A 144,179-nucleotide genomic window follows, 5' to 3' on the forward strand; every position below is an offset into this window, starting at 1 on the left:
TTATGTTTTCTAACAGGTTGCAGCTTGGGAGCAGGCTGTATTTTGACATCTTTAGTTCAGACTACCCATAAATATGGAAGACTAAAAAGCAGAACAGGTATGATGAGGAGTAGTGAAAATCTTAAGGGCAAGGCATGATTTTGTCCTGAGTTTCTTTTACTCTGTTGATTCTCTGAAAAAAGTGCAGGGTGCTGCAGTGTGATTCTGCTGTGAACTCATAGCTCGATGCATGTAACACAAACCTGGACAAGTAACTCAGTGCACAGTAGACTGGGTTCTCCCACCTTGCTGACATTTTGCAGTTGGCATCTTGGAAAGTTCAGTTTTGACAATAAGCACTTGTCTTGAACAAGACAAGCAGGATGTAATGCAAAGAAAATAGTTTCTTACCTTCTCACTCAGTTTCTGAGTGTGTTTTCTGCCTAAAAGTAGACCAGGTTTTGCCACCTCGTCTCTCAGTGAGCCACCACTGCAAGGAGTTAGGTGAGCTCTTCTTGAACTGAACTTAATCTCAGCAAAATAAACAGAGTTTACACTGCCCCTCTGAGAGCTGCAAAGTTTGGTACACTCCTGAAAGGTATGAAAAATACAAAACCAGTCAAATTTTGTTATGAATAGAATGATCAATTTAACAGACTATGGTTGAAAACTTTCCAGACTAATGTATTATCTCCTCCTTGCCAAATTCATAAATGTCTAAGAGCGGTGATTTAGAAATAAATTAGCCTATTCAGCAGGAGTGCAATCTACTGTGCTTCCAATAAGTAAAGGTAGGGAAAACAAAGAAATCTTATGAGAAAGCATTGCCTAACACAACCATGACCAGAAAAATGCTCGTGTAAATATGAAACAAAGCCAAGAGCCTAGAGTCAGAAACTGGAGGCCAAATACAAGGCACCAACTGCCCACCTGCATCTTCACTCCACTTCTTAAATGACAGCAGCTCCCTTTGGCATTAAATCAACAAATATGGCTAAATGCTTGTGAGCTCAGCTGGCATTTCAGAGTACCTCTGCAAGCCTGCTCTCAACCAGACCTCATAGATATTGGATGCTAAAGCCTGTCACATTAAATTTGTCTCTCAGTGTTCTGTCCACAACATGACCCAAAGCATTTTCTTTGAAGAGGCTGATACATTCCCACCAGGCGCTGGGCACTAAGTGCCATGTTTGATTGAACAACTTGTCTCCACCATTAAAATGCAGAAAGAACTTAGACAAGCATTTAGAAGCTTTGTCATTAAATAGTTTCCTTGTCAATTGATCTATCTTGTAGGGGGGGAAGACAACTGCTAGATCTATCAATTGCCAGGGAAAAACTAGGAACAAGACTTAATCAGTTAAGTGAGCAAGTATTGCTTGACAGCTCCCTTCGGAGGCAGCTCATTCGAGGCCTGACTGTTCTGCAGGATTGGCAACTTCAAGCACTGGAAAGTTGACCTTAAGCAAAGGTGAGCCCATGTTTGCAACGTGTCAGTGAAGCAGCAGCGTGAGAAGGGCCAGCACAAACCTCTTTCTTCTCCTCTGCTGAGGACTGTAAGAAATCGGTTTTCTTAATTTCTGCCATCCCCAAAGAGTCTCACACAGCTTTTTACAGGCTTAATTGTCTCCAAACTCTCAGCTTCTGTTCCTTCAGTTGATGTTTTCTTGTTACACTTCCATGGCTTGTGCTGCTCAGCTGAAGCCCTGGTAGCCCTTGCTGCTCCCCAGGGACCTTGCCTTGGACCAGCAGCACCACGTGTTGCTGGGGGGATGCATGGAGAAGAGGTTGGGCACTGGCAGCTCTCACTCACAAGGAATTCTTCCTAGGGATGAAAAACCAATAATGCACATGCACACAGTGCAAGGAGAACTGATTACCTACAGCTGCGTTACACGGGGGCATCTCAACCAGTCAATATCTCTGCTGTTCCCACTCCTGATAAGCGTTCACTGTATATAATTTTTTTCCAGATCCCAAGGTATTAGAGATGCCCCAGCACACCTCTGTGTATGTGTCACAGACATGTCCCTGTTACTGAAGCACCCTGCTCTCTGGGAAGCTGTTTCCATCTCCTTCTGCTTTAAAAATGGTTCCTCCTAACCATTACCCATTTCCATCTCCTTCAGCTTTAGAAATGCTCCTCCTAACCTTTCCTAATGGTTGCTGCAGTGCAGCTCACAACCCCTCCTTGGCAAACCTCATGTTCTGAGAAAGAGGCACCTCATTTTACATATAAAACTCCCTAAAAGTTTCTCAGAGTCTTCACTACTACATACAAAAACAACTTGGCTTCTCGGTGGGATGAACCTGTGCAGGTGTGTTCAAAATATACTAGAAAAAGGCAAGTGCTGAGCAGGACTTTCATGCTCAAATTACTTGTGGTGATATTGTCAGCTTTGCAGAGTTTGCCAAATCTATTTTGCTTCTTCTACATGAAAGTTGAGTAACTCTCTCCTTCTCCCTAAGCTATGCCCCAAATGGTCTCAATACACCACGAGACTAATTATCACACTTAAAAGTAAGGTGGCAGACAGTCAAATACTCTACTTTAGGTAGAATCTCTCCTGAGATTCGGCCATTACATGGGACCATAGTGAAAATTAAAATGTTCCCACTTTTTCAAAGCTACAAATTAATGTGAAAACTTAGATGAAGATCATGCCTGTTTGGAGATTCTAAATATTGATAAATTGTATTTGTCAAACTCTCGATCGGTTTGAGTTTCAGTTAAGTAGAACTGAATCACCCAAGTATTCATTTCAATAACAGATGGGTGGATTCAGGCCATAAGATTTACATGCCCAATTTTATTTTTATCACATTCTGCATTGATTCATTCTCTGAAACAATAAGTTGCAGAAAATAGTATTCATCAGCAGGTGTGCTCCAGTAAATTTGAAAATCTGGTGACCATAAATATAAAGCTAATAGATTGGAAATCAAATTTTCTATATCCTAAATTAAAACTGGATTGGTAATGAAAGTTTAGTTGTCTCTCACTTAATGATGTTGTCAATGGCACCAAGGGATGTGCTTGGCCACTGATTACATTGAGCTTGCAAGGAGCCTGCCTGGAGCTGAGCAATACAATGGCCACTCAGTGGAGAAAATCACTGTTGGTTGCTCCATTCCATTTATACAAAACCACGTCAATAAACTAAGCAGAAATTCACAACACACTCTTGCAGTCATCTCTTTAATTTATTGTAACAACTGCAACAAGCCACCTTTCAGCCAGGATGGTGTCTTTTGACATGTTTCCTTCTCTTGCTCAGCACGGTGTGGCTGTGCTTCCAGCTGCCAGGATATCTCAGCAGTACCTGGAAGGCAGCAGTGGCTGCCAGGTGGCTGCATCGTAAGGGATAGCCTGAGCCTGGCTCCCCACCACAGCCCCTGCCTGGGGAGATGCTGAGGGGCTTCTTCCCAAACCCCAGGGCCACCCAGCCTCTGCCCAGAATAGAAAGTTTTGCTGTGCCTCTATTTTTGATAAAACTTTTGTTTATAGCCTTCTCATCTTTCCTGAGAATAGGATCTATACATATCCATATATATATATATATATATATATATATAACTTTCTAAAGATATTTTTGTAAATAGAGAAGGAATTGCACAGTAATTCATGTGCAGGAGCTATGCAGGATACATCTCTTGTCCAGGCTTTGGATATGGCTGGCCCAGAAGCCCGGCCACTGGACCCAGTGGCTGGGAGGAGGTGGTGAGGCTGGGCTTGGGGTCCAAAATACAGCTGGTGGTGCCCCAGTTTGTGCCACCTTGGGGATGGGATGTGGATGAAGGCTGGCTTGCTGTCTTTCCACCCATTGGGAGGGAGGTGTCCCCAGAGTGAACCTGGGGGAGGCAGCACCCCGGCCAGGCACCAACAGCCCTTGAACCCATCTCCCAGGAGCTGCAGATCCTGGCTGTGGGCAGCAAAGGACCCCCAGGAAAGCTCAATTGCAGAAGCAGGAACATTTCTGCTCCTCATTCAATGTGAAATAATTGCCTGAATCCACGTGAGGAAATCCTTTCCCTGGAGCATCTTTGGGGATATGACAGAAGGCCTGCTCCACTTCTGCCAAAGATAAAGCAATTTATCCTGCTTTTTGCTATTTCTTGCAGTAGAAAGCCCTGAATTTCTTCCAAGACATGACAGTGGTGTATATTAGGACATAATGAGGAAAGAAATTGGCTGAGATGGTTCAGGGTTGTTTTGGTTGTTTGTTTTGGGGTTTTTTTGGGGGGGTGGGAAACTGGGAGACTTCTTGTAGCTGTGGAATTGTGTCAGCAATTTCAGTGACTTTATCCCCTCTCTGTGGTTGTTGATTCTGTTGGTGCTGTAAAGCTGCCCATAAGGTGATGCTTGTAGAAGCAGCACATAAAGCAGAAAATTGGCCTTTGTATTTTGACTGAGCTTGAGATAGAAATTACATAAACTGTCTCCCCAGCTCTTGTCAGACAGTCAGGAATCTGCTTTGCTGGTCTCCTTGCCTTGCTAAAGTTTTGGGGCTGGGTGGTATTTCTGTACCACATATATGTATACACAGATATATGTGTATAGATACAAGTACATACGAAAATACAGCATGTGTGTGTGTGTGTGTGTGTGTGTGTGTATGAGAAAGGGGGTTCAGATGTAGGACAGGGTACCTATAATTATCATAGACTACTTTAGTAAAAATGATTTTACACATTATAATCATTATTTACTGAGACAGACTGAAACTACATTTTACTTCTTTTTGTTCCTCTCTTAAGTTTCTCTGGGTTTGTATTTGTGTTTTGCTGCTTCTTTTCATCCCTATTGTCTCCCCTTCCTGTTTAAATGTTTTGGATAATAAATAGAGACTAAAAATGCTTCTGTGGCAATGGTTCTGTGAGATACACCTATGGAGGACAAAGATTTTTGAATATTTACATATAATTGAGCTGCATCTGAACAGGTACTATGTGTCTCTCACCAGCAATGTTCATCCCATGTCTCTGCAGCTTAACCTATGGATACCACCATGCCTACATGACCTGTTACAGTGGCATGAGATGTATGTGCATATAGAAACATGCAGTTGAAAAAAATGCTGAAAAAATTATAAAATTCTATTCATATATTTAAAATCAATGCATACACCTCAACACAAGCATGTTTTCACATGGGTACCTGTGTTTTCTTTCTGTACGTATCAGCGCGTGTGTGTGGGAGGAGAGGATGTGATTATGGATTTGCATAACATCCTGCATGAATGTAGACTGAAACTGAAAACATGGAGGGAATTATACAAGCTATTTTTAAAGTCTGCATCACTGCAAAATGTTGCTTCATCAAGCTCTTATCATAGCTGATTAATTATGTAGAATGAATGATGATGAGCTCTCTCCATTCGGAAAGATGTGTTTAGGCAGACAGTGGAGTGAATACCACAGCCTTATTTTTTAATCCTCTGTACAATTTATGGACACCAGTACCTCATGCATCAGATTATTGATCTCCATGGCAGTTATGTAAGATGAAAAGGTCAATTATTAAATGTTAATAGTGGGGACTACTTGCTACAACAATGGCTAATGTAGGAACTGTGTGCACTTGCCTTTTGTGCAGATTTTAGTTACATTAACAATATTGATCTACTGTGCAAAGATCTTGTTTTCACATCTTCTTGTCTTCATACTACTTCTGTCTACCTCTTCTAGAACAAACCCCATACTACTTTTGACAGCTCCCCACCTCCTAATTTTTTTTTCCTTTATATCATGTGAAACACTTCTGTCAGGCTGACTGGGGCACAATCCATGGCTGTGCTGGAGGAGCCTGCTTTCTAGCAGGGCTCCTGGAGGTGGGCACTCCCCACTGCAGTGCCCCAACCTCTCCTTGCATCCCCCAGAAGATGTCCTGAAAAAGCTGTCAGCCCACAGCTTGGACAGGGGCACTCTACTGGGTTAGGAACTGGCTGGAGGGCCGGGCCCAGAGAGTGGTGCTGAACGGGGCTGCATCCAGTTGGCAGCCGGTCACCAGTGGTGTCCCCCAGGGATCAGTGTTGGGCCCAGTTCTGTTCAATATCTTCATTGATGATCTAGATGAGGGGATTGAGTCCATCATCAGCAAATTTGCAGATGACATTAAGCTGGGGGGAAGTGTTATCAGCTGGAAGGCAGGAGGGCTCTGCAGAGAGACCTGGACAGACTGGAGAGTTGGGCTGATTCCAATGGGATGAGGTTTAACACGGCCAAGTGCTGGGTCCTGCACTTTGGCCACAACAACCCCATGGGGAGCTCCAGGCTGGGCACAGAGCGGCTGAAAGCAGCCAGGCAGAAAGGGACCTGGGAGTCTGGATTGACAGGAGGCTGAACATGAGCCAGAAGTGTGCCCAGGTGGCCAAGAAGGCCAATGGCATCCTGGCCTGTATCCGGAACAGCGTGGCCAGCAGGTCCAAGGAAGGGATTCTGCCCCTGTACTCAGCGCTGGTGAGGCCACACCTTGAGTCCTGTGTCCAGTTCTGGGCCCCTCAGTTTAGGAAGGAGATTGAGGTCCTGGAGCAGGTCCAAAGGAGGGCAGCCAGGCTGGTGAAGGGACTCGAGCACAGACCCTATGAGGAGAGGCTGAGGGAGCTGGGGCTGTTCAGCCTGGAGAAGAGGAGGCTCAGGGGAGACCTCATCACTCTCTACAACTTCCTGAAAGGAGGGGGCAGCCAGGGGGGGGGTTGGTCTCTTTTGCCAGACAACTTTCAACATGACAAGAGGGCATGGTCTTAAGTTGTGCCAGGGGAGGTTTAGGTTAGATATTAGAAAGAATTTCTTTACGGAGAGGGTGATCAGGCATTGGAATGGGCTGCCCAGGGAAGTAGTGGATTCTCCATCCCTGGAGATATTTAAAAAGAGACTGGATGTGGCACTCAGTGCCATGGTCTAGCAACCGCAACGGTGGTTCAAGAGTTGGACTTGATGATCTCTGAGGTCCCTTCCAACCCAGCCAATTCTATGATTTTATGATTCTATGTCAGAGGGTGCCAGCATAGGAGAGAACCCCCAGGGCTGGCATTGTTGGTGTGTGGGGTGGCTGCCAGCTGTGTGGGTCCAAGCTCGGCTGCAGGAGGTGGAGGTAGGGCTGATGTAGTTGGGTGCAGTCAGATGAAGAAAGGGGGCAGCAGGGTATGGGGAGTCAGATTGGTTTTATTAGGGAAAATGAAAAGAGAGCTTGGCATAGAGGGAATCCAAGCAATCCCAGGACTGACAGCCCCACAGCTTGGGAATACAGGGTCCAGAGGCCACCTCACCCTGATATTGTTAGTGTGACAATTGTAACTGCTGCACATTTCAAGGCACTTCTAAGTTACAGACACAGCTGCATCATGATTCAGATAACAGAGTGCCTCAGTGTTGCCAACCATTTTAACTTTCATGGGAACTTCTTAAGATTTGTGTTAAAACCTCCCTTTTGAAGCTATCCTGCCAGACAAAAAATTCAAAGACATTATTTTATACATATACATGTATATATATACTTCACAAGTATTCCTTCCTTCCTTCCTTCCTTCCTTCCTTCCTTCCTTCCTTCCTTCCTTCCTTCCTTCCTTCCTTCCTTCCTTCCTTCCTTCCTTCCTTCCTTCCTTCCTTCCTTCCTTCCTTCCTTCCTTCCTTCCTTCCTTCCTTCCTTCCTCCCTTCCTTCCTTCCTTCCTTCCTTCCTTCCTTCCTTCCTTCCTTCCTTCCTTCCTTCCTTCCTTCCTTCCTTCCTTCCTTCCTTCCTTCTTTCTTTCTTTCTTTCTTCTCTTCCCCTTTTTTTTCTCACTCTCTCCCCTGTCCTTCCTTTTCTTTCTCTCTCTGATGAAAAGAGTAAAAGATTCTGAAAGAACTGAAACATAAACAAAACTTCCATATTTTCTTGATTTCCTATGTTACTTTTTTTTTTTTTAAAAAAAACCAACAGTATCATACATATTACACATTGGTATAGGGGAAGGTTAATCTGCATTTCCTGATTTTTTGGGTTTAGTGCAGCTGGAATTCCATCAAGGAAGATGTTAGCCTGGAGTTATTTCTATTTGGCAGGGGAGAAATCAAGCACATGAGAGTAGGAAAGTTTGGTGCTGGTACTCAAAATGATCCAAGTTCAAGCAACCAAACCCCAAAAAGGCTTTGTTCAGGAGACTGTCACTGACAGCCAGAAGTTTTGGATTAAATGTTTAGTAAAGAAGGTAAGAGGTGTGGAAGAAAATTTGGAAAGTGTTAAGAAAACCAGTCCCTATGATCCAATGACAAATGCCAACAAACCAACAGGAATTTCTAAGAAAGCTGGAGAGCTCTAAAAGAAATCACGGCTGCAGCACATCAGCCTACAGCCTCCCTTCCCCTTAAAAAAAAGAAAAATTAAAAAATTGAAATAGAGGAAGAAGCAGGTAGTGTGCCTTTAGAAAGCCTGCCTGTCAGCCTCTGCTCAAGTCCCTGTGAAAAGATAAAATCAGCAAGAAAACAGAACAGAGTGAAGGGTAGCCAAGGAGGCATCAGATAAAAGGAGTACTGTGCTAAAGAGGAACAGGACCCCCTTTTAAAGAGGGAAGTGCAATGCACTGTTATGAAATGGGAATAATGTAAAATTATTTTCAAACTTTAAGAGAAAGAAAAATTAAGACAGAGTGCTGGCAATTCAGCAGTATCGACAGCACTTTAGCTGTCGATAAAAAAATCGTGTGAGAAAGTATTTGTTAAATTAATTGTCCTTACTAAATTAATCAATGATATCGAAAGGATTTTTACTGAATTACGTATTATTTCTTTTGTCTTGGAGAAACAGGAAGATATGTTAAGATGGGGGAAAGAATGCAAGGGAAGACTCAGCTTGCTGACTGAAGACAACCATAAACAGGGAGGCATCTCCACATGACAGACGAACCAAAATTGGTGGCAATTTAGGGCTTCACTCAGCTGCTCCCACATAGGCCTGGCCTGATGGCTCCAGGGGATGGCAGGCACGCAGTGGAGACTGACAGATATATCACAAGAACTACAGGAAACCCACGTCCCTGTGGAGAACAGGGCTTGAGGCCAGGCAGGACAGGACAGGCCTTGGGCATCTCAAAATGCATCAGACAACTGTGGTTAACCAGACAAATCAGGAGCTGGGAGCAGGAGGCAGTTCCAAATTAAGGCTCCAAATGTCCATCTTCACACATAATCTACATGTTAGAGCTTCTACTATATTCACCCAGTGAAGAAATAGTTCAGTATAGTTACTGGCATCTAAACATCATACTTAAAGATCATATCAGCTAATTGAAGGTAGGGGCATCTACAGCACTTAGAGTAAAAAGCTCAGCAGACAACTTTGGCCCCACAGCTGTGCTGTGTGAGACACAGGGAGCCCTCCTCCCAGTTATCTTAATTATCCTGGGCTAACTTCAGATGTCTCCTTCAGAGAGGCTTATGCTAGAGCAAGTTACCCTCTCCACAGCTGATGAAGAGAGACAGACAGAGATCCAATCCCTCTTGCACCAAGTCAGATCTCTAAAACAGGAGGGATTCCCCTTCTCAGATGCTTGTTGCTCCTGAAGAGAGTGGTTTTTCTCAGCATTTGGAGTGATGATGACAGCTTTCTGCTGATGCATGCAAAAGAAAAGCAGATTTTTTTATTTCTATTTTTTTTTGTCCAGCGTTTGAAAGTGATTTTTCCTGAAGAAATGATAGGCAGGGAAAATTTTACATGGCAAAATGAAAGAAGAGCTGTAATGTGCTCCACTTTTGTCCCCAGGGTGAGCAGAGGTCTCATCTCTTCTCCCTGCAGAGTGATGTCTCCCGCATGCTTGCTCCAGGCCCGTCTTGCTCTCAGACTCGAGGTCCCATGGGGAGAGGCACTCGTGTCCCACAGGGTGCAGCATAGATCCCCAGCACAGATGTGACAGGAAATGTTACCCTGAGTCAAAGAGACAGAGACCTGGCTCCAGAAATGAGTCCACCACTTGCCTTCATCCTCTGTGACCTCCACTGGGCTTGTTGGATGGAGGCTTTATTAAAAAAAACCAAACAATTCCATCACTTAAGACCATTGTGCAGCAGCCCTGTCCTGTGGCTTCTTCCATTTGCTGTCTTCTTGGGGTGAAAAAAATCCTGGCTCCATCTGGGTGAGGGTTGTGGGAAATGTGCCCACACCAACACAGTCATATTGGGCTGGTGAGCTGGGAAAACACGGGGTGATTTTTCAGAGGGGGAGTGGAGAATATTCCCCACTGACAGTTCTGTGTCCTGATGAAATACACGATCTCACCTCTACCACTCCCACCACTGAGGAGGGCAAACAAAATGCCAAGGAGAGGGAGGGGATCCCTCCAAGAGATATAACCAGTGCAACTGGAAGAGATTAGATTTGCAGAGATTAAGGTGAACATTAGAGCAGAAATTCCATACGAATGACGTCTGTGAAATTACAGAAAGGAATTTGAAAAACTGTGCTTCTTAAGCACTGGGAAACAACAGTGCATTGTAAGGCACAGGATCTCTCATAGGTAATTGCTGTATTACAGCGATGTAGTGTTCACGCTGTAGTTTAACATGAGTCACAGCACTGACTGATGCTCAAATACCATATGATTTTATATAGGCTATATATATACCTTGTTTATGACATTATCTTCATCTGTCCCCATAATGCAAGTTTAAAATTTCTTTGAGCTAGTCCCTAGGAGTTATCTGCCACACCTGGTAAAAACCTTATGAAGTTTACCATAATCAGTGCTCAAGGAATGTGCTAATTAATTTTTCTTCTGCATTAGCAAGTAAATAAAATTCAGGAGTACCTTTTTTAAATTAAGCACAACTTTATTTTCAAGTGTTTCTGAAATACAAAGAACTACTTGTAAATGCAACTTGGGAATTCCAGTAGTTATCTGATGAGCGACAGAGACTAGGGTTAAGAATGTGACCATCCACTATCAATAGTTCCCACTTACAGCTTCAGTACATGTATTTATAGAACAACTTATTTTAGGCTTAATGCATTTAGTTGTGGGGTAACAGGAATTTTTTCTTCCTAGGCCCACTTTCCTTTTAAAAAAGCATCATGGACTGCTGTCCACTTGGAGTCTGACAGGAGACAGTATTTAACATTTATCATGTTTATAGCTAAAAGTGAAGAACTCCTGAGTTTGGTATCTATAGATCTAAGTATTTGCATGTTCATTTGCTAGCTGAACATTCAATCACAGAAGCTGCACAAGAAAATTAGGCACACAAACTACACAAACCTAGTTTAAAAAATTGGGCCATGTGTGGGTGTGTGCATCTAAATATTTTACAAGCTGAACAATCACCCCGGAGAATTTTAGGTTAGAGATAGATAAATTATATGTCCATCTGAATTTTCATGTAAGCAAGGATTCAGAGATGAATATTCATAAAATCTTGCAAACACAGTGAGGTCTGCAGGCATCCTGCGTGTCCTTCCTCTGTCCTCTGTCTTTCAGAGCTCCATTCTGTGAGACAAAAACAGCAATAAGGCTACTACTAGGATCTGAGTTACCTAAAAATATGTCTAAAAATTCTAATAATTTCTACTATTTTCCATTGCTGCAGTACAGCAAATGTTAACCATAATAAAAGCACTTGACAAGCTAAACCTCTGGAGTGGCAGGCCCAGAGGGACAGTGAGCCCTTTTGCAGTGAGCCATGATGGGAAAGTTTTACCACCAGGCTCAGGAACTTCAGGGGTTTTTCCTGTCCACCAGCAGCATCAGGTCAGAGAAGCCCACGGGTCTCTGCATGATGCCCAGGGTGCAGGGATGTCAGGCTCTCTGTGCAGGGGCAGTTTAGAGCCTTGACTCTTCATCTCAAACCAAAAACTCATCAGACACCTGGGAGCTGGCAGCAACACCTCCTCCATGCAGCTGCCCATATCCCAGCCCAGTATATCCCATATACAGCTTCACTCTGTACCTACTTGATGTCTTTACCTCCTCCTTGTTGAGGGCACAGCTCCAGCAAGAGAGATGATGAACCAAACCCCTTTGCCTCCTGAAGCCATCCTGCTGAAACTCTTTTTTTTTTTTTTTTTTTTGGTGAATCTGGGACACTTTTGTGGGTTTGTTTGTTGTTGGGTTTTTTTTTAATGTTTGATGCTGTAATTACAGAAACTGAACTACAGGCCCGTGAAGTGGAATGTCAAGGACAAGCCTGCGGCTAAGCAACAAGCAAAATTTGTGGATTTGGGAACAAGCACTGGCTTACACTGAAAGGCATCATTTGTTTTCCAGCTGCAGACAGGTAGCTTAGTCTCAGTGTTCAAATGCTCTCAGGATTTCCCAGGTGACTGATGTTACCTCCTGGCATTAAAGGCTTCCCTGCTGTACCCAGGCCTACTATGAGTTTTGTATCCCATACCCACTTAAGATAATTATTGCTCCCATTGAAACACTCCCTTCTAATTAATGGGAGGGTTGATGATCTCATGTGTTTATCTCTCAGCAGTTTTGTTGCTTTTTAATAACTAGAGGCCCAGAATTATGCAAACCCACTGCATCAGACAACAGTGGTAGGGAGGTCTGGGGTGTGGGGAAGGCCACTGGGGTTTGGGGAAAGCCCCACTGCTCAGGGCATGTTCTTCCACGTGGTGGATGGTGGATGGTGTCAGCTAAGAACTGCTTTGGGAGGTCAAGCAAGTCTCTTCAAAGGACAGGCATTGAAAGAGGAAAAAGCAATCCAACAACAATAAAGTAGCAGCCTTTTACACAATGCACCTATGAGTGAGTAGTCCTCATTCCTAAGATGCTGGCAGATTACCACAGCAATTCTTTCCTGCAGCTGGCTTGCTTTGTCAAAAATTATGATTTTCTCTTCTTTGCTTCAATGGAGATCTTTTTCTTTTGTTTACTGACTTGAAGAAGCATCCCAAAAATATCCCTCTATTTTGGTTTCTGCTCATTTTATCAGAATGAGGATGCAAGGAGAGGGGGAGGAGGAAAAGGTAAGGCAAACATCTCCCCATGTACATTTCTTTCACTGCCTGAAATGGTACATATCAAGCCCAGAAATAGAGAAGACAGGGCTGAGTCTGAACTATTGGCCTTACAGCTCTTCCAGCAGCACTGCCAGCATTACATTTCTCCGTTTAAAAAGAATCCAAAGCAGCAGTTCTGGGAAAACCTACAGGAAAAGCCAAGGAAGACCTCGCCACGTTGCCTGTCCTAAGTGGTCCCAATGGGCACCCCCATGCCTGTGCCTCTCCTCCACCTCTCCCTGCCCTGCTGGATCCAGAGGGTCAGCATCTGTGGGGCTGAGGGGAAGTGTGGGATGGTTACTGTGGAAGAGGGTCAGCCTGTTTTGGTGCGTGGGAGGAATGTGGACAGTCCAGAGAAGATCCCTTCACATACAGATTTCAGAAAAGTTTGTTTTCTTCATCAGTAAACAAACGATGAGTCATTGGCTGTCACATGGGAGCAAATGAGATTACCAAGAATGTATAAGTAAATAAATTAGTTCCCTCTAGTCATGGTAACAACTCAGTGTTTCCACCCAAATGTTTTCTTTCAGTTCATCTTCCTTCCTTTATTTTTGTAACATCGTTGCTCTTGTACTTTAGGGAAACAAAAATCTAATAGGGTTGACTTGGAAATACAGTTTTCAAAATGCAGTTCTTGTGTCAGAGGCATTGGAAGACACATTCTATATGTTTTGACATTTTTGTCCAAGGATGCAGCTATGGGGGAAGGAATGAAGCTGTAACCTCCTCTGTCCTGATATGGCATTTGTCAGAGAAAGGAGCTTTTACCACATTTTTACATTTTTTAACACATTTACCACATTTTTACCAGTCTCTTGCTCAGCCTTCTGCCTCAAGTGCGGGTTTATTATGCTTTATCTGTTTTACAGATGTCATCCATAAGAGGAGCTTTGAAGGCTGGACAACCTCTGTCCCCAAGCACTGATGACAGAATACTGTGCTCCAAAGAACTATCTGTCTCCAGGGATATCTCTATATAAACAGGCCTCTGCTCCAATCCTTTCAATTACATTTGCATCTTACAGCAGCCAATGCAAAACAATTTGTCAGATCCTGCACAGATGGAAGTCTTTCAGGAGAGCTGTATTTCTCCCCTTGCTACCAGTTCAGTTCTTTCACAGGCCGTGCTTTGCAAATACACAGTAAATAGTCTAAAATTTCTATAAGGTGTTTTAAAATTGTAGATAGATAGATAGATATGTAGATAGAACCTCAGTCCATGCCAAAAGAGTGTTCTTCAAATTTGGGCAAGTTGAAAACTGCTGGAATCACATCTTGAGAAATCACAAATTTCTCTTAATACAGTCCTCAACTATAGGCTGTCACAAGTGGACGCTGTTTTCACTGACATGGGAAAAAGACTTCAGAGACTATGCCAGAGAATTGAATTGTTTAAATATTACCCTTATTCATAAATTTCCCCAAAGCTATTTTCCCATTGGTTTTGTCCTTTATTATGTGAGATAGAAAGAATTTCAGCAGACAGCACAAGCACCTTGCCTGGTACTCTTCAATGTTTTCAACAAAGGAAATTACTTTTTAAAAAATATTATTTTTTAAAAAGCATTTTTCCCCTCACTACAACTTTTTTATATTTAGTGATGCTGTTGCATATACCTTGCTCTAATAATAAAATTCAATTCTGATATTCCAAGCTGTGAAAGTGGTGGTATTTTCTTGGTCAGGAGGACTACAGAAGTATACACACAGCCAGCATCAACATTATGAATTTCTTCATACTGTAAATGAACCAGTTTGATTTGGTTCAAATTTTCACATCATTGGACCAAAACTGCCCTTCGACCTTTTAGTCTGCTGTATTTCCTTATCTTCAATGACACCATTTTATTAAGAATATTGTTTTTAGTCACCCAGCAGAGATGATGTGTGCAGGGAAGTGAGGGAGAAAAGCAGCATCAAAGAGGCTTTAGCCCCTCTATGCAACATCAGCTGCTGCAGAGCTTACAGGTGGGCCCTGGAGCTTCCTCTTTCCTGCCACTTAGACAAGGACTCTTCTTGTTCCCAGTCTTGCAAAGTTTTTTAGGCTGCAATAAACTGATAAATTGTAAACTGCCCTATCAAATTCTCAAGGCTCTCCAAACTTGGGGATGTTGCTAGTAAAGATTTAAATAGGGACTTATTCATGCAGGTCACTTAAAAGGCTGTGGGATTTGTTCCTGTATGGCAGAGAACTTTTATATTATCAGTGGTAGAAGTAATCATAAGGTGAGGGCTGTGATTTAGTTTATGGTGGTCTTAATTTCCAATGGAAGGTTTTCTTTTTAAAAATAAAAGTGAAGGGATAGTAAACTTCTGTTAAAGGTAATTAAGTCTAGGATTGCAGGACTGAAAGACACTCTGAAGAGTTAAAAAAAAACGACCTGTATGGGTGGTGGATTTTATCCTCTTTCTTCTTAGCAGGTCAACTTAAAGGTGTCTTCTTTAAATTAAAAAATCTTGATGAAAAAATTTAAATGCTAAAAAACCATATTTACTTCCTGTTATTGATGATGACAAGGACATTTCAACATGAAATTTCAATGAGAGCAGGTCAGGCAGAGCAACATGTGGGTGAAAGCACTTCCCCTACACAATATATAGTAAGCAGACTGTATGTAAACAAGTACTGATTCATAGTCTTATCTCAAAGGAAAGGAGCAAGCGTGGTTCTGAATTCTCCATCATCAGTTTTGAGTGAAGAACTGATTCTCCGATGCTAGACTGAATAAATCACAGCTTGTACTCTCCTATTTGTTTTTTTGCTTCTACTTAGATGGGATTTTTCTTCCAAGGACAGGAAGTGGTTCTTTATGAGAGAAAAAATAAATTCATTCCTTTCAAGGCAATCCATCTGATTTGAGCTGATCATTTAACAGAGAGAAGAGTAAGATTAAAAACAAACTCTACAAAAAACAGCTGTGGTAGAGCAAGAAGGTAAGATTTCACCCACCCACATCTGTCAAGAGCTGATGCTATTAGTCCCTATGCTGCTGTATAGGATATACATAGTGTTAGTGGTTAAAGGATGTTGTATTTTGATAATTTAGATTATAAGTGAGAAATTGAGGGCTGTATTTGCTCTTTTAAAAAATAATTTTGAGATGTCAAAAGTATCTGAAGCAAAATAATTTTAATTCTTATTTTATGAATGTAACAATATTTATCTTCCTGTTGAGACCGTGGGAGGGACCAGTGAAATCAGCAGCTTTGTGTTGAATTTCATCTCTGATAATGAACTGTTTTTTGATCAAAGGCAAATCTCCTAACTGCTGCATGCCGTAAGTTCTTTGTCCTAAATGTAGCTGTATATAAAGTATATCTTCCTCTTGGGATACTCCAGCAATGAATAGAACTGTATATATTGAAAGTACCACATAGTGCAACTGTAGCTGGTACTTAGGTTGATATTATACAGCCTAAGTGTCTGAAACACTTTTCTCATTACCTCATTATTTTCTTTTCTGCTTATATGTGAACAGTGAAGGCAGAACCAATGAAGCAGGAACAATGAAAGAGGCAGAGGTGTTCATGGTCAATCCACCAAAAAGACCAAAGATCTTTTTCTTTACGTATTTACATATATTTAAAATAATTTTCAGACAGAACTTGGGGGGGCGGGGAGGGTAGGGTGGGGGGGTGGAAGAGAAGGGGTAGAGAAGTATTGTTTTTTGGTGTTTGGTTTCTTTGTGGTTTTTTATAAGACTCTGGTATTTGCAACTATTAGGAAAGGTTTGTGGTTGCCAATTGTTGTCTACATTGAGAAGGTATATAAGATATAAACAAACCAGCTATTTTCTGAGACTCTTGGAAGTCACAATAGAGGCAAAGGGTAGCATCAGTCTCACTCTGGAAATGTAAAAACTTGTGTGCCTAGAGTATTTATTTAGGTAAGGAAAGTTTACGCAGCATATGAAAGAATTACTTTGTGGGGAAATTCAATTTCTGTGGTTATTTTCTCTCATTTCCTCAGTTCCCTTGTCTTCCCCACATGCTTTTTTCTTCAGGAGCCCAGAGTGAGCAGGGAAAAATGTATTGAATTCAATGACTGGCTTGGGAAAGTCTTTCCCAAAGGACTGTTTGTCCATTACCACCGTCTGTCTGCTGCTTTTATTTTATTTTGTTTTACTGGCTGTAAGGACTTGAGTACTTACATTTACTCTCTTTCTCAAAATATTGTGGTTTGGCTGAGTGGTTTAGACTAAACTGAAGAGCTATACTGATACTGGAGAGGAAAGTTTATTTTGGTCTTTTTACCTGCAAGTTTTCAAGCTCCATCTTCAGCTCTGTGAGATGAGCAACGCTGGGGTGGGAGGATGCACAGGTCCCTGGGTGCACACACTCACACTCACACTCACACTCACACACACACACATGAGTGGGAAATTTGGAGCTGGGAGCAGGGGCAGAACCCCCTTCAGAGAGGGCTCAGTGCACTGGGGAGAAGCAGATCTCACGGGGACTGCAGTTTAGCTGTAGGCAAGGCAGGGTTGACCGCACTGTGATTTTGCATTAATTGTGCTGTGCAGACTGAGCCAAAGGACAGACTGGTGGCAAGGTCAGCCTGGGATGTCCTTGCAGTCACCCTCTCCTCACCCATGGTGCAGAGGAACTATGCAAGCCCCTCACCACCCCTTCAGCTCAGCTGGGGTGCATCACTGTTCCCTGCGGACCTCCAAGCTGCTTTAGCCATGATCCCTGGCTGTGCTGCTATCCTGTGGAAAGGAGGAGTCAACTGTGTGTCAGCAGCACCCAGCCACTTCAATAAAATGTTTTTTTTCAGAGGGATAGTCAAGACACCTGAGCCCTTGCAGATTCCACCTCAAGGATGTGCACCCCAGCATCCCATCTCCTGCATCTCTGGTCCCAAGACTCCACCTCACCCATGGAGGGCTGGGAGGGGACCAGGCTTGATGCCCAAAGAAACCTGTTTGCAGTCCGGCTGCAACAAGTCCAGCAGCCTTCTGATTGCTCGTCTTCTGGGAGAGACTACACTTAAGAGCCTTGTAAAGCAGCCCTGAGCTCTCTCTGGTCACGTGTGGAGAGGATTTGGATTACAGCTCTCCAGCTGCACGGGCAGCACAAGTGTCCTGGTATTGTGAAAATGCTGGGGATTTTTGTTTATTTATCTACATTTTCCCTCCAAAAGGATTTTCGGATGAGAAGACAGTTGTTTAGACATTAATTCATGCTGCATTAGTAATTGTATTATTATTGCTCGTGTGCTGCTATGGATATAGATTATATTTTCCAGGAAATCATGAAGGCAAGACTATTGCTTTGAGTGGGGTTGTAATTTAAATTATCCTGACAACCTGACCCATGTTTGCATCCTCACTTCTATAGTGCTGCAGTGGTACAGCACCAGTCTAGTCCAGATGATTTCTGACCAGTGCCTACACTTTCAAAATGAACACATTTATTCTGATGGATAGGTTTAACATTTTAGACCTACTTCCTAAACCTGAAGCAAAATTTTTCCCTGTATGAATAAGAGATGCAGGCTCCCAGTATATATGTTAAACATAGAGATGTCTTCTCTCTTTACCTGCCCAAGCAGTGTGAGATGTACTTGTAGTTCATGGTTCTGTTTTATAAAAGGTGTATTTCATTTTCACAGGCTTAACAAAGAATATATCAGTACTCATATATGATTAGTCATTTACATTCTAAATGGCATCACTGCATCTGTTGTAATAGGAGGCAAAAATACCTAAAAACATGGCCAAGTAAATTGCTTCTATTATACATACTATTTCTTTTAAGTCTGTCCTAGTGCTGATATCCCCCTCGAATACTTTCTTTTATTGGTCATACCGATTATGCTGTTCATTTAGCTAGAAGTAAATGAATGGAAATGTTGTAAAAAATCCTTTCTTAGGCCAAAGCATTTGGATTGTAACACATCCACTTCCTTGAAAAATGAATGCTGGGAAGAGCACATAGAACCATCAAACATATAAACTTAGGAAGGAGTAGTTCAGCTGGGGAGCTGAAGGCCAGGGTGATGCTCCTGCATCCTGGCATTGCCTGTGCTGACAGTGGCCTCAGGGCAGGATGAGAAGAGGATTCTGCTGTGTGGGGCCAGGGGCATTACTGGGAGTGAAGGGAGCCAGACGGAGGGAGTAGGGTTACTGCATGCTGCTAGAATTAGGGTCATCCACGTTCCACTGATTTATTTGTGGGAGACGAGTTAGTGGAATTTATTTACTAATACCACAACCAGCCTCCCTCTTCCCCAGACGCAATCTTCCAATAATTTCCCAATATAGACTCTACCTCTCTCTGCAGCTGCTTGTTATTTGCTATTTTTAATGACAAAATGCTATTGCCTAAGGCTAACGCTCAGAGACTTCTGTTTCTTAATAAAATCCACTTCCACCTAAAGTTCATAAAGGATTTGTTCCTTATATGTAAAAAGCTGTAAGATAAGCCAATTGTACGAGATTTGATCTTGTCTACATACAACTATTTGTTTAATCTGAAGAAATTAGACAGCTGCTCAAACATTAAACCAAATGTTCAAGAAAATTAGGAAGAATTGGATGGCTTGATTCTCCAGTGACTTGTAAATCATGAAGGTACAGCTTCCTTCTTAGTAGCTATGGAATAGTTTGCAGGAAGAGCTTTTAGGTGGCTAAGGATGGCTCACTGTGCAGTTGTTCAGCAGGGACAATGTTGGGGCAGTGGCTCTCTGTGACATCACTTTGGCTTCCTGAATGTATGACTGCAAATTAATGAGCTGCTTAGGGCTTGACCCAATGAAAGGTTGAAGTGACTAACAAAAGGCTTATGTATAATTAAGGTGCCTGCACTCAACATTGCAAATCCATACCTTCCTGTTCAACCTCACAACCCTCTAAACACCTCCAGCTCTGTGCCTGCACATGCCTGGGACCATCCCTGGTGCTCTTGTTTTGTCTGGGCTTGATCACAACCCAAAAATACACAGCTCATTTGCTTTGAGGCCCTGCCACAGTGAGCTTCCTTAGAACAGGCACACAACTGGAGGATGGGCCACAAGAGCTATGCAGCAGCTTTGACTGTGAGCTCCCTTCACCTCTGCTGTTGAAAACAAGGCAAGATTTATGGAGCAAGAGGAAGGGTGTGTAGTCTCACCGCCTATTGTACCAGGTGCTCACGTGGAAAGGAAGAAGTGACTTCAAATGTACACAAAACCAAAGACTGGACTCTTTTCAGACTCCCTTCATCCTCACCAGAGGAGCATGAGTGAGATCTGTAAGAGATCCTTGTGCCCCATGGCTCCTGGTGCCAGGCTGCAGGAGGACCCTGCAGAAGGTGGTGGCTGAGAGTGCTGTTTTTCTGACTATTTTGCCCCAAAGGTTTGATTTCACACGTCCTGGCGAGTGAGATAACCACTTAGTGACCCCAAATTTGGAAGTCTCAGACATCTCTCGTGCCCTTGACACCGCATGGTCCCACTCTGTGTCTGATGGTGACACTGGCACTCACCTCTTGGCTTTTGAACCACCTCAATTCAACAGCCCAGAAGAAAACAAATCAAACAACAGCAAAGCTAACATAGCTTTATGCCACACTAGAGGGTTGAAGGGGAGAGTCCAGTCAGAACCAGTGTATATTGGTGTATATTGGACACAGGATTGGAAGAGGAGGAGAGAGACACACACCCTCTCCCCTTCCTCCTCAGGTGAGTCACCTCCTTTTGGTGACTACACCCACAAGCTCAGTGTGGGGTCTCCAGAAAGCACCATGCCCAGCTCTGAGCTTGAGTCCTGCTTGAGCATAAGTAACACCTCTGCTGTTAAAAAGATTAGTGAAGATCTGAGGAATCAGGAAGATGTGTAGAAATTCCTTAGAAACAATTTAACCAGTATGAACACAGACGGCAGCCCAAATAGTCACAACTCAGCCTAAACAGTGGCTGCTGGGGATATGTTCATACTAGATATGTGCTCTCCTTGCTTTGAATAAACGTTTTCTCCCAGAGCATAAACATTTATGATTCAATCAAGGAATTAGCCTTAGGGAAACCACAAGTGTCTAGAGCATTATTTACTTTATTTCAGATAATCAATTGTTGTCGGTCTGCAAATAATTAATCTGAATTAAAAGAGGACTCGGGCAGGGCAGGTCAAACATACACTCACTTTTGCGCTGCTGCAGGAAAAGAACTGAGACAAAAAGTATAGCTCTGAATGGGACAGTTTGCTTCCTTCCTGGTGTTAGCTCAGCAGATGTATGGAGGCAGCAGAGATCAAGCAGATTTACAGCTTACCAAGACCTTTCTACCCATCCTGCCCCTCAGAAGGCAAGGAACTGCCAGATGAGGGAATATAAGCAGATCATGATTTGACCCAGAGATACAAAAAAAGAGTAAAGCATTCATTATTGATAGGTAGACTCCCCAGACTGCTTTATTCTGTCTGCAGAGAATGTTATCTGTAAGTCCATGACATCTGCATGCCTGCAAGTCTGTTTTTCCAATATTTAACCAGTAATGATAAAAGACATGCAGGAAGCACCTAGGAAATTATAACCAAAAAGTCATGTGGTTTTGCCATAGGTCTAAATCTTAAATTACAGCAAAAAAAGACATACAGGCCCATTTGAGTTAGAAATTATTTTCTATATGTATTTCAATAGTAAAGAGAAAGAAAAACAGAGATAAATGAAAAAAAGATAATGAAAAAGATAGGAAAAGAAATAGGGAGAGAGAAAAAGAGAAAGAGAGAAAAAGAGAAAGAGAGAAAAAGAGAAAGAGAAAGTGAAAAGGGAAGGGGAAGAGAAAGGGGAAGGGAAAGAGAAAGGAAAAGGGAAAGGGAAAAGGAAAAGGAAAAGGAAAAGGAAAAGGAAAAGGAAAGGAAAAGGAAAAGGAAAAGGAAAAGGAAAAGGAAAAGGAAAAGGAAAAGGGAAGGAAAGGGAAAGGGAAAGGGAAAGGGAAAGGGAAAGGGAAAGGGAAAGGGAAAGGGAAAGGGAAAGGGAAAGGGAAAGGGAAAGGGAAAGGGAAAGGGAAAGGGAAAGGGAAAGGGAAAGGGAAAGGGAAAGGGAAGGGAAAGAGAAAGGGAAAGGGAAAGAGAAAGAGAAAGGGAAAGAGAAAGGGAAAGGGAAAGAGAAAGGAAAGGGAAAGGGGAAGGGGAAAGGAAAAGTGAAAGGGAAAGAGGGAAAAAAGAAAGGGAAAAAAGAAAGAGAAAGGGAAAAATAGGTCTTTTCCAAGTTAATTCTTCAGTCATTTTCCCCTCTTTTTGGGCTGGCACTCCATGACAGCATTTCTATTATGTATTCTCTCTGGTGTATTGCTATCAAAGCACATAGAATTTTTCCATTGAGTGGAAAACTGGCAAGGTTCTCTTGTTTACAACTGCAAAGGTAACAACTCTGATAAACTAATGGACATTATTACACCACTTTTAGCCAAACTGTGCGAAAAGTAACTTTCTGTTCTGATAGCCTGGCTGGTGCACCTGACTGGTCAAAAGTAACACTGATGTTGTTTGTTAGCAGTATTCCCACTCAGAGAGGGCTGCACTCACTTTGTGAGTTCTTGGCTTCAGCAAATCATAAAATACAAGGGTTGTCCCCACAAGGATTTTCACTGTAATCAAAGCTCTCTGAGATTGACTTCATTTCTGTCCCACAGTCTAGGTGCAGTAAGTGAAGCTCTGGGCTGGAAGAGCACTGGGTAGCTGTACCCATTTAAGCAGATTCCCTCTGCAGTCTTTTTGTGTTTCACCAAGTGCTATGGCTTCTCACTAACTGCCCTTGAATGACCAAGGCAGGTCTATGACTAAAAATATAAATGGCAAGATGCTGCTCTGCTGTATCTGGAGCCACTGTAGTGAGTAACTTGTGATCTCAAACAAGTATTTTAATTTTCCTAGAGAAAGATGAGAGTAGATGATCTAAGTAAAGATGTGATTTGGGCAGTTTGGTCTGTAAGCAAAATTAAGTACAGACCATAGTGGATGATTCAAGGTGAAACTGCAAGTGCAGATGAAATCAGCAAGAGTCATGAGCTCTTACTCAGACAATTTCAAAGTTATAGACAGCAAAGCACAAGACTGTGTCAGGCACCCTTTAGGGGAGTACACCATTAAAACACACTTTATTGTGATGTGATATGCTGCACCAGGCAAAGAACAATGTGGGGAGAGCAGCACAAAACCTAGTTGCCAATGTCTTTAGACCCATGTCTAATATAACATCTTAACCTAAAAGCATAATTAATTACCTCTACCTTGGATACTTCCCAGGAATTCCCCTCCTGGGGGTATTTCAGTGGAGAGGGCCCAGTGAGTAGAAGGTTTAAGGCAGGAATGGGAAGAATACAACCACTCCCCAGTATAATTTTCCCCACCTGCCCTCCCTTGGTGCAGAACTTTTCTCCTGCCCCAAAGCTTTCAGAAGCGCTCCAAGGCCAGAAGCTGGCAAGGGGAGGTGACCCAGCTACAGCTGTGCTGGCAAAGGCTTTAAGGGGCAATGAACCTTGAGCCTTGACCCTCTGCAGGGTTCCCTGTGGTCTGCTGGGAAAATCATATAATAGATGAACCTGTTTTGTAGGGTACAGACAGAGGAAATGGCCTTTTAATCTCAGAAAGAACCATCAGGACCTACTTGTACCAACACAAAGTAAAATGAGCTGCAATTAAGGTTTCTTACACAATTTGCCCTGTCAGCTAGGGACCTCAACAACCAAGTGTGAAATCCCAGGGGAGCTGCAGGATATTGCAGTGGTAAGCTCTGCAGAAAACCCTCCAAGGGGACAAGGAGGAAAACACCATGTCAAAACTTGTAAGAAATAATCTCACTTCATACACATTAAAACATAATTGTCTAGGTAACTTAAAACCTGGAATAGAACCGGTTATTATTATTATTACTAAAGTCAAATAACTCGTTGCATGGGACCTCTGCATTCTCTGTACAGCAGCTGAACAGCATGTGGCTGCCTGCTCCCTGTGCCCCTGCCTGGTGGCAGAGTGTGCCTTCATGGGTACAGTGGGCAAGCTCCACTCAGGAGAGGTTTGGTATTGAAAGAGCTGCAGTATTTTAAATTGGGAATTTGGGGAATTATCCAGACCCTTGGTCCGGAATAGCCTATTTCTTTCCTAGAGTAGAAATCCCTCCTACTTTTGGAGGATAGCAACATTTCAGGTATCTCCCCAGACATCATATGACCATGTACATCCACAGACTCTAGATAAATGTGCCCTGACTTCCAGCAGTATGGCTAAGGTATTTGGCTAATGAGTGTCAAAATTGTAAAGACAACAGACCTACCCAAAATCTGTTGAAGGAAAAACAGCACACAATACATTTCAGCTGAGTGCCATCTTCTTTCAGGTAAATCAGAATTTTCTTTGCTGCTACAAGTCATAACACTAAAATACATCACCTCTATAGGATGCTCTCCATGCTTTACATCTACAAATTAGCCCTACATCATCCCAGTGAACTATTACTATAATCTTATAAAAGACAGGAATGTTAAACTGCCAAAGCTTTACTGACTAAATCTACAGCAATATAGCACTTGGGTGACAGTGACAGATAGAAAACAAAGCTGAGAACACCGACTTCTGAATTATTTCTCTTGTCTCTAGACAATACCTGTGTGTACTAAGAATCAGCTAAAAGAATGGTAGTGAAGCAGATCTGAGGTTAGATACGCTCAGCCATTTGCTATTGCGAAACTAAAAAAACCCCACCCAAACCCAAGAAACCCATAACTGTATTTTGCAATCCAATTATTTTCTTCCTGCTCTTTTTTTGTAACTGTTTTTTCCCCCTTAAAATAATTAATTGTACAGAACATTATTTCTGTTTAAAATACAATCAATATTTAAAGTAAATTTTACTGTCTCTTGATTGCAATTAATAACTCATATTTATAATCTTGTACAGTTAAAATTTTATCCACCTTTGATTTAACAGTTCAATATTTTCAGATTGTTTTCTGTAATGTTTATATTTGGTTGGTGATTTTTATATTGCTGCCTTGTATTCTGGTTTTGTATAATCATTCAGCAATTTCAATTATAATTGATGGAGTCGCAGGGCAATATCTCTTTCAATCATTTTAGTTCTTTACACTATTTTTCTTGCAGTTAATCCTAACTTTAATTAGTTAGAGCAGCAATTGATTGTACTGATGTACTATTCAATTAATTCCACGGAGGTTACTGAGGTTATTTGCTGACTGACAGAAAAATACCAGAGTACACCATATTTTACAATAATTACATAACAGTTCTACCAAGACTTGTGGTTCATAATTTTTTATATCCAAATGCTGATTTTGAAGGCACACCTATTTACATAGTTCTTTAAAAACATATTTTTCATTATTAAGCAAGGATTATTTCACTTGTTAGGTGTAGAGAACATAAGCTCCGTATCATTAAGAAGGCATTTTAAAAAACAACCATACACAGTATTTTGAAGTTAAATTTTTCATCAGAAGCAGGTGGAGCTTTGGTATGTCCATTGGGTTTTATCCTTTGTTATTGCAGATCACGTAGATGCAGTGAAAATCATCTACTGATCACTCTACTGTTATGGTGGGGTTTGTCCTCTAATTTCAGATTGAAACATAAAAACCAGAACACAATTTCATATTTTCCCAACCTGCCAGAGCAGACTTGGCTGTGATCTATGTGTGGATTGTGGATGATGTTTTATCTGTGTAGATAGTACATCTGTGTAGACTGTAGACTAAAGCCATGCATCACTGATTGGTTACAGTCTGTAGTACCTATACAAATAGGAAATGTTGCATGAAGGTAAAATTCATGCCAGAATATAATAGCTGAAAACTACTTACAGTATCTGACCTAATTCAGAATTGCCAACCTCAAGCACTCAAAAATTCAATCAGGCCACTGATCATGAAACTAATGTAAAATCTTGATTTAAAAGCACATTGATTTTTGTTTTATCTACAGGTTTCTAAGTTCATGGGGATCATGCTTCCAGACTTTCCCTGGCAGTAATGAAGGATGAAAACATTGTTTGAAGGTTGAGCTTCTCACATAATCTTATTCTTCCTGGAATAAGTTCTCTGAGATATCAAATATTTTGTATAACAAGGGCAATACTGTAATAATTGTCAGCCCAGTTTTCAAAGGCAGGGCCTATGATTAGACATCAGTTCTTATAAAAGAAATGGGAAGGCTAATAAGAAGCATTTGTTTCCTTCTCTGCAGTCAACTACAGTATTGCCAGCTTCTAATATTCTGACGCCAGCCAGAGCTCTTAAGGGTGAAGTCACCTCTTGTGTATAAAGTTGGTAATTAAGGCTGTAGACAAGTAGTAGAGCTGAGTAGAAACTTACACCCAAGTCAGCATCATGTTACAGGATTGTTCTGTTGCTCTCATTCACAACCTGCAGATGCAACCTGCAGATTTCCAACCTCTTGGCCGAAATCAGTGCCACCTCCCCCCGGCTTCAGTCACCCATGGTCTTGGGTTGACAGGATCCACCAGTGTAACTATGGATATGAGGCAAGTCCCTTTACCCACCTTCCCAGGCCATGGCTGTAATACCAGGTTGGGATGGGCCAGCAAAAACGTCCTGCTCATGCACACAGACGCTGCAAAGGTTGCAACTGGTGGGGCTGCAAGGAAGCTGCCTTGGAGTTTTACCAGGGCAAGGGTCCACCAGGTTGTGCCTTCTCCCATCAGTATGGATAAACAACTACATCCACTTGAAAAATGCTCCTTCCAAGCAATGAACGCACTGGTCCTTGGGCTTGTGCAATCTGTAAATTAGTTCTGGATCTCCAAGCAAAAGGTAACCTCCTGTTTGTCTTCTTTTGCCTCTCCCTGCATGCTTATTTTCCCCATGAGAGGGGAGTATCAGCTTTCAGTCCTGAGCAAAGTCCAGCGTGGGCAATTACATTTTACTTGCATAACCTGCTTTGGCAGAGGGACACTATATCCTGCCCTGTTCTCCTGCATGTCCCTGCCACGTGCCAGGGGGTTATGCTCCTTCCTCCAAACAGATTCACATCGTGGCTGGAAGATGCAATGCCTTGGCCTCTGCAATGTGCAGAACAGCTAGCTCTGGTCAGAACTTGGTTATTTACATGCAAAATGGAGGTTATGCTGCAGAGTCACCCCATTTGGCAGTAATATTTTGCATTTCAGAACCATATGAAAAAACTAGTTTTAACCTTTGAAAAGAGTTCAAAAGATGTCTCTCAGCACACTTTCACTTTTACATAAACAGGAGAATCAAGGGCCCTGACATTTCCAAAGCCCAAAACACCGGTTTGTTTTCCTTACATAAATACTTTGAATCTTAGCAACTGTCTACAAAAGATAACGACAGAATTTGTCATAATAAAATGTGATCTGCTGATAGATTTAGCTTGTGGTTTTACAGCACCTTTGGGTAGGTTTGGTCCACTGAAGAGCAGAATTTGGATGTATTTTGAGCTCTGAGGACACATTCTTCCACCTCAACATTTTTTGTAAATGTCATTGAAGATGCAACAGCCATGCAGCAAGTGAGAAAAGCAGCTGCTTTACCATCAGGCTGAATTAGAATCATTGTGCAAATATACTTAAGTGACTCAGCAGTAACTAATTGAGTATTTGGGATGTATTCTCCCCTGGTACCAGTCATGTAATTCCCCTTCATCTACATGGGAATGGAGCATATGCTCTAAGCAGAAACTAGATGATCTGTAATGATGCAAACCCTTTAAGAAGACTTTTTTTTTTTTTTTTTTTTTTGATAGATAAAAGGCACTGACACTGCTTTCAACATTTTACAATTAACCAAATTGTACACTGGAAAGTTTTCTGAGAGGTGTTATTAAATTTAACTTTTTTTTTCAGGTTAGAGAGAATTAAAAACCACATTGTGTTTTTCAGAGTACCCAGTGTTTCTTTACCTCTCCACTGGTAAGTGACACAGCATTACAGCATTACAACCTCATGTGCATAAATGGGAGTTTATTACAATACCCATGCCTTTAAAAAGGCATTTTTGAAAAGCAGGAGCAGTGATTTTTAAAACAGATTAATTTAGATATGATTACATTTTCTCTTCAATGAACGAACACAGTGACCAAATACCTTTGCTGTGCATCTCTTAAGTGGACAACAGTTTTACAAATTTTCAAACAACTTTCCAGCCTGTCCTGTCTCCCAGTGGCCTACAGGAGCATTATGTTAGCTCATACTCTAGACAAAGCTGGGATCCATGGCAGGGATTATGGCCACAAGGAAGCCACAGCTCTGCTGCATTGAGTGGTAAAGCACAAGCAGCATCATAAAGGGGACAGAAAATGAGAAAATGAGTAGTTATAAAAGAAGGAAGGTGAACAGAAATAAAGAAATACAAGTCAAAAGACACAATGGGATTTTTTTAGCCTCTTGTGCAAGATAGGAATGTCAAGATGAATAGTCTGTCATTATGCAAGTGCAAAATAAGTCCATCACACAACCTCTGGGTTCATTGTCTGCATATAATCCCGTTCGAAGCAGTAGTATGAGGCAGGCTGTTTCTTTACCGAAGATGAAGAGACACAATTTTTTTTTCTTTTATTTTTACTATACAGTTACAGCCTTAGGCTGGAAGAAATATTCATGCTCTTGTCTCCTGTGTATGTATTTTCTAAGGACTGCACCACTCTTATGCATATGCAAAAGTGGATGCTTTGCATATTTACTTTCTTTATACAAAATATCATGCCCGCCACATCATGTACTGCTTTCACTTCTGTGCAGATTCCGCCAAATTTATCATCATCTCATATTTAGCATGTAATTCTCACTCAAAACACAAGAAGCCAACACTTCTTAATAAGTTATTCCAGAGGTAACAGCTAATTATGACATTTCAGAAAGCATACATTAATATTTCAGTAGGCTTGATGTTTTGAAATAGTACTTAGGGCAACATCTTGGTCTTTTTTTTGCTGGCGAAACATCAGGATTGGTTCAGCAGAGAGGCAGCTAAAACACCCTTCAACATACCCTTGCAAACCCTTTCTATGGCTTCCATTCATCATAAGCCACAATTTGGGGAAAAAGAAAAACCAACCTGAGCTAATGGGTTATTTCTTGATGTAATTAAATATATTTAACAACAGTATGCTTCAGTCCTTAAATTAGTCTTTTGCCTGAAGACAATGTATTCATCCAAATCCCTCCTTAAAATATTCTTCTTCCATAAATCCTATTAGTGTTAATCTGCTAAGGCTAGGTGTGCTTTATTATTTCTTTCAGATGCTTGGAAAGAGTTGATACCTACTGCTCATTCTGTTTCTCATGGTGCCGAATACTTTTAGAGGTCTAACATAGCCTGGAAACCATGCATGGTGGTGTCACCTTCCCCTGGACATCCTCAGCTCAACAGTGCTGTAAGGAAAAACAACAAGGTGGAAGGTTTCTACAGCATGGCATTAGCAAGGGTGTGGTGAGAAGGGACACAACTGAGGCTGGAACCTAACTGTCTATTATAAATGCAAAAGAGATGAGGGATAATTCACCTCTCCATTATCACTCCCATGGTGCATTTTGTTCCAGGAACAAGATACTTCTATCTGAATGTCCTTGGACGACCGATCCCATTTAAATTCAGCCTAAGCCTCTGCAGGCTGGAGGGAGGCCTGACTGCTCAGTGAGAGGCAGAGCCAGCAGGGACCCCAAATATTTTCCAGCTCTGAAAAAGCATGGTCAGATTATTATTTCAAAAGGAAGATTAACACCTCTCTGAATTGAAGTCAAATGTGTGCATGGAAAGCCTTGAAAGGAAAGGAGCTTTCTGTTCCTCCCTGAGGTGCATGCAAAGCTTTTCTTGGAAGAAAGAGGAGGCCACGTTTTCCTTTTGGGTTTATCTCATAGGCGTGTGAAAGGCACTTGGGGCTTCCAAAACCATCAATTAAATGCTGTGAGAATTAGTAAAAGTTAACAAGGGGAAGCGGGAGCTGTTTGAGGATTTCTTAAGTAGGAGCACAGAAAGTTCTCCATGCATTAACTTTTTAAGAGGTCTACTTAAAGCGTTGAAAATCTTTAGACAAAGTTCTTCCCCAGTAGTTGTAACTTGGTGGGAGAAAAGAAGGCAGAGGGGCTGCTGACTTTATTTCACATTTGGAACAAAAGGTGGTGTTGCACAGCCTTGCCTCCCTAACCAGGAAACCTGTCCTGAGGAGAGACTGACCCGGCACAGGTAACCCCCCAGCCTCCCCACCTCAGAAGGTGCCACGTTGGGAAGGCTCCGTGGTTTATCAGTGTTCCAAAGGAGCTTCCACTCGCAGCACTGCTTTTCATTTTGAACTCTCCGCGCTCCTCCGAGAGGGATGATCTCTCCGTTTCCTCACAGCCCGGGGACACGCACACACCCCCAGGAAAGTCACCGGGGGCAGCGGGCCAGTGACTGCTCGACCTTAGTGGCCAGGCCACCGGGTTGGCCCTTCCCTACGACAGACCCCGGGCTCCCCGGGGGCTTCTGCCCGCCCTCTTCAACCACTCGTGGGGAAGGAGCGGAGGGGCTCAGGGGGCTGCCGGTTCCAGCTACGCACACGGGGACGGAGCTCGGTTTTGGAAGAGAACGGCGGCTTGGGGACCGTACCCGGTGGTCGGTCCGTCCGTCCGTCCGTCGCCCGTACCCGCCGCCCTCTCCCAACAGTAAAACAACACCTGGGCAGGTACATACCGAGTCTCGGTAATAACCATTACCGCCCGACCCGGTTAACGCGCCGAGGATGAAACTCCTCCCCGGGGCGGAAGGGGAGCGTGGAGGCGGCTCAGGGCCGGGGCCGGGCAGATCCCGGCCGGGCCACCGCTCCAGGAGCCGGGGCCACGGCCGCCCCGCGCGCCTCCGCATGACGTCACAGCGGGCGGCCAATGGGCGGCGGAGGCGCCCTGATGCCATGGCTGGAAGTTCCCCGGCGGCCGTGCCCTGACCCCGGCCCGTAGCACCGGCGGGGCGAACCCCCGCTCCCCGCCCCAGTCCCCGAAGCACGCGTCTCCCTCCCCGCCCCCCCAATGCCTTCCCCATTTCTGTTTCTTTACGCGCTCGCTACGACTTTCCCTGGGCTCTTCTGCTCCCAGCGGAGGAGCTTCACCGGGAGTCCCGGGGCTTGAGGGGAACCGGAGGAGGGGAGGGGGGGTGTGTGGTGGTGAGGTGGGAAATCAGGGCGCTTTACGCTCGGCACAGCCCGTCCCGCCCACCCACCCGCCGGTCCCGGCCCGCAGCCCCAGCGGCGCAGAGGGGAAGGAACCGCCCGGCCCGGCCTTCCTGCTCTGGGGCGGGGGCAGCGGCGGCCCTGCCGGCGGGCGAGGGGGACTCCGGGGAGCTCCTCCCGCGCGATCCCGGCAGCGGCAGCGGCAGGAAGGGCAGGGCGGGGGCGGGGGCTGTGCCTTGTGCCGGGAGGGGAGGGAAGAGGGGGGGCGGGCGGTTGGCGGGGGAGGGGCTGCCGCCGCTGCCGCCGGGCGCAGCAGGCTGAGGGGAGGCAGGGAACGGAGCTGCCGCCGCCGAGGGCCGGGGCCTTGGACGCGTCCGGCGCGGAGCGGAGGAGGAGGAGGAAGGGGAAAGGGAAGGGGGGGAGTCAGCCGCCCCCTCTCGGAGGACACGGCCCGCATCCGCCCGGCGAAGGGCAGAGGGAAGCGGAGGGGGGAGCGAGCGGGCGCCGCCGCCGAGGAGACAAAGAAGCGGAGCCCGCCTGGGCTGGGAGCCTCACTGCCACCGCCCGACCCGCTCCCCGCCGGCAGGCCGGCTGGAGGTAAGCGCGACTGCGGACGGGACGGGGATGGGGCCGGGGCCCGCCGTAAACTTGTGGCGGCTGCGGGGGGCGGGGGGGGAAGGAGGGGGAGAGAGGGATAGAGGAGGAGGAGGAGGGCAGGCGGGAGCGGGGGGAAGGGCGGGTGTCACCTGGGCGGGGGAGGCCCCGTCGTCACCTCGGGGGGGACGGTACCTGCTGGGGGCGGCCCGAGGGGGTGGAGGGTGGGGGAGTTATTTGTCTGCCACGTCCAGCTGCCGTGGGGGAGGCGGGGGGGGGGTCGTGGTCGGCTCCTCCTCATCCTCCCGAGTGAGTGTGTGTATGTGACAGCCGCTGCTTTGTGCCACTCGCCGACCTGCCGGGGGGCACGGGCGGGCCGGGGCACCCATTCCCCTGCCCAAAACACACAGACACCTTCTCCCCCCACCCCTCAACCCTGTGGGGGGCTCTGAGCCCGGCCCGGAGGGCGAATGGAGGCGGTGTATCCAGCGGGGGCAGCCTGGGGGCGGTGAGGGGGAGAGGGGTGGGCGGGCAGAACCTCCCGGCCCAAGCGCGCCGCAGCCGGAAAGTTTCCCAGGCGGGAGCGGCGGGCTGCAGCCGGGGGCACGGCATCCGCCTCCCCACCCCCCCTTCCATCCTCCTTGGCTCTTTGCTTCTTTGCTTTACATTCCTGGCTTTCGGCTCGATGAGAGCTGAAGCCACGGGGGTTTCTTGGGAAGCGCGGGGCACGATGCCCCCGGTCGGCGCCAGTGTAGGTAAAGGACGTAAAGCTAAAAATATTAATTAAAAAAGATAAAATTACACCTCGTGCACAGACTGCTCAGTGAAGCGCATCCCTGGGTGTTTTGGGAGGAAAATTACTTCAGTTAGTAAGTCTTTTCATCCCGTTTTTAATTAAAAAAGGTGCCCACGCTTGCAGATACCCCTTGCTGGCAGGCTGGGCACCGTGGTCCGCTTCAGATAAAGTTGTCAGATCGGGATTCTGGTTCGTAATTCAGGTCTGACCTGCGACTGCCTAATCTTGAGTGCCGCTCCACTCCGGTTCCTACCTTAACATCTCCCACGGCTGGTTTCCTCACAGTGCATGTGGCTCTCTGCATGTCTCCGGGTTACACCGTGAATTACTTGACGCGTTTAACTCAGAACTGCCTTGTTCTTTTGTTACTTTAAAACTTGAATGCTGGCTGAACCCTCGGCAGGATTTTAAAATGTTCTCTAGCCGAACCGCGCGTCTTCTTCCCCTTGCTGTGAAGCAACATTTGTTCCTGAGGAGGATTTGTCTCTGAGGAGGATACTGCTCCTGTTGTAACGACTCAGCGTAGGAGAATTAGACTTCCCTTTGATGAAACATGGTAGTGGCCTTTGTGAAAACAAATTTTCATGGCCTAACCATGCGTGGTTTGTATCATCAGGGAGTTTGAGCTGGTAACTTAATATGGAGGAATTTGAAAGGGCTCACTGGGTAGGACGCCTAAGAAGAATTTCTGTTTGAAAGTACTTGTTTTGCCCCTGCTTTTTAGGAATACTGAAGCAGTCAGCACCATTGTAGATCATATTAATGGCATTGTGTTTTCATTTTTAGGGTTATAATGCTGATTTCACAAGTCTGAAATAGAAATCTTCTGTCTGACTGAAGTCAGTTTAAGCAGTTAAGTAGATAGCTTTGTCTTCATAACTGACTTGCTCCATCAGACTTTGGCAGATGTCACCTTTGGGAACAGTAAATAAATGTAGAAGTAGAAGGCAAGTGTACCACGAAGATCAAGATTGTAACTAGCAAATATTTTTATATAGGCAATGTTACAGATACAGACTCATGATGTTAGCTCTCATTGCTGTTGTTCTGTCATTGCAACGTTAGCTCTTGTATTGGCCTTTTATTTATACCAGATGGCATTTCAGATTGTTGTCATGGTATAATGATACCCAAATTATATATTTTTTGCTACATTTCTCCAAATCCAACAGCAGAGTTAGTCCTTGATTGTCTGGATGATCCTTTTTATTACACCCTTGCTACAGATTATCTGATAAATTGAAAACTTCAGTTTTTGGCTTGTTAACACAGTGGAAAGGGAACTTAATCCACTTCTTCTCTTCAGTAGTTTCCTGGCCAGCTGTGTGGGAGTGTAAGGAAAGGTATTTACTCTCTTATGTGTTGCCTTGCCTCCACTATCAGCTGAAGAAGAGGAACAAGGTCAGTGGTGTCTCCTTCTTTTCCAGCCTTTGTTTTTTGTACCTTGTGTTGCTGTTGGTACGTTACTCCTTTGCGGTGCTCCTGCCTTTCCTCAGTAAAAACTATTAACAGTAGCAAGTCAAAAAGTGATGTCCAGATAGCTTTGTTTGCTGGTAGTCTGCTTGAGCAGCAGCAAAACCTACCCAGATTACCTGATTTTTTATGTTCCTTGAGCATAAAAGCTGCTTTTGGACTCATGGAGACAGGTGCGGTATCAATTTACTTGCTGCAGGTTTAAAATCGAAACCAAGGCATCCTTGAAGCCTGAGCATAAGTTTTAGGAAATATTTCCTGTTTGCATCGAGGGACCACTGACTTCTAAGCTGTGGGTATTTCCCTCCTGCTCTGTGTTTTGAGGAAGGGGGTTGCTGGTGGAGTTTTAATCGGGATGTTTGAAGGAGTTTTCACATAGCTGAAAACCGTGAAACTATATGGTGCCGTGTTTTGGTTAGTTTGGTTAGTCAGACCCAGAGTAAGGTGCTGGATGCCCTGCTTCTCTGAAGTAGGTCATCTGGTGTGCTGAGAGTTGAGGCACTTTGCAGGAAAGCTTCTTTCTACTTCTGGTGAAATAATAAACTTAAGGGCAATATGCTTTATCCTTTTATTTACTAGGTATACAGAAATGTTGTAGAACAGTAGTTTCCTCAGGGTGAAAGTCAAGTATCCTTATTAGTTCCTGGAGTGGAAGACCTTCAGAGAGCATTGGGATGGTATTTGTAATGTGGGAAATAGCATTGTTTCTTTCTCCTAATGCACAGAAGTGAGGCCTGCACTATTCATTTAACCCACGAACCATTGCCCAGTCTTCTGAAGAAGATAGTACAGAAAATCCTGGTGACTTTCATCTTTGGAAAAATCACTTTTCTGCTTGTTTTACTCTGCAAATTTATGAATGTCAGGCCAGGAATACTAAGCTGATTTCTGTTTCGGGTACTTCCATTTAAATTTTTCTTGAAGATTCAATTAGGCTTATTAGTTTCCTCATAATAATATTGTCGTCCTGCCCAATTAAGCTGTTGTTCTGTTTACTGCTGGGTAAAGTAATTCTTCAATTGTTGCTTCTTTTTTCTTGGAGTAATCTTTTTTCCCCCGTCATAAGGATACTTAATTGTTTGATAAGTGCTAATGAAATGAGTAAATTTGAATTGCACTGAAATATGAAATACATATTTTTGTATTGCGTTAAGTATATGTGACACAACAAATTGATTTGTTTCTCACCATTAATGAAGTGAGTTCATTTTTTAAACTCAGCATAAATAACTGTGTGCAGTGAGGTAGCCTGGCAGTGTATGTTTGTAAGCTTTAATAGAGTACTGTAAATTCTAAGAATTCAGGTGCAGAGGAATAAATCTTGATTAGAGAATCGCAACCCGTTACATTTTACATTATGCGGGTATATACAATAACCTGATGCCAGTGAAGTTTTAGAAATACTTGGACTGAGAAAAATATCTGTTACAGTGGAAGCTCTGGTGTGGAGGTATAGGCAGTATTTGTTCAAAGCTATATAAACTAACTTTGTGCCTTAGAGGCTTTTTCCCTCCATTGATTTGTTGTGCTGGTTTTGGTTCCAATCTCATTATCAACTATTAATATGGTGACGTGTAACATACTGATTATTCAGTGAAGCAGACAGTGGGGTGGAATGCTGGTACTCTTGGTAGATACCCGAACTCAGAAATTTTGCTTCTCTCACAGTCGTGATAGAATGCAGATACAAAATAAAATGTAGTGCAGGTGTGGTTTTAATCTGTGCTGAAGAAACTTGATCTGGTTTTCCTGCATTCATCTAAGTTACTGTCTGCAGAGTACACACAACTGTGCAAAACAGGTGCAAAACCAAGTAGTGACATATATCACTATGTATATGATATATAGCTGAAACTATAGCTATAGTTTCAGACAGACTATAGCTGAAACTTTTTATTTGACTTAACTGGTATATTTGGGATGTTTACAAAATCAGGTAGTAACCTTCTCAGACAACCTGTTTTGTTCTTTTTTCCCCTTATTTCTTTTAAAATCAAATCAAATATAACCTTTGTTTCCCAGGGATTTTTTTAATTAAAAGAAAGAAAGTATAGCTAGATGGTAACTCATTGTCATTGTTTTTCAGTGGATTGTGCTCTTTTTATATGTAGGGTGCTTTTTTCCTCTGTTGCTTCAAGCAGGGGTTAGATGCATGGTCCTTGGAAGCAGTGTGGATGGTGCTTGCTGTGCCAGGGCTGGACTGCTTAGTCAAAATGGATTGATAATTTAAAAATAAATGAGCAGGCCATCAGATTATTACTTCTTAGGTAAAAAGGCAGATTTTAGCTTTCTGAGCCATTTAAAATTTGTGAGTTCTAGAAATGATCAGAGAAAGTATTTGGAGTGGAGGGGGCTTTCTAAGGAGAAGTGACAGGGGTGTGGATGCGGATAACAAAGTTTAATGAGAGGCTGTGGATGCTTTTCCTGACGCAGATGAACTGGGTCACATCCTCTTAGAATGTGAGAAGCTGCTTTTAGCTGAGTGTTGTCTCTCGGCCTTTCCCTACAGGTTTCACTGGATCAGCTCCATGCAAATACTGAGGAGCTGTCAGACCCTGTAGGAGAATGGGAGGAGGGTTATGAAAAGCAGGTGTGTTCTGCTGGTGCTGGGGTGGGATTCTGGCTTCTGAGAGCAGTGCAGCATTTAAAAAAAAAGTTTTTGTTTAAATGATAGTAAGCTGTTTAAAAAAAACAGTCTGTTTCTCCTTGATTTAACTATATTGTCCTTATTTATATTAGTTTAAAAAAGTTATTAAACACTGTTTTAGAACTTTTTTCTTCAAGATTAGAATAGATCCTTGCAGGGTGGGAAGGCTTAGAAAGTAATAGTGGTGTTCATTAAATCAAACATGTTGGTGTTTTCTATCTCATCCTTCCTGTCAAATTTAATTTGGCCGAAATAATCCTTTCTGTATAGCAATTATGTTTTCACAGTAAAATAAAGAAGTTCATGAATAGTCCCTTCACAAGTTTAGGAGAGAAGAGTAACTAAATCATGCTACAACTTACTCTGAATATGGAAAGTTAAATTGTTGTATTACTCTGAATTTCTGTAGGGCATTCTGGACTCATAAAATGTTTCAAGGAACAGCATTAAATTAAGCCTTCTGTTAGCAAATCCTGGCACTGATACCAGAGGAGAGGAGTTCCAAGCATTGATTGGACTGACCTCTGTGTTTTACTGCAAGAGGAACATCCTCAGCATAGTATGGCTGCAAGGTTTTTCCTTCCTGTTCTTACAGCAGCAGTGTATTCATCACACTTGTTTTCTCCCACATCCATTGTGTATTGGATTTGGCTCTCTCCCAGTGCCATTCTGGGCCACTGGTGTTCCAAGGGAGTTGGCTTTTTAGTTTATATCATAATAATGAGGAGAGGCTGAGGGAGTTGGGGTGGTTTGTCGTGGAGAAGAGGAGGCTCTGGGGAGATCTTAAAGCAGCCTTCTAGTACCTGAAGGGCCTACAGGAAAGCTGGGAAGGGACTTTTTATAAGGGTGTGTAGTGATAGGACAGGGTGTAATGGCCTTAAACTGGAAGAGGGTAGATTTAGGTTAGACATCAGGAAGAAATTCTGTAGTGTGAGGGTGGTGAGACATTGGCACAGGTTGTCCAGGATGTTTTGGCTGCTCCCTTCCTGGAAGTGTTCAAGGTCAGGTTGGATGGGGCTGTGAGCAACCTGGGCTAGTGGGAGGTGTCCCTGCCCATGGCAGGGAAGTTGGAAGTAGATGATCCCTTCCAACCCAAACCATTCTATGATACAGTTCTATGATGCTGACAGGGAAAGGATTTTTCAGCCTTTTAATGCGGAAGGAGAGATGTGTGGCTGTATGATGTGTTCTTGGGCTGAATTTTGATAGCTGTCATGAAAGCAAATCACACGTTCATTTTCCAGTATGGATTGTGTCCCTCCAGACACACACAGAGTGTTATCAAATTTGACACATCGTGAATGATGACATGTCAAGGATTCTGGATTCCACCACAGGAGGCTTGGGCTGCTGCAAGTACACACTGCCACCTGGCTTAGCAAAACTCACTGTAGGCTTTTTTTAGATTTTGAGTTCAGGTGGAAAAAATAAGTGCCCTTTGTTTGTTTTGTTAGTTTTGTTTTGAATAGGTTTAGTGTTTGTTGAAAAATTAATTGGTAATTTTAGGTTGAAAGTTAGTTTGCTAGATTAGCAGAAGAAAAAAAGGTAGTTGGACTTCCAGTCACTTCAAAGATATGTATGTTTCAGATGCTTTCAGTGTATTTAGTAAGAACTTTTAAAAAAAAACAAAGAGAAGGACAAAAGTTGAATATTTTTGGGGGATGAAAGTGAGCTCCTGATTGATTGATTGATTTTTTTCATTTTGGATTACTATCAACCAGTGATGGTACAAACTCTTGGTGTTAGTTCTGCTGTGGAGGGCAGGGACAGGAGCTGACACCTGCACAGATGGGCTGCAAACAAGGGCAGTGGCACAGATTATTTGTTTGGCTTATTTTTAGCCTTGGCTGTTGGTTATTTGTAAACTTGCAGTTTCAGTAGGACAGCTGGTTTTGGTTTAACCAGACTGCAGAAGTTTTGTAAACTGGGATAAAAAACCCCTGCAAATACCAATTTTTCTGTGTTTAGTATGGGAATGTTGTGTTGGGTTACAGTCCTTCAGTATTTAGCACTCTGCAAACTCAGATGATCTGCATAAAGCAGTTTTACATGAGTGGTGTTGTATTTATTTAGAATTGTGAATTATTTTTGTTTGCAGTACTCTGGCTTTACCTCTAACTCAAGCGAGTTAAAATTGGTATCATTTAGATGCTGGAAAAAGGTGTCATGTTTGTATCCTGTCCCTCCTACCACAACTCCCTGATATCTTGTGGATGTAGTAACTTCAAAAATGTAAGTTAAGACATAGCTTTTTGCCCAACAAGCACTGAAATCTTTTAAAAGTCCCTGTTATTTTTTCAGCTTTGTGGTTTTAATTAAGACTGGTTTTGTTCCAGTTGTAAAAGAAATTGGTTTTGACATATCTTGCCTAAATATATTTTCCTTTAATCATTGCATGTTGAATACAAAAAATATCAGAATGGCATTTTTATGTACAAAGACATACTTTGACAGCAAAAAAGAGTGCAAGTCATTTAGAGTGTAAACATATTGAGGTTCACCTTTTCTTCTTCCTGAAAAAAAATTTAAAGGAAAACCTGTGATCAATCTCCTTTTACATTTTCAGGTCTGTAGGCAGTCTTTCTGCTAGTGCTGCAGAGGTAATATGGAAATAATTATTTAGTGGACTGTTCATAAATTCACACTGTTTTGAATTCCATTTAATTCAAATAGAGAAGAAATTAATGCTAATATCCCAAATAATTAATGCTATAATAAAAGATCTGCCTTCCACTTGACACTGAATGACTTATGTTCCATCACATCAGAAGACTTTAATAATTTTGAGCATTCCATATTAGAATTCTAGTTCATGAATATTACAAATTTAATCAGATATCTCAGTAAGGACTGTGTGGATTGCATTGGGTTTTAACACAAGCTTTATTATTACCCATGTTTAGCACAAGTATCAAAATAGGACACATCATTTATTAAGAGCTCTGAGGCTCTTAAGAGATGCATGGGGAATCATAATGAACTGAAATGTTGTAGACCCTCTAAGACAGAAAACTATTATTAGTCTCTGTAAGGTTGTTATTGCTACAATGTGTGTCTGTGCCCTTAGCTCTGTCTTGTAATACTGATGGTTGTATTCCTTTAGGAACTTTCCTGGTTTTGCTGACAGGAGATCCTCAGTGTTTATTTGGTTCAGATATTCCTTTCTCCTCTCTGAAATGTCAGGAAGATTCAACATCTTGGTTTTGCCAAAATGCTTGTTGTTTGTTTTATATCCCAACTCTTCCTGCTGTGGCGCTCTCAAATTGCAAGCGTGTGCTTAGTACCTGCAGTGGTCCCATTGGAATGAGTGTCTCTTATTTACAAAGCATAAAGCTGGGCTGCAAGCTCATCTTTTCCAAGGCAAGAGCCATAATTACATTGCAGATCAACTCTTTTAGTAACACATTCTTTCACTTGTCACAACATGTATGTTAAATTATGTGTTGAACTTTTGCCTGCAGTGTGTATGTTGTGTGCTATTATAAGGTCAGTGGGACTGCGAGTAGATTAATGAATGATGGATAATACTGAGATGTTTAAGAACAGGAGTGGATCAGGGAGTGCTTGACATAATGCCTTGCTTAAGTTGCTGGAAAAAGGAAGTTAGATTGTCATGGGGAGAACAAGGAACGATTTAGTTTGGTGTTTAATTTTAAAATATGCAAACCTAGAACTTAAAAGAGAGAATCAGTCTTCATGAAAGCAGAAAAAAAAAGGAAGAATTAAAATGGGATGCAAAAAAAGCCCTTAGATGCATTGAGGTTTATAGTGTCTGCTTGGAAGGAATTGAGGTTTGAAGTATCTTAGTGCAGATCATTGGAATAAATGTTTCTTAAAATTCTTTCCCCCTGTGTTTTAACTATGATGCATTGTTTAATGGTGCAGCTCGACGTAGTTTCAGTGTTCTATGATAAAAGTCTTTTCAGATTGTCTTTGTGATTATCTGCTCTGTTCTTTGATTTTGTTTTTTCTTCTTTCTGGATGGATAATTTTAGCAGTTAAGTAGTTGGTCATTTGGATTCCTTTGAGATAATATGAGTGGGATATTTGTGGTTAAAAGAAGATACTGTTCATAACTGAATTAATGAACTTTACTCTTATGCAGAAATGGCATACATACCATTCCTAAATGTACATTGCATTAGAAGCAGCTTGGTATGCAGTAGGTAATACTGTGCTTGCTAAGCAGATAGTAAAATTTTAAATGTTTCATTCTTCAAAGATGGCAATCCTGAGGCTGATGTCAGCACATTATGAATACAGGTGAGTCAAGGTGGAGTTACACTAGAGAGAAGATAATTTTTCTGATGGTTGAGGTAGAGCACCTGTTGCTGTGTCATAAATAATTTCATTTACAAGAAATCCTAGGAGGAGTATATATGTATCTAAACCTTGGATCACCAAGATAATAATTAACTAACTTGTGATCATAAATCCTTTTTCTTGTTCATTGTGTAGATAACACTGCTTGGCATTGCTAATTTTGGGCTGTATTTTGCAGTTCAGAAGTAGTTTTTCAGTACATGACCTGAATGTCAAAGAAGCTGCTAAAGATGAGGAGTGAGGTGTGTGTCCCCTCCCATTGCTTTGAAGCCACCTTAGGGAAGAGCTGGTAAAACATGCAGGGAAGAGCTTGAAAACTTCAAGCAGCTCAAAACCCAGGAAAATAAAATGCAGTGTCTAACAGCTTCAGTCGTCTCCACAGGTCACCTTTCAGCCCAGCCAGGTTGGGGCAGAAGCATTCAGGTGTTGCCTTTCAAGCCCCAACCCTTGGGCCCTGCCATCCTGCCTGCTGGTGACCTGGGGTGTCCACAGAAGTTTAGCATACTGACCTGGGGTCACAGCTGAGATCTGTGACCTCCTTCTGCCTGCCAGCAGTCCTCAGCTCTTGCCTCTTGTCCCTGGTTTCCAGGGACTGGCTTTTTGAACATAAGGGCTCCTCCCAGCTTGCATGATGCCATGCCTGGTGTTAAACAGATGGATTTTCCATGAGTTGGTTCAATTGCTCACAGTGATTCTAAAATGGTGGTGTCTACTAAGGATAAGAAAAGCCCAACTAACCCACCCCCCCCAAAAAACCCCAACAACAGTCAAAAAACAAAGCCTCAGAAGTTTCAACCTGTAAGTTTCTAAACCTCTAATATCAATATAATTCATAGTTTCAGTGGTTGTGCTGATGCACCTTTAGATTTTCTTAAGGAAATGCCAATTTATTTTATAGCAGTTGTAAATATTTGATCTTCATCCTAGAAAATCTTGAATTTAATTGGTGAATGCCTTAATTCTTGTGTTATCTAAACAGACCATTATCACCTTCTGTCCTCCTTTTCCCTTTTGCAGTGTTTTATACATAGAGTTGGGAATTGACTTAGTTGTGAGTGGGTAGGTTTTTGGGTTGCCTGTAATTCATTCATGTGGCAGAAATATTTCAACAATTAAAAAAATAATTAGGTAAAACTAAAAGAAAAACCTGGTATCCTCTCTGGCATGATTACCCTAATTCAGGAATAAAGTGAGCTAGATTTGACCGAAACATTGCAGTTAAAACCACTGTTCAAAAATAAAGGTGTCTGAAAGGACAGATTATTAATTTTTTAACCCTCACATACAGCATTTCTATCTAGTTGTTTTAAACCCTCTTCCATGACTATGTTCAGACACTGCATTGCTGTATTGGGATGTGCTCCCATGTGTTTCAGTCAATAAATGTCTTCCACTAACTAAAAAAAAAGCATTTTCACTGAAAAAAGTTGGAGTGTTTTATGTTGTTTTTGTATGGTTTTCAGCGCAGTTGTCTTAAAATATTGTAAGTTTACAGAAGACTGGAATGAATGCTGGGTGTGTAGTAACCCTGTGGAGAAGTCTGCATGTTCCTGCAGCTGCTGTGAGAGCGATCATCATGCCTTGTCTTAAGTCATGCAGCCCTCTGCTCTAATCCTTCTTCCATAGCATCCGAGTCCATCTTCTCCCTACCATCTCCCTTCCTCTCCCTTTGCAGTACCAGGGGGGCAGTGGTCATTGCCTTAGATAATGCACATCTTTCTGATTAAATTTTTCCAAGTGATTTAGAGGCTGTCAGGTATCTGAATGGCATCCAGCTGCTGTGTTACACAGCCCCTTGCATACAGGTCTGCTGTTTAAAAAAGTTAATGTGGATGCTATTACTCATTTATTCATGCCTAAAGAGTCTTTCCATTAAACTAACAGCCTTGAATAGGATTTGGATGAAGATATTTTTGTTCTTGTTTGTTGGCTTACTATTTCTAAGCATATAGTTGCACACCAGCCACAGAAATTATGTGGCCTGCCTGCTTTATTTGCTCATGTTGGGAGTAAATACGTGGTGCCTTACAGGTTATTCTGTTGAATATCATGTTTTTATTTCCTGCCTACAGATGTGTATGCCTGCAAAGTGATATTTGGAGGTGATTTGTTAACTCTGAACTGAGTTTATGAACATCACTGTGGTCCAGATTGGACCAAATGTGGCTTTAGACGAAAATGAGTTGTATAAAATTAAGACTGTACTTTATTTCTCTGTGCAGTATCCTTCTTTCTATTTCTCTGCTCTTTATTATGGGAGAGGGAGAGCTGCCATAGTGAGAAGTGTTTGCTGAGGTCCAGTGTTATATCTCAGTGTACCAGAGAGCTGTGGGAACAGCAGAAGCAATCTTCCTTAGATTTTTCTGGTTTTTGCTAGCTGGATATTTTCTTTTAGTTCTATTTCTCCAGAGTGTTGCTGTTTTGAAAAATCCCTGTTCTTTGGTACTGAAATGTAGGCTGGGGCTTTCAGCTTGTGGATGTGCTGTAATGCACTTTGTGACAGCCCCTGATTCTGAGGCTTTTATATGCTACACCAATCTGAATCTCTTACATTTCTAAGGTTAGGTACAGGAAAGTGAGTTGGAAATAGGAATCCTGAGTTTAAGGAGAGTTAGAGAAGGAATGCATGATTCACAACTAGTAATGTAGAATGTGCATGTAGCTTTTTAAAAGAAGAAAGTTTCATTTGGGGATGCTTCTGAGTTATTTTTTAAAGTTGATTCTTTGAGCCTAGAAGCTTTTGCTGCAAAGTGGACATAATGCAGGTTGCTGAGTCATTGAACCTTGTAAGCAACAATTTATATATCTTCAGCTTCATACCAAAAAGCAATAGAAAAGTGATTTTTACATAAAATCACTAGGTGAATAAACTTGTTCATGAAGAAAGAGCTTTAATTTTTCTCTGGTATGTCTAATTTTTTATCATTATGCACGGACTTATAGAATGTGCTCAGCTGAGATTGATCACTGGTGTGTGAAATGACCAAATTATAACAATGAGGAGTTTTCTGAGGTGGGTAATATATTTTCATATGTAGCTTCCAGCAATGTGTTTAATACAATGAAGGCCACGTTTTCAGTGCTTCTGGTATTGAAATGTAGTTCTCTGATCGTTTTTCTGCTGAACTTCAATTTAGAGCTTCATCTGGAAAACATCCAAGGGAAAAAGCATCAAAGCAAAATAATACGAATTGTCTCGGAATGCAGGAAGATCTTTAAGTAGAAAATTAATATATTCAGGAAGACCTTGAAAAAGTGCATAGAAATCCTTACAGGCTACATCTGTAAGTAAGCAAGGAAGATAGCTTTACTGGCATGTACCTTGAAGTTGTAATAGTTTGCTAACCTTGGGTTGAAAAAGTAAACTTTTACATTTTTACTCAATATAGGTTCATGTCCCATATCAAATCTTTTGGCTTTTCTTCAGCTAAGGGATTGTTAAAATTTTAATGACAGATCACTAAGGAATATATTACTACCTGAAGAGCTCTGGTTTGGTCCTCTGCTCTGGTTGAGAGCCACAGGTTAACTCACCCAAATATTTAATCAACTGAATTATGGTACTCAAGCCACTTATGAATAGGTTTGGGAGTTTGGGACTTGGGCAAGAAAAGCACACGTGAAGAAAGAAAGCTGTGATTAAAGGATGTATCTGTGCAGTTGAGAATCAGTTCTGTCTCTTTACCACTTAAGTTATGACAATGTGACTGTTGCTATTTTAGATACTTACATCTGTCTAGAATTGCTTGTTGACAGTGTAGTAGTAGCTGTGGGAGGATGGTAGAGTGTGTGCAACTTCAGTAGCTGACAACTTTTCTGTTTTCTAGACCTATAATTAACAATATGGCAAAAGTTGAATTTCAAACTGGCTTTATTGTAATAATCAAAGAAGAAATTTTTTCTGTATTATCCAGGAACACCTCCACATATCATACTGAAGTCATTCTGATGTTTAGGCTTTCTACATGGCATTGTCCTTTCCTTGCAGTAGGCCTGGACCTGTCAAACGTGGACTTGGATTCTTGAATTGTTCTGGCATCAGCAGCAGAATGTTTCCATGACACCTGAAAAAGTTTTGTAAAGTGCAAGATTTCTAGGATTTTTGGTTTACTGCCTTGCAATGTGTATTGTAATGTTCAGGAAGTTTAGCATACTTTTGTCTGCTGGGCTCAGTAAAATTTTCCTGTAGCACCTGAAAGCAGCTTTTCAATCCCACCCACAAGCTCAGTATACCTAAAAAGCCCAGTTAGTGTCTAGAGGGGAAACACCACTCGTCAACCTAGCAGACATAAGGATTTTCTTCGCATCTTCTATTACATAGGACTCATCTACTTGGTTTAATTTCTACCTTGTCTTTCCAGCTCAGCCCACACATTTTTCTTCCTTTTCTAGGAATAGCTTCCCTAGATGACAACACCAGTGACTGGCAGTGACTGCTTGTTATGCCTAGGGAGAAAACCCTGGCTTTCTCAAAGCCCACTGCCTCTAGCAGCAAGGAGCAGATGCACTGTCATCACTAGGAGATGTGAATGGCAGATATGTGGTGTCTCTGGATGGCTGAAGCACTCATCAGCTGGAGCAGCAGAATGGATCCTGCTCTTGGATGAATATGGTGGATTAGTGTGGTGGAACAGTGTCTGTGCTGTGTTAAGTATCTTGGTTGTTGCTGCCAGAAATTGTTTTAGGTGCTTGCAAGTACTCCCAGTTAGGGTGGAAATGCTTTTGTTTTTCTTCTTGATACGTAGAAACCTTGCAGGAGGTCTGGTTTAGGCTTTGATTACAGAATCACCTGCACTTTCTTTCATTCTTTCTGGTCACCTCCCTGTTCTGGATAAATTGTATGCATATGCTGTCTCCAAAACAAATTTTGCTATGGCATATGCACAGGGAGAGTTCTTCAAAGAGTCTAGGCTCTACCTTTCTGGATTTTACTTGATTTCTGTGTGTGTTTCAAAACAAAGTACCACCCCCAAACCAGTTTGTTTCAACAGTTATTCTTATAAATTTCCATGCTTGGGGGTAAGCAATTTCTTCTAAGGCAATTTGGTTTCAGTAGGCAACCTGAGAAGAAAGGAAAGGAAGGTAAAACTAAGTGTGCCAGCAGAAAGTTGAATGATTCTCTGTATCTAGAAAATAGCCATGATCTGTGATTCAAGCCTTGAAAGGAAAAAACAGGAAAGTTGTTCCTGTCATGGAGTGTCATTTGCTGCTTTTCTTTCTTAGAAAAAGGATCATTTCACCATAAATTGCAAACAGGGGAAAGAAGATGTTCTTGGAAAGTAGAAATTGTAGTAGAAGGATGAATTGGTTGCTTTCTGTCTTCAACACAGGACTTGATCATTTTGGCAAAGGTGTTTAGCTCAACTCTGCTAATTATTTATTTATTTTAAAAATCGCACTCTAATTTACCGAGTGTGGAGACTCTTGGTTATTTCAGCCAGTGGGAGAGTCTTACTTTTTTTTCAGATTTAGAAAAGAAGTATATGTTTGCCAATTGTTCTCTTGTTTGTTGAATGTTACTTCATAATGTGCACCATTAAACTTTGTACACAGGAATGAGAAGAAGTAATTATTTCTTCTTCACTTGGCTTACACTGAAATAGCCATAAACCTCCTGATCTTCCCCACTACTTTGCAGTTTGTAAATCATTTACTTTGTGCTCCAAGTGCAATGTGTGTGTATGATTTTAGTATTGATGTTGATGTATTATTTCTACTTCAGTCTCACTTAAAGCAAGTGTAAATAATGTTACAGAGTTGCAAAACATTGGGGAAATGAGCCTTCACAAGCTAAGGCATGGGTTTTATTTTCTGGGGCAAACGAAGAGGTTCTTTGAAGCCTGATCAAAGCCTAGGCTCTACAGTTGCCCGTAGTGTAAATTTGGTGGTGTTCGAGCAGAATCTATTGCCCTCAGGAGTTTTTTGTTTGTTTTTTGGAGGGGGGCTTTATATCTCTGGAACCCATATTCAACATATTTCTGGAAATGACAAATGCACTGCCATATGGCACACCAGATTTCAAAACACTCTGAGGTGCATGTGTGAATTTTAGAGTGCCTGGAATAAAAGAATGAATGAAAACCACATTCTCAATTTTATCTATTGCTGAGCTCTGTAAGCAGAGGAAGGGGGGAGGCTTTGAAGTGAATTATGCTGGAGGGATTGCATGCTTATTTCTGAGCTGCTGTCCTGATGCAGCTAGGTGTAGACGTAATTTATGTTTCAAAATCTGCACTAATTTCATCAGGACTGTCCTTTTACAATCCACAGTGTTTATTCTGGGAGATGCTGTGAAATACTGTGACTCCTTGCTACTGGCAACTGTTACCGTTTCTAATCCTTAATTTTCGACTTTTTTTGTGTCTAAACCTCTCTTTCAGGTTTTAATGCCTGAACTTAATTCTAACGTATCGTTGATCTGATATTTTTATATATATTGTGTCTCCTTAAAAGGCTCTGTATTGATTGTACTTCATGAGGATATTTCTTAAGCTTTTATTGGTTCCTAAAAGCTGAGGAAGCATTGCTGGAGATATTTGTACCAGGGTTATTTTTAATCCTGGAGACTCTATGAACATAAACTTTTTAAATGTGGAAAAGATGTTTGGGGAATTTGTGTCAGGTTTTGGTTAGAAAAAACATCTTCTTGCAGAGAGCAAACTAATAAGGTAGCTCCTTATTAAGATCAGTTGTGTTTATATAAGCTTACACAAATCATGTCAATTTTCCTCATAATCAAAGACCATAAATTTTGAAATTTTCCTTCTATATAAAGAGGAGGTAAAATAAATTTCCTTGTGACATACATAATTTGAATGATTAATATTTTGCCACAGTAGTTGCTTAGCTGGTAGATTTTGTTAAAATTAATTCTGTCTTCCTGTAGCAATAAGAAAGAGTTCACGAGGGAAATCATGTTACCCTACTAAATCTTTCCCCAAATTTTTCTTTAAAGAAGTATTTTACCTTCATACAGGAATTGTTTGTAACCACTTCCAAGCCACGCAGTTCTCAGATTTGTATGAAACTCCAAAGCTTTTGATAAGGTGGTGAGTTTCCTCTACATTAGATCATCTCCATGGCTCAGTTCAACGTGCCAGTTAATTGCTGTTTCTGACCTCGAATGAAAGCGTATGTTGTGGGCTCCAGTTGCAATAAAAATGTGATGGCGAAGGGATTCAGCAGTTCAACATGTGTTTATAATTACCAACAGTTCTGATGTTCTTAGTCACACAGCCTTCTGGTGGAAAAATGTTTTCCTCCCTCCTGGAAAATACCGATCCATGAAGCCTATGTTAATTAATAAATCAGCTTGACGAGGATGGGGATTCTCATGAGAGGCAAGGGGCAGGAAGCGACGGTTCTTGTCGGCGATGGGTAGGAAGGCTGGGAGCTGCTCCTGGGGTCTTGGTGTGCATGTTCCTGTTCTGGGCCATTGAGAAGCTCTCCCACGTTAGAAGTCAGAGTCACAAGCATGGATGTACACAGGGTAGGGGATTTGTGATGCTGAGAGCATGTTCTTTGGGGAGGGCAGTGGGTAACTGAAAATTCAGGGAGAGTTTTTGAGGGGAAAACTGTATTCTTCTCTTCTCCTCTCTGAACGGGCTATCTTCTCCATTTTGTGAAATACATATTCAGCTTATGAGAAGGATTTTTATTTTTTTTTTTTTAAGAATTTAAGCAAGTTTCTTAAATGTACAGAATCTCAGCTTTACCTGTTTTACACACAAAACAATTTTAATCTTCATGTTTAAAGAGGAGTATTAGTACACTGAGCGTTTGTTAGGCCTCTTCATAGCTTCATTTGGAAACTCTTCTCCAACTTTTTCTTGAAATTCTGTATGAACTCACATTTTTAAGGAAACCTTGAAAGATCACAAACGGAAGATATAGGCAGACATTTGAATAATAGCTATATGCTGAACCTTTTCAACCTATGTCTGTGATTCAGATAAGAATTAGCAGCAAAAATGTGTGTAGTTCTTCCCTTTCTGAAACACTGGCTCAAATTCATTGGTATTTTATTTTATCTTTCAGGATTGGAGTTTAAGCTGTCAAATGCAGAACCATTACTAAAACCTGAGATCTTTTGGTGTAATACTCAGTGTTGATTGTGTGCGTTTCCTTTATTGATTATAAATTTCCTCAACTTTATTATTTCTGAAATTTGAGTGTATCAGAAATTATGTCTTTTGCCAGCCAACCCTTGTTTTCTCTCAGACTGTTCTGAATACTTAAAAAAATGGGTTATGGATTGTTTTTCATCAGCTTAATAAAGAAAGCAGAACTCTGCATAACTATTCTGTATGTGTATTTGGGTTTTTTTCTTCCCTGTTTGTGTGGGGAACTGCTGATTGCATAAAGTCTTGAATCTTTTTCAGTGTTGTTCCTCTGGCTGCTCATGTCCTGTTGCTTCCTCTGCTTTTGCACTGCTTGACCTTCTCATGTGGGTTATCACACCAGCCTTCCACTCTGTATTGTGCACAGATCTTTACTACCCACTTACTAAAAGACTTCATCTGCCATCCAAGCTCTTGTTTTGAAGACACCAGTGAGGAGCAATTTGGCAGATCTCTCTGTAATAAAATTAAGATGTGATTGCATGCTGATCCAAGCTTTAATCTGGGTATTGCAGGTAATGGCAGTAATGAAGATGTGATAGCATGGTCTAGCAACCAGGGTATTATCTCTGGTAGATTTGTATTTTCATTTACATGTTGGTACTGTTTGTAGAAGCTCTGTAGACCTGAAGCAGAGCTCATGGTGTCCTCAGGCCATAGATTTACAAATACTTTTAGTTATGCAAGTTTTCTTTCAAACCATAGATGTGTGGGGTTTTGTTTTGGGCTGGGTTTTCCTAGTGAAGAATTATTTCGTAACATTTGGTGGTAATTAGCCTGAGTCAGTCCTTCGAGCTGTGGGGGAAACCCTGCCCTGCTGAGAATTGCAGAAGTCCTGTGGTTGATTTTTAAGGACCTCACAATCTCATTCCATTTCTGAGTAAAGCTGTTGTATAGGTACAGAAGATGCCTTCAGAGCTTGCAGATGTGTATGTATTTGTCTGATGGCTCATCTTTTTGATTTGACATCATAAATTTGACTGAAAAACACGTGCCAAGAACCTTTTAAATAAGTTGGTGTTTGTGGCAGCTTACTTCTGCTTGCCAGTGTAACTTCTTTCCGTGCAGGTCTGGGCAGCCCTCCTGCCTGAGCCCTAGGGAGAGCATTGATAGGAAAAAGAAGTATTTTGCCTGTGGGTATGTTGAAAGGATGGGAGAAGAAACAATACCGCCCTTCTCTGAGGTGATCTTTCCTTCAAGAATCTGGAACTTTATTCAAATAGAAGGCGTTGTAACTCTGTGACAGCTCTGCGTTTGGTTTTGTGACCCATTGCGCAATTTGAAGCTCCCGTAAGTTGGACTTGGCAGAAAAGTGTCATGGGTTAGGCCCAAATGGTACCAACCAGGCCTCTGCTTGCTCAACCCCACCCCCACTGTGGGACAGAGGAGAAAACCCACCTGAAGGTTTGTTAATTGGAAGAAGAATGTAGGGAGGTTTTCATTCCCCAGTACAGGAACAGGCAAAAACCATACAGCTTAATATTAGGAAGAAACCCCCCTAATTGGATCTACAAGGAGAAAAAGAAAATATGGCCAGATCACAATACTCCCCCCCCTTCCTTCTCTCTGGTCCCGGGTTCCTTCACTGCCGCCTCCCCCTCAGGGCTCAGGGAGGGGCAGGAGGGGTTTAGGGTCAGTTCCCCACACGGTGTTTCTGCCGCTCCTTCCTCCTCAGGGGGAGGACTCCTCACATTCTTCCCCTGCTCCAACGCAGGGTCCCTCTCCCGGCAGAGAGTCCTTCAGGAACCCCTCCGACATGAGTCCCTCCCACAGGTGCAGTCCCTCAGGCACAGACTGCTCCCGCCTGGGCTGCACACAGAGTCACGGCTGATGCAGGAGCAGTCACCTCCTCTGACACCTCCTGCACCACTGCAGATCCACGTCTGACCCTCTCTGCAATCCTGCACAGGCTGCTGCTTCACATCTGCCCACCTGTGACACTTCAGGGGCTACAAATCCATTTACCCCACTGTGGTCCCTCAGGGACTGCTCCACCGCACTCCTCCATGGGCTGCAGAGGCATAGCCGCCATCTCACTACGGGCTGTGGGGAAATTTCTGCTTGGGCACCTTTCCCCCTCCTTCCTCACTGACCTTGGTGTCTTTAGTCTGGCATTGCTCTTTCTTACTTCCTCTGCTCTGCAAGTCCTTTTTGCTATTTTTTGCAGTTTCGTTGCCCTTTTTCTTGAATATGTTACAGAGAGGCATCCAGCTTCCCATATCTGCTCAGCCTTGGGCAGAGGTGGGGCAGGGATAGGAACTGGGGGAGCTTCCAGCAGCTTCTCACACAGGAGCCACCTTTGTGGCCCCCTCCGTGCCTCCAAAACACCACTGCACAAACCCAAGATAAGGAGTCATGTTTCTGTAGTGAAGCAGCCAGCTTTTTTAGGTGGCAAAGCTAAAACTGGTTTCAGAAACCAAAGCACATAGCATTTAGCTTTACAATTTATAAACATAGCACTGTCTTCTTCCAAACTTCATTGCTGATCAGTAGTAGGCATAGAAACCCTTGAGAGGGAATTTTCGTAGGTATGCACTCTGTAGGGTTGCTTTTTTTCCTGTCCTGTTTCCTTTACAGCTTACTAAGTGAGACAGTAATCATGTCTATAATAAAAGAGTTGCTTTGTTTCATGTATGTTTTGAAATGCTGAGTACTGTTTGACCAACCTTCCTTGAGACGATTAATATGTGTTTTTCAGTAGGAAGGTCAAGGTCATTTTAGTCAAACAAATAAGTTTGCACGTGTGAACTTACCACAAGTTAGTAAAATGTAAAGTGAGAATAATTTTTTTAATAAATAATGGTGTACCACTTAAGGGGAATAATGCATTGTGCTTTTTTCCCTTGGTATTGCTTCAGTGTGCAGTGTGGTATGTTTATTTCTGACTGCTGGACCATCACCAGAATTTTGAATCCTGTTTGCACAGGATGTCTGTTCCTGGACTGATTTTTAATTTTTTTTATTTTTTTTTTTTTTTTTAATTTTTTTTTTTTTTTTTTTTTGCTACCATATGTCAAATGTGTTAAGAACTTGAAACTTGTCTCACTGCCTTCTTAAGGTAAGTAGTGCTTCTAAAAATAGAGAAGCTATAATTTAAGCATTTGATACATTTGTAGTCTGTATTTAGGCTCTAGCTTTGAAAGTTCTTGATTTTGACTGGGAACTGTTACTTTATATTTGTCAAGAAGAAAGCACTTATGGCATCTGTGATATCACTGGTGATTTAAATGGAAAGTTGTTACAACTGATTTTTCAAACTAATTGTGTGTATGCTTTAGCAGTCGACAGTGAATTTCTGTTACTCCTAGGTTTCATGGCAATAGACTTTGTGTTCTGAAGCATGTGGGATGTTTGTGCTCTTTTGCAGCTCAAGTGGTAACTTCCCAAGAGAGTAAGCTCTTGTTACATTTATCTGTATCTGTCATCATAGCCTGCTGAAAGGACTGGTAAAATTGTGCCAGGGGAGGTTTAGGTTAGATATTAGAAAGAATTTCTTCACGGAGAGGGTGATCAGGCTATGGAATGGACTGCCCGGAGAGGTGGTAGATTCTCCGTCCCTGGAGACATTTAAAAAAAGACTGGATGTGGCACTCAGTGCCATGGTCTAGCAACTGCTCCGGTGGGTCAAGGGTTGGACTAGATGATCTCTGAGGTCCCTTCCAACCCGGCTAATTCTATGATTCTATGATTCTATGATTCTATGAAAGCAAATATAATTAATATCTTGTAGAAAGGAGGGGAAATTGTTCTGCGTCCTTGAAAGTAAACTAGAATTTTCAAAATTAGTTAAGTATGCAGGTACTATTTAGTGTTTTCAGTTATTTATTAGATTTAAAAAAACATGAGATGAAGCTCTTCGCTTCATTTTCAGCCAAAGACATTTGAGTCATGAAGCTAGCGTCTTCATATTTTTGTAAGTGAACTTATCTTCTTTAAGATCTGTTACACTGCTTAAAGTTGCAGGACAAGTTAATTCAGTGTCAGTGGTCTTTGGTTCTTGGCGTTCCATAACATGGGGATACAAAATGAAGATTAATGGGAGAAAAACCCTGCAGATAAACACAGAAAAGCCCTGTGGAAATACGCTAGGAAGGACCATGGGATTGAGTAATATGCATGGAAAAAACACTCCACCTTTTGTTTCCTTTTCTAGCAGGAAGAAAAAAATATCAATAGTGTTACTGTCTTTATAATCTCCTCCACGCAGAAAAAGCTCTGGCCCAAATCTTCCCATTCTAATTGCAAACTGGAGCACGAGCCTTGAAATAATTACCCTCTCCCCCCCCCCGTCAGCATCCTCTCTCCATCGACCTGGAACTTACCTGTTTCTCACTGTTTTACTGACTACTGGTGGCATGTATATAAAGGGCAATATTGAATAAAACTATAACTGAAATTAATGGAATGACTGAAATATTTAAAAATTGGTTCTTGAAACTTTAATCCTCTCTAGCAACAAAGTATCTGACAAATATGTTTGCAAGTGGACAGAATATGTTTTCCTGGCTTTTGTTTTTTAACAACAGCTCATGTGTTTAAATGTCAGCATGACATTTTGATTTCTAGCTTACACGAGGAAGATGATTTAGTCAGGTCAGCTATTAAGAAACAGCTCTTCAGCAAGGCTCTTGTGCATCCTTCAGAGAGGGCTTTGACTGTGGTGACTGCTTACTACAAATGAGGGATTTTTTTACTTGTTTTCTTTGGGTTTTTGCATTCCAAAAAGAAAGTACAGACCTATAAACAGTAGTCACTGGGTGGTGAGGAAAGCTTGAGAAATAGTGTAATGCAAATAGAGGTGCACAGGGTTGTAATATATTCATAAATCAACTGCACTGAAGTGGTTAGGTATTCAAAGCTTCTTAAAATTGTGCAAATCTGCTTTGCAATATTTAGCAGTGATAGTTTTTTACATCCAGATAGGGTGAGAGCTTACCTAAAAATGCCATTATGTTTTCAGTACCCTTCAGACTCCTGGAGTTTTGTTTTGCTCTCCTGTCCCTGCTTCCCAGCCTGACATTACCCTGTGTAAAAAGGTTCCTTACCTGGGAATTTTAATTGATTTATTTATTTTTAAATGTGTTTTAAATGTTGAGCACCAAAACAAACTTCTGTGCCACAAACAGAAGGCTCAGGTGTTTGAGAAGCATGAAACAAGAGATGGGCAGATGGCTTCTTCAGGGGAGGGTGGGAAGAATCGTCATTTCCCAAGTCGCTCAGAAATGCCTGGCAGATACAGAGGAAATTCACAGCTACCTTCCTTGTAAATGAGATTTTTTTTTTTTTTAAAGCTGTGATTGCCATCTATGTCATACTGTAAAGATGGTTGAGAAAGGTGCTGATGCTCATTTCGTTCAGTTTATTGTCACACCGTATGGGATTTAAATGAGACCTAATAGACTAGTAATTGGATTTGCAGTGCCTGTATGACATAAAGGAGGATTCATGGTACTTTCCTTGGTGTGTTCTAGAGAGCAAATGCAAATACGAAATCTCTTGTAGAAATTAACTACCAAAAATGGATACCTTGTAGGTATTCTTAAACTTAAAGAAATTAAAAATAGAAAAAATTCTGAAGCTGAAAAAATTGGTTCTAGGCTTTGCCAAAGTGTTTCTGACAGCATCAGTGACTCCATGGTTCAACTGGAAGCTATTTTTAAAAGACTGTTTTTTCATTGTAAGAATATACTGATAGTAAAGTATATTATTAACAAGTTTATTTAAAATTAATCTGTCTGATATTCTAGCATTGGAAATTGCGGTGGCTTACTTATCTGATTTCAGTCCAAATTGGTAATATTCAAAATGACTGGCTTGCAAAAAGGATCTTTTGCATGCATGCATCTAAAATAATTTTGATATTAAATACACTGGGCAGGTGATGATAATAGCTGGTCTTCATTGGCAGTGCTCTGAATTAAGGCAATCTTGAGTTCTGTAGTGTAGCCCTGCACTTGGTGGATTATCAGTGTCATTGAATTTCTTTTTGCATTAGCTGTGCACTATAGAATTTACTAGATTTTGACTGAAAAAAATTCTTATTTTCAGACTTTTGTGAATATCCCCAATGGCTGTGCTCAGACATAAAAGCAGCTGACCCAGCAGGAACAAAAAACTCTTACCCACCTCTAACTGCATGAGTCTTGGTGTAAAAAGCAGAGCCTGGAATGTGCAATCCTAAATATAGACCCATTCATAATTAATGCTTTACTCTCTCCCAGATTTCATATTGTGTTGATAGCAGATGCACTTGCAGTATATGGACATTTTCCCCTTTGAAAGATGAAAGTTCTCTCCAGAATATGGATAGATCAGGGCTAGAAACGTTGACTTAGTCAGTGTCTGCTATTTTTCATCATCAGTTATATAAAACTTTAAATAAATATCTACTCATAACAGAGATAAATGTTTCTAGTTAAAATGTAGTTACTAACTAGTATATTGCTTCAGTTATTGGTGTGCAGTTTTTTCTTAAGTTTAGTAGCAGTCTCTCAAGTAGTATCATTTAAAACCAGATGAACTTTAGTAGTTTCAAAAGCAGTTGTTTTAATATATCTGCAAGGAAAGAAAACAAAAATCCTTAGGTTTTTTTTATTTATTTTATTTATTAAAAGGTTATTTTACCCCTAGTCTGGATCATTGTCTTGTTTTAAAACCACAGATAAAACAGACTCCAGTGGCAAGGTTCAGAGAGCTGAAATTGCCATATAATTAGGCAGAAACAGATACTTCCAAGGAAAAAGGGAAATCAGTTACAGTGGTTTAAGAAAAGCAACAACAGCAGTAAGAAATCATACTGTTAAATGAAAAGCCATCAATATGATGTGTCACCTCTGCCTAATGCTTAAGTGAGGGACCTTATTGTTTTCTTTTATGTAGGTTTAATTTTAGCTTGTGCTTCTGGGAAGTTGGCATGTGCTACTATTGGTCTTATTACTTGGTTGGGAAGAAGTTTTAGAAAAGCCAAAGTGGTGGTAGAGGCTGTAGAGGTACGCAGAAACCTTTTCAATGACTGGAGTTAATACATCCTATTTCTAAGAATTGAACCTGGAAGCTAAAACCTTGGGGGCTGGGGGGGGGCAAATTTGGACAAGGTAATTGGCTTTGACCTTTTGCCAGATGTCTAACAGTACTTTTTCCTCTCTCCCTTGTGTCCAGATAAATGTCATGGCTTTAGGTTTTTGTTCCCTTGTTCTGGTTTCAAGTGTGGAGCTGCTTATGTAGCTAATCTGCGCTTAAAATTATTTCCACTTCTAACCCCAGTAGGACTCCCTTTTGGGGTATTCAGACAGAATTGACATAATTGGATTTCTGCCCAGATACTGTATTTAGATAGCTTTGGAGATGTCATTAATTTGACAGCTGCCATAGGAAATCTTTGTTTTGACTATTGTTACAGGGCCTGTAATGTTTCTATTGCATTTTCATTTGTAGTCTGCCACTGAATTGGCATGATTAGAATGAGTAGAATAAGACACCATCAAACGTGTACAAGACATGAAAGGGAGAAAATCAGTGCTGAAAGCCTCAGAAGGTAGGCTGTTGCCAAATTTTATTTGGGTATTATGAGATTTTGGAATATCTAGTTATCTTTCAAATAGCAATAATAGCAGTGCCTGTGGCTAGGGCTGCTGTATGCTGGGGTGGAACTGAAGCTGTGTTCATGTTTCTCTTCTTGTTGTCAACCTAAAGCAAAGTTTCTATGTCAGTTCAGCCCAAAACTGCTTCATTAGCTTCTGATGATTAACTTGGAAGAAAAAGCAGATGTTTTGGGGAACCCTGTGTATTGGGAACTTGTACTCCTAGCAACTAAGCTGTTAGTTCCTTTGTTCTGATCTGCACATAAAAGGTGCTGTCTTTGGGAACTTCTCTTCTGCCATGTTCTAAGGACAGTCATAGCACCACACATCACTGACTAGCATGTATCACCTACCAAATCATGTAGCAACCAAACACACTTTTAAATTCCAAGTGTTGGTCTTCCAATTGCCTTTGGCTCTTAGTTATGAACTAAGTTATGATAGTTTTGTACCCGAAATGCATGAAGTTGTTGTTTTTCTTCAGTTGGGCCATCAGAGGAAATAAAAAATAAAAAAAAACAAACCTGAAAATCGGGAATGCCCTTTTTTTTTTTTCAAGTCTTTGATGCACACATTTATTGGCAAATGTGTGCAAAATGTGCAATATTGGCAAAATGTGTTGCCTCGTCCCAAGGAAGATAATTTTCATCTGTGCATTACTGAACTCTTAATACCAGATACTATTCAGGCATGTTTCAGTAAGGGATTTTATATTGTGGTCTTTTTTTTTCCCCTTTCCCTCAATTTTACTAATGGGTTACAGTTTAACTTCTGATTATTCAAGTTCTGCAGCCCAGTGCCTTTCAGCATTGTAAATGAAATACCGAGTTTGAGTAAACAGTAAATCTTTCTACTCCTTCTGCTTGTGGTGGTTGAGAGAGATTTCTTCAACTTTCTCTCCCACCCAAAGGCCAAGGTGCCTGGGCTGCTTTCTGCCATTCTTTCAAAATGCAATGGCTGTCATTTATGCTGACAGTATTTCAAATGTGGGTTGCTTTAACAGATTAGGGCAGATCTTGCATACTCTTCAGACGATGATACTTGGACAGTAATCCTGCAGCATCATTGTATACTCATTGACGGTGCACCTGGAGGAAGGGTAAAACCCAAACACCCTCAGCAAACTGGCTGCAGCTGCTGGTGATGACAGCTTTTACAGCAGGTGGGGAGTGTCTGGAACAGACCTCCTTCCATCAGCATCATGTACCAAGTTGTCACTTCTCTTGATAACTTTCTGTAACTCTGAAACTGCAGTTTCTGACGATGTTTTCCTTCAGGATGTCATTAGGGATCCACTCTGACTATTCCTTCTAATTCCCTGTATCTGCCTGGTGGTTTTGAAGACTACCACTGAGCTTGACCTGTCCCTCTTAACATCAGCTTCTCCATAGATTTTATCACCAAGACAGCAGTGGCACTGTTGCTGGAAATTCAGAGAGTGTACACAAAGGAAAGATTTCCTTTGGACTTAGAATGAATAATTTACCAGAACAGGAGCTCTATAAAGGGCTGCAGTCAGCCTTTAACTTCACATTGCCAAAGGGGTAAGTCTGCCTGAGTTGATTCTGCCATGTTGGTGATCTGCAGTATCTCTGTAGCTCCTGCTACAGTCCGTTTTCTGTGACATCTCACCCCAAAAGGAAATCTTATCTGACTGCGTAGATGTGAGATTTATTTGTTTATTTTACACATTTGTCTCCCTACCAAATGTGGTAACCATGCATCTCTGCCTAGTGTTCCTCTGATAGAGTTAGCACTGCATCCTTCTGTGGTAGCTAATTGATGGGAATCCGTGGCTTTCACTTCTCCAAAAGGTATCTGTGTATGCATTTTTCCAGTGGAGGTGTGCATTTTCAGTATTTTACATGTGCAGATTACTAGGTTGCTGTAAAGAGTGTATCAATCTGCTGTTTGCAGTCTTCTTTCACAGCTCTGAAATTCAAAAGTGTTGAATTAGAAGTTCTGACTCTACTAGAGGTTGGAAGAACTGGTATGATTCAGTGGGTCATAGATGCTTTCATGTAAAAAACATTTTAATAGCAACAATGCAAAAGGAAAAACAGATTTGTGAAAGAGCTGCTTGGGCTGATGATCTGTTAACCACAGAGGTCCTCAAGGATTCTGAGCTGATTTTGCTTCATGGAAAAGGCTGCCATGGTGCAGTTCTTATAAACAAAAAATTTAAGAATCAGTCAGAAAACGGCAGGTATGCACTACAGAAGGTTGAAGGTTGAATCCTCTCCTTTCCCTTAAGATACTGGGAGGCAAAGTTTAAGAACAGCCTTGGTAGGCAAAGTTCCATTTCTGCTCATGTATCTGCAATTGTAATTGGTAAGTCAGGTCTACATTTTCAAGGGTTCTTGAGGTGCTTAGAGCTGTCCTAAACATTACTTTCCTTAATGGAAATAGAAGAGAAAAAAACAAGGGGATTGAGATAAAATGGAGTTTGAATACTTTGCCTGTTTTACAAGTTGCTCTTGAATAAGGAATGCTTAAAAAAGCTGGGGCTATTTTGGTAGCACACCCTTCAAGGCCTTGTTTAGCTTGCAGAGAGCGACTGGACAGGGCTTGCATTTATTTTGGTGCTCAATGATCAATCTTGAAGACAGGTGTGTGTAGGGGGTTGTTGGTCATGGTGTTATTGTTTCTTTCTGAGGCTGCAGTATTACAGGTCCTCTCCAGGAATTTTAGCCTTGCTGGGGCTACAGGTTTTCTTCAGTCTGCTTTGTGGATGTTATCTTTTTCTCATGCAGAGCCTACCTTGGAAGTTCGCAGATCAGCTTAGGTCAGTATCAGTTAAGTATCAAGATGGGAAAGCCTGCTTAAGCCAGGAATTAAAACATTTGCATATTATAGTTGAGGTGGTAATTTGGTATCAATACAAGTTTTTTTAATAGCTCGGGCTTTTTTGGGGGGGAAAAGCTTCTAGTGAAGACAATGTAAGAAATGTGATACTTTTTAATAAAATAATGGATCTATGTAATATACCTCGTAGGATTGTTTGCAGATGCAGTCACTAACAGATGTAACCCTCCTTGTTTCTTTCCAAAACAAAAATATGTTAGTCATGCATATGTTTGGATTGCAACTGGGAGGAAGCTGGCAGTGGAAGTTGGCTTTTGACATACAGTGTTTATTTTAAACATCAATATTATTTAGAAGATTAACTGTTTGTGCTTCATGAGTAGATTGATAGTTGGTGGTTGTGCAAGTAGATGTAAAAATGCTGTTTTTTTGAAAATGTATTGTGTATACACCAGAGCCTGCAGAACATATGCATTTGAAGGAGATAAATGAGAATATAGGTCAATGTAGCCTTTCTGATTGCATGTGGTTCAAGTGTGAGCCGTTGCCTGCTTTCTCTAGCTGTATTCCTCATCCTACGTTGCCCCCCCCCCCCAGGATATATTTCTTGGAAATAAAAATTTGTTTAAAATGTGTCTGTTGATACCAACATGTTTAATTGCATCCTATTTGATATGGACTCTGGGAGGTGTACTGTAACTCTTTCATGCCAGATAGCAGCACAGAGAAGATGCACAACCTCCTCCCTGTGCAATGAAGTACAAATTTCTGGCTAAGCATTGCAGCCTCTGGGGATGGCTCCAAACCTGGACTGCTTTAAAAAGCCGATTTAAACACAGAACTTTGTTCTAGAGGCCTAGTCTCAGTTTCACAGCTGGCTTAAATCTTTTCCAGTGTTTTAAGTATTTGGAAGGTTTTTCTGTGTGCAGGGCAGTGAACCTGTTCTGTGTGTCCCATTTCGCTTCCCTTCTTGCCATTAAGGAGAAAAGAAGAGCTTAGTTGTGTAGAGTATGTAGTATGAAAGGCTTTTAATTTTTGTTTTCAGGATGTTATACATATTGTGATGTGATGTTGCTATTTGCTACGTTTTTGAAACCTTGAATACGATGTGAATCCATTCTTGCTCTCTGTTTTCTCCTTGCATTCCATTTTTTTTTATTTTTAAATGTGCTATTTAATAAATGCCTTGACTTACCTGTGCTAAGGACTAGTTGCATAATTTAATATTCCTATTTTCATAGCTTTAGAAGAAGGTAATATAAAGGGAGTTTTGTGAGGATATATATGCATAGGAGGCTAAAATACTGGAAGAAAGTAGAAGGTTATAAGTACTAACATAGAGTACTGAATAAACTTGGTGGATTTCTTTTCCCTTTAAGCAAATTCAGTCACTGAGCTTTTGAGTGCTTAAGCTGTTCTGCCTGCTGCACCGTGGAACAGGATTCTGCCTGCCCGATTGTCTGTATAGTTAAAATATTTTGAACATAGCCTATTTCAAACTTCATTTGAAATATCTGCCTAATGGAGAAGTCTTAATGGAATACTTTAATAGCCAAAAGTGGTTACCTGCAATTGCTCCAGCGTATTTCAGTCAATTACAAAGGAAGGCAATATTTAATGTTGGAGTGGAGCTAGATGGTGTAATGAACTGGCAGATTGCCAGCTTGATCTTCTCCACAGGAGAATTTGCATTAATGTGATGCTTTTCATTTGTTCTCCAGAAGGTCACCAGTAATGCATCAATTGTTGAATTTTATCATAGTTATTGGAGCCACTTGAATGCCTTACCTTTGGAGTTAAAATTCCCACTCTGTGCAGTACAGCTTTATGGTCAGATCATTCTTGTATATTACCATATTGAGTATCAAAGAGTTTATTTTAGCTATTTCATGACAGAATTTAAATAGGAGGTGATTGGGTATTGGGAAGAGAGTCTGAGAAAATTGTCACAGAAATAGTCTTTGTAAGGCTAAATCTGGATTTTAGGCATGGGAATAAAGAAAACAGGGCATTATAACTATTAGTGAAAGGAAAGGTGGTTAATAACTTCGAATGTCACTTGTAAAATAATCATTACAAGACCATTAATTTACTCTTAAGGCAATCTGTAAAGATTACACAGATAAATATAAGGTGCTTATTTTATTAGATATTAATTTTTATCTTCTGGTACTTATTTGGAAGCATCAAGTTCAAACTTTGATTTTTGACTATTCAAAAGTGCTTTTTACTGTAGGACTTGTGTAATCCTTCTACTCAGAAGACCTCAGTCTAGAGAAGAAATGAGTGAATGAAGTTGATGATAAAACATGAGATAAATTTGTCTTTCTGCATTGCATGTTTGCAGTCGTTTGTTCATCCCTACTCTGCCATTTCTGTTCCTTGTTGTCACCTTGTGTTCCTCTGCTCTGGGCCTCATGGTAAGTGTAGGATCTGAAGGCAGCAATGAGTGGCAAGGAGCTGTGGCATTTTGCATTCAGCAGGACTGATGTTACTGTAGTAGTGTTGGTGTTAGGATTGAGATTGGACAAATGGATGTCATGCTAGATGGTACACAAGTGAAGGGCATTGCTGGTACCATGGGTCATGACTTACCAGCTCTGTGCCTTTGTTTGCCTTGTTGCTCTTAAGAAAAAAATGTTCCTTTCATTTCCCAGGTTTTGTAATGTTGTGCCATTTTGGGTGGACGCTGAAGTGTTTGCCACATGCTCCAAGGCTTTTGAAGGTTGTTGGAGATTACGTTGAACTCTCTAGGTTTAAATATTCAATCCTCATCCTGACTTTGCTGTCAAACACAGTTGTCCAGAGTCCTGTTTGGTAGGACACAGCAGAAGAACCAGAAAATCCCAGCTCTGGTGCAAACCCTCTGCCTGGGTTCAGATTGTCCCAAGCCCTGACTGCTGTTTCCATGTACTCTGCTCTCAGATCTCAGAAAGATGTTGTACTTCTGTAACTGAAAGATTGTTTCAAGGAACATATTTGAAGTATAAGAGAATTATTTGCGTTTTCCATCCTGAGTTTGAGTCACTCTGCAAGTCACAGCCTTTCAGGCAAAGCTTTGGGCTGCTGTGGGGGTGTGTGATGGAAATTGGGTACTCTTCTGGGGAAATGACTCTTAGTGTGACTCGTAGCAAAAAACTTCCTCTGGCTCTGCCATAGCAAAGTGAAAATTTTTGCCAGGAGAAAAGCAGAAACAGAGGTCTAAATGCAGTGGAATTTTGCCCAGAGAGGACAGAGATCTGTTTGTGTCTTGCACTCATGTCTGTTAGATTAACAGAATTTTATTTCATTTAAAGTGTTGGTAGGAATGAGGTTCTCTTGTGCATCATTTTCATTTGACTCCTTGCTACTGTCACCATCAACATTCTGAGTTACTTTTAATGTATGTTAATAGAGCTGCAAGAATAAAACTGTCCCTGCTGTACAGAAGGAAGTCAGCATTGTTATATTGAAATAAACACATGACTCATTCTTTTCTTATGTGTTGACATGGACTCTTATTTTCCCCAACTGTACTTCCTTGCCAGTTGACTAATAAATATGATGTTAGATGTTCAGATATTGGTGATTAACAGTATTGTTTTTCAGCTCACTTTCAAATGCAAATTCTGTACAGGAATGGGTATTTGTGAAGGTGGGAGTAAGAGTCAAGATAGATTCTGGGTATTTCTTTAAAGAAAAAAAACCCCAAAAGTCAGAAACTTGTTACAGTACTTCAGTGGTGGATGGTAATATGGTGGTTTGTGAGGTCAGAAGGGGAAGGAGCAGTACTCCTCAGAAGATTTCTGTAACAAAAAATGAAATGACTTTTATATTCTCACTGTATTCCCTTAATATAAAAAATGTTCTTGCATTACTGACAGGAGAAAACCATGTACTACAAAACATTCAGCCTGTAGGAAAATAGATCTTCACTGCCTCAAGGTTTTAATCTTGCTTCATTTATTAAAATATTTCCCATTTACTGGAGATCTGTCCTGTAATTTCAAGTACAGAGCAGTTCTCAGTGAGAACATAGTTAAGGTCTGTAACTGTGTAGTTAAGGACGAGTAACTGTGTAGGAAAAGTTGTAATTTTATAATACCTTTGTCAATACTTCTCCCTACCCTTTGTTATGTTGCATGGGATCATTGGATGAATTGCTCTTTTTAATATAATTTCTTTGTCAGATGCTACTGTAGAGTGGCAACTGATTGAAATTGCTCAGAGTAGATTTTGAACAAATATTTGTGCATGAGTGGCCTCAGGTTGAGTTGTAATCAATTGTCCTTTACTGTCTAGGGGTTGCAGTGCAGGAAGGTGCTCAGGATTTTTTCCTTCTCCTTGAATTAGATCTTAATGGGTTTACCCTGTCTGAATTTGTCAGACAGCCTGTGGAGGGAGAAGCATAGTTACAAAACAGAAACAAACATTTTGAATACCCCTCTGCAAGGTTACTGTTGTGGCTAGAAATACTTCACAGAGCAATGGAGACCGGGAGGGTGCTCTGGAGGTTTGTGCCACCCAGGACTAAGTCTCTGCAGGACTAAGGCTGCAGCTGGGGACACGTCCAGGAGACTTTGAGACTCTCCTGAGAAAGAGGTCCATCACTTTGTAGAGGGCTTGTGGCCATGCTTAGCTGGCCTCGTGGTTAAACTTTTCTTCTTTACATCCAGCCAGAGCTTCCATTAACGTAATTCTCCAGCCCTCTGAGAAATTTCATGGCCACTGTCAGAGCTTGTTTCATTGGCACCATCTCCCCTGTGCCAGAGGGTTCTACTCCACAGCTGGTAGTAGTTCAGGTGAAGTACATATCCAGATGTGTGAGAGTGCCACCTGGGTGGAGATATCATGTCCCACAAAACTACTGGACATGCTTTTGTTGTGGTACCTCAGTTTCCATGTGTAACAGTGTCTCCCTTTTCTTAGGAAGTAGGGACAGGTTAAACTGAAAAATGCAAATGTGAAGGAAACAGTAATTAAGGGTGCTTTTAAAAATGTTTTATTTCTAAAATTGGGCTGAAGTTTTAATTTCATTTCTTGGCTGATTTTTCTGCCTATGGAGATTGTTTGGTTTGTAGTTGCTTTCTTTCCTATATGTTTGGGATTGCCTGTGGTTCAATTGACCTTTAAGTTAAATATGAAAAGGATTCTGTTTATATGGAGCAGGTGGGTCAAGATAGAGCCATTCTACCTGCTCTTCAGAATCTCTGAAAAGATTTTCATAGTATGACAACTAAATTACCTAGCTAAAGGTCTTCTAAGTTTAGTGCTGAATCTAAAATATGTGTTTTTTGTTATTTCAGATAGTGGTGTACACAACTTTGTTGGAGAGTCCTGACTTTCAGTGCCTGGATCCTTATAGCAGTGTGCCAAAGGTGAGTGGTTCAAGTCCAGTGGTTATTTTTGTAAGTAAAGATAATGAGTGAATTGGATGTATTGCTTGGTTTTTGCTTTTATGCTGTGTGTAGTACTTGTGATTTTAAATGTTTCTTTTAATAAGCTGCTGGATGGCTGATTAAATAGCAAATCTTCAGTGGTCTGAGACAAAGCAATTTTAGCTCTCATTTTCAAAAAAAGACAAGAAAAAAGCATAGGCTTGGATTAAGTAAGCACTAGATAGGGCTGCCACTGTTTTTTGGCTCCTGTCTTCTGTTACTGCTTTGACTTGGGACATGGGATCGCAGGAGGTATGGAAGAGTAGCAGCCATCCATAGCCTGTGGTAGAACAGGCTTAATATTATTCTTGGATTGAATTCTAAAAACTAAGGAAAAAAGGCTGATGGGCTTTCTGTGAGAGTATAACAGGATTGTATTAGTTATTCACAGGTTATCATGCTGGGGTTGCTCAGAAGACCTGAGGTAACCTAATGAAGCTAATGTTTTCCATAGACTTCATTTTGTGGTAGACACTTGACTATCACCTTTCTGTTAATTCACATACCCTGTTGTCTGTTTCTAGTGACTGTAACTGATCTCTGTCTCTTAGCAGAGATTAACACAGACTTTTAATAAAATGAAACCTCATTACAACTGTACCAAAAATAAAAGCAAAAAGGCAAAACAGTGGATGAATTTTCAGCATTGTAGTGAACACAGAGCAGGAAACTGGGAATCTTAATTTCATTCATTATTTCAACTTTATAATTTCTTACTCAAGTTCTCTGTTTATAAAATAAAAATAACATTACCTTCTTCAGCAGAAATTTATGAAGGCTAATTACTGACATTTCTGAGCCTTCAAATGGAAGGCACTGTACAAAGTCCTCATGTGCCTTGGTATTTGTTATGAGTTATGTTAAATACTTGTTCAGTGAAGTGTTATCACATGTTGAAATTAGATTTAATTTGTTTAATAAAGTGCAGCTGAACCAGTTAGAATTAAAACATTAATCCAGTCATAAGTACAACAAAACAAAAAGGAAATTCTGAAGTACTAGAACAGAAACACTGACATGGTATCATTGGTTTTTGGACTATGTTTTCATTTATCTAATACATGTCTTTAAGTGTACCAGTACAGATTTATAACCCTGGCCTTTCCAACAGATTAGAGTATAGCCCTGAACATTTTATATTAGTGTTTAAAGATTATTAATGAGAAATCTTTTTCAATAATTTACTGGGGGAGAAACTCCAGTAAGTTTTCTTTTTGTGTAAAGGTAGCCAAATGAAAATATTCTTGAAAAGGTTTTTAATGTAAAAAAACCCCAAACATAATATGAAAGCTAATGATTCCTAAAACTGTAGCATTAATCATAATAAAGTTACTCTAATTCTTTTATTAAAAATTCTACCTAAAATTATGCTTCTGTTTTACTGATTATGGCCCAAATGTAGTGTATATTTCAAATGCATAATATAAAACTCCTTGGTGCTCTATCTTAAGAATCTTCTTCTTTTCTCGCTTTATAATAGTTTTCAGTTGAATGGTCTGTGAAAATAATTTTTGAAAATTCCACTGCTTTGCTCAAGGAAATAGATTCTTGGAATCTGGGTGATGGATTTAAAGTCATCTTTATTTGTTGAATTTATTTCTCTCATATTTGGCTTACTGAGTATTTTTTTTTCATTTACCTTTGAAACAAAAAGGAAGGGAAGGGAACAAGCAGGTGAGGGTATATCCTGTATTCCTTTCAAAAGGACAAGAAATAGGTAATAGCTCACTGAAAGGAGGAGAGGGAAAACTATTGAAACATCTTTTTTGGGTGTAGGGTTTTCTCTTCATTTTTATTTTTTTCATTTTCTGAAGTGTGGGTACCCAGAATACAATCAGGCAGCACGTAATTTCACTTTGTCCATTGAATTTAATAACAAAATTAAATCTAACTTCTGTATTACTATTTTATATATTTTCCATCCTTTGTGTGCTTGTTTCTGATGGACTGTATTCAGCTTGTTGAAAATGTGATTCTGTAAAACCCGGGGTTTTCTAATGTCTTGCCCAAAAGGAAATGAATGCACAGGTGTAGAGTTTAGTACAGCTTACACTTGAAATGCTTTGTTGAACCAGAACATGACAAACCTTTTGCCCTTTCAAAAGGAAATACAACTGGCAAGAGAGTAAATATTTACAAATTACACTCAAAACATTCTTAAGCTTCACTGGACTGCAAACAATAATGTGTCCTTACAGGCTTTTGTTGAGTCAGAACGACAGTGTAATTAGTATGTGGATGTCAAGATCTGCCAGCTCATCTCTTATCTAGCAGGGCAGGCTGGCTTTTTTCAGTTGTTTGTACCTCTCTCTCTCCCTCTCTTCTATAAGGAAGAGAACTATATGAAAAGCAACGTTAAAAAAAAAAAAATGTAAAAATCTATCATTTCTGCATTAAATTATTATGAAGTAAGAGATGAAGGTTAGTGTTCTGGCACTTGCTTGCAATAACTAGTGGTATTATGTACTTTTGAACTTTTTTCTCATTCGCATAGTTTTTGTATCATAAAATATATCACATCTTGTATTTCCACAGTAGAATATTTTGGGAAGTGACTGTAATATTAATGTGTGCCTTGGGCAGTTCTTTTTTGTACTTCAGTGATTAGATGAAATCTTCTGGGAAATGTTCTTTAATAGCATAATTTTTTGAGGCTCCATAAATCTTTATAGAATATACCATTTGGTTCTTACGGGATACCTCTGTATGTAGGAGGGGGATCGTTTGATGAAAGCAGAAGGAAACAGGTACAAACAAAGTTATCACTGTCTTAATACTCAGCAGATTTGCAACATCTGCAATCAGATGGCAGTGGCTACAATACCACAAGGTTTTGTGAAAAGCACAGTCTGTAAAGGCAGTCAGGACAACTGTGAGGAGAATGTGTGCCTCAAGTTGCAAGACCAGGAACCTGCAAACAGCTTCTGAAAAGCTGATCCCTTCTCATTTAGAGAGGAAAAAGCATCACAGGCATTCAGCTTCACAGAACTGCCTACCATGCTGTATCAAAACATTTTGTCATTTTTCTCTGGAGCTGCAGGTCTGTAGTTGTTGATTTTCAAGGAGATTGAACCTAAGGGAAACAATACCTATTCTTAGTGTTTCATATGAGTCATTTATGGGAAATTTTCTGATAGTAACTAAGAATAAAAGGTGTGTACTCAGTGGATATCTAGATTCCTTTCCCTTAAGAAACTCTACAACTTTTCTGCAATTACGCCAATTATCCCAGGCACCTAAAGTGTTGATTTTAAGCCTTTGAATGCAGCTTTAGCATTACTTAAAATATTTACAGATATTTAGTATAATAATTTATAGAATACTACATGTTATGTTTTGCTAGTGGCATAATAGTTTCTAACCTGTAATTGTGAACAGTAGGGAGGAATGCTTTCATTCCACTCCTACAACTCCTAGCCACAGGTATGCCCCCTAAATAGATTGGTGTTCTCTGAATTAAGTAATTTCAGTACTTTCTTTTTTTATATTTTTTACTACATTTTTCTGATTCTCTTTGTAGTAATTGTAATTCTTTGCGTGAAAATGCAGGCATACTTTTATTTACTAACAATATCAAAATAGATTGTTAAGAATTGCCTAATTTTTTTCCAGCTTTTGTAACTTCAGGTGTAACTCAGGTTTATAGTTAGCAGTACTGGCTCTGACTCACAAACAAATGGCCTTTGCAGTCTATAGCTCTTTCTAGCTGCTGTCTATATGGATTCCTCATCAGAGAATACTGTACAGTTTTGATCTACACATGAAAATTCAGTTCATTAAAATTTGGATGACCACATTTTTCCTTGTGGAAGTAGTTTTCTGGTTTGATAGCCAGTGTGGACTTAGGCTGTCTTCTCATTCAAGTGTCTGTTCTTTTCTGAGCCAACAAAAGCTTTGCCTCCTGAAAATAGTCTTAACATGCTGCTCAGGAATACAGCTATGAGTTAAGTTGTATATAAATAAAATATAGCTCACTGAGTAAGCTATCTGAGTAAGTTACTGTTAAGGTTGTGAGTAGGTATATTCATGAACCAAGCACAAAACACACAGGGACCAACCCTAGTGTCTTGACCAGCATTCAGAGGAGTGCCACTGTCAGCACTGATGAATGAGCCTGTATTTCTGTGGTTTCTAAGTAAACATATCCCTGCATTACACCATTTCTAACATTCAGATAGAAGATTTAAATATGCACTCTATTTTTGAGGGTACAGCTGATGTGGCATAGAATATGATGCCGAGAGACTCTTCACGATCATTTTTGCAGTTAAGCTACATGAAAGAGAGGGTACCTTGTGGTGCTTAAGGCATTTGTGACTGCACATGAATGTTTTACATCAGGGAAAGTCATCTTGAGGCTTTTGGGGCACAGGGACTAGGAGCATTCCCAGTGCCATCACTGTGCAGTGCTACAGGGGCATTGGGGCATTGGGTCAGTAATCACCCCAAACTCTCCTGGAGGAGTCAGCAGATTAGTGTCTGAGACTGATGACACCCAGTTACTCCCCAAAATCTTAACTGCCCCATAAAGGAGCTGTTGTCATCTCCTGCTTGCAAACAGAGATCCTCAGGTTTGAGGGGTGCTCTGTTTTTTAGCTTTGTAGAGCTGACTGCTTGAGCTGGTGCTTTGTAGGAGTGGGCAAGCAGCCAGCGTTGGCTTATGTCATTTATAAAATCAGTTGAAGGCTTGTTTCTCCATTTGATAATGGCTGGAAGGCAGTTCTTCTGGTTGGGGAGGCTTTGAGACAACTTTAAATGATTCATTGTTTGTGTTAAAATTGGTATGTAGTGGGAATCCAAAACTGTAAATGTGTGTATTTTCAGTAATGCTCTTAACGTATTCCATATTACATCGTATTCAAATGGTATGTATTACATAAAATATATTATGTTATTAGAAACAGTTTGGCATGCTGAAATACTGCCTTTTAATGAATGGGAAGAAACGTTCATCTCGTTTCATATCTGCCAAACCAATTTGTGTGTATTACCCAGAGGCACTCTGAATAACTGGAGAAATTGGTGGATTTCACAGAGCAAAATATTTAAAGGTTAGTGTGGTATGTTTGCAGTGGAATTCTGTTTCTAATAACTTGATTAATTAATCTTGGATTACAATTACTGTTTTCACTGTAGCAACAAAGCTTGAATTGTGCTAAGCAGAGAGGACTGAGAAAATGAGCTTGTCCTGTTTATTTTTAAGCCAGTAGTAACGCAAAACATAGAATACCATGCATACAGATACAAACCTTTTACAGTGTATTTTTCTTTCCCTCTTTTTAAGTTTTGAGAGTATCCTTCCAAGACACGACAGGCTCTTTGTAGTCTCCTGTGTTTAACCCCCTGCTTTTCTTTGTGCTTTCCCTTCACACCCTTTTGTTGTTTCAGGGACCCCCTTCAGCTCTCATCCCTCCTTATTTTAGAGGCGTTTTTCAGTGTCAGCAGCTCTTAGTTGTTCCCCATAATAGAACCTCTGTGCAGCTTACTTTCTACCTCCTCTGTCACCCTCTTCTCTCCTCCTTTCTTTTAAATGAACCTACTCCTTTTTTTTTCCTTTTTTTTTTTCTTTTTTGATTCAGCAGCTCTATGTGCAATCTGTACAGCAAATCCCCTGCTACTGTTATTGCTACCCACGTTTTTTTCCTTACTAATCTGAGTCCTTGCATTTCTTTTTAGCATTTTTCTCTGTGACTACTTGTTCCAGCTCTTCCTGCTATCCAGTAAAATCCACCTGTAGCCTCATTTATTTTTTTTTTTTAATTGCAAAATAATGACCTCTTAGCAGACCTATTCCTGTTTGCAATTTAAATATCTACCTCTGATGCAAGCAAGCTATCACAGGGGATGTCAGAAAGATCCTTTGCCTGAAGCAGCAGGTAATTTGGGGGATATGGATTTTCCCAAGAGGATGATTTTGAAATCTCTATCTTGCACCAAAATCAGTGTATTTCTGTCTGTCAGTGCTTAGCACATTCCCTGATCAGCTGGGGTGTTTCATACCATTAGTTCTCAAGTTATCAAATACCAGCACAAAAAAATGCTGTTGAATGAGAGTTAGACCTCTCTTCATATTTGATCTCTGAACTTGTCTTTCAAAGTTAAACAGAATATTAGATTTTCTTTCTTATTTCTCCCTTAAGATTACTGAGTCATGTTTTCCACCAGCTCTGGATTTGTATAGGATCTGGAAAAGTCTGTTCCATTATGGCTAGAGAGAGTGCTTGTTTATGAATATAGTGCTGTTTGTTAAGCTAAAGCATTTAATTTCAAAAGAAAAGGGTGTGACATCCTTGGGTTTACTTAAATGCTTTGACTGGAAGGACAAACTGGGTGTGTGCGTGTGTGTATGTACTGGTTGTGAACTAACTCCTAAGCATGGTTTTAAGAGCTGTGCTCTTTAGAAATTGAATTTATTACCAGAGGGAATATTTTCTATCAATGGAATCTTGCATTCTGAGCTGCTGACTTGCTTTTCAGGCACTGTTTGGGTGCACAGCTGCTGTAACATAATTTCTGACTGCAGTTAAGTTACTGAAACTTCAGGCCTTGAAGTCTGGACCTGGGAGCTGTAACCCTGTAACTGGAAACACATCACTGTGAGGTCAAAATGGGAGCTTCCCATCCCTGTTCTAGGCTAACACCCAGTTGTGTGAAGAGCAGCTGGTGCTGTGTATTGTTCAGGAAAAAGGTGGCAGCAAAGAGATCCAGGTTGTTGTGGCCTGCTCCTTGGCTGTGGTTCAGGAGAAGCAAGGGTAAATGAGGGCACAAAGCAGTCCTCAGACTTCAGGATTCTGTCCTGTGAGTGGTGGTTGGGGCACCTCTGCATCCTAAGTCAGTACCTGGACTAATTTTGTAGAAGCCTTAAAAATCTGAGTAATAAAAGCTGAAGGCAGAGTTTGATGCAATGGCACAGTACTGCTTACCCTTTCAGAACAAAAGCTTGGTTTCAGGTTTGAATTTTTCAATCTAAAGGTACTATGCACTAGAGGAGCAGAAACAAGGCATCCAATAACACTTCAGTCCAAGACATGTTCCTCAGATCTTGATTTTCAGCAACATGCTTAAGAACAAGAACAAATAAAATAAAAATGTTTGGTATTGGTCACTTGAAGCATTCTGAGATTTTGTGATACAGAAAAGGAAAAGGCATCTCTCTTAAGTTATCATTAAGGTCCAGGGGGAGAGAGTTTCTTCCCCCTTCTCCACATCTCTACCTTGAGGTAATTTGTGAATTTTTATATACTCGCTCCTACTTTTGGTAAGTCCAGGGATTGTAACTTGCCACCCCATTCATACACTGCTTCACAGTACCCAATATTTGTGTGTGAAGTTTCTTTTAAAAGCCTGTTTCATTGAGGCCTGAAGAAGATTTGGTAACACTATTAGCTTATCTTAGTAAGGTCTGATTCGGCTAATGAAGAACTAGTCTACTTCTGTTGTAATATTAGATTTACGGCACGTAATTCTTGAATTTTTAGTAGAATCTGTGAAGTACTAAATATTTTGTGTGGCTCTCAACAAAACTTGTGTATGAAAAGCTGGCATAGTCAATTTTATTGCAACTCAATAGCAATGTAATTTTTAAAATCTGTATTAAAGTAGGAGTAATTAGCGTTCTGTGACTAAACTTGTAAATTGTAGATGTGATGTTTTGAGCCTATTTTTCCCTTAGTTAATCTTGGTTCTAGTACAGATACTAATCCCCACAGTCTCTTTCCATGTTTGAAATTTATTTGGCTACTATTATTTCCTTTTCACATTTGAGATGCATTTAATTATCTGACTGTGAGTGAGGTAGAAAATGTGTCTTTCAATGTAGAGGGTAGAACATTACATCAGTGTAAGAGTACATAACATTTCTGGATGAAAGGGAATGTGGTATAGCAGACAAAGCCAAGTGTTTAATTGAAACCAATTTTTTTATTGCAGGGAGATTTTATTCAGAAAAGTGAGTTGAGGAGAAATTTCTGGCAGAAGATAAAACAGTAGGAGGAAATTTAGAAGAGTTTAGATATTAGTATTGTTCAAGCATTGAAGCTGAGAGGTGGAATAAAGGAGGACAGGTCTGGCATCACCAAGCAGTGTTGGTCTTTCCTGAATGTATATTTTGCTTATCAAAATGTAGACTCTTCTAGGTGATTATTCCTGTTTTCGGGTAACTATGGAAGAAGTCAGGTATTTTTAGTCTTTATCCAATAAAAGTTTACTCTCTGAAGCTTATCATTTTGAGCAGCAGTTCTGGTGCAGTGGAAAATCATGTTAGGGTAATAGTGGAACAAGTTTTTAGATTGTGTGTGGGAGCTTTCTTAAAGCAGACACCTGAACTGCAAGGTAAGAGTTCAGAATAAGGAGCATCTTCCCAACTTGCTTACAGCAGCAGATGTTCTCTGGAGCATGCCTGGCAGAAAGGTTTCAGTAAACCCCTTCATCCTTTCCCCCCTTAAGTAAATGGTGTTTCTCTCTTGGTTTTGTGTCCCTTCCCTTCAGCAGAGGAATTAACAATGTCTTGCTGCTCTAATTGTTTGGCTGAGTGCTCACAAGTACTGTTCTTTGGAAGAGGACCTCATTTGACCTGGAGGAATGTTCCAGACCAACAATGCAGCCCTGATTCAAAGCCTTTTTTAAAAGGTGTAGAACATGTTTTTGGTTTTTTTTAAACTTCTTTGGAAAAGTGTGAGGGAATTTCCTTTTCTGGGAATGGTAAGAAAGGATTGTTGTATTGACTCTGAAGAGCTGACAGATGGAAGGGGAACAGAACTTCAAGGAGACTGGAATGGCCCTTTCTTGCCTGGGCTGATACTTTCCCAGCTGTGTAGCATTAGCATAGCAGTCAGTCTGACTGACAAGAGGCTTGTGGAGCTGCAGCATTCACTCACATCTCTTGCAAGATCTAAGAGTCTCTCTTTAGTTAAATTGTGCTCTCTTGGCACGTGTCCTATCAGGAAATTAAAAAGGGAGCTTTCCGAGTAACTGTCTCAGGGCTCAGTCTTCTTCAGGAAGGTGTACAGATTTTTACAGGAATAAATTTAATGGTATTAGCTGTTTCTTAATAAAATCTAACACTGTCTTTTTCAAGCTGCCTCTTTGGTTACATACATTAGCATAGAATCAAGAATAGTATCTTGTATCCGGTGATTATTTTTACCTATACTGTTCAAAGACCCTGCTTCTAGGAAGGAGCTTTCTGCCTGAGAAACTCTCCTAGATATGAGAAATAGGAAACCCAAATTCGGGTAAAAATATGTGAAACTTTGCCTTGAAAGGTAAATTCAGGAGTATCTTACATTTTTTTTTCATTGCCACGTGTCTTTTTTTATATTGGATATAAATTCTAGACCAGGTGACCTGGTAAAAAAACAAAAAACAAACCCAAACTCAAAACAGTACAAACCCACCAAACTCAAATAAATGAACAAAACCCAAACCAAAACAGAAGTCTTAAGAATTTATTCAGTATATGAAATTGCAGTAAAGTTGAAGGCTTACAGGAACAGAGTCTGAACTCTGCCCTTGAAATACTTAGTGCAGTGTGAGTTAGAAAGTTTAAAATTGTGAAATTTATATCTACTTTTTACATTTTCCTACTGCCATGAGGTAGGTTGAATGGGGTTTTTTGCAAAGCGATTGATAAATTGCTTAAGACTATAAAGTGAACTAGTAAACTACTCCATTGGCTAGAAATGGGCAATGGTACTCTTTTTTTCCTTAAACAGCTTTGGTTTGAAATCAATGCATTTTTGAACTGAACAAACATCTCCTCCTCTTTCTAGTTAAAAAGTGAATATATGATTTTTCTATTGAGGAACAGAAGGTCAGCGGTTCAATTTTATTTTCAGCATTTTATAGACAGTTTAAAGTGAAATTCCTTGAAAAGTAGGTAGGAGTGTTTCAAGGGATTAGCAGTAAAACATAGCAATCCACAGTGATTCTGAGCTTTGTCCTTCTCTGTGGGATCAAGGTTAAACTGCTTATGTCTGAGGACTGTTCTTTGTTTATACAGTACATAAATGCACTAACACTTCCAGTGAAATATAATTCTTGCAAACCATTGAATGTTTGAGCTAAAGGAAAAGAGGCAGCAATGGAAGCAAATAAGTCAACCCCCTTTTTTTTGAATCTTGAAAGAATGTCTCCTTTATAAAATTTCATGTGTGTTCATTGTATCTTGAGTGGCTGGATGTTTTAATTTCAAGACAAGCAGGATGGTTTCTTGACAGAGGATGTAAGTCCATGGACAGTGGTTCACTGAATTAGTTCTTCTGCAGATATATAGATAATATTACCTAAATGTCCCCCCTGTATGGTGTTTGTTTTTCTCCCTGTGATCTTGTGTGCTTGGCTTCCTCCTATCACCTTTTTGTAAGGGGCTGTGGAGAGATTGGTAGGTGTAAAATCATTTGTAATTTTGTCTTATCTAGACACCTAATGTATATTGGATTCTTCCTGGACTTTCCTCTGTCATGAGATTGGGTTTGGTTTTGTTTGCTTCTTTGTTTTTCCCCCCTCCATGTATCTCTGAACGTATATGTAAGCTTAAACATTGTCTGCTGGAAAGAATGGAGAAGTAAGTGCCAAGCAACACAAACAAACATTAAGCTTATCCATGTCTCTGACCTAATAGAAGCACCCATAAACCAATGTGGAGATGTGGCCATTAATCATTGCTCCTGTTTTAGAGGCGAGATGAGGTCTCTTTTCCCAAAAGTTTCCTTCAGTGTAGTGGAATTGTTTATTAGCTATGTGGCTTTTCTGAAGCTGAGTTTAAAAAAAACATAAAAAAGGTAAACCAAATTTCTGACCCTCTCTGTATGTGTTAATGTGGAGTTCTGTTGTGTTAACCTTGCAGCCAAGAAACATGGGCTGACAAAGCTGCCTCCTCCTCCCTGTTTGTCTCATGCTCTCTGCAGCTGAAGAGTCTGGAGATGTCCTCTGCACAGCCTGGGATTTACCATTGCTGTCTAAAATGTGGAAAACCATTGCTTTTGATGGCAGTGCCTTCAAAATAAAGGAAGAAGCATTTTTTTTTTTTCGCTAATAGTGGAAAGAGTTGCTACAGGTTGGGTCGTTCAGAGTAGCTGCATCTGTCTAGGTTGCTGAGAGAGGCAGAACAAGAACCTGCAGATGTTCCTGGTATCTGCCTGAGCCTTGCCTGCTGGTGGAGCTTGGAGCAGCAGATGAAGGAAGGGGAGGCTGAGGGCAGGTTGATAAGCATGCTGGGGCTCAGGGCTGGAGGAAGGGGTGTTAGCTGGATGTGGTTGAATTTGCTTTATATTTAGCCATTATTTTTCCTTATCTCTTTCAACACACTGAACCCAGCAATGATAATAATTCATGCTTCTTGTGTTTTCTGCTAAGTATATAAGAAGAGGACAGAAAAAGATGTAGTTCTGTATAGTTTTCAAGATATGGGGAAATGCCTACTTCCAAAAATACCATCTGCATTGGATGAAGTGCTAATAAAATGATCAAACTGCAGAAATCCTCTCACAGTTTTTTTCTGCTTCTAGAAGGTTTTTTCTGGTCTCTAGAAGGTTGCCAGTACCGTCTGATTCTTTTTCCTGCTTTCTGTCTGAATCTTCTTCCTGCTTTCCAAATGAAACAAAAATGCAGATTGCTTAAAAACATCATCCCCTACACTCCAGACAAACTGAAATTTGTTTGGTTGGTTTTTTTAATCCCTTAAGGTTAGTCTTAACTGATTTTCTTAGTAGTGTATGGAAAGACCTGAGCCAGGTTTTTATTGTAAGCCCTTTGCCCTGTGTATTGGTGATCATACAGTTTAGCTGAAAACCTATTAGACTGTTTTCTCTGTAGCTTCTGTTATCATTGTCTATCTTCTAAGTGTAGGAAAGTTGTAGGGCTCCTAACTAGTACTGTTAAACTTTAACATCTGTTACTGTAATACCAGCTTGTTCCTGTATAATATGATATTTTTAGTCTTTTGAGTTTTAAATTTAAATAATGTCAGAAACTAAAAATTAACACTTCTATAATTATTATATTTATATTGCTTTTATAGTAGGTGTGCTGTTCCAGAAATGGTATAGAAATAAGTAAGACAGTATAGGAAGTATAAGTAAGACTTACAGAAATAAGTAAGACATTGAAAGATTTTTTAAAACTTACCTTTCTGAGACAGCAGAATTGTTATCACATACATAGGAGAGACAGTACTCTGTATTATGATTTTAAAGGTGGTCACATTGATTTAGCATTAGTATTTTGAACTGCTTCAGATCAGGAAACTTTGTGGCACAGCAGTATTATTAATGAAATTTTAAATATATGAAATTGAGAAGGTTAGCTTGTATGATAGTCACCACATGAAACAGTGAACTTTATATAAAATTAGCGTGGTATTACATCAATTAATAGTAATAGGCAGAACTCAGATTTGTGGTGTTCTAACACAGCATCAGCCACCTACCTTGCAACAGTCCTGATGGCTTTCTCTTTCTACCACTAGAGAGGCAGCAGGATTAAGTGTCTGCTACTTTCTCAAATGTTAGCAGTATTATTCTTACCTATTAACATTTTCCAGGGTCTTACTGTTGTGACAGCATTGTGCCCTTTTCTTGAAACATCAACTTTTTCTGCGACCGTATTCCTCGGACTGTAAAGCTGTGTTAGACTGACTAATGGGTAGCCAGCAATGTGAGGTGACTTTGGCTTACAAGATAGGAGGGAAGATGTGAACTGGGGGGTTGTCTTACCTGAATTTGTTGTGCTTGGCAGTCTCTACTTTCAAGGACATCCACTGTGCTCTCTCCTGGTAGACATTGGTGCTAAGCCTTCCTGTTGGAGTGGGCTTGGGGTCCTGGATACTCACCATTAGAGATGGTCATTGCTAAGACTCTGAACTAAACTCAAAAACATAGGTGGGTCTTGCTGAGGAGATGCACACTTTGTGATCGAAACTCATCCTTAAATGGCAAGTTCACATTTTAGCAGATCATTTGAAGCAATTCCAGTTTATTTCATCTGGGCAGACTACTTTGTGTGATAGGCTTCATGAGAACATCGAGTGGGAATTTTTTTTACAAGCACCCTGTTATATGTTTTTATATAAACACTTATCAAGTGAGTTTTCTGCTTGTAAGGTGGCATACTGACTCCTTAGCAGGAAGGAGATATTTCCGGGTGTTTCTAATCTGTATTCTCCTTTGTTTCTTTTTGTCTCTTTAAAAAAAAGACAAAAAGAAAAAAAAAGAAAAAGAGCTTAACTTTTCTGAGCTAGTGGAGCTATGCAGAAATTCGTTACCACTAAACTGGTTTTGAGGTTTCCTGTTTGCAGTGTGTAACATCAGATACAAGGTGCTGGCGTGTAGCTGCAATTGTATTTAGAGATGGGGATTTCAGATATGTTGTGGGGCCGAGAGAAGCAAACACTGTTCAGAAGCAAATATTGCTCAGGAGTTGTCAGAGGCATCCGGCTGAAGAAATGAACCCCCAAACCTCACAACATTGTGCTCTGAGACAGTGATGGGCGAGACAGAGGGGTGTGTGGGGTCAGGCTGTTGGGGAACAGATCTAAATTGTTGGTTAAGATCAATCCTTTTTTTCTTCCTTGGATTTTAGCAGAAGGTATTATGTGAAAAAACCCTCACACTTTCAGCACCTGTAGGAGTGGGCTGGTGGCAGGGCACCTGTGATGCATGGGCCCTCCAGCACCTCCAATGTGATTAAACCTTCCACTGGGTTGTATCACCCTCACAGTTGTATCTGCAATTATTGTGGTTGGTTTTGGTTTTTTGTTGCTGTGTTTCTTTTTTTTTTTTTTTTTTTCCTCTGACTCATAAAGAAACCGAGTACTTTGCACCTAAGAACAAATGTCTTGGGACCTGCCAGAAAGGCTCCTGGTGTTGTCTGAGCCTTCCTTTGAAGTCAGCCCTGCAGCTGGGCCAGCCTGGCAGCTGGTTGTTAACCAGCCTGGGTAGAAGGGTAAACCTAAATCAGGTGCTTAAATGAAGAGAAACATGTACAGGAAAAGTAGTTTGTTCATGCCTGTCTTCCTTAAAGCTCTTTAATAAAGTGCTAATTGCACATCCATAATCTGCTAGTATGCTTTATGGGGTTTTTCAGGGTATCCTTTGTCTCTATTTTTCTTGAGGATTAGAGTTGGACTGATTACTCTTGGTATTACCAAGAGTGTGGAATTTACTAATTCAAATTAGTGACAGCTGTAACTGTAACAGAACTACTTCTTTGCTCCAAATTTTCCTCAGAGTTGATGCTAAAACTATAAAAAAGCTTTGTAGACAGTTCTGCTTAGGGTTCACTTGAAGACTGAAAGGGTTTAATTTTTCTTAGTCTTTTTTATTCCCTAGCTAATAACAGAGCAGAGAATGGTTGTCACTGTAAAATAATCTCATCGCATAGAACTCTAAATATTGAACATTTTTTTTTAATATCACATGCAGGAAGCCTAATGTTCTGTTTAATTCTGTACTTATTCTATTGCTAGTACTTGATTTATTCCAGATGCAGTTTAATAACTTTTTCTGGTTCCTAATGAGTTGAAGTGCACTCTTGATACCTTCACTTTGCATTTCCTGACTTCATCTTCTTGTTGTCAGTTTTTGCTTTCAAGTGACACAAGATAGGGGCCACAGAAAACCCCTAGAGCTTTTTACTTCAGTTTTCTAACAGGTTATTCTTTTATCTGTATGATAAATGCTAAATTTTGAGAGTAGGTTGGGAAATGTAATAAAACAGCTGTCCTTCATAGTGGATCCATTTATTTATATCTTTTTTCATGTTCATTCTCTACAGAGAATTCACTCAGTGTTTCTCTCAGCTTTGGAAAACCAACCCTCCTAAATTGCAGCAGCTTCTATTGACTGTGATTGTGTCTTCAGTGTGCACGTCAGAGTAAATTAGATAATAATCACTTGCACTTACTCAACCAGCACTTTTAGTTCAGTAGTCAATGTGTCCTAATGAGACCTAATAGTGAAGTACCCAAAATTAATTGTCAAGCTTCTGTTAAAACAATCAGCAATTTTAGGCATCCCAGGTATTTTTTCTTTTTTTTTTCTTTTTTTCTGCTGAGGCATTGGCTCGACACTTCAGAACTGCATAACTGGATTTTGGATGTTTGGTCACTTACATCTATTTAGCTGATTTTCTTTAAAGAGAGGATCAGTGTTCTTAAAAAAATAAAAAATTTTTGGTGCAGTGACCTCTTTCCAACGGAATGTGTCCTTTGGGGTGGGTTGACACATATATGCAGTGTTGAAATGTTAAACTGCAGAAGCAGTTAGGCAAGGTGGCCTTCATGTGATCCACCTCCCATTTGTCTGAGCACCAGCAAATAACCTATGTTACAAAAGTATGGAAGGGTTTTACTGGCTTTACCAAAGGGCAACCATTTTCCATAATTTGGCTAAGCTTCTTTACTCTTTTTATACCTCTCCGTTTTAAGGTTTTCTTCTCGCAATCATTACAAATAATATTTTGCTTGGTTCAGGTTAATTCTGGCCTTTACATAAAGGGGATTGTTTCCTGTTTCTTTTTCAAACATGCATGCTTCAAGTTTAAAAATGCTGTGTTCTACTGGAAATAGCAAAACGTATTACCAGAAAGTGTGTTCTTTTTCACATTTTCATTTAAATTCACATTTATTTATTTTTTTAATACCTGCCGAGTTCTGTGTTTGAGTTTGGTGCCTTACTGATCCCTGAGAACCAAGCTAAGCCAATCTATCTCAAATGCAGAGAGAGATTCACATTTAGATTCACATTTTTGAAATCTTTGGAAATGTCAAAACTATTATTCCAGGCTGATTTAAGCAGCAACAAAAACAACAAAAGTAACCACACACACACAGCAGCAATGAAGAAAACGTGAAAGTGAAAATAAGGTTTCAAACCTCCTGAAAAAGTAGGCAGTTTAACCAGGGATTGCCTCTTAATATGTAAGAAAGCTTCAGAAGATCTAATTCAAGTTAATTTATTACAGAATACCCAGTAAGCACAACCACTTACTTAGAAGAGAGGCCTTGATGGAAAGGTCAGTTGTTGTTTTTTTTCCTTCACAACTGTGTTACTGTAGAGGACCAAATATTGCCTACTTATCATAGAATCATAGAATTGGCTGGGTTGGAAGGGACCTCAGAGATCATCAAGTCCAACCCTTGATCCACTACCACTGCAGTTACCAGACCATGGCACTGAGTGCCACATCCAGTCTCTTTTTAAATATCTCCAGGGACGGAGAATCCACCACTTCCCTGGGCAGCCCATTCCAATGTCTGATCACCCTCTCGGTAAAGAAATTCTTTCTAATATCCAACCTAAACCTCCCCTGGCACAACTGGCCCTCTTGTCTTGTTGAAAGTCGTCTGGCAAAAGAGACCAACCCCCACCTGGCTACCCCCTCCTTTCAGGGAGTTGTAGAGAGTGATGAGGTCTCCCCTGAGCTGCCTCTTCTTTAGGCTGAACAACCCCAGCTCTCTCAGCCTCTCCTCATAGGGTCTGTACTTGCTATATATTATAAAAGATTAACCAAGTGGACACCAGATAGGCAGCCTGTCAGCAACATGTGTTTCAGGGTTCAAAAACCATTTTGATTTTCAGAGTTCGGGGGCAGAAGGAGAGGTTCAGCCTTCAAATACTAGAGGAAACCGTGATACATCATTAGTTATCATTTCACTCTGCCAAGACAATTAACTAAGATTGTATAGTAATTACATCTTATGTAATACTCCATAGCATCTGTGTTTTATGAACATCAGTGTCAAAGCCTCCATGTCATTTCTGTAGCTTTCTTTCAGTGTGTCTTAAGAGGACATTCAATTTCAGAACAGTTTGTTATCTCACTTGTTGTTTCCTATTAATAGAATTTTTGCATGTTCCCTTGGTGAGGGATTAAATTTGAAGCATTACTGTCAGTTTTTTATTCATCCATGTTTCTTTTTTGCCAAAGAAATTGTGAACAGAGAGAGCAATTGCTTCTTTTCTGACTCTGTCTTTAAAGCTCAACCATGCATCCTGTTTGCACTGTTGTAAGCGTGTCCCTGGTGTAATCCAAAATCTTCTTCCTTAAATTAAGAAGAGATGCTGCTTTTCTGCCCATTGGGCCAGATTGTTAAACTAGTGAGGGTTTTAACTGCTGGCAGTCTACAGAAGATTTCAGTTCAGGTGGAATGCTGGAATTAATCCATTTCGGCTTGTTACTGTGGGAGAAAGGGAGGTGGAGGGGGAAGGGGAATAGTCTGGACTTGGTAGAAAAAATAAGATCTGTGTAACATACAGTTTGATATTTAAAATAGCTTTAACTAAACACACATTTTAAGTGGAAAAAATCTTCAGCAGATTTACAAGTTTATGGGAGCAAATTTTCTTAAGTTCATCTACATTTAAGTTTCTGTAATCTCAAATGGTCTTTGCATGATTCAGTTTTAAGCCTTGGCTCAAAGTGGAATAGGTGACTTTTGGTCTTTGGTTTTTTTCCTGCCCTTCTTGAGTCATTGATAATTTACAAGATGTAATTGTTTCTTTTCTGAACTTTCTTCTGATAAAGTCTATACAGGAGCTGCAATACTAGATATCTAGTGGTATCTCTGCCTTAGGGTTAGCTAATAATTCTCACAGTCTTTTTACAACTGACTTTATCTTGGCTGGGTTTTTGTTCACAACCTTCTTTGTCTGGCAGATTTTTCAGTTTTTTCTCCTAACTGTGTTTTTTGTGTTGGGAACATTTTCATACGTGCTTCTGCAAAAGAGCAGCTGCTGCTGAAGACAAAACTTCTCTCCCAACACAACCTAAATTGGAGGGCAGAAACAAAGTGGCTGGAATTACCTGATCTAGATCTAAACTAATTGTAACATTTCAGCAAATACATTATAGGAAAAATAAATTAGTTTACAAACGCTACTAGCAAAGAAGGAAATGCTGGCTTTAAAAAAAGGTGTTTGGAATGCTGGCTTTAAAAAAGGTATTTGAAAGCTTGCATTGGTCACACAGTTAACTCAAGAATTAACTTTTAATGGTCTAGGTTGGGGAGTTTTGTTTGCTCGCTTGTGTAGTGTGGTATCTCTATTTTGGGGGATTTAATTTTGGTGGTTTTGTTTATAAAACTGCAGTTAGAAGTTGCATTGCTTTAAAAGTAAAGCAAATGACAGCTTCATACAGTAAGCCAAAACCCAGGGCCATACATGCATTTTTAACAGTGAAACAATTTTGTACTGAGAAATGGATGTCTTGCATTGTATGGTTTTACACTTTTGCATAGATATTTTAAAGTTTTCACTGGTGCTTTTTAAAGTGGGGGGTGTTATTTTATTGTGTATGAGAAGATTCTGTATTTCAGTGCTAGGACTTTTTAACTTTCTGAGGAGGAACATTCCAGAAGGTTTTGCACTCTTTAGTGATAATGGATTCTCATTTTCTTGATGTGCAAGAGTCTCATGTTAACATTAGAATCTGTGGGGGCTCTGGTATTATTTGTTGTGCAGTCTGCAAGCAGTATACTGAAGAAATTTCATGTTTTGAGTCCATGTCAAGTTTTTATGGGACACTGGGATGCTTTTGAATGTTGTATTATTGTTTTTTTCTTTAGGTTTTTCTCCAAATGTAGTTTTGTCATTCACTTCTACTCTTTTATTTGGCACACAGCTGTGTTGCAAAAGCATTTTAAAATTTAATTCTACAGCCCCCCTTTAAGTACAAATGTGTCCTTAATGACTTATAAGGAAATCTTAGCTCAGCAAATGTTACAAGAAGAACCTTATTGCCCTTGCTGGAGCCAGTCTAATGATGTAGCCATGAGAAAGTAATTCTAAGGACTTTAATACTAGTTCCCACGTTTAAAAACAAAATAAGAAAAAAAACAACAATCAAGAAACCCACACAACCCAACAAGACAAACAAAAAAACCCAACCCAAATCAAATAAAACCAAACAGTGGCCCCACATCCCTAAAAAAAAATAAAATAAAATAAAAATCCTAAAAAAAATAGCACAACCAAACTCCTCCACACACATCTTTAAATGGATAAATGTTTAGCTTCAATTACATTATGCACTTTGGCTTGTTATAAATCCTGTCCTCATTTGGGTAGGAATGCTTGTGCCATTAAACATTCTGCAAAACCCAGAGCAGTTCACTGACTTGGATTCTGCATGAGCACGCCCCTTGAGAACTTAGGTTTCCCCACACTCCTGCCAAAATTCCATCATCCAAGGGGTCTGCTTGTGAAATGACATCATTTCTCTGAGAGAGTGACAGTTTTCAGGGCCAGGTTGGATGAGTGATCTAGTGAAAGATATCCCTGCCTGTGGCCGGGGGGGTTGAATTAGATTATCTTTAATGTCCCTTTCAACCCAAACCATTTTGTGATTCTGTGACAATAACTGGAATTGTAGAAATTGTGTAGCTTGTGGCTCCCTGTCCTGAGTGAATTGCAGAGGACTATATATTTTATGTTGTCAGCCCTGACGTGGTGGTCTCTGCCTCTCTTCTGGCCTAACACTTTAGGGGATATTTGGCAACTCTTAAAACGGGGCCAATTAATTTTTGCTTGGGTTGTTTTTTTTCTTCTTCATCAGAGGGATGGGAAGTGTTTAATAGTTATCCATCACTCACAAGTCAATTATTTTGCCTAATGTTTTTTTTTATTTTTAATATACTGTAATATTTGTAGAGGATCTTAACCTACCTGTGTTGTGAAATTAACACAGTTTAGAAGAGGAGCCTGAGTAGCTGCAGCGTTGGCCAACTGCAGTCATGGTGTCTTGTTCCTTCATGTTCTCCGTGTCTCTCAGAATCGTAAGAATTGACTGTTTTGCAATTGCTGGGATGAAATAAACTGATCTAAATTTGAGGGAGAGGTTGTATTGACAGCACTGACATGCTTGATTGCAGTCCTCCTTTGGCTGCATCTGCTTATTGACCTGTAGGCTATCTGTCCATTTTTTGTGAGTCAGAACTGAGGGCAGTTTAATGGAGACTGTGGTCAGAGCTCAGGCTCCTCTGTGTCATTGTCAGAGGGGATTATTATTTCAAGGCACAAAAAATTTTGGAGGCTGTAGTGACTTATCTTGTGTGAAATCATTGCTGAAGTCACAGCCTGCTTGCACTGCTAAGGGTTGTGTGTTTCTTGTTCATCATAACCTCTTCTGTGTTCATCATAACCTCTTTTTTAATTCATCTTGTGAGTTTGCATAGCTGAGAGACACATTTTAATAAAGTTTTAACTGCTCTATGTTCTCTTCCGTTTTCTGAATGAGAACTTAAGCCTGTTGATTTCTTCTTCAGATTTTCAAAAATGTTGTCCTGCCTTGGCCATGAGGGGGTGACTTTCTAGCACTCTGCTGCTTTTCAGAGGTTTGCTGTCAAATAGTGGAGCAGCCTTAATTCAAACTTACTCTCCTAGAAACAAAAATTATGATAAGAGGAAAACAGTAAATTATAATAAGAGTGCACTATAGTGTCTTACAATTACAGATTAAGTATGGAAAAAACTTTTTCTTTGAAGGAGTTGGCCATCTAGCATGTAGTTTTCACTGCTTCTGCTGTAGCTAAAGGGAGGAAGTAAGTGTTTACAAATTGCAGAAGGAACCTTTTCAAAATAGGGATGATAGAACTTACATGCTGAACAGGATTTCTGAATGAGATTTTTTTGTTTCTTTTAATTACCTCTCTATCACATAAACTATCAGGTATAAGAGTTCATGGGGTTGTAGAGGCAACAATGTCAAATCATGTAAAGAAGATCAATTAAAAATTGTAGGTAACTTCTGAGAATTCAGATGATAAAATCAGTATGTGTTGATTAGCATTATAATGTCACTGGTACTGGTATGGGACTTTCCTCTTTCTTGCACACTATTATGCTCCCTCCCATTGTTCATGGTAATTACTGGGGTGCGTAGGAAAATGTGGAGGCATGAATCTGTCTGTATGCAGCTTTATGACAAATAGCATTGGAAGAGATAGTTGTTGTCACAGATATGTAAAAAAAAAATAAAAAAAAGGCAACTCATCAAATCTTAACAGAGCTTTGGATAAAGTTTTGGGAGGGGAAGAAATAACATGCAATTGAGGGAAGTGATGTGGGCACTCTGCTCTACCCTCCTGACTCTCATCCCTTGTGCAGTGAGCAGGCATCTGCCTGGGAGTGAAGGGGGGAGCAAAGGCTTCTGCTGCACAAAGGCTTACTGAAGGCAGTACTATCTTCTTGATGGGTTCCTTTACTTGTTCCTTTACTTTTTGGAGTATTTGAGCTTCCAAAAAAAAAAAAAAATTAACTTTATTTAAACATGGAAAACTTAGAGATAATGTGTTAGTCTGAGGGTGATGAACTAGGGTGGAAGGAAAGTACATTTTTTGAATGCTGTTATAATATTTTTTTTCACATGAAAACTTTGAATGCCAAGTATGAGATAGTTTTATATGTGCAAAGTTTTACATGCAAAACTGAAATGGATTTTAGAAATAATCTTTTCTTAATGTGTATCTGAATAGTATTTTATATACATTCAGAGGAAGCAAACAAATGCATTATGGCTAGAATTTATTGTCAAGGTGTTGTCATATTTTAGTGGCTGAAAAAGCAAGAAAGGTCAATATGGCGTTACTTATTTTTAAAAGAGGAATTCCAGTCTATGACTTTTTATTTTGTATGGCTTTCTCATTTCCCTACCTTTTGTTTATCTCAGTTGAAAACAAAGAACAAATTGAGTAATAATTGATGTAATTTACTGATGAGCATGTTCTAATACTTTTTTGCAGAAGGACTCCATGAAAGATGACAGAAGAAGTTATTGTTATTGCAAAGTGGGATTACACTGCACAGCAGGACCAAGAACTTGACATCAAGAAAAATGAGCGTCTTTGGCTATTAGATGATTCCAAGACATGGTGGAGGGTAAGAAACGCAGCCAACAAAACGGGATATGTGCCATCAAATTATGTGGAGAGAAAAAACAGCTTGAAGAAAGGGTCTCTGGTTAAAAATCTAAAAGACACATTGGGTAAGTCCTTTTGTATTTTGGAAGGAGTTCAGTAAGCCTTACGGGTTTCAGACTAAGAATGTAATGTGCATGCAGATATTTTTTAACGTGCTTGTTTGGATATTCTTAACTCTTAGCTGGAGGTGACATGTAGGTGGTTGAGGAAGGGAGGGGGAATAGTGGGGATGGGGGGAAAATCATGTAACAGAAAACTCTGTAACAGGTTTTCTTGCATTTCAGGAGAATAAGGTGTTATTTTTGTTTCAGTTTGTCAGAGACTGTGTATTTTCAGTGGCTAAAGATGTTTTCATTGAGATATCAACTGCTGAATCCTGTCCTCTTATCCCAAATCCTCTCAGAAGTAGAAGGATGTAAACGGGATTGTTCAGCACAGCTATCATAGCAAAGCTAAATGACTTATTTATAAATGGGATTATATGATGTGACTACATGTGATGTTAGGGGTTAAGTTTCTCTGGTCTGAGATGTTTGTCTGCTTCCAAGTCCTTAATATGTACTCTGGTTTATACTTGCACATAAAGTCTTCCTGACAGTGTGTCATACATATAAAATAATACACCTTTGAAAGACTTTGTGTCTATTTTGAAGAAGTGTATATATAAGACAGGTGAAGTAAATCTTTTTTTCTTTGCTTTTGCAGTGATCTGTAATAACTTTTAATGGGCTTTGGTTATGGCTAGAAAAGCTTAAATATAATGTTGAGTGATCATTTTGCATAGAGAGGTCAAAAAAACCCACTATTAGGTTTTATGTTTAGGTTTTATTATGTTTTAGGATGTACTGAATAAAACAAAAATAGATACACACCAGAAGGTGTTAAGGGGTTGTATTTTGCTTGTTTGCTTTTTTGCCTGTGTTTTGTGAAGTCTTACACAGAGAAAACCTACTCCATTCAGGTTTTGGTAGAAAATATTCATCAGAAATATGATTTGGAGTTTCACTTATTAGAAAGGTTCACTTAAAAATAACATGACAATGCCTAATGTAGATTTATCTGCTAGTGTTGTGTCTAACAGGTTAGATTTTGTGTTCACTTTTTCTTTGCAATGTCCTCCATTGCTGAGCTGCTACATGACAAAAAAAGTACATGAAGACTCAGGACTACAGGATGGGTGACAGACAAACAAGGTTATCACAAGACTTACCACAGTAGTAATTAAAACCAGAGGCCTTCCTACTGATAATCTTGTAACATACTCATTACAGGACCTTTGTATGAAGAATAATCTCCAACATAAGTAACTAGTCAAAATCAAAATCCCAGTTGTAACTTTAAGCCCCTTTTCTATATATGGGTTTATGTTGTTTGATACATATGTATATTTTGTCTTTGAGATACTTTATGAAAGGATTGTGTTCTGTTGTGATAATATATCAAGTGTTTGTGTATACTCGATATATTATCTGATGTAAATAAGCACATTTATTTATATCCAACAGAAATTAACAAGTCTGTATGCTGCAGAGTGCTTCACTTCGCTGCAGTGGTGACCAATGAAAGAGTGTGAGAACAGAGCTCGGTGGCTGTCACGGTTGAGCCTTCACCAGTTTCTCATCTTCTGAACCTCAGCCCTTTGCACCCATGCATGTGGGTTTTTTATGTTCCAAAGGCCTGCTTTTACAATCTGTTGGTTCCCCTATACCTTTTCTAATGGTTTTCCCTGTACCTTACTTGTTCAGCTGAGGCAGCAAGTAGCATATGGTGCAGAGCCTGGCTTTTTCTTTTGTGGTAACGTGTGGCTGCTAAGCATACAGAGTGCAAGGCATCTCTCATGCTCTTTTATTCTTGTACATCCTGTGATAGTAAGAAACTGCCTTGCCCATACCTAACCCACAAATTGGCTGAGGATGTTCTTGACACCCCCCCAAAAATGTTGGTGCTGAAGAGTATTCTTTTTTTAAAGTTTAATGGCTGTGAACTGCTTAGCATAATGAACCTTATGTCTGTGCTGTTCACCAAGTATTTTTCACCAGTTTTCTTTTTACCTTTCCTGACTTTTAGTCCTTGACTAAACTATAGACTTTAAGCCTGCTTGTCTTGCTGTACAATAGTTTCCCATTCAGAACAAGGGAGAGCATGTGTCCTTCCTTAGAGGATCCTTTGTTCTGAGCAGCCATCCTGAATTCACTTTTTTTTTTTTTTTTTTTTAAACAAAGGCTTGCAAATTGCAAGTGTGATGCTTTATGTAGTTAAACAGATTTTAAAAGTTTTGCTTCACCCATTGAAACAAGTTCTTAAGTTATCTTTACAAAAAGATGTCTGAAGTCTCATCAGAGATGCCTCTTCTAGGATCATAAGGAAATAATTAAATTACCTGGTAACCCAGAACTGATGGGGAGCAGTGGTCATGAGCACTAGCCCTTAACCAAATCTCTTTCCAACTTTGATCCTCAAGCTGCTACCAAAATATTAGGTACTCAACTAAAAATAAAAGAAAAATAATTTAATAATCAGTCAATAATTGATCATAAACCTTGTGAAAACTCGGCAGACCCTTAGCTTCCAGTGACAAGGCCAGCAGACTTGAAAGAGGGGGGCACCCTCTGACAGACCCGGACCCACCTTTCATACTTGTGGTGCTCCAGCAAATGCTTGCTTGTGTGGAGATGCACTTTTCCCTACCTCTTCCACAGTCAGTTGCATTTCCTTGTGTTCAAACATACTTCATCTGGAAGCATTGTTATCGCACAAATGATGTAGGGTGTTGTCTGTGATTGCCTGTAGCTATCTACCACTCTTAGCCTTAGCCACAGTAATTACTGGTGGCTGATTTATACTTACTTCCAGATATTCAATAAATAAGAAAAGTGCCAACGATAATTCAAATTGTCGCAGACCCCATAAGAGCTATTACTATTTAATTAATAGTCCTTATAGTTGGCTGGTGAAGATGCATCATCTAAATAGTTCTCAATCCATGTAGTCTGTGTTCTAATGAAAGTTTATGGCAGGAGTTAATACATTGCTGTGTGGTACATAAAGAGCTAAATATATACACACCACAAAAGTTTACAGCCTTTACAAAGTTGCCTTTATGAAGAAAACTTTTAATCTCATCTGAGAATAAGGTCATGCCTGTTAGATGATGGAAACTAATTTTCCCAGATCTCTATTGACTGTTATTAATTGAATCTCGGCCCTTGAATACTTTATTAATAGAATCCCATCAGCTTTGCTGTTGTTTGGCTTGAGGTTGGTGGAAGGTTAATGGGCACATGTGCACCTAGAACATGCAGACTGATGGTTTAAAATACCAACCTGTTTTCAGCAATGTCTTACAGCTTCTGGAATTTCCTGTATTTCAGCATTTTTGGAAAAGAACATCAGCAAATAAAATTGTGTGTCCAGTGCATATTAAAAGGCTGATTGGCACTTTTTAAGCTTATGGTCATTGAGTCAGTTACTTGAGACTGAAGAACAGCCCACCTCAAATGGCCCCATGTAGTTTCTGATTAGATACTTTTGGATAATCTTGCATCATTTTGCAGAACAACAGGTTTTCTGCACAGTTCACTTTTTTACTCCCCTTCTAAGGACTTACTCCTTCATACTGAAGCAACAGGTTTTTTGGTTTTGTTTTGTTGGGGGGTTTTTTGTTGCTCTGTTTTGGTTTGGATTTTTTTTAAATTACATTTTTCTGTTTTATATACATTATTTCAGTGTTCTTAAATCTTTTCCTTGAATGAATTCTAAAGGATACATAGCTGCAGCAGCTTGTTTTTCATTATGGAAATGTAGCATATAGACCACCTATTAAGGACTTTAAATGATTCATCTTCTCATTCCCTTTTTTGTCTTAACTAAGTGATACTCTGCATAAAAAGTTAATGGCAATTTAATCATTTCAAATTACTGTCTTCTGTTTGCTCCTATTGAATGAAATCTGGTAATTATTACTATTCTTAAGGCAAAAGTCAGCTTCCAGGCCAATGATTAAAATTTCATTTTCGTTCATTATAATGAAGTTTGAAATAGTTTCCTTGTACAGTATTTTTTTCTTGTGAGAAGGGTATTTTTATATACATTTTGAGTAAGGCTTACTAAGTAAGAGTCTTAGGACATGCATCTTCCAAACTGCAATTTTCTGTAACATTCTTCCCATGCAGCAGGGGTGGGAAGGAATTCCCATACCCTTTTGGATGGAGTGGGTGTTTGCCAGCACCACCCCCAGAGCTGCCTCTGAGTGCAGCTCCATGGATTTCCCCCTCTGCAGCAAAGATGATTTCTGTGCTTGCTGGCTCATCTCTGTCATGCTGAACAGAAACCTTATCTGAAGGAAGCAAAAACAAGTAAGAAGTCAGTAGTTTGTGTAAGTAAACAAAAACTTTTGCATTTTTTCCATCCCTTTAAAAGTAATTTTCTTGGCAGCAGCACAACTCCCCAGGCAGCAGAGTGACATGGATGACTGATGTGTGTGATCCAGCAGCAGGGTGCCATTTCCATGGGAATCCATGATTTTCTGAACATTACTGCCTTTACTTCATAATCAGCTCTGCCTTATAGTGCTGGCTTAAAGGTGTCTTGCTCCCTTCAAAGAGCAACCACATAAGAAATCGTGAAGAAATTTCCACTGATTTCTTGGTGTAGATGTCTAGATGTCCAGAAAAAAAAATACATCTTTTTTAAAAAAAAATTTTAAAAGGTATTGAAAGAGATTAGACACCAAGAATACAGGAGAAGCCTTGGCAAAATGTGCAGAAACAACAAAAAAAACAAACCAGAGATGAGCATTGGTAATGATGGCAAGTAACAGTAATCTTGCAGGCATTTCAGAGATGTTTAAATTTCATAGGTGACTCTTCAAATGACTTCTTTACTAAGCTTCTCAGTAAAACATTTCCATAACTTCTTAGTTTTAATTCACTCAGTGTGCCGTATCTTCCCACGGAAAGTAAGAATTTCTAAATTAAACATGAAGTACAGGAAAAAAAAGAACAGAAGCCAGTCCTTGCATGTGTCACTGTTCTACCTAGTACGTGGTTTCACAAGTGTTCTGACTGTCCAAGAGCTTTTCTGTTGCTTCCAGGAACACTTGACAGTTTTACACATCTCCCCCTTTCCTCTGGTTATTGTTACTTATTTGTATGAAAAGGGTTTTTTTATGTTTATAACTTTGTATTTTCCCATTTGAGAGCTAGGTAATACCACCTTCAGCATCCCTTTCTGGAAACTGCTGGGGAAGTTAGCTCTTTTTTCTCTAGACAGTTAGTGCTTAATAACAAGCAGAAATACCTAATAGGTAATTTTTTAATGCCATGTGTTCTTTAACATTAGAAAGCAGTGTTGGTCAAGAGATTTTGTGTATTTCCATGTTAGTTACCAAGATTTCAACTCAACTTTGTTAACATACCACTATGGTCAAGAAATCTCATTCTCCAAATAATTGATAAACCTGTAGCTTTTGGTGTGTGGATTAGTGGGGTTTAGTTCTTATTTTGGCTTTGAGTTGTTTTTTGGGTTTTCATTTCTTTTGTTTTTAAATATTCTAGCAGCCCAGTTTCAGTAGTTTTGACATGGCATGTCTAGTAGATTCAATTTTACACTCATCAGATTGCTTTTAAGTCTTCTGAAATTTGGTTACTACTCAGGTCTTTCACTGGTGAAGGTTATTCATGAGACTCTTTAATTGTGAGTTTTGACTGAACATTTTCTGGTTCTTCAGGACTAGTTTTTAAAAATGTAACCATGAGAAGCGTACACAGTATTTTTAGCACAGTTCTAACTATAAATTAAGTTTTCCATTCTTTTTGCTTGATGAATTTGTGTTTGTTTATCAGCAGGGTGCCTTAGTTGTTTCCAATTTTATGATTTTCTGAACAGAATGTGGGTGATAGATTTACTGCAGAAGAAAAGAATGGTGGCCATAAGAATATATGTGGTATTATTGTATAATAAATAAGCTGTTACATGGCACAACTTCTTTGGCCTTGTAGAGCTTGTTAGTAAAAACAGAGCTGCCTTGTAAGACAAATGGGATTTATTTTAATCTCTTTAGAATTTCAGGTTCCTGATGTTGTTGGGCTTCCTTGTTACAGGCCTGTAGGAAGTGATAGTTTTTCCACTCAGGAGCAGGCATTAAATAAATATGTTTTTAAAAAAATAAATAGGCAGCCTTCAGAACTCCCTACATGATGAAGCTTTTTGTCAAATTTGTTATTGCATATAAAGATTTCTAGGAAGAAATTATAGGTAGTCTTTTGTTTGGTCAAACAACTCTAGTTGAAATGAGCAGTAAAATCCCCTTGTAGGAATTCAACACAAATTAAAGTATTTTTCCTGTGTCACTTTATGTTGTTTTGAAGCTTTCTAGCTTGTCAGAAAACACAGACCTGACAGTAGTGGCACATCTGTCTTGTCTCTTGCAGGACTGGATGAGGCTAAGTAATCTGTATTGGCATTTTAAAGCAGTCAATATTAATTTAAGTTCATCTTTGCAGAGAGGAATTGGTTGAGGCTTTTGTATACAGCACAATTATTTGCTCAGTTTCCTTGAACCTGTGTATTAAAATAGCTTATTCAGCAGTTGAATTTGTTCTGCAAAAGCACATTCTCTGCTGTGCTTCATCCTGGTTTTGAGTTGCATTGCTCAAACTAAGAGGCAGGGTGGCAACAGTGGTGAGTCTTTGCCAGTGATGAATATGAGGAACATGGGTTTGTGGTAGTGAAAGAAGCTCATGGGAACTCTGTTTAGGTGTAGTGTCTGATGTTTTGAAAATAAAAATAAATGCTGGAACAAATGCATTTATTCCATCTTGATAGTAATGATAGCCAAGTCTGATTGTGTGGTTGATTGTCATTAGATGCTGAGAAAGGAGAAATGGGAGATGCTCATAATGATTTCCAGACACAGGGAGGACATTTCTTCCTTTCTCATCTTCAGCATGTGGAGTTAGGAGCTGGCAGTGCTGATATCACTGGACTGATAGTAGATGAATTTTACAGTAAGAAACTCAAATGCTTTGCTGCTTTCTGCAAAAATACCTGCCTCTTCCTCCTCATCATCAAAACTTAGACTTACCTTAAGCTGCTGTTTTCAGTTCCTTGATGATCTTCAGAGTTCTGGAGACATACTCAATAACAGTAGCTCTGCGTATGGAAAATGGTAGAATGCTGACACCATAGAGTCTGCTATTTCACTATCAATTTGATATATACATGATGGCAGGAGCATATATTAATTTTCAATTAGTTTTACTATTATGAATGTTAAAATAGTTACCCAGAATGCAAAAAAAATTTGCAAATTTATGATTATAGGCTTACTGTACACCTGTCAAAATTTAAGTATCTATATGTGTGTCAACTATGTCCAGTGAACACAGCATCAAAGGAACTGCTTTGTGGAAATAAAATTAGGCTTTCTGAGAAATCCCAAATTATAATTTCTAAAGGAATATGTGCTTAAGAAGGAAAAAAAAAATCCAGAAGTACAAGGCAGACTAATGCAAAAAAACCACCAACAAAAACAGCACCACAAACAAAACACAAATTCCATGTTTTTTTGTTACATGTAGCAAAAAGACTTGAAAGGGAAAAAAAAGGAACCGATAATCAGGAGAACTGTAGGAACAGATTAATGCTTCTCTTAGTGCTTGATAACAGACTTTCTCTTCCAGGTGTGTGCATCAGGGCCTTTACTTGATTCAAACTGAAAAGCCAAAAGCAGCAGTGGAAAGAGAGAAACAGAACCTGCAGCTTTTTGCAGTGCCCCAAGCTTCAGTGCTGTCTGGTGATGAGAGAAGTAGCTTGCTCTTTTTTTTTTTTTTAGTTTACAATTGCATGTTTTACATTCTGCTGAAAGTTTACCTTATGTGAATTATTTATTGGGTGGATTATTCAAAGGATTTGCTGCTTCAGGAGTTTGTAACAAACATATAATGGAAACCGTGATGTGTCCTAACATTCATCAGATTTTTCTAATATCACAGCTGCTGTAAAATGTTGCAGGCTGAAAGCATAAAGAAATCTTGCTGGGTTTAGTCCACATTGATCAATTTTGTTCTTTGTATTCTGTGAAAAAATTTTTGCAATAATTACTTCTCCCACCCCATACAGTGGGTGCGTGTGCCTGTTGGAGGTACAACAAATTTGACGTTTACGGATTGTAGAATGAGCCTTTATTTTAGTCATAATTATGTTTTGAAAAGACAAATGTATTGGCTTAACTCAGTGTGCTCTGTGTACTGGCACCATGGGTGGTATTATTCCCCCCTCAAATGTCACATTAGAGGACCCTTGGTTTTACCCCTCTGAGACAGTTATGTTTTGAGATGTACTTGTGTTTGGCTTTAGAGCAAGCCCAAAAATGAGTTTTCAAGGTAGTTTTATTGTTCCCTATTGAAGAGTCACCTCATTGCCTGTAGCTCTTCCTACACCCTGTTCCAGCCACAGAGGCAGAGCATTAGCATCATAGCATAACTCTCCTAGTGTTAAAAATTCATCTTTATACCCTCATCTCTTTTGATGTTTCATTTTTTGCATAGAATAAAATCCTTCAAGCAATCTACTGGTTATGTCTCTTCTTCTGAGGCAGTGTAACTGCAATATGGTTTTTTTCTAAGAAGTGCCTTGTATTGGATTTCTTGGGTTGTGTTCCCTTCTGTCCTGCTCTCCCTCAGATTCCTGGGGGGACCAAAGTCTGCTGAAGCATCAGAACAGGAACCATGGTGTGGATCAGCACGTTTCACTCTGCTCCCTGGGTTGGACCTGTCCCATAAGCATCTGCTTATGCTGGGATGCAGTGACCAACAGCTCTTCAGAACAGCTCTGGTCCCTGTTTGCTCTGTGTTCTCTCACCTCCTTTAGCTTCATGTCCTAGTGCAGGAAGGTGGTAGAAGAAGAAGAAGCTGTCAACAGTAGTTGTTTTGGGGGGTCTTTCATATACCTTGTTCATATACCTTGTTTGGTCTGTGTAGTTGGATCACCCTTCTAAAAACCAAACTGAGATGACCAGCAAAAATCCATAGCCTGTGTATGTGCTCTCAGGGATTCTATTTTCCAGGTAATTCCAGTGACTCAAAGGGTGAGCTATTTTTCTCTCTGTATTGAAGTGACACCAGCTGCTCTTTGTACACTCTTAGCATCATCGGGAAATTCTTCTTATATAAGTGTTGGTATTTCCTCCAGTATAAACCTGGAAATAATTTTTTTTTTTTTTTGAGGCCCTGGGCTGCCTTAACAGACTCTCCCAGAGTCTTTTGGAGTATTAATTTCTTTCTTTTACTGCCTGTGGTCCCACTCAAGTTCCATTGCTTTCTGTTTCTCAGGTTCTTTGAAGACCTGAACAAAAAGGTGGCCATTTGTGACATGTTTTCATACCATGCAAACAAAATTTCTAAATTATCATTCCTTTAAAAAAAACGAGCTTTGTCTCAGAATGTATGAGGAAAGATTTCCTTCTTTTCCTGAGTCTCAATGTTTTGTGGGGTGTGTCCATAAAGCAGGATTTGAGATGCATGCAATGTATACCCAGCACAAACCTGATACATGAGACAGAATGCCCAGCTCTGATGGTTTTAAGGAGAAGGGTTCCAGTGGCAGAGGTGGCTTCTTTGTGAGTCACTTCAATGGTAAACATGATTGCTTATTGACAAGTAGCTTTTGTAGTCTCAGGAAAACAGACACTTCTCTTGATGAGAATGGGTTATCAGGTTTGGTGAGATGGACATTCAGGGGTGCTGTTTCTACTAAGTGACTATTTGTGGCTGTATTTTGCACCAAAAAATTGATTTAGGGCTTTGGCTGTAAACCATCTAAATTGTATATATATATATATTGTGTGTGTGTATATATATATATATATATATATAAAAAAAGAAATGGAAAATGTGTTTTGACATAGTGAAAATGCCATTGTTCTCCTTCCTGGGCTCTACCAATTTACAAACCTGTTAGATACTTCTTAAATGTTCTTTTGGGAAGTTGTTCTCCATAACATGAGATTGATTCATTGCATAGATTCATTACTTCTTAATTGATTATTAAGTTCTAACCTACAGAAGAAATGATTTTGGTCTTGTGTAAGTTGTGGGGTTTTGTGTTTTGGTTGTGAAAGACAGACCTCAGAGGCTATTTTGTTAAATGAGCCATTTTCCCCTGTTACTTCCCCTTCAGTGAGGGGGAAGTCTGGTTTTTTGTATGTAGTTACAAATAACCTGAGAGCCCTTGATTGATGAAGATATGGGCATTGCAATTGAGAGAGGAAGTTAATGAAAATTTAGTATTTACTCTGATATCCTAAAATGAGCTTTGAATAAAATCACAGTATCTATGACAGGTTGCTAACGAGTTCAGAGGTTTCCAAAGAAAAAAGTAATAAATGCCTTGGATTTTTTTGTAAGATGCTATTTAATGTTTGAAAACATTAGTATAGTATAGCATTGTCATTCTGACCTTGCAGCAGAATTACTAAGGCTTTACATCATTCTAGGTGTTGGTGTGGGCCAACAGGAATAAAACATTTTAACCTCAAGGAGCAACTGACCATGTTAGGTCCAGGAGGGACTATCTTGAGCTTTTTGGTGCTGTGAGATTGCCCTTTAGTCAGTATTTGCATTTTTTTTTTCCTAATGCAGTTCTTTGTGTTGAGGGGCTGTGTAATTGGTGGTTTCTAATTTATTTGTTCAGGTTTGGGCTTGATGATCTGAACTTCAGTCTATTTATTACACCACACCTATAAAGCCTTTCATTTGCATGTATAGAATTGAGAGCAAACCCAAGCCAGCACGAAGTGAAAAGACCAAGTCAGTACTATTATCACCCATATTCAAAATATGATTATTCTGTCTTGGTTATCTAGAAGAATCTTTACACTGGAGGGTTATCATTTTACACCAGGGTAATCTGCTTTGTGCTTACTGCATTAATTATTTTTAAAAAAAATTAAAAATTGAGTGTATTCATGTTAGCAAGTTGGATTTGTGTCCCAGGCTGTCCTGTGCACCTCTTTTACTTAATGTCAATGTGGAATAGCTAAATGGCAACTGTCTCTCCATTAAATGCTGTAGGAGAAGGGAATATAAGCTGTTGTATACTGAGGAACAGGGGCATGTAGTGGGGTAGACAGTTTCAAGCATCTAATGCGTGTTAGGGATTTCTTTGTCCATTAGTGTCTGTGAAGGAAAGGTAAAATGGTGTAGCTTTCCTTCTCTACATCAAGGGAACAGAAAGAACTGGAAGTCCTACAGGCATACCATATGTTTTCCCTATACCTATAATGTCTGCTCTTAAGATGGTAAGGCTGCCCTAGGCTTAAGGTAGTCCTGATTGTATTTTCTTATAAGGGCATCCTACAAAATCAAGAAAGCATCATTAACAAGATTACAAAGTAAGTGAAAATATCTTTAAGTAATTTCTGTTTGAAAGTAAGGGCTGTATCTAAAGCAAGCTGTCTTAAATTTAAATTTGTAGACAGAATTGGAACCACAGATCTTGAGAAACCCTATTCACTTTAAATGCCTTCTATCTGAGACTTGGACAGCTGTTTTCCTATTCCACAGAGGATTTAAAATCCCAAGGCCATTTTAAATTTGCCTAGTAAGACTTCATCTACTTGGCTTTCTCCTTGGGATAAGAACATTTATAAGGTGGTTGGATCGTGTGTTGTTGCTTTTGGAAAACTCAGTTCACATATGTCCCTGTAGTACATTTTCCATTTTAACTTCTTCCTCTCAAATGTTCTGGGTACAGGAAACTGGTAATCTTATACTGGAATTTGAACTTACAGATAGGCTTGTTTAACACAGTGGAAATTACAGTAATTAATGCAGTAGTTGTTTTTAATATGTTTAAGTTGATTTCTTTATGGAAGCCTCCACATTAATTAGCACTGGATGTGTGGGAAACTTTTGACACAGTTTTTTCCTGTATTTGAAAAACACAGCCTGGTTGTTGGAAAGTCAGAATTCTACTTCGACGTTTAAAAAAGAGTTTCCATTTTCTGGTTTGGTTTAGTGCAGCTTCTCTTGAAGAAGATACAAAAAGTCCTTAATAGAGATGTAAGGCTTCATCTCTTTATCACAAATACAAGAAGATTTCTGGTATTTATAGCAGTGTACTTTAAAGAGAGCTGTTGATGGAGATGTTTCTTCTGAAATACTGACTTCCATGTGCATCTTGGTCTGGAATGTTTGCCTGGAAATGTAGGGAGAGGAGAAGAGGTGGGAGTTTGCAGACTGAAAATGTGCAGAAATGTTTGGGTTTTCTTTCTGCCTAATATAAGAAACTTCAGTCTGCTAAATCCCCTTTTAATAAAGAACCAAAGGCAAGTTAATTTAAATTAATAATAGTAATAATAATAGTAAGAAGAATAAGAAGAAGGAAAAGAAGAAATAAAATGTCAAGCTAACTTAATGTCCGATCTGGACAGCTGTAAAGAAGTTACATTTTTATCTCTGTGCTGGACAAATGAATTTTTTTAATACATATTTTTGTTTGTTTTAGAAAAGACACTGTACACTGTGCATACTTATTAGCTGTATGCATTCATATGCATTATAATTCAGAGCCTTAGTGTTAGGAGATTAATACCTTGTTTGGTAAACAGAAAAAAATCATTTTTTTAACTGGATATTTGTGAGGCCAGATAGAATTGCAGTTCTATGTAAATAGAGAAGAAAAAATAATGACTTTAAGTATTTTCTATAAAGTTTGTTTAAAGCATTAAATAAAGGTTACCTTTAAATATAAATGAGTTTTGCTAAACTTGCTTGTTTCTACTGCATCTAACATAAACCACTTGCTATAACGAGAATTTGGTGTCACCTTGTCTTTGAAAACTTTTAGAACTAGATGAGCTGTTCTTTAAAACTTGGGTTTATATTTGAGGGAAATAAAACCTATTTCTATCTCAGCTAGACTGATATCTTAGATTTTTCTTTAAGTCAGTAAAATCAACAAGTTGTTAGAAAAAAAATCGTTTCCATTCCTTCAGAGATGACTTCTGTTACTCGGTGTTTGCAGGAGCTCTTGCTCTAGGTATTTATACTGGGAATTCTCTTAGCTTCTTTGTTTGACTTCCTTAAATTTATCAGCCTCAAACTTGTTTTGCTTGAATGTTTCAGCAGTTTAATTGAAGTTGTCTTAATAGATTATAGTAATGCTAAATTTTTCAATCCTGGCGTGCTTTGTTTGAATTTGAATTATAAGGAGGTTATTTTTAAAGAAGAAAATCATTATTTTAATGACCTGATCAAAATCAAGATAATTTCATAACAAACATACTGTACTTATGCTCTTTTTGGTGAGTTCTGTAGTTTTTTGTAACCATAAAGCAAGTAGTACTGTTCAAAACATTTTATACCAGAAGGAGAAGGTACAGAAATTAAAATTTTAGTTAAGTTTTTTGATGATTTTTTTGTTTTGGTTTGGTTTTTTGGGGTTTGTTTGTTTGTTTGTTTTTTATTGTTTTGTTTTTGCTTTTTTAAATTCAGAGAAGAATGGGTGGTACTTTAAAGCAATTCCAGTCTCTGGGTAGTTTGGAAACGAAAGATCATTTATTTATTTTTTTATTTCCATAAATAAATTTTCTAGCCCTCATTCATCTTATGCTTAAAATCCATGGTTTGACAGCCTGTGCAGTGAGTTGCAGCAGCCTGGATAAGATTTAAGGCAGAAGCTGAAGGAACTGGTTCCCAGGATTTTCTCACTTTTTCCTCTTCTTTTAAACACCTTTGGGTTTTATGTCGGTCAATTTGATGCTGAACAGCTTTGAACTCAAGAGAGTTGTTATCATGTGCAGGGAGGGAGGCACTGAGCCCCCCAGAGCAGAGCCCCAGCCCATCAGCTTTTGGCAGAGCCCTGTGTTACACCCGGAGGTTTGGGTGCTAACCTGACAGCAGAGCAAAACTCTTTGGGCTGCTTTGGGCAGCCTGGGAGCTGACAGGGAGCCAGGAGGCAGGGAAGGCAACAGGGATCACTAGTCCTGCCTGCCTTTCCAAGTGGGCAGAGCATCACATTTCTGTTTCTAGAGGATTTAAACAATAAAGATATCTACAAAAATTAAGTTGAGATATAAAAAGAAATATACCCCTTTTTTTACCCACCTTTGTTTCTGACTGTACATAAGCGTGCTTTTAATCAGCTCTAGTATCAGTTCCTGTGTCTTGACAGGATAATTTAGGTTTTTAATTGAGAAAAAGCTTGTTTTATTTGTAAATAAAGTATGAAAGAAAGTAGCCAGCAGTATTTGATGTACTATTAGTTCAAGACATATATTTGACCCTTATCATACTTGCGTTGTTTTTTTGTGATTTAAAGCTTTGTAATAAGACATAATAATTGATAGAAAACTCGTTTCAAATATACAAGGTTTAGTACATGATACAAAAATCAGTTCTGACTTGTTATTAAAAGAATCTATTAAAATACATAAATAGAACAATGAAAGAAGATACATAAAATGCTGATACTCTAATTGCCACAGGGAGAGGGAATGTAACAGCATTGAAGAATTTGTTATTGTATTTCTAGCTGTACATTTAGACTTTAACTACCCCAAGAGTGGTACAGGATGTTTGAAGGACACTGTTTAGGAGAAATCTAGTCCCTTAAAGAGGAAACAGTTTCCGAGAACTCTGTTGCATTGAGATGCTTTTGTCATTGGTTTTGCACTGGCTTTTATTGTCACTTAACTTGGAGGGGGTGTTTCTCCTTCCCTAATTGCTTTTGATATTCTAATGAGAAGTTGTTGGAGGCTTCTTAAGCAGTTGTATCTGGCATATTTAGTGGTACAGTCTCTTTCAGAAATTCAGTTCTGGATTGAGGAATTCTGCTTTGGCAATAGTTTACTGTTGCCTTTATGATTCCTCAAGTCAATACAGTTTTCTTTTTCTGAAAGGTGCTTTTTTTTTTTTTTTTCCTGTCAATTTGATGCACAGATAAGCTACAGAAAATATTTCTGCTTATGACTGAGGTATTAAAATCAGAGAATGTTTTATACAAGATAGATCTGGAGAATTCAGATTACACTAGTTCCACTTGCCAACTCTTTTTTAGAATCTAGCTTTGGGTATTGACTGGCCTTTTTTATATACAAAATATGTGAAAATGGAAAAGTCAGTTATCTGGGGTATCAAATGAACTTAAAATTATTTTGGAAAAGAAATGCAAGTGTATTTTGTCTATTTAAAGTTAAGTACCACATGAGATGTAATAAATTTAGGAAGCTGTCTTGGGAGGAGATGGTAGACAATTTGGCTGCAAATATTTTCAGTGATTAGGGCATGTTATTTTTAAATAGAACTTTATAAAATAAATTAAGTATGGGTAAGCCTGCAAAGATGCATTATACAGACACATCAGTGTCACATCACATTCTTTCACCTCTGACGATGAGCAAAGGCAATTAAAACACAAAATGTGGTCACTTACCAGTTTCAGGCAAGAACATCAGCTTGCAGGAGCATGGAAAGACTCATCAAATGAGTCTTCCTAAAGTAAGGAGAAGGTAACTGTTTCGTAAATGGGCTTTTTCTAGTAAAGGTAGTATGTAATATAAACAGTAATTGGCAAATAGTATATGATTTTTTTTACCAGTGATTATAATGTGTTTGATAAAGCATGCATTAGGATGAAGTTCTAAAGATAATTACACTTGTTTGTCCTCAGCACCAATTTTCTGAAAGATAATAGGTAGGCAGCCTCATTTCAGTGCCTTCACTCAAGGCAGAAGGAGACAGAAATCCTTTCAGCCTGAGGGCTGGGCTGTCAGGGCATCTGTGCTGTCTGACAGGCAGCCAAGCTTTGGGCCAGGAGCACGGCCAGCATGGCAGAAGACAATAGTTAAGTGTATAGAAAGTGGCATTATCACAGCTTCAGGCAAATGAGACCAACCAGAAGGAAATTCCACCCCTTTGAGGTTTGGGTTCAGGGGGGACCTCAAGATACAGCAGGGAGAGGATGTTGGAGATGTGAGCTGCAGGACATACAGGTGTGATGGGAGGGGCATCCCAGGGACAAACTGGTAAAGAAAGGGTGCAAAGCTGGGGTTTGTACACTTGCTAATTAAGACAGGAAGCAAATTCATAGGAAACCAGTCTTCCTTCAGCCTGCTACTCGCAAAACAAGCTATTCTTTAGAGCCACAACTGAGTGAGGAAAAGGAAAAGGGCATGAACAAGCAAGAGGCATGTTTCTCAGTCTCCCTAGGACTAACCTCAGTGCCAGAGGTTTTCTTTCACTGCAGGGACAAGGATATTATGCAGTGGATACCATCTCTGAACATGATTCTAACCAATTTTTTTTTTTAATCTCAGCAAGATATACACCTAAAAATTAAGCCTAATCACATCACTCAGCCGCTTGTTTGTGTGGATGAAAACTAAGTAGTTTCATGTGGGTCACCTGTAGATTGTGACCATTTACTTCCTGCAAGACTCCATAACATAAAATAGCTTTCTGCTGCTTTGCAATGCTTTTGCTCCCAGTCTTTTCCCCTCACTTTAAAACCAATTCATTGCTTGACATTTCTCCTTAGAACAACCAGTTCTATTACAAAGGATTACTGCTTCAGGTGAACTGTAACGAATGAGTCAGAATGGGAAAATACAGTTGATAGTTTTAATTGAAACAAAGACAGTAAAAATGCCAAAATTATGAGTACAATCACAAGTATATTTGTTTCTTTCAAGCCTGACTACCAAAGTTCTTGAATGTTTTGTTTTACATTAGATTCCTTTGGTGGTTTGGGTTCATTCAGACATCAGGTTTGCATGGGTTTCATTCCATTCGAACATGAGAGCAGGGTCCAGAGATGAATCGTGCTGGCTGTACTTTATTTTTTTAAACGGAGTTGTGATTTTTTTTGTCATAAATGCATACAAAGTTTATAACATCCTAGCTTTGTTCTTGCTTAGTTGTGATGAACCATCCTACTAAATTGTATTTTTAGACTTGTTTCCTAAGGAAGTGAAGCTTTCACTAGTCATGCTGTCACAGTCAGCTGTCATGGTCCGTCCATCTGTCCACCCTTGATAGCTCAGCCAATTTTAAAGAAACTTGACAGACTGGCAGAGATAAACTAACTACTTTACTCCAGCTTGGTGCCTGGGAGGATCATTGGTGGTGTCCCTCTCCAGAGGAGGAGCCAGAGCAATCCCAGCTCTTTGCTTAGTCCAGGCAGGGCTGAAAGGCAGCTGGGTGCCAAGCTCTGTGCTTGGCTGTCCAGCCCAACACAGGTAGGGTGGGCTGCAGCAGAGGAGATGGAGTGTATTTTGAGGGCACTTTAGAGACTGCAGAAGGGGAGTTGGAGGTGTAAGAAGGAGGTGGGAATGCAAAGGTAGTCAGATGGTTAAGGGAGCTTATTGTGGATCCTGCAGGGGATGAGAGAGGCAGAGGAGAAACTCTGCGGCAGGAGGTGCGAGGAGAAAACCAGGAACAGATTTCCTTTATTCTGCTCATGGAACAACTGGTTTCTTCCTCTGTCACAGATGCAGTTATGAATGTGGTAACTTCACAGAAAATGAGTGTTAGCTGACATTGTGCATGCCCTTTGCTGTGCTTGGCTGCAGATGAGTCTCTGCATAGTTACTCACCATGGTCAATCCAACTGGAAACACCATCTTTGGTGAACATCACTGCTATTGCTAAAGGCTAATTTTTACCCTGTAGCAGCCTTAAGAAGTTTGGTTACATTAAATGTTAAGCTTAAACTGAATAGCTCCTACTGTCTTTATTCATAAAGAAAAGAAAATGAAGTTTCTGTTGGTGTTTTATCTTTTTTTCCAATGTTGTTATGGCTTGTGTTGAACAGGGATGATAGTAAGGAATATTCAAAACATCAGGCACAGCCTTGGAAGAGTTGTGGAAAAAGATGCAACCTATGAAACTCCAAGTGAATGACAATGCTTGGATTATAACCTTTTGCTAAATGTTTAGACACCTTTGTCAGACATCAGAATGGCTTTTTTGAGAAATTTATTTCACCTGTTCATCAACAGTTTTTCTCTAGGTATTTCAGTTTATGGTGTTCTTGTCAACAGTATGTCCCCGTATCTCACACTTATCTCTGTGCTCTGATTTTCAACCAGTTTTCTCCTTGCCAGCTACTTCATGTCTGCTGTTTTTTTGTTTTGTTTAATTTTATTAATTCTTCTGCTGTAATTCTAAGAAGTAGTGCTGCATATCTCTGTTACGAAGCGCATAAAAACCTAAGCTTTTAGTCTGGAATGTTCGGTCATAGTATAGGGCTTTATATGGAGTGACTCTGTTGAAATACAGTTGCTTGTTTTCCATGAAGTTTTCACAAGTGATTTCCCCCTTTCCCTAACAGTACGACCCTGAAGTTGTGTTTGTTTATATCACTCTGATTTAAAGCTCCTTAGTTCTGATACACCCTTGCCTTTTGGTTGAAAGTGATCTCTAAACTGATGAAAATTTCCAGTCTTGGCAGAGATCAGAGCCTGGCCTACTTCCAATTACTGCTTGCTTGGACACTCTTTTCCTGCAATTGTCTCCTCTGGTACAATAAGCTTCTCCCCCTCATTTTGCTTGAAAAAGCAGCCGCTGGCCCTCGGCTGAAATGATGTAGTTAGAATGAAATTAGGATGTAAGCAGGCTCCAGCAGGAAGCAAGGAGCTGCTGGGAAAGGTCAGGAAACACTTTAGGATCATTGGAATTTTCTGCTGCCTTCTGAGGCCTTCAGACTGTATTAGTGAGTGTATTTAACCCTTCTGGTTGGCAATCCCTTCGTGGTTGCCTGTGTAATATTTGTGTGTGCTGTACAACTAACCCTGTGAAATAAACCAGGTAGTTCTGCACTGAACAAAGAGCTTTGCTGAAGACAGTCATTGTATATGCATGTACATACATATGTATATATATTTTAAAACTGGACACATTTTTCAGCAGTGGTGTGGCCAGATTAAATACTCCCGAGTTGTTAAAAATGAAATGTCCTTCTAGCAGATTATCTGAAGAAAGTCCTATTTAATTTTTTTTTTCTCATTCAGTCTGCCGTAATCAATGGGTACTAATATTGTCTCGGGTGAACTTCTTGCCTGCCATCAGGGCTCTAGAAGTGTAGAGAATAGTACAATAGCTCCTGATTCTGTGCTAGTTTTTGCTTTCTGTCCCCTGCATTTCTGTCCCCCTGACATTTTGGGTGTTGCTTGGATTGCACTATATTAAGACTTAATCTTTTGCTTTCTTTTTAGAACTTTTATAAGATAAGGATATTTGTTCACTTTATATATCTGTTTATATATAAACTTAAGCAGTCCTTGCTGCAAAGGTTTGAAAAGTACACCGAGTGTGTTGTGCAGTTTTTCTTCATATTTAAATAGACCTTAGCATGATTCCTGTAATTTTTTGGGGGAAAAAAGTTATGTATTCAATGTTATTTTTGTTTCTTCTGTAAGTTTTATTTCATGCTGTAATTAAAGCAATGACATCTTGACAGAATTCACAAATAACAGGGGAATGTATGCAAATGGTCTTCCTGTCAGGTTTATGCTTTAGTAGTACATGACAAAATGCAGATGAAAGAGGTGTGGATTTCTGAAGGGGACTTGCAGTCGGAAGGAGTTGCAGCTGCAGCTAGCTGGGGACTAACAGAAGAATGAAGAGAGCAAAATGTAATCTGCAGAGAAACTTTTATTGCTGTGCTAGTTTATTTTTGCAGATTTTCTCTCATGTTTTGTTTAGTCAACAGAAGAAAATTAAAGCCATCACTAAAATGAAAAGCCATAATCATTTGGCTAGATTTTTAAGACACGTAAGAGCAAGATGTGTGGTCATTGCAGTGATGAGCTGTTCTCCTTAAGAAGAAACCACAAGTTTTAAGTGTCTGAAAACTTTGGTACTTCTGGGAAGGGAGGAGGGTTGTTGTAAAATTGCCCCTTCCCTAGTGGTGTGAAAGATAACATTTTGAAGGTGTTACTGTTTCTTGACTATGTAGACACCTCCGTTGTTAAAGCAACGGAGGAGCATGTCACCAAATCCAGCGTTTGCAGTCTGGGGACAAGCCCTCTTGAGTGACCACCTCGCGTTTTCTCTCTTTTTGACAGGTTTGGGAAAAACCAAGAGAAAGACGAGCGCGAGGGACGCCTCGCCCACTCCTAGCACGGACGCCGAGTACCCCTCCAATGGCAGCAGCGCCGACCGGATTTACGACCTCAACATTCCAGCCTACGTGAAGTTTGCCTATGTGGCGGAGAGGGAGGATGAACTCTCCCTGGTCAAAGGCTCCCGAGTGATTGTCATGGAGAAATGCAGCGACGGCTGGTGGAGAGGTAGCTACAATGGACAGATTGGCTGGTTTCCTTCGAACTACGTGGTAGAGGAGGTTGAGGAGGCAACTGCTGATTCCCCCAGCTTCCTCAGCTTAAGGAAAGGAGCTTCCATGATTAACGGCCAGGGCACCAAAGTACTCCACATTGTTCAGACACTGTATCCCTTCAGCTCCGTCACAGAAGAAGAGCTCAATTTTGAAAAAGGGGAAACGATGGAAGTCATCGAAAAGCCAGAAAACGACCCAGAATGGTGGAAATGTAAAAATTCCAGAGGGCAAATCGGTCTGGTTCCTAAAAACTATGTAGTAATCGTTAGCGATGGTCCTACCATTAACACTTCCCATCCGCCTCAGATAAGCTACACGGGACCATCTTCCACCGGACGGTTTGCTGGAAGAGAGTGGTATTATGGGAATGTTACCCGGCACCAAGCAGAATGTGCCCTCAACGAAAGGGGAGTGGAAGGAGACTTCCTTGTTAGAGATAGTGAATCTTCGGTAAGTGGTACTTAGTGGTACTCAGCCCACCAGGCTGGGGTTAGCAAGCATGACAGCAGACCCTGACCCTAACCCTAACCCTAACCCTGTCTGTAGTAAAGGGCTTTCCACCCTTTGTGAAGCGAGCAACACCTTGGCATTGCCAAGCAATGTTCTTGCTGCTTCTTGCTGAGGATGGGTCTGTTACTGAGATACAGTGACAGAAACTCAGCAGCTGTGGTCTCTGTTATCCGGGGCTTTGAATTGGTGGAGAAGCAAGTAAATATTTCAGGCTTCGATATGATTTTTCATGTGTTCCTCATCTGCAATGCTCCTCCAGTTTACAGCGCTACAAGGTAAAATAATCCTTGTGAATTGCAAAGTTAGTCATTAATTTAAAAGCCAGTTGGAAATGGAATTGCTGCATCGGTCTGTTTTGTTCTCAATTTAATGGAGTAATAGCACAAGTTCCTTAAACTTTGTTAAATTTGGTGAAGTTTGCTCTGCAGAAGACATGATAGCTGTCAAACTGGCCTTCGAAGCTCTGTGTCACTGAGTTCCTTAGTTAACTATAGTCATTAAATGAAGGCAAATGCAAATAAACCAGAGGAGAACAGGAAGAAAAATAGAAATTCAGAAAAACTGACTTACAGAGGCTGAAAAGAATCCAGTTTATTTAATCAACAGAAGAAAAGACTGGGGTGGGAGGCATACACTCTTTAAAATGTAGAAAGCCACCGGAGGATTATGGTAATCATTAAATTACAGTAGTTCAGCTGTCTCTTCATCCTGTCTGACAGGGGCAAGCAAGTATACAGGATGCAGTGTATCCTTGGATGTGTTTGTCCAGCAGGTAGAAGCTAGCTTTCAGATCTGGGTGTTGCATTTGGGTTTATCCTGAGACCATAACCATCAGTTTTCTTCTGTCTTTTGGGAAAAGTGCCAGAAGGGCAGTTTGAAAATAATGCATTAATTAAAATAAATGCACAGCCGTTTTTCAGCACACACCGTGTCACAGTGACCATCGTGCTGTGGCTCTTTGCTTTTAAGAGTCTACCTCTAGAGTAAACAAATTTCCTTGAAAGAACACGGTAACCTTTTAATTTAATATGACTTCATAGTACTAAAAACACTTGTATTCAAAGCAGTTTAAAAATTGCTGCTTGCATTGTTGCTGGAGAAATTTTTGTTTGTGGAGTTTTTCCCAGCATCTAACACTTACTGGAACTCCAGAAAGTTTACTCAAGTCATATTATAGAATGGTTTTTTCACACATTGAAAAAAAAATGCTGAATTGGTAAGCTTTTTAATTTTTCTAATCTTGAATCTGGTCTTGCAGCTCACAGATGTTGTATTTGGGGTTTTTTTTAGCAATGAGAAGAACTGTAGTTATGCATGTAAATGTCTCCTTTGTCTTAGTACTGCTTGAGAGTTTTTTCAGGTTTTATTAGGTTTAGAGAAATATTTAACTACATCTAAATTTTTTTTTCTGCTGTAATCATTATGTATCATACCATCAGATAACTGGTTTATGTATGTGACTTACAAAAGCACTGGGAATTGCTAGTTTTTTGTGGTTTGGTTGTTTTGGGGTTTTCCCCCCAAAATGCCAGGAGTTATTTAATAAGTGAATGCACATAGTTGATGGCATTGGGAAAAAGGTCATAAAAGGTTTAATGCAAGCTTGCTGTGTATGGAACAAAGCAAGACTTAGTTCTAAACTCTTAAATTTGTGACAGTTGCTGTGTTTCACATGTGTGACTACAGAAGCTTTTCACAGTGGGGCTAAAAGTCACCAGGAACATCCGTCTGCATGATCAGAGTGAAAGAACTTTATATTAGAGAGACCACTCTGAACAGAGCCAAGTTGTCAGCTCTCCAGTTTCCTCATATTTCCAGCAGACCAACACTTCCCATCATGTCACGTTATGAACCCACACATTAAAGCTGTGGATGCAGGGGTTATTTCTTTCTAAAAAAGCCCATAGATTAAGCTGTGAGTCGTCCTGCTGATCTCGTGCCTGATTTTTGACCTGGTTTAGAGTTTTCTTTAGTTTTTTGTCACCAGTTACAAAAAGTTGTCTGTATAAAAGTTTGCCCTTGTCACTGAGCAAGGAAGAGCTCTCCTTGGCTAGATGGATGTTTGTATCATTCTGCATCCACTTGATCAGACTGTCATGCTTTGACGTTTCAAAATGTAGTGGTTGCAAGATTCTACAAGGTTTCTCTAGATACAATTTACCAGATGTTTGTGTCACAGCTAGATTCCTTTAGCCCAAAATACTCTCCTCAGTTACACTTAGATCTAAAGGATGCTTCCATAGTGAAGAATATCCTGAGATGAACTCATGTCAGGTAGCTAGGAGCCTGATAAGCTCCATTAATTATGTAATACTATTATTAGAACTGTTGACTTGTGTGAACCATTTAAGCCCACAGTTTATGTAACAGGCACAGTTGCCTACTGGTAGTGTTTTTACGAGCTCTGTTATACCTGGGTAACCTCAGTGTAGTTTTGGAGAAGGAGGAGGATGAAGTGGAAAATACCTAGTCAGCAATAATGCTTGACTGTTCTTTCTGTTTTATGCTCAGTTGATAGAAGCTGAAGTTTGGTGTCTCATTTCAGTAGCACTCCTGAACAAATAATGCAGATTTGACCTATGTAGTCTCTGTACAGGAACTTCTTACCCTTTTTGAATTGCAGAAGGTCAAATTTTTGTTCTGTCAGTGTGGTACCTAACACAAGACAAACAAGCCTTGGCTGACATCCTTGGCCTGGGCTGAGTAGGTGATTGTGTCATGCTTTGAAGATCCAAGATTCCACTGGGGAGAGAAGCAAATTTGGAAGGAGGAGGAAGGAGGGTTCGTTCAGATTGACCTTGGAAACAAGTGTGTTTGCTAGTGCTGTAGCTAACAGGAAGCAGCAATAGCTTGTGGCTGGTGAGGAGGGAAGGCAGCCACACCACACCTAGCTTCTGAGCAGATCCTCTGCTGCAGACACCCTTAAGCTTCAAAGGAGTGGGTGCAAAACTGGTGATTAGACAAAAACCACTGTTTCACAGCCTCATGTCTTCCCATGAAGCAGAGAAGATGGGGTTTTTCTGCTTATCAGCGTGAATGAGCTGTGCAGTTTTTTTGGATGATTTCAGAAGCAATTACTAATTAGGAAGTAATGGCTTCCTTCTGCCAATAGTTATCAAAGCTATTAAACTGCAGTAACCAATTCTAAGTGGGGTTACAGAGTGTAAGAGTGATCTTAAGATCATACTGACAACTGTTGGTGTATTAAGGTAATCTTGAGGACTGTAGGTGCGACTGGATTTTTCTCAGTCCTTTTAGGTCACATTTAGCTTCTGTGCTCTTCGTCCAGCAATATTCACAGCAGAGGTGGGGGAAGAGGCACACGTTGAAGGTTTCTATGCTTTTAGAGGTGCTGATTCTGTCATGTGCAGTGTTCCTTTTTTTTGCTGGGGTTTAAATCCTGCAAGTGTTGAATAGAATCAATGAAATGTGGCAACTGTTCAAAACCTGAAGCATTTGTCATGTTTGTGAGATGCTGTGGTTGATAGGTACAGTGGAGAGGTGGAGAAGGTTTATCTTTCAAGCATACTTAAGGAAATATGCTAGTGGTTTTAAATGGAAGAAGAAAAACATTATTAGAGTAGTATTTGAAGATCAATTCATGTTTCTGACCCATGTTACATTGATTTTGCAACATGATAAATGTAACATAGAAAAGGTTTTTGTTTATATAGCTAAATGAGGTGGAAGGTATAGAAAAAGGTATTTTTCACCCTCCTAGATGGTTTTGTCCAGCCTGACCTTAGACCTTTGAGCTGTGACTTGGGTTTTTGGCTGGGTGACTGAGTAGGAGGAAGAGTGAGGGAAAACGTGGTTATGAATGTAGGAGATGGTGAGCTCCAGGGCAGGCTCACGGTGGGGAGCTCAGAGGGTCTAGAATAGTCTGAAGAATGAGTGCATAAGAATATTTTTTACAGAGGAGAGGCACTGCCAAGTGATACTGGATTGAAAGGAGAAAAAAAAAAAAAAAGCTACAGGATCAGATAAAGGCTTTCAGGGGGAGTTATTTTTCCCAGAATTGCCATTTACGATAAAATTTTCTTGTTTCATTTTCAAACGGAGATTGTAAAGAGGGAACATTCTTTCCTGGTTTCACGTGTTTTCCATTATATCACATTATAACTTGTCTTCATGAAAAGACAGTGAAGTTCCTGGCCAAGGTAGTAAAAACAAAGGAACCTCTTCCTGCCTGTTGTCTTTCACATACGCTATAGGCACCAATTACTCCTTGGTCATCTTAGTCATAAGGAGGAGCTAAAGGAATCTCAAACAATTCAAAGTACTACATGTGGTCTAAAGAGCTGCAAGTATGTAATATCTAATTTCCATTTTCTGTTTTAGGAATTTATTTAACTTCAGGTTTAGGTCTTCCCTAAATATACACAGGTTCCCTGCCATAAGGCTATGATTTGTGATTCTGTTGCAAAATCATCAACTCCTCTGTGGATTTCAGGGATTAAGGTTTACTTCTGATGTGCCTTTTTTGGTGTATGTGAGGCTTTTATTCCTAGAAAAGTTAGTGTGCAAACATCCAAATGTAGCAAGAAGAGGGAGAGGGGAGAAAAAATGGCCAGCAGTTGAAACAAAATAGCTTTAACAGTAAATAAAATAAGCAGACTTGGAGCAAATCCAAGGATGACAGCAGGGAAGCAATTCAAGATGAATCTAACGAGCATACTTTGAAATGATAATGTTAAGAACAGGAATTTATATTTAGAGATTTTTTCAAATAGTTTTTTTTAACCATTTTGCATGTTTGTTAGAGTGGTAAAGAACCAAAATAAAACTGAGTTTCCAGTAGCTTTTGCTGTTTATTCTTGAGTGCTATAGAAATTACTACACTGAGGCCAAGAAAGGGTTTCAGGATTCTTGCAGCAGCTGTTTGAGCTCTTCCATCTCCTGCACCGGATGATGGCTCTCAAAAGAGTTAGATCAGCCTTTCTGCCTTTTTTTTAATTAAACCAGATCACAAAAAGAATAAACTTTGTAACATATTTTGGAGAAACTAAGGAATCATAATGTCTTCTATTTGTGCATCAATCTAAGCAGCAGCTCTGAGGCAAGGAAGAGTGGACAATAGTTCAGGACAATATTAATTCATTAAAGTTGTAATTAAAATGTCAGGAAAAGTATTTATTGTAGATCACCTCACAAAAGTCTAAGTCTTTTGTGGGGACATAGGACAGTAGATCAAAAAATCTATTCAAGCAGCTTTCTGGTCTGAAGGTAGCGATTCTGAGCAGATACAGGGAGCTTTGAAAACCTGTAATTTTGCCATGCTGAAAACTACTGTGCTTTGTCAGAAAATATTAAAACTTTGTTGAGCACTAAGTGATTATTTGACTTTTAAACCTTTGTCTTGTTCCTAAAACAACAAAAATGTGTTTTGTTCACATTCTGAACTTCCCACTTCTAAGTTCTGCTATTTTAAATGAGAGCCTGTTGGTTACTGTTTTTTGTTTGGCATAAGGCATCGCCCATGGAAGGAGCAGAACTTGGTCAGCAAGACTTGATCTTGTTTTTTGAACCCTCTGTTTGTAAGTGCTCCCTTGAATGTTGTCCTTGAAGAGACCCTATGGACCTGCCTGGTAGCCTGTGTTTAGAGCACAGCAACCAGTATGCTGCCCAATGCCCATACCCTAAATTTCCTGAGGCAGGAGTTTAATATCAGAGCTAGCTAGCTTAAAATAGCAATTTTCAAACTTGAAGCCTAGGGGTTGGTGACAGGACACATAACATATCTTGGGTGGAGCATTAAGAACCCCAAAGATATGTTATTATACACATTTTTTTTTTTCTTCCCATCCTTTTTCCCCACCCTTCCCAGTCCTCTCCTTGGGAATCACAGGGGTGTTGGGTGTGTTTTGAGCTGGTGGCTTTGGAGCTGCCCTGAGCGGGAGGCAGCTTTCCTGGTGGAGTCTGCATTAACCTGGTCAAGGCCTAGTGACTGTGGGTTGTAGATGGAAGAAGAAATTCTCCTATGGGTATAACATAAAATAATTTTTAAAGGAGTGTTGCTTGTGGATCTGAAATGTAGTGGCTTGAGATAGAAGAGGGTTAGAGCAGAGGTGTGTGGCTTCAGCTGTGCAGGTGGGGAAATGCTGCTGCCCAAAGCTGAGGTGTGAGCCTCGGGAATTGGGCCAGAGCCAGATCAACAGGCCCAGCAGGAGCTTTGTTTGTTCTGGGCAGGGCAGATGGTGTCAGAAAGGAAGGCAGGGAAGGCACCTGTGTAAAACAGGGGAGATGCAAAGCACTCGATTTTGGGGGGATGTGTAGAGGCAGAGACCCACATTGCAGGAGAAAAGACAGTGTGCCTGAGAAAATGCTCCCCTTCAGCTTACTTGGGCATCTGCTCAGTGTATATCTGACCCACGAGACGGAGTGTAGAGGAGTCTGGAGGTTGTGGTTTCATGAACTGAAGTTTGCTCACTCCCCCCTGCAGCTGCTCTCAGGGCTGTGAAACAGTCTCCTCTGGGTTTTATTTAGCCTGGACAAATTCAGGTTTGCAGCACTGACCCACCTGAACCAGCATCATGATGGGGAGGAGGACCAAGGGACTGGAGGAAGGCTGGGTCTCAAAAGTCCGGCACCTTTCTTAAGGGGTTTCTGCTTAAAGCTGTCTCTTCAGTGGGCAGAGACCCTGCAGCTGTGCCTCCTGATGCCTCAGGCATCATGTATCCCCCCCCCATTCAGTGCTTGCTACAAACTCTGGTGTCTACTTTTTATTTTTTATTACTCTGTTTTCCTGCTGGCTGGCAACAGCCACATCCAGCCCCCACTCGTGGGGCAAAGCCTGTGCTCCCATCTCCACAGCCAGCCATGAGATGGAGTAAAGCTGAAAGTGAGGGATTTCTGCCATCCTACAGCAGCATTGGGTGCAGAAAGCAGAATGGTCTCATCCTGGCTGCTTGGATGACAGCACTGTCGTTGTTAACCAATTGCCAAGATGAAGAGATTTATCATGTGAAAATGTTCTATTCTGTGCAACTTAATTAGCGCTTAAACTTTATCTTTCATGGGTGGTGGTTTGATGGTGATATTTTTACTGTGTTTTTATTCTGTAGCTTTAGCATTTTATTTTACAAAAAAGGTGTACTCAAGAGGAGAAATTATTTCCCATACATGTGGTAATGGAGATAAATGGTGAATGTGGTTTTGTCTTTTGCAATGCAAAGCAGGAATGGCCCTCTAGTGGTCATGGCTCTAAAAAAAAAAAAAAAGTATGGGGAATTTCCTTCATCTCACCCAAGCAGTATTGCAGTAATTGTTTTTGCCAGGACTCTCTAACAAGGAAACCATACACGATAAAAGTTTTTCTCTTCTCCTCAACATTGTCTTGCTTTTAGATTGAGTGACTAAGATAATATTTGCAATTTAGTCATGTAATTGGCAACTTCAGACTGTTCATCTGGGGAGCTTTCACTGAGCACACTAATAATGATGGCAATTATTTATTGAATAATAGACTGTTGGGTTTCTGAAGTAGCTAAAGCACCGAGCTGTGGAACAAAGACGAGCATAAATTACACTCAACTCTGACACAGTTGGTTCCTGAAACCACAAAATTACGCCTTCGTTTTGTTCACTTTTATGTAATTCTCTTTTTTCCTTTTTTTTTTTTTTTTTCTTGAATTCTTCTCAACAGCCCAGTGACTTCTCAGTATCTCTAAAGGCATCGGGGAAGAACAAACATTTCAAGGTGCAGCTCGTGGACAATGTCTATTGTATTGGGCAGCGTCGCTTTAATACTATGGATGAGTTGGTGGAACACTACAAAAAGGCTCCCATCTTCACCAGTGAACACGGGGAAAAGCTATATCTTGTGAAAGCACTTCAGTGACGTTGAAGATGGACTTGGCCACCTGGGCCTCTTATAACTTACAAGCCTTAGGTCCTAAATTCACTTTTATAGAGCAGAGCAATATCTGAAGCAGGCTTAAGGAATAGGCTCTTTCTGAAGTGTTTGCTCTGTTGGTTGCTGTTTGTCCTTCCTTTTTTTTTTCTTTTAATTTTTTCTTTTTTCGTTTGGTTTGCCTCTTTTTGTGTTCCAGTTCTGTTAAATCTCCGACCACCTCTCTTCAGGTTGAGAGTTTCCCTAGGGTGGCCGTGGCAAGCACTCTCCTTCCCGGCTGAGTTCAAAACTCCCCTCTCCTGTGTACGTTTACATAGTTAGCTCAGATCAAGGAGGGGTGTTTTCAATTCAAACCAGTGTTAATCTCTTCAGATTGCTCCCACAGGCAGAACTCTCCGTTCAGAGACATCGGGCACAAGTTGAATGCACTGAAGCTGCAGCTGCTTAAGTGGAAGAATAGATGTAAGAGTTGTGGCTGTGAGTTCTGTAGCTATATCGCTTACCGAGTAGTATATTACAGAAAACTCCTAGTTCCTAGAAGCACTCTTTACACTGTACTCTGCTATTACATTGCCTCTCTGACTCTTTGTAAAGAGTACACTAATTAAAAGCATTTTGTAATAGTACTTCTTAAACTACTATGGTAAGATTGTAGTAAAAAGAAAACTATCTAGTGTATTTTGGTCTGTAATTGCAACAAAGAGAAAATTTATTTGAAAGTTGATTACTAGAGAAAGAATCATTGAATTGTAAAGCCTGAATGTTTTGGTAATCTACAACCAAATGTGCCATCCACATAATGCTTTTTCCTCTTGCCCTTCTGCTTGTTTGAATTAAACGATTATGTATTTAATTCTCAAAGTAATATGTATCTGTAGCTGATTGTTGACACTAATACAGAAGATTAATAAAAACTGATCTTGGGACGGGGTGGGGCGGGCTACCAACACTATATATATATTTGCTTTACAGAAAGAAATCTTCAGGTTTTACAGAGGATGGCGTGGTTGGTAGGAAGAGACACACAGAATGTTTATGAAGAAAATGCATTTTTCTCTTTTCTTTACATTTAAACTCCTTTATGGTTTAAATATACAGTCTTTAGATGGCACATTCCTGAGATTGAAGAAGGGATCATAAGATCTCAAAATCTTGCATACTCAGTTTTTTGGATATTGTAATAAAAAAGGTATTATGTCATGATGGAGTACTGGATTTATCCTTGGGTGGTAGTCCTGGTGTTGCTTTAGCAAGGTGAAATACAGTGCAAAATGAATTTCTTTTGTTTTGGAATTTGTGTGGCCTAAAAAAGAAAATTTCTGCAGCTGCAGAGGACAGTTTGATGTGACACAAAGTCTTATGAGCTCTGTGTTATTTGTTTCTGTGATAAATATGTCCGCTCATAGCTTTAAGGAAAACTGCAAGATGGAGCTCTTTCCTGGTACCTTTTTGCCTTTAAAACACGTTTCTTACCCACTCTGTATTTCGGCCAGTGGTAGTACAACTACCTCTGTGCACAAGTACAGTGTAGGTCAAGCAAATGAATTGTGGTCTTGCTGAGACCCAAGAGGCAAGTACAGTTTTTGAAGTTCTTCACACATACGATTTTCCCACCACTCTTGAAATCTGATTTCTGTAAGTTGATCTGAATTGACAACTGTATTTGAATTAACAGCTGTATTTTTCTGTATGTGTATTAACTAAAAATTGGGCTGTGACACTTCTGTTTGGTCCAGCTTCATGAAGGAAAGCAGTGACTTAGCTCGATCCAGGATGTTTTATGCATTATCCTGAAGAGTATTTCCCCATGACTGTCTTCTAAGAATATGGAAGCTTTCCTTAGGAAGCTGGTGAGAAGTACCAGTTGTTTACAATCTGCCTCCAGAAGAACTCTGCTCCATTGGGCTGCTTCTTAAACTTCATAAGTGAGTTCTGCAGAGAATGTAGGTTTTTGCCTTCTAATACCTTATGTCTTTATTTAGGTGGATCTAAGCATGTACCGAGTATGGCAGTGATATTAAGGAAGTCAACTATATGTTGTATGAGCATTTCCACGTTTGAGTGAATTGGTTTGCAGTCTCATTGATTCTTTGTAGTATTTGGAAAAAATTATATATGGGAATGGTTTTCCTTTTCAGTAAACTGATTACTGCAATTACTCTTTCATGCCCCTTGCTCATTTTTCTGAAATGTTCCCCATGTTTCCTGTTCCAGGAGCCTTCATATGCCTCTTACAATCCTTTTTTTCACTTTTTTGAAATAGTCCCTTTTTACAAGCTTTGTTAGTTCCTAACCCCTAAATAGTCTTAGTAGCTTAGAACTAAATCAAATAGATGTGCAAGAGAAGTTTTTACCATACACTTTATATTCTAATGGATTTTAAAAAATTTTTCTTTTTTTTTCTTTTTTTTTCTTTTTTTCTTTTTCTGTTACCTGATCCTCTGTAAGCAGCTTTTGTGTATTGAGGTGTGAATTGTTAAAGTATTTTGTTTTGGAAGCAATTATTTGGTTTACAACCCAGCAGTGTGAATCACTAACTTGTGTTATATTTTTTTGAAGCAAGCCTCATCTTGTTTTTGCCCACGCTGTATTTAATCAACATGCTCTTCATTCAACAGTCTCATTAATAGTTATTCATTTGTTCCCATCTGCGCTCATTAAGATAAGTTTCTGCAAGTTTTGTTGCCTTTTTGACCTCATTTGTTGGATTGGCCCTAAGCATTAACAATCTTCAGTACTAACCACTTAATAAAGGGGCAGCAGGCATGGATTTTATTTCCATTTTCCAGTTTTATATGTAGCTTTCTATCGTTTGGCAAAACCTCACCCTTATTTTTTGACTACTTTGAAAGCCTCTCTCAAAGCTTGAGACTGGGTGTGTGGGGGGCAGTGAGGGGAGGGGTGTAAGATGAGGGGAATTGTGGTGACCTGAGTTTCATTAAAAGCAAAAATAATTTGTGATGGAGTAGAAGTGGTGATTTCTCTTTATGGTATTTTGTCTGACTTTTCTTATGATACATGGCTGGTATAAGTGCCTAAGTTGTACTTTTAAGTATTATTCATGTACAGTTGTTAATGTTTTCTTGCCTTGCTGCTGTTTACATAGAAATGTGAATGAGTTGTCTGAATCCATAGCAGTTGCTGTTGTATGGCAGGAATCTGAGATCCATGTTTTCACTTCTAGCTCTGGGAACTTGGTGATGAACTCCCTCTTCCAGCTGTCACAGCTGTTTGTGGTACCTCTAAATAGCACTACCTTGAGGAGGCACAAAAAGATTGGTCAGAATCCTGTCACTTTTGAACTCACACCTCAATCCACCTGCTCTGTATCACTCCTGAGGTTGTTTTATTTAAAGGATGCTGTGGTAGCTATTCTGCATAAATACTTGCAGTGTAGTCCTTGGTCCCAGCTCTTAGGCTTTTCAGTCTTCTGAAAACGTGTGTGAGACATGTTCCAGCAGGTGGGGAAACAAGTATTAGGCCATCCAGGCATAGTTCTGAGCCAACTGGGAGCTGCTGCTTTTTGCACAAGTGTTTACACTGCCACAGTACACTGTTAGTCTTTGGCCAAAAACTTTGGAAAGCTTCAAGATGAGAACTTTGGAAAGCTTCAAGCACTGGCTGGCAGATAAATGCACCCAAGCTTCTACATAGGTCCCAAACCAGGCAGCTGTTAGCCAGTAACAAATTGGAAGAACTGTGAACCCATGGCATGGTGCTGCATCTCAGCCTGAGAATCTTGTGTAGGAGTGCATCAGGAACCCTCATTACAGCTGTGCAGTGCTCAGCTGGCTCAGAGTGTCTGACAGCAAAACACTGCAGAGCTGGGTCTCAGTTAGCCATGGCCGGCCTGATTTATTATTGGGAGGAGCTGCAAATGAAGTGGGTGAGGACAAATTATTAAGAATTAATCTAAGAGTGGACCAAGAGAGCATGCCAGATAAACTCAATGGATCTACTGTATTGTAAAAACAAAGGGTTTGCTTAGTCTTTGCTTTTGGGAAGAGGAGAGAAGATTCAGTAAGGAGATGTGGTTGGGTAATTGGATTGTAAAGTCCCACTCCTGAATGATTCTGCTTAGTGTTCTCAATTCAAATATTTTTGTGTCGTAAATTTATATGAAATCTTTAAAGTTTACAGCTGTTCTTCCAAGCCTTTAATTGTAGCTTTTCTATACCGTAAAGTTTGGTGCCTCATTTAATGATTTTACTAAGGGGAAACAAAAGTCTTCTAGACATACGACAGTAACTTTCCTTATAGCACAAAGTTGAAGTACTTTTAAAATACCACTACACAGTTTTACTTAAAAAAAAAAAAAAAAAAAAAAAAAAAAAAAAAAAAAAAAGAAAAGTCAGATCTTGCCTGAATTATAAATCTAAAAGTAGAAAAGGGATCATGCTTTTTTTTTGATTAAGTCTGGCAATTTACTTGGCAAAAGCTACTAAATAGCTGTGAGGGCTTTCATTATTTCTCGGTCTTAAACTTGTAATTCAGTGATTTAGAGGTAAATTAAACCTGTAGGATCTCCAGACTCTTAATCTGATGAGTTCCCTTTTCTTACTCCCCTGGGATGGGATGACTCATTTTTAAATGGAAACTTGTTAACGTATTTATGGTGTTAAATTGTAAAAGGTGTGTTGCTAAACTAACTCTCAGCTCTTAAAATGCACTAGGAACTGCAAACCCTTCTATTCCTTTCTCTTCAGTGCATCTAAATTTCAGTGTCTTTTTTTAAGCAGTTGAAAAGTAAACAGGGTACAGGGTACACAGTCTTGAATAATGTTATAGGTCACTTGGGCCATGTGAATGAAAAGTATCAGAGTGAAGGGAGGATGCAGGTAAATGCTGCTGTTGATTCAGTAGTTGCTCCTAGGTGGAACAGGCTTCTAAATAACTAGAATTAATAAATAACAGGCTTCTAAATAAATAGGCCAGTTTTTCAGTACTATTCTAGAACGTATACTGCAATTGCAACCCAAATGTGCACCAACTTTAGTATATTATAACAACCTAAATATGTGTATGTTCTTTTGCTGACATCGTGCAAAAGCAATAGCTTAGTCTTTTTTTCTATTTAAGGTGGGTATTCATATCTGCAGCTGCTGGATATCATCATAGTTTGTTGGAAAATCCAAAACAATAGGTTTTTTTTATGTAATGTGAAATATATATAATATTCTTAAAACTATTATCAGCCTACAGGAAAATGGGGGTAGGACTTTTTGTACAGGCATGTAGCCAGAGGACCAGGGGCATTGATTTTAAACTTGAAGAGGGGAAATTTAGATTAGATATTAGGAGGAAATTCTTCACTATGAGGGTGGTAAGACCCTGGCACAGGTTGCCCAGGGAGGCTGGGGCTGCCCCCTCCCTGAAAGTGTTCAGGGCCAGGTTGGATGGGGCTTGGAGCAACCTGGTCTGGTGGGAGGTGTCCCTGCCAATATCAGGAGGGTTGGATCTAGTTGGTCTTTAACATCCCTTCTAACTCTGGCTATTCTGTGGCTCTATGAAAGTTTTCTGGTCTTTTGCAAGCTGCCAGAACCCTATGCTACTTTTGTATTTTCAAATGCATGTTTTTCTTGCATATTCTTGGTATTTCTTCTTATAAAAGGCATTGTCTCCTCTGTTGTTACTTGAAATACCTACGCAAGCTCATTTGGAAGCTGACTAACAGAAGTGGCATGTAACCATTGTCAGATTAGACAAGTTTTTCCCTGCATTTTCTTTCATATGTGGTACTATTAAATATTTTAGGAGTGGGAGGTTAATAAAAAAAGAAAAAAGAAAGACTCTTAAACTTGACAGATTATCTTCAGTAGTGGGAGTCTCCAGTTCTGAGGAACAAGTAATAGGTAAGAAATCTCTTTTTCTGTTTTCTTAAGTGAACTTAGTTTGGAGTTCAGCTTGACATCATATGGCACTAGTGAGTGAAGCATTATGAAGGTTAAATAAATGCTGACTTGGTCCAGCTTAATGAAGGAGTGGGTGAATAAAATTATTATGTCTCTAGGAAATATTAATCTTTGAAAGGGGAGAGCTATGAATTTCAAGGACTTTTTTGTTGGTGATGGTTTTTTGTTTTGATTTTGAGGGATGACATCAAAAGAGGTATTTTCCCCCAGTTTTCAAGCCAAAGTCTGCTTCTGCTCTTCTTTCTGAGAAGCATCTCTTTGGGTTTGAGCCAGGCTACAGAGAATATGTTAACTGAAATTATCCTCCCAGCCGTAATTGAAACAAAGTGTGGTGGTGAATAATGGGTTACTTTCTTTTCTTCTTCAGTTTGATCTCCATTAGATTGGATACATACATCTATATGGTAATTAATTAGTGGGTTCCGTGGGTTACTGACTTAGCTTTTCACCTGGGTTCAACTCTATCAAGTTAAAATAAGCTTGATTATTTCTTTTGTTGTTGTTGTTCCTTTTTATGTCACAGAACCAGTAGTGCATTCAGTGCAGTTATAATTTGTAATGCAAAGAAGCCCTTCAGTTGTGGGTGGTTGGTATGTTTGGAATATTAAATCCATAGATGATGGTGATGATAATACAGCCACAAAGAATTGTGAGTAGGGGCACCAGCAGACAGGCAGAAAGAGCAGGCTCCTGGGATCATGCAGCAAGTATCTGATGGGTTCTCTTTTGAGAACTGCAGTGTTTGTTGTCAATTGAATATGCATAGCTAATTATAAAAGTCAGACTTAACTCTTTTTTGGTGTACAGGCTGCTTATTCAGAAGAAAATTCAAGGAATTGGCACCGCAGGACAGAAAGTGAATGTTGAGGCCCTAATAAAAGTGAAGGATACTGATGGTTGCAGCAGCTTTCCTTCTGAAAATTCCAGTCAAAAGTGGGATACTTCTCAGTGTTACTTGGTTTGTCATGGGCACCAACCTTGTGCTGTCATAACCTGTCTCCCTTGAAGACAGGGTGTAACTGTGATCATGTTAAAAGAGATTTCCACGGTGATGTAGTCAAGGCTCTTTGGAAGCAAGGCCCAGCTGGCTTGGGCTAAGCACAGGGTTCCAGGTGAAGAGAAGAGCAAATTGTTGAATGAGTGTTGACCAGTAATGGAGAGGTGTCATTGAGAAAAGATTGAATCCAGTTATTTTTGTCCTCTGCCCTTACTAATTCAGCAGTGGGTACTGACATTACCAGTATTTGATGTCCTCTGTTAATAAGGCACAGAGGTGTTTCTTCTGCTACCAGGTAACTTTGATCAGATGAGTGACTTCTCTGGCTTGTCTGTGAAATAATTCTGTTACGAAATTCAGGGTTTTTAAAGATAAGATGTGTCTTTTTAGCTGACTTGGTCAGCATTTCTGATATGGTATGTAGCACAACTGCATTGTCAGCTTTCTGATGCTCTTTGGTGTCACCTCTTATGCGTAAAAGAGAAGTCTGAGCGTGTTTCAAAAGTTAGCAATCTGAGCTCAGTCCTTTGCCATGATGTGTTAGATCAGCAGCCATGGGTCCCTTGATGACAATATCTCACCTTTTTAATGGTGGTCTTTCAAAAGACTTGTCTCCCTCAATTAACATCAGACTTCTGTCTTCCTCCTTCTCCCCTTTTTTCCCCCCCTTTTTTTTTTCTTCTTTCCCTCTCTCTCTCTCTTTTTTTTTTTTTTTTTTCCTTCCCTTTCCTCAACTTTATCCTCAAAAATTTACATGCATCTGTCTTTAGAAGTTCTGTTACTTCCCAGAAAGCCTCCTTGGCTAGTGTTTTGAAACTTTTTTGATCTTCTGGAACAACAGCATTTTCTTCCAGTGTTAGCCAAATTGGAAAAAATACCCTTTCTGATGGATTGCATAATGCCATGGTGGGAGAAATAATAACCAAAGGTGGTTTTCTACTTTATGCTGGTTCTTGAAAGCACTTTGTGCTAATGCTTTGGTTGTTCTTTAGAAAAGAAAGAAAAAGAGGGAGCAGTTCTGTTTGAAATCAAATCACTGTGCAAATGCTTGCAAATAATTTTGAAACTGTAAGAATGGAGAAGCCTGATACATAAGGCAAAGCCAGGAACTACTTCAGTTACTGATGGAAGGAAGAGACTGCTCTCCTCAGCATTAGCAGAACTTTAATTCTTCGATACTTGTAGAATTTTTTGAAAAACAAACCCCACCACTTTCAGAAACATTAGATACCAAGCTGTGCATACATAATACAGTTATGAGCCTTTGAGGGTAGGGCACCATCCAGTTGTCTGCCTTGAATTTTTGTTATTTTTCTATTAACTGCAAGTATTTTATGATGACTCAGAGGAATTAATTTTTCTTGTGTTTTCTAGTGCTGTTGGATGTGATCTGTCATTGCTTGTTTGAGCTGGTTGAGTGTCCAGAACCCTGCTTGTCCTTTGCTTTGCTGCTTTCCTGCCCTGTTTGTACTTGATCTCCTGCTTCACCTTTTCTCCTTTCCTCCTCTATTTATCTCTTGTGCTCTAAAGCTTCTCCAGTGTTTCATCTCCTCCTCCCTTTCTTTAGCTGCCTCTGTTCTCTCTCCATTATCAGCCTTTAATATGGACTACCGAATGGACAGTAAAAACTTGCTGTGCTCCACACTTGTCCCTTACAGATGGAGGTTGCAGAGAAGCAGCCCCGCTGCCTTAGGAAGAGCAGTATTTCTGGTGAGGGCACAGCAAGGAGAAGGCTATCAAGCAACTATTCCTTGAGCAAAACTACTCTTATCATTCACAGGGATGGTTTCTTGGACAAGGTAATTCCAGCCCAAATCATCTGCTTGACTTCAGGGCATCAGAGCATGTATTCTCACTCTTGAAGGCTCCAACAGGCTAACCAGCTGCAAATCTGAAGTGAGGAAGGAAAATGACATGGTCACTATTTCTGAATATTTGCCCTAAATATTGCACAGCATGCTCATTAACATGGGGGCAGTGAAATTTTTACATTATGCTGATGTTTTAGATCTGAGGGAGTGCAACTATACATGGTTTTGTTGTGAAGTAGGCAATTTAATGCCCACTCCTCCTTTCCTGCTTGCTTGAGGAGTTTCTTTTCCCTGACCTACTGGATGGTATTTTCCAGCACTGAAGAGAGAAAATACCAAGAATTCCTCCAAGAGAGTTGCAATTCAGCAGTAGCAGTTCTTGTGAGATCTGATTTTTTTGAAGTGCATCAATGCAATTAGGCTGAGGTAGTGGAGATGTTATGCTGGCATTTAGCTATAACACTGTGTTTTAGCTGTAAATGACAGCTCATATTGTTTGTTAGGACTTATTGGGTCTACTGCAAAACTGCATTTAAAAAACTAATACTGTAAAAAAAGCCCTTTGATTAAAATTTTTTAAAAAAATACCCAACCCCCCTGGTCCACATACAAAAGGAAATAACAGCTCAAAGTAAAGGTAGCAGCCATAGTAATTGCTCTGTACTGTACAATGATGATGGAGAACTGACAAAGAGCATACAGGGAGGAGCCATGGAAATGAAGCATCATAAGAAGACTCGTGACAGATGTCACTATTAGGAACATGCTCACCCATGGGAATACGGTAATACATATGTTAGCACCATATGGAAGGAAGTTCAGAATGATTGCACAAGGAGTTTGCAAAGGGACTGAGCCTGGCAGGGCCATGGTTGGAGGAACTCCAGTTTAATTCTGAAGCAGTTCTCCCTTTTTCTTGAGATACAGAGATACAGAGAGTGGGATAAACAGCAGTGGGCTTTAATAAGCACTCAGCCTCTGCTTCCGAGGCAGGAAATGAAGACATCTAAGAAATCCCCTTTGTCCCGGATGCATTGTGTGCACATGTTCACTTTCCTTCCATTTAAAATTTTGTTCAGTTTCAGTTTGTTTCAGAACTAACTCCCTTGTCCTTTCAGAATTGGTTCGTGCCTTTCTGTAGCAGATTGGTGGTAGGGAAAGCTTTGATTACGTTTGAGCGTGAGTGCAGACTTGCTCTAGACTGCACATGAGTGACTAATGCTTGGTGTTGTCTCTGAAGGGAGAACCAGTGTTTGAACAGTTTAAGTTGTGCCTGTGATTGCATTAGAAATCCTCTGCTTGTCCACCTTCACCACCACACTGAATGCTGAGGGACCCATTCCTTTCACTGCTGTGATCTGTTTTGCAGCCCTGATACCTTTTCAAATTTGTTCCAACTTTAAGTCTGAAAAACCCTTGAACTTGCTTCACACCAACCTTTGCTACTCAATATGAAAAATGGCTGCACTTGTATAGTTGTATACCTGCTGGCCAGGGAACCTGGCTGTCTGCTTCTGTAACGAGATGAACGTAAAATTACAGAATTGTTTTTGTTGGAAAAGACCCTTAAGATCATAGAGTCCAGCCTATCACACTGCCAACCCACCACTGAACCATGTCCCGGAGCACCACATCTACCCATCCTTTAAATACCTCCAGGGATTGTGGTTTCACCACTCACTGGACAGCCTGTTGCAGTGCTTGACAGCCCTTTCAGTGAAGAATTTTTTCCTAGTGCCCAGTTTAAACCTTCTCTGGCTCATGTTGCCTGCCATCAGCATAAGGAAATTAAAGGATAGCTTTGCCCCTAATGGAAGAGCAGTATGAGGCTCTGCATTGAGCCTGTCATTCCACATTCACATGGATACAAGTTGGATCAGGAGCTGATGATATGTCAGACTTGTGACATATCATACATAAATGCACCACATACAGTGTATGTCAGTTGTGAATTGGCTCTTTTCAGTGCATGGCCTCAATGCATTGGCTCTTTTTCTTTGCATGGTCCTAATGGCTGTGCTGGCCCTCCTGTAACTGTAGACTTACTGGTACACATATGATAGGGTGATGCACGACCTGAAAAGTCCTAAAATTCACTTCGGTGCTTCTGTTTCTAAAGCCTAATGTAGCTGTTGCACAAAGAGTGAATCTGGACTAAAATTGGTTAATCCAGCCTCTTTGCTGGTTCCCCATCAGTTCCTGTGGGGCCTTCTGACTTCTGGACAGGACCCATCTCCTCTCAGGCAGGATGGGTAGAAGTGAGTTATCAACTTCTAGCCTGGTGTTCTGAAGTCATCTTTCTCTGGTCTTTGGACTGCTGTGCTTTCTGGTGGTGAAAACCACATCCATCATTTACTGGCCTGAAACAGTGGAGATTTTCTCAAAAGCTTGGCTCAGTGCCAGCAGAAATTAAGAAGAGCAGGCTTTTGAACTAAAACTATGATGAACTGTGACCTAGATAGCTAGAAATTTTCATGCTTTTCCAAGGTGACAGCCTGGTACTGCAAAAACAGGAAGAGTTAGTGAAGATTCTTCTTTCTTTGAATGTGGTTCACCTTTCCTGTAAGTCGAGGCCTTTCCAGCCCACAGGGGAGTTTGGCAGTGCTTCCTTTCTTCCTAATTTCTTGCCCTAGAACTCAGGAGACTGAGCAGGTACTGCCTTTTGGTAAATGTTTACAATTTATACTCCCTACTTGCTGAATATACAGACTTGTTAACATACTCAGCAAAATTATTGTGTAAATATGCAAGTGCAAACACAAAATTGCTGACCCTTAGTGATGCTGCCTGTACTGGTGAGCACACATGTACCTCTGCATATATATTTCTTTAACATTTTTTGTTTGGGTGTCAGCACATGATCATGCTTACTTAATTTTTTACATGTTTTTCTGGACTTCTATCTGGTCCTTTTCGTACATGGCTGCTTTTCATTATGAGATTCTACATGTGGATTCATACCCTTTATCTGACAGCCTGACTCTTATTTCATTAGCACTTTGGTTTTTAATGGGCAAAGTCCATGAGCTGAGAAAGAGAAAATAATTTGCTAAGCCCCTCGCAATGTTACACCATAACCACAGAGAGCATCAACGTTTACTTTGTGTGTTTTCTAAGGGCTTATACCAAGGCAAGGCTGAAATTTAATGGAAAGATCAAAGTGAGTAGACTTGGCTTGGGATCAAACTAATACAATTCATTTCTTAGTGACTTTTGTTTGATATCAGAAAGTATTAAGGCACTTACTCTTAGGATTTTAAGAGGCCTAATTTTAGAGGATAGAAGGGGATCAGAAGTGTTAACTTCTGTTCCAGAGCAGCTGACTGAATTATACATCTGTGTTTTCTAAACCATCATAGGCGAAGCATATTTACTTTACCAGCCTTGCAAAAAGGATAAAAAGTGGAGATGGTGCCAAATCTGCAAAGAAAATGTCATATGAAAGAGGATTTCATGCTTACTTTATTATCAACTATGGCACTGTTCTTTAACTAAACCTGACTTCCTAGGTTTTCTGCTATAGAATTGCTACAGCTTTTCCTAGATTTTCTGGCTATTCATATATAGCCCTCCAACTCCAGAGTTCCCTTTCATAATGTTACTTTATCCTCACTAGAGGAAAGTGGTTTAAGTAACAGCTACATTTTTAAACGACAAAACCGTCTTGCTATTAAGGATTTACAGAATATTATGCTTCTTCTGGACTTAGAAAACTCAGGTTGTGGAAGAAAAGGAAACTATTGCTTTCTTGTTTTATTTGTTTTATTTCAATTTTTTAATAATGTTCCAGGTGTCCAAGGAGCACTAGGGTACTACTGCGCCTGTGCTCTTGGACTTGACATTCCCACCCCCCAGGGAATTTCCACATTTTGTTCAACTATAGTAAGCCAGCCAAGGAAGGGATTCTGCCCCTGTACTCAGCCCTGGTGAGGCCACACCTCGAGTCCTGTGTCCAGTTCTGGGCCCCTCAGTTCAGGAAGGAGATTGAGGTGCTGGAGCAGGTCCAAAGGAGGGCAACCAGGCTGGTGAAGGGACTCGAGCACAGACCCTATGAGGAGAGGCTGAGGGAGCTGGGGCTGTTCAGCCTGGAGAAGAGGAGGCTCAGGGGAGACCTCATCGCTCTCTACAACTCCCTGAAAGGAGGGTGTAGCTGGGGGGGGGGAGGGGGTTGGTCTCTTTTCCCAGACGACTTTCAACAAGACAAGAGGGCACGGTCTTAAGTTGTGCCAGGGGAAGTTTAGGTTAGATATTAGAAAGAATTTCTTTATGGAGAGAGTGATCAAGCATTGGAATGGGCTGCCCAGGGAAGTAGTGGATTCTCCATCCCTGGAGATATTTAAAAAGAGACGATGTGGCACTCAGTGCCATGGGCTGGTAATCGCGGAAGTAGTGGATCAAGGGTTGGACTTGATGATCTCTGAGGTCCCTTCCAACCCAGCCAATTCTATGATTCTATGATAAGCTCTGGGTGTAAAAAGTATATTTCCCTTCAGTCTTTGGGAATTATAGAGCAGACAGTGCCCTGACCTATCCCCAATTATTTTCAATATAGTCACTTCCTGTCTCATTCTAATGAAAACTTTATCAATATGTTATGGGTAGATTTTGAATGCTTGTTTTCAATTCATTCATCTCATGGTTTTGATGTTTACAGTGATGCAACACAAATCTTATCTAAAGTTTGGCAGCTTGTTCCTTCTGGGTTCTCTTTGTTTCAGCTTCTCAGTCCTTGCTGCTTAGTGATGTTCCTTTCCTCTCTCCTGGCTGGAGCTGGCTGGATTCACAAGCTTAATATTGCAGTAATTACTCTGGAATTCATTAGAAGATGTTTAGTATCAAACCGTGGCTACTTAAAGAAGAGCAGGTTTCCAAGCAGGGATCAGGTTCTGACAACTGCTTGCAGAAGGATTTAGCAAGGTTATACCTGTTTATCTGCTGCAACCTGGTCCTTTTTTTCCTTTCTCATGCTGCCATTTTCCCACGTCTTCAGTGATTCACAGCCTCCTACACTGATCCGCTGGGACTGCCAGAGATGTCTCTGTTATTAGATGATGTTTCTTGGATGACCCAAGTTTTCCTTGTAATATGATTCCACCAAGAGGATGGTGTTAAGCCTCAGGGACTTTAGGGGATGGCTTGCATTGCATGTGCTTAAGGGAAGCTCATTCAAAGTGACCTAAGAGCTTAAAGCCACAAAGCAGTTAGCAGTTTTCAATTCAGGGTCCCAAAACATGAGTTACTGAAGTGCCCAAGCTCTTTTGGGGCAGTGTACTTGCTCCATGCTCAGCTCTCAGGCTTGCCTCTCCTCCAGTTCTAAGCTTCTCTGTGAAGCAGGGCCACAGTCTTGCATGGTTGTGGGGAACCTATGTCGGGTGACCCTCAATACTGAGAAATAAAAACACAGCTGCTCCCTTCCTTTTTCAGCACTGCTTAGACAGTCTGCCTCTTCTACTCAAATTCCTTGCCAGACTTGCACTAGTGAATGGATATTCATTCACTTCAAATCGTATTGGTGCTGCAGAACTGTTTTATCTGGGTCACTGATTTGCTGTCACTCAGGTGATTAGCGAGGTTATTAATCATTTATTTTTGCTGTTGATCTGAGCCACACTTTAGTCTGTGAAGAAGGGTGCAGAGGATGTTCAATATAAATCTGAACTGTGCAGTTCTCTTAAGGTACATGTCATAAAGATGCTAAGGAATTAATTCCCTCACTGCTTCTGCCACAAATAGGATTTAATGTGAGCAGAGAAACTTTGGCTGATGTTCAGTGTTTTATTGTGTGTCAGGCAAACCTAGAAACTTTCTCTATGAGGGCTGTGTGCTCTGTTGACTGATAAAATATTTCACCTACTTCAACAGTGGGAGGTTGTTTAATTAAAGAGAATAAGTAGCACATACTATATCAAACACTTTAATTCTGAAAACTTGGAAATGAGAATTAATAGATTCATGCAGAATTGTGCTTACAGGGGATTAATGACTTCTGTTAAGCTGGTGATTATTCATTTCTATTTGAATACTTTCCTCTGAGAATACACTTGGGATACAAAAAATGAAAAACTTGGGATGTGGGATCTTGAGGGTGGGATGACTAGGATTGAAATGTGTGTCCCTGTAGTGGCACAAAATTAAAAACCCTTGGCTGATGCTTCAGGTAACTGTGACTGTCCTTTCACACCTTCACGTGGCCCCCTGACTTCCTGCTCAGTTTTTCAAGCATGCTGTAAAACTGAAGGTAGAGCTTGAAGAGAGCAGTAAAAATAAAGGTGTGAAATACTGAGAAATTCCCTATTTCATGTCAGTGGTTGGGGGGAGCTTGCACTGTGTCTATATTGGCTTCGGCATCTTCCAGCTGACATCCAGATTTCTTCATCAGGCACAGAAGCTTGGATCACACCTGATGTATCTGGATTATCAATGCAACCTCTTTTCTTGTGCCTTGCTTCATCCAGATAAGAGAAGCAGCCTCCCAATTACAGGACTGGGATGTAAACCAAATGGGCAGTAGTAAACCCTGTAGAATTGGTATCTGAGAATGGGGTAGAACAAGAGAAAGCCAGGGAACCCAAGTGTGAGTTTTGAATGCAGCAGGGACGGGGGGATGGTAGGAAAGATCAGGAGGAGGTGTGAGTCTCCAGCAATACTCACACACAAAGCATAGAGTATTAACTCAGATTTATTGATTGACATTGGTACCAAAGTTGTACTTTTCCCTTAAGCACAGCTCAGCTGCCACAGCTCTTTGGTTACTGATGTCTCCTCCCAACAAAAGACCACCGTAATGCAGAGAGGTTGCTGTAAGCTGCAGGCATAAGTGAGGGTGTGCCATATTCTCAGCCACAGTTACACAGATTTTTTTTCTAGTGCATTTTTACATCTCTGTATTTTTCTCTCCTGAATGCCTCTGTTGGTATTCAGAATTCCTCAATAGTTACAGCTCACATTAAAATGGTAGGGGGAGGGAAGAGTAAAATCCTGAATGCTTATGATGGGAAGCCCCTTCCCCCCACTCCTGCAAAATCACTATAAGCAACAACTGAGGTCAACATAGGGGATAAGAGAGGCACAAAAAAGCACACAAGGGGTTAAAAAGACAATGTGAGCGGCTGTGGCTGTAGAAAAACCTCTTCCTGTCTCAAGTAAAATGCTTTCATTCACTAACCATCTATCTCAGTCCTCATTAGAGTTAGTGGGAGCCTTTCCATTAACTTAAAAAGGATATTGGATCAGCCCCAGGTCTTCCGTGCTGGGTGTAGCGGGCACAGTCTTTAAGCTCAGAGGTGAGCAAAAAGCATTTTATGACTGAAGAGCCTGTGTAAAATCTCAACCCCCTTGAATCCAATGGTGAAACTCCCATTAACTTCATTAGCACTGGGATTTTGCTACCAGACTCAGCATGAAGTGAAATCAGTGCTGTGAGAGACGGCGGGATGTTTGACAACAGAGATGCTAGCTATGTTTTTTCTGCAGCTGGAATGCCTAAGTGTAAACTATTTTTGCAGTTTAAGTTTCGTGCTGCCATTTCAGTGGCAAATTGAGCAAATTGAGCCTGAGCTCAGCTGCCTGTCTTGTACAGAGAGAAATGCTGGTATGGCACCTGGCACAGGCTTTCCTTCCCAAAACACTTCACAAGAGTTTTTTCCAGTTTATCCAGAGGTGTCCATATATAATATGCAGCAAATAACTCCAGCAGCAGAGACCATACCCAGGTGGAAGAAAGCACAAAGCAGGAGTTAAAATAAAAATCAGGAATTTGCAAGAAGCTTCTAAGTTATGAGCTGTACCCATCCAGCTGTGCTATCTGCAGAGATCATATATTTTCAAATTGGAATGAGGTGTGTGTGTGTGTGTGTAAGAAGGAGGAAAAAATGATTGAAAACATATGCAAATGGAAAGGGTTTTCACCAGACTCTTCCCTCAGTCTGAAAAGAAAGCTGTCTTTTATAATAATTGCAGTGTAAGTCCCAGAAATACGCTACAGTGTGAGGCCAGATCCCTCCCTGGAGGGCCTGCAGGGAGAGATGAATGTAAAAAGAAGGCACAGGAGTTCAGGGGAAGGTCAATACAATGATTTCAGATTTTAAGCAACTAGTACAGGATTTTCTAGAATTGGTTGAAAATCTATTTCCCTTAAGCAGTTGGAGCTGAACTCTGAAACCCAGGGGCTGTTAAAACCCCAGTTACTTTCAAAAATGTTTGTGGTTATCAATATCTAATCCTAGCCTGCTTCCCAACCTTGGGCTGCCTTTGAGGTACTGCTACTGAGAGCTGCTCAGCACTTCTCCTCTGCCCTAGCCTGCTCCCTGAGCAGGTTCCAAATTGGAAGGGTTTCTTGTAAGCACATCAGTCACCTTTTTATTTCCATGTGTTGTCAGCTCATATTAGCAGTACCTCCCTCAAGAGAGGAGGGGCTGATAACAAGGTGATGCTTAATTGAGATCTCTAAAATAAGAAGCCACTGGCTTTGGGGAGAGCACGTACCCCTGGATGCTCCATTGTTATTCCTGTTTTTTAGATGGGCTGCCTATGAGTCTGACTTCTCCTGGGGTTATATGGTTCATCCCCTCTAATACTGTTTCCTCAGTAACACCAGCAGGTTATTCATCTAGAGAATCATGGAAAGGAGGAATATTTTTTTCCCCTCTCCTTTTCTGTGTGGTAACCCTACACGTGGTATGTGTGTCATGTTGCCCCCACCCTCCCTCCCAAACCATTTCTCTTTCTGAAGCATCCAGAGTGCATGACTTCATCTGCTTGATTATCTCAGAGCCTGGGGAATGCTGGCTGTGTCTCTGAAACCAGCAGAATGTGCTGAGCAAACACCGCTCCCAGTCAGGCTGCCTCAGGGCTGGCAGCTCAAGCCTCCTGTGCAAGAAAACTTCTGAGGAGCTGCTTTTGATGAGATCATCTTTAATGATATGGGGCTGTCTTATTTGCTGAACTGGACGGAACACGAGGACAGTGTTAGGGCCAAATAAAAGAGGTGTTGTTTCCAAATGCTTTTTTTGTTTCTTTCTAGGACTTGAGTTTTTGCACAAGAGGGGGCATTCATTCTTCATTACATCTCAGCTTCATCTTTCATACTGACAGCATGGTTTCTGTCATTGGAAGTGGTTCCAGTAAATTCTGCAATGGATTTTAAAAAATGTTACTGGGGAGGAGGTGGTTTTTCTCTAAGAGGGATGAAGAGCTGTATCTCTGACTATTCAGACCCTCCTTAGGCAGAACTGTGTTGTTCACTCAGGTCTGTCCAGCTACAGAGTGTTGCTGTTCTTGTGCATCGAGCAGCTGGAGTAAGCTGAAGCAACAGAAAGGGAAGGTTTGCTAAAAGGCACCTAGTGGGGCCCATTCCAGAAAAAAATCATGTGCTGTAAGTGAAGGAGCACTGTACCATTTCCACCTTGTTGAAGGGTGTATTTGCTGCCACAGCTGTTCTGATTTGCTGTCTCCTGAAGGAAACACCAGGAAATTAGGATGGGTAAGATATTACTGGGATACTAAGGAGAAGTATTATGTTTCTATATTAGCTGATAATATCTAGGCTATGCAAATGCAATTTTTATGATCTGCAGGTATCTCCTGCTGCCCTCCATGACGAAGATAAGTTTTTGCAGCTTGCTCAAAACTTCACAGAAGATCCACCTGCAGGGTTATGTTGTCAGAAGTGATCCCAGAGAGAGGAGGCGAGTGTCTGAAAAAACCCCAAAAGGTAACTTGAGTTGTGCACCCTGACCCCCCCAAGCCTGTGATGGAGGAGAACATTTTAACATCTTTGATTTGCTCCTGGAACGTTTGAGAAGTGTGGCCCTGCTGCTGTTTGTACATAGCAGAGACAAATAATGCAGATGACAATTACAGCTGCTGTTCAGACCTTAGTCAAGCATGTGCTTGTTAGTCTGAACAGTGTCAAGGTCTCAGCTTTCTCCCTGTCAGGCAGCCCAACCCCCTGCAGGTTTGAGAACATTTGATGGTTTCTGCTGCTGTTTGTGTGGTGTGTATGAAGCTGAGCATTACCCTGGTGTACCACCCGGGCTTGGGAGGAGGGAAGTAGGGGGGATAAATCAGTCTATTCAAATTAGGAAGTGATCCAAGGTCTTGCTCATAACCCAAATTAAGTAGAGCAAAGCTCTGATTTTATTCTGATTTAGAAGAGGTTTAAATGCCTTTGGCATGAAGCCCTCTTTATTCCCTCCTAACCTGTCACACAAACATCAAATAAATTGTTCTTGCTTGGCCAGAAATACTTAAAGATGCTTTAGAAAAGACATTGTTCTCATGGACCTGAGAGGATGAACTTGTGCAGAGCTGAAACTGACTTCCAGGAGCTTTTCAGGTGGAAGCTTTTAGTGCTCAGCCTGAAGACAGGCACAGTTGTGATGGTTTCTGTTCAGACTGATGCACACAGTTTTACACAGCCTAGAAAATGGAAGATGTAGCTCTATCACAGCAGATGAAATTGAAGTATTTTCCATTGAGACAGCAGCTAGAGAAGGTTACACAGGGCAGCTGCTGACTCTGAACATTTATTAAAATCAAAATCCAAGAAATTCCTATCTGGGTATTTTTAAAGACCTAGAGAGAGGTACTCTGTTGACCTCAGTATGTTACTTTTTTGTCAGTGAGTGGAAAAAGTGTATTGCTAACATGCTATGAAAATGAAGGGCTCATGGTAAGTACAGGTCTGTCAGCTTGACATTGATCCAAAGCAAAATAATGGAGCAACTGAAATAGGTCTCCTTTAATAACAAATTAAGAGAGGACCACTTTGTTAGCATCCATCTACCCGAGCCTAAGGAAAACATATCTTGTCAAATCAGCTTGATGTATTTTACTTTAGCAAGATTACAAGCTCTCCTGATAAAAGATGTAGTAGTCTTCTGAGTGGGCCTCCTTCACATCTTGATCCAGAGACAAAATGAACAATGTCCAACCAGAGAATGGTTTTGACACTGACAGATCTCCAAATGGAGATGGATGGAGGGAATAATCTCTGAGCTGGTGTGTGTATAGGGGGGTTCCTCGGGGACCATTTGCTGGCCTTTTGCTATTTAACACTTGAATCAGTAGCTTGCTAGAAAACATAAAATCATTACTGATAATGTTTGCAGATGTGCATGCAGACTGGCCACTGCTGAGGTGATAAATAAGTCAGCTCAGTGGAAGAGCCATCTGCATCATTTGATAAACTGGGAGAATGTAAGAAATGCATGTTTATTAGGCTCACAGGGGCTTATATTTAGAGCTGGTCTTGCGGGGGCCCAAGTTTTCTGTCCTGAAGACCATCGGTGGAAAGAACCCATCGGATGGAAAGGGGTAGATAAATCCCAACACTGCCAGGGGATGGGGTTTGATAAGGCACGATTGAGGATGTGGATGGAAACATTAGAAAACTAACCTTGGTGTTGTTGAAAGGAAGTGGGTTGTTTGCAAAGTCACTGCATGTTTGCACCAGGGTTAGCAGCAGTGCTGTGAAGTCTTGGAATGAGTTTTTCATCTCAGGCTGCCTTTCAGTGCAGAGGTGGAGTTTACCCTTTGAGACTTGGTATATAGTTGTACTACATCAGGATTTAAATTCTGTATTTATTGTTTTCCTGGCAAACGTTTGGGTAAATGTTGCCTTAAGAAGACATTTATTTTAATAACATAGACATTCATCTTGTTTTTATCCTGACATTTTTAGCATCTTCACAGATATCTGCATAGCTATTTCTATTCTAAAATTTGCACTAATTAATTGCTTTTCTGCTATGGGAGCAGCTATCATCAAAGAGAAAGGGAGGCACTGCAGTTACACATCTTTTGATTAAAGATAAATGGAAATAATTAAAGATGTGGTATTTAACATCGATGCTTTAGGGCTGAAAACTAACATCCTGATACCTGCTGAGAAATAGCTTACTCCACAAATAATCTCTCTTCTAGTAACTTCTGCCATGACTAAGACTAACATTGGAATGTGGCCCATGGTAATTACTTTTTCGAGACAAAGGGGATGCTTTCTGTTCACCCAGAAATAAATCACTTTGATTGCTCTTCTCCTGTGGCAGAGCACCATATGTATAATTTAAGATGTACAATGCAGCAGTGGAACCTTTTAGAAACAGATCATCCCAGCAGTCAGCAGTGAGAAAACTAATGGAAGTGATGGGTGAGCAGATAAAAACCAGCAATTTTTGGGTGCTGGCTAAAGTCAGGGATGCTACACAGTATTTATGCATCTGAGGACTCCATACATCTTTCAGTCACCAGGATTGTGCCTTCCAGAGTGGAGACCCAGTTGCTGTGCATGGAACCTCCCTGGGGTGTCCTCACGAATGCAGGGCTGCTTGTTGAGTTAATTGCCAGCCACTTGGGGAGAGTTTCTAAAACCAGCTTTTTTATTACTTGACAGGCACTCAAAGCACACAGTCTAAGGCAAAAATTGCTGATGTGCTTGCATCCATTTCCTTTCAATCACTGTCTCTTTATTCCTGGAGTCTGAGATGCTTTGGGAAGTCTGGGATCTTCCTCCCTCCTTTCCCTGACGCCAGCTTCTCTCCAGGCTAGGAGCTCAGCCTCAACCTCTGTCTCTCATCCTGCTCTCACATCTTGAAGCCTTTAACCCCTGCTGCAGCTAAACAACCCTTTCTCACCGTGCTGCAAGAGCAGGTCTTGCTCTGCATGCCCCAAGTTTCTGTACCGGAGGCATGGCAAGAACTGGAGGAACTGCCTCTGCCAGCAGCTCACCCGCTTTTTCCAGGGCTTTCCACCTGGGCAGGGAGGGAGTTGTTGTTGCTCCATATTGTCCCTGCTCCGGCTGAGAGGGAAGGTGAAAGGTGACAACCCAGGTTCTTGTGTCACGGAGCACCTGGTGAGGCGGCATCAGCCAGAGGTCATGAACCTGCACTTGATACTGGGTTAAATCCTTTCCCTGAGCTGACAGGTTGATGGGAAGTTGGGTAAAATGTGTTATGTCAGCACCCAGTGCCTCCCACAGCCCAGGTTGCTGTGTTGTCTCCCATGTGTTTGTCTGCAGAAGCAAATGCATGCAGTTTGCATGTCTAATGCAACTAGGAGAGCCAGGAAAAGACTGAAAAAAAGGGCATCTTTCTGTTTCATTTCTGGAGCCATTCTACTTTTGTGTAAAATCTTCATTGTGATCAAGGCATTCTTATTATAATTTTGCAGATATGTTTTTAGAATGTGAGGCATTGCCATGAGGCATTCTTGCATGCACACCCCCTTTTTTTTTCTTTTCTTTTTCTTCCTTTATAAAATTTTATGCTCTCAGTTCTGAAGTAAATTAAAGGTTTCAGACTGATAGTTCCAGATGTAGATGCTGTTTGCTCATAAAGCAGGCCCTGTACAGTAGCAGAATTAAACTGCTTCATTTCATTTCACTCCAGCACCTCTGATCTGATCCAAGGAAACCTTCATGACAGCAGAGAAAGTTAGCAGTCGTGTTTGCAGTGCAAGCATCAACTTTTATGATGCAGAAGTTACACAGCTAACTGTAATGAAGTTGGTGGTATTGCTGCTCTTCCATCCCTGTCTGTAGTTCATCATAGAATCATAGAATTAGCTGGGTTGGAAGGGACCTCAGGGATCATCTAGTCCAACCCTTGACCCACCGGAGCAGTTGCTAGACCATGGCACTGAGTGCCACATCCAGTCTTTTTTTAAATGTCTCCAGGGACGGAGAATCTACCACCTCACCGGGCAGTCCATTCCATAGCCTAATCACCCTCTCCGTGAAGAAATTCTTTCTAATATCTAACCTAAACCTCCCCTGGCACAACTTAAGACTGTGTCCTCTTGTCTTGTTGAAGGTCGTCTGTGAAAAGAGTCCAGTTCCCACCTCGCTACAGCCTCCTTTCAGGTAGTTGTAGACAGCAATGAGGTCTCCCCTGAGCCTCCTCTTCTTCAGGCTGAACAGCCCCAGCTCCCTCAGCCTCTCCTCATAGGGCCTGTGCTCGAGTCCCTTCACCAGCCTGGTTGCCCTCCTTTGGACCCGCTCCAGGACCTCTACATCCTTCTTAAACTGAGGGGCCCAGAACTGGACACAATACTCGAGGTGTGGCCTAACCAGCGCTGAGTACAGGGGCAGAATCACCTCCCTGGACCTGCTGGTGACGCTGTTTTTGATACAGGCCAGGATGCCATTGGCCTTCTTGGCCACCTGGGCACACTGCTGGCTCATGTTCAGTTTCTTGTCGATGCAGACTCCCAGGTCCCTTTCTGCCTGGCTGCTCTCCAGCCACTCTGTCCCCAGCCTGTAGCGCTGCATGGGGTTGTTGTGGCCATAGTGCCACAACATAGTTGCTTGGTTATACAAACCTGCCTCTTTACCCCTCTTCATAGCAAGTTTCCTACTTTCTAGACCTGCTGGGCTTCAGTAATATGCTTGCTCAGAAAAAATCCTATGTCTAATTCTTAAGTCTTGTGCATTTTCATTATGAATTTTCTTCTCATTTGTGTTAAATTAAAAAAAATTAAATAAGCAATCAAATAAATAAAAAGGAAATAGAAGGCAGGAAGCTTGGATCCTAACAGAGGGGCTATTTAAGCTCTGAGTGCAACTTGAGGGCTAAGCCAAACTCACTCCGTGAATGGTGCTGCTTCTGTACAAGCACAAGGTGCCCTTAGTGCATTTGCAATTCAAAATTATTTCCAGCAATATGAGCGCAGATGGAGCCAATGATCACTTCTTGCTTCTGAGCTCGTTCTGTCTTCTTGTGGAGGAGAAAAATCTTTCTGATGCCATCTTGAAGCTGAGCGTGATGCAAAAGTCAAGCAGGCCTTTCCTCTTCCTCTGTCCTGATGCTTACCATCTTCTCTGTTGAAACATGGGGACAGTGGCATTTGTCTGGCATATGGATTTGTCACTCCTATACGCAGGGCTGGAGACAGATCTCCTCTGTGTAGGACCCTGAGCAATGGGTCACCCCAGCCCCAGGATAAGCCCATTCAGTGAGGGTGTGTGCTCAGGGCTGAATCCTCATCTCACACTGCTCCTGGGTGGCAGTGGGTGCAGGCTGCCCCTCACACAGGGACAAGGTGCAGCACTTGGGTGAATGCCCCTCACTGGTTTCTATCAAAACTTGGGGGAGGTTTATTTTCCAGAAGCCCAATGGGAGCTGTTTCATTTTCTTCTAACTGAGTATTACCCCAAAACAAAATACCATCTAAAAATCAATGTTACATCTCTACTCTCACACCTCTTTCACAGAAATTGAGGCATGGACCTGAACCACAAGCCCTGCAGCAGCTGGGTAACAACTGAGACACATTTGCAAGAGGCCAAAACTTGGTCTAGACCTGAGGAGGGTAAGGAAAATCATCTTCTTCAAGGAAACCTGGCAGCTCGAACAGACAGACACAGTTTCTCTGTCTCCCATCCCAACCCTGGTTAGCCACTGGGCTGGCATGCTGGTGGGATGCTCTCCACACCCATCCTCTCCCTGCCAGGCACAATCTGTCCCTCTGTGCCTTTCGCTGGAAACCCGCGTAGGGGTTATTAAACAAAGCTCTGCCTGTACAGCTGGTGAAGTGAGAAGCACTCCCTCTCAGATGGAAATTACAACAGCTTGCTTTTCTTTTAACCAAATAATTTATTTGAGTAGATTGGATAGTAACTCTGTCTTCAGAGTCATTTAAAACCAAATTAATGTAGTGCACTCATAAGCCAAAGCATCGAGAGGCAAGTAGATCCTCCTTCCTACTCTCAGGGGAGTTGCTTTTCCCCTGATGCATGTGAGAAGGACTCATACATGCTTAAAATGTCACATATCAGTTACAGAGCCCATGCTGCTGTTCAAATGACACTACTGGTAAGCGCACAGATTTTCTTCCCTCTTGACCTAGTAATGTATGTGCCCCTCTCATCATCATTCCCTGTTTTATTTTAATGGAGGTCTGGCAACAGCAGCAAGCACAACAATTTGTTTTTCGGGGGTTTGTCCTCATCTAAGGATGATCTTCGGAAAAAAAACCAAAACAGTGTTGGACTGACACATGGGAAATCACCAGACTAAGACTTGACTGCACGGAGCGTCTGGCCTGCCCCATCTGCATTCAAAGCTAATGCTGCTCTTGCTTTTTAGGATTAGTAACTGGCAAAAATTCAGTCTGAGTGCAGCAGTGCTGCTGTTTGCAGCTGGAAGTGTTAGGAGAGGTTTGCTGCTCTGTTATGCCCCAGCATTATCTATTGGGTCCTCAGAGGAGGTGGCAAAGTGGCTTTAGGCAGCTGGGTGGGGTGGGTTTGAGTGACTGCTGCTGGGGTTGCCCTTAACCCAAAAGTCTGTTAAAGGCAGTGGCAATCTGCTGAACATTGATTTCTTGGTCGTTCACATGAGGTCTAAAATGACTGGAAAGGAAAAGCTATCCATTTCCATGTCTCCTTGGGCAGATGTTTCTGCCTAGGATAACTCTCCTCTGAGGGTGGGTTATACGGTGTTCCAAGGGAAGGCAAAAATAAAAGTAATTTCATTATGAAATAAGTGTTTATGTTGCAGGAATAACTAATGGGTTTCTAGCAGTAATGATTTTAGGATATAAAATAGAAAAATTGTATCTTTTATTTATGGAAAAGACTTTTGGTAAATTCTAAAGAAATTCTAAATTCTAAATATGCTGGAGTAAATATTTGCCATCAGTTCCCTCCAGAAAAAAAATGAGATTTTTGAAATGGAAACAGTAGCAGGACATCGTCTTGTAGAGAGACATGATGAAAGGGGGGCTTTCTCTCACCCAGAAAAATCTTTTTTCTCCTGTTAGTATCTTGACCAAAACCCCAAACATTTTAATGTGTACTGAGAATACTGCACTGCACAGAGTAGGGGCATCTGACTGAAGGAGTCTCATTGGGAAAGCATAAAAATTATTGTACAAAGAGAGATTGTTTAGATATCTTTATTTAGCAAGTGAAGTACATCACCAATAGCAAGGAGAAAAACGGAGACTCAGCTGTGTTTACAAAGGCAACAGAGATTTTCCAGAAGTGAGGCCAACTTTGATATTAGCTACTAAGTTTGCTTGGTTTTTGCAGGACTAACTCTGAATAGGATTTGAATGCCATGGTTTTGAGTGAGGGCATAAACAGCTCACTTTCAGTTCGTGTTAGCTTTGAATCCATGCTTTTTAAACTTACACTTGGTCTGGTGCTTGCAGACTTGTAACATGTCTGATACCACAGCGTGGCCTGAGCCAGGGGGTGCCCTGAGCCCTGTACAGTTTCAGGAAGAGCTTGGATTCTTGTGGCACCAAAAAAGGTTTTCTTGATACTAGTGCCAAGTGCGTTGCTTTGATCTTGTTTTTTTTGTCCTTGTCTTCTTCCATCCCAGCAAATATTTTCCTTGTGGCCTTGAGCCAACACATCTTGAACTGTGTGCAGGTGAAAGCACAAGGTGGGACCTAGTAGCACATCTCACAATGTGCTGAACTGCATTTTCAATAAAAAACAAACTGCAAGGAAGCCTGTGCTCCCACCTGCTCCTGCCGGCCCCAGCTTTTGTTAGTGTCAAGTACAAACATCTTTGCAGAGCACCAAGCTCAGGGTGGCAAACCAGGAAATAACAAATTAAGCTACAAGTCCCTGTGTTGCTCTCTCTGAGCTCCAAACATGGGTGAAGCTGCTCGGAATTAACTGCAATCCTTTGGCTTTATCCATGGGAGCATTTTTGCTGGGCAGCACAGCAGGATGTTGCTGGGTCTCATTGCTCTGTGGATGCAGTTGTCTCAGCCCAGGCTGGCTGCTCACACAAGGCCACCCCCAGCACTCACACCACCAGTGATCCATGTTATCCAAGTTGCCAGTGGCAGGCATTAGGTGGTGGTGTCCTGGAGTTTGCCATCCATGAAATGATGGAGGAGGGTGAACATTTTTCCTCAGGGTATCCTATGGATCACATTTTTTCCTGTTACCTAGGCATGGCTATTACCTGATGGCTTCAATACCCTGTAAACCTATGTGAGGTGTCATATCTGGTTTTGCCTCCATCCTGCTTCAGATTAAATATCAGGCAGGAGTACCAGTACATGAGTATCCTTTCTCATCCCACTAGACCATTTACTCTCCTGACCCACTGACCACTAGCTTGAGCCCCTTTACTGTTTCAGATGTAAGAGAGAAATAGCTCTAAAGAGTCTCCTGTATCTCATACCTGCTGTAATCATTCACCTTTCCCCTTAACACGTGTCCTTGATCTTCCCTTTCCCCACTGATTCCATGCCTCATAATTTCACCCTTCCTATTATTCTCCTATTTCTTAATCTACATTTTTCTGCCAGGAAGAATTTATCTATCTTCAAGTGCTTTTTTTGGTTTCTTGCTGTCTACAAATTACACCACCTCAAAGAGAGTCCTGACCCTCCCCATCACCTTCTTAGCAAAGCCAGGTTGTAGGAGTATACAATGATTTTATTTCCTTCCACTCCCTGGTTGAAGAACGTGTTTACCAGGTAATGTTCAAGTTTTGCAGCTAGTGAACCCTCATACTGATTCTGTTGAGCAAAAAAGGTAAATTGAGGGCTGGACATTTTCTTGACCTGCTGAAGTGTCTCTACTGCAACCTCTTTGGCTCAACCTGTTGCACACATGACTCTCCACCGAAGAGCTCAATTGTTGTGGCAATGCAGTGTTGAATAGGCCATTTCCCAGGAGGGATTTACTTGGTATTAATTAAGTGGAAATCTCAGCTGGCTTGCAAATATGTAGATATGACCAGAATCTGCTTGTAAGTGAGTTCTGATAGATTTCTATCCACCTTAGGAAAATTATGAATTTGTCTGGAAATCATATGATTTGCACAGCCAAGAAGCATCAGTCCTATTGAGTTATTTATTGTGTCTACATCAGTGATATTTTGCTTCTTTGGAGCAGTGTGAGCAGTCACTGGGTACAGCCAAGTTTGTGAGATCTTGGGTGGAAGTTTTATTTCAGAGGACTTCTATGTTGCATCTAAATAAGGGGTTGATTTGAACCCCACAAAGGAAAATAAAACAAATGTGTATGATCCAACCCCCACTGACTTAAAGAGAAAAACATCTATTGACCTCTCATGACAAATGGACTTGACTGAGGCCTAACCAAGGATACAAGGCCATGGGCCCAGATAAAGAAGTTCCCAGAGAAGCCTTTTTGCAACCTGTCCTTTCCCTTAGCAGCCTTTATCTTATGGAAGCTCTAAGCTCTCTTCCTCTCCCAACCCAAACCTTAGCCCTAGGCATGGACTAAGCCCTTCTCCAAGTAACATAAGCTAAAACAGATACCAAGAAGCTATCAGGAGAGAAATATTTTTTTAACCTCTCTTTTCAGTTGCAACCCAACTGAAGTTCAAGGATTTTCCATCTTCTAACCCTGAACACTGGCCCTGGCTGGACTATCACCAAATAGCACAAGCCACACCAACAATGAAGTTTTTAGAGGCAAAATCCTAATGAAGCCAATCCCTCCCTCTGAGGGAGCTCCTTGGCAGCTCCACATCATGTGGAGCTCTAGCTTTTGACATTCTCCTGAACCTAACCCTAAACCCTGTGTGTGAGCTGAGCATTTGCCAAAGAGACCAAGCTGTGGCCAAGGTAAAGAAGTTGTGAGGGGAGAAAGCTCTTTGCAGCCTTTCTTTTCCTCTGGCAGAGCACTAACAACCCCATGGCAGCTGGAGCTACAGGGTCTGGAAGTGCCCTCACTGTAATCCTAAGCTGAGGTGTGGGCAGGTGTGAGATAAGAACACTCAGCAGTGGCTGAGATGAAAAATTGAGCAGGAGCATAAGTTATTTGCTGTTCATGACAGCTTTTTCCAAACTCTTTGCAGATGCATGCCAGCTATAGCTCTAGGCTTCGTCCCTCTTCCATCCACAGCCGGTCCTTAGCCAGACACCCAGAGCAATGGTCTAGATGAAAACCAATCAGGGTAGAAGTCCTTCTGTGACCCTCACTTTCCTTCCAAAGCCCCTCACCAGTACCATGCTAACAGGAGCTTTAGGCTTTGTCCCTTTCCCAACACTAAACCCAACTGAGCCCTGTGCCAAGGACCCA

The 144,179-nt window shown here is 40.5% G+C and overlaps 1 protein-coding gene across 2 annotated transcripts; it reads left to right on the forward strand.

Annotated features, from left to right (window-relative positions):
- The first annotated feature begins 31,409 nt into the window (after positions 1–31,409).
- Positions 31,410–116,642, forward strand: NCK2 (NCK adaptor protein 2). Of its 2 annotated transcripts, XM_030467919.1 has the most exons (6): positions 31,410–31,669; positions 64,696–64,767; positions 80,788–80,838; positions 86,564–86,805; positions 106,809–107,530; positions 115,236–116,642. In XM_030467919.1, exons 4-6 carry the CDS (start codon positions 86,580–86,582, stop codon positions 115,428–115,430), a joined length of 1,143 nt encoding a protein of 380 aa, XP_030323779.1. In that variant the 5' UTR covers positions 31,410–31,669; positions 64,696–64,767; positions 80,788–80,838; positions 86,564–86,579; the 3' UTR covers positions 115,431–116,642. The 2 variants fall into 2 exon arrangements, with proteins under 2 accessions (XP_030323779.1, XP_030323770.1); XM_030467910.1 differs by lacking the exon at positions 80,788–80,838.
- Positions 116,643–144,179: the final 27,537 nt, after the last annotated feature.

The sequence above is a fragment of the Calypte anna genome, chromosome 1, assembly GCF_003957555.1.
Source record: "Calypte anna isolate BGI_N300 chromosome 1, bCalAnn1_v1.p, whole genome shotgun sequence".
NCBI classification, from domain to species: domain Eukaryota; kingdom Metazoa; phylum Chordata; class Aves; order Apodiformes; family Trochilidae; genus Calypte; species Calypte anna.

Excerpts from the sequence above, each read along its gene's own strand:
- NCK2 (XM_030467919.1), top strand. The coding sequence starts at position 86,580 with ATGACAGAAGAAGTTATTGTTATTGCAAAGTGGGATTACACTGCACAG. Across the intron at positions 86,806-106,808 it reads AAATCTAAAAGACACATTGG|GTTTGGGAAAAACCAAGAGA; the intron begins GTAAGTCCTTTT and ends TCTTTTTGACAG. Across the intron at positions 107,531-115,235 it reads TTAGAGATAGTGAATCTTCG|CCCAGTGACTTCTCAGTATC; the intron begins GTAAGTGGTACT and ends TCTTCTCAACAG.